This window comes from Aethalodelphis obliquidens, unplaced genomic scaffold (assembly GCF_003676395.1).
Source record: "Aethalodelphis obliquidens isolate GAN/ISIS:26980383/991018 unplaced genomic scaffold, ASM367639v1 scaffold2, whole genome shotgun sequence".
Taxonomy (NCBI): Eukaryota; Metazoa; Chordata; class Mammalia; order Artiodactyla; family Delphinidae; genus Aethalodelphis; species Aethalodelphis obliquidens.
The window spans coordinates 22,210,084-22,354,262 of record NW_020837946.1 but is presented as its reverse complement, the minus strand read 5'-3'; the positions used below and the strand labels follow the sequence as shown (position 1 = coordinate 22,354,262).

Below are 144,179 nucleotides of genomic sequence, written 5' to 3'. Positions count from 1 at the left end.
TACCTTAATATAATAAAGGCCATATATGACAAACCCACAGCAAACATCATTCTCAATGGTGAAAAACTGAAAGCATTTCCTCTAAGATCACGAACAAGACAAGGATGGTGTGATGAATTGGGAGATTGGGATTGACATATATACACTAATATGTATAAAATGGATAACTAATAAGAACCTGCTGTATTAAAAAAATAAATTAAATATTCAACAATTCAAAAATAAATAAGTAAATACATTCTATAATAGCCATTAAAAATTCAGCAGACATAAATCTAAAAAGCGAAATACTATTAATTTAAATAATTTATAATTTATATACTTACATAACATAAATTTATATACGAAGAAATGTCCAAAGAGTCAGGCAGAATATTATATTATTTGTCTGAATTTTTTACTGTTTGTGATACCTGTCAACTCCACAAAAACTGAATAATTTTTTTTGTGTGATTTCTTTTCTCTTTCTAAATATATACTTATTTTTACCTGTAGTTTTGAATTTGGAGTTTTGTACTATTTTTTTCTTAAAAAGTGCTCTCAGGGACTTCCTTGGTGAGGCAGTGGTTAAGAATCCGCCTGCCAATGCAGGGGACACAGGTGCGAGCCCTGGTCTAAGAGGATCCCACATGTTGCGGAGCAACTAAGCCTGTGCACCACAACTGCTGAGCCTGCGCTCTAGAGCCTGTGAGCCACAACTACTGAGCCCGTGTGCCACAACTACTGAAGCCCGTGTGCCTAGAAGTCTGTGCTCTGCAACAGCAGAAGCCACCACAACGAGAAGCCCATGCACCACAACGAAGAGTAGCCCCTGCTCGCAGCAAGTAGAGAAAGCTCACGCGCAGCAGCGAAGACACAACGCAGCCAAAAATTAAATAAATAAATAAATAAAATTGTAAAACAGAGCTTTCAGAAGTATTTAAGCTTTGGGCCACACATGATCTTTAAGCAAGGTGCTGCCCGAGTGCCTGTAAGAACAGAGATGGCTCTCGATCAAGCTTTCAGAACAGGCTGCATGACTGTTTTTGTGCCTGCTTGCTAATAAAAGTTTTTATATGTGACAGAATTGGGCCCAAGACTTGTTTCCAATATAATATACTACCTGGTAAGGAGATTGTTGGAAGGGGAAAAAAGCAGGGTAACCATATAATTTATCATCCAAGCAGGGCACTTTTAATAGTGCTAAACTACTAAACTGAATGGGTCACTAGAATATCAGGCACTAACGGAATCTGGTCCAAGCAAACTGAACGAATAGCCCCTCACCTTCTTTTATCTACTGGATGCCACAGATAGCTTCCAAAAAGGACTTTTGACAGATCAAGTGGGCTTAGGTCAGTTCACGACAGTTTGAGTGTATATATTTATGTGTAAATACAGATAAATGTACATATACTTACGTATGCATATATGCATATACAGGTATATATGTACATATGCATATGCATCTATACGTGCATACATGTATGCCTACGTGTACATATGTATACACATATACTTGTGTATATACACATGTATATATGTATTTTTTTTTAGTAACGATCATCATTTCAGATACATAGTCTCTTTGGGAACAATTTAAGATGTGTTTTTAATGTCACTTTGTACTCAAAATACACAGCTATCCAAGAACAAAGTGAGGTACTTTTTTAAGGGCGAATAATTCTGCTACTTGCGTTATTTGTCTTCCTTATGCAGTCCAGTTCTTCATTATGAGGGACAGTAAGAAAACCCCAGATGTCAATGCTTTCTCAGAACCCCATTAAGGCAGAAGTAAGAGGGCGAAATATTTAAAGGCCTCTGAAAGCAGGAGCTACACTAAGTGTTTCTGGGTGTCTGCTCTCTACATATCTGGTCCCCAAACCTCCCTCTTTATATGTAACTATCCTTAAAAGAAATATGCTACAGGAGCTGTATGAAGTTCCTGTCATTATAATCTCATGAAATAAGTAAATATAACTAGAATTCTCACAGTCTTCTATTTTGGTCTGACTCCCTTAGACTCTAGAATTTGAAGCCAAACAACTGTGTAAAAAATCATCAGTTTTTTGCCATGTTGTTTTCTTTTTGAAAATCTCAAATATTTTCAACTGATGCTCTTTGTCTATTTCCTATTTGGAAAGAAATCTACCATCTCACATTTCCCAAAACAGTGGCCAATAGGCTTTCACCAGAAGAGGTTGTGAGCACATGTCAGTCAATACCCAAGTTTCCAAATTCAAGGTGATGGCAGGGTCCTTAGGAGAAAATACACTTGGTGTGACTTCACACTCGAGTGACTTTTCAGTTTCTCATTTGATAGCACATTAAAGACAGTGAAAAGTGAAGATGGGCAACACAGAGAAAATAAAACACCCATTCTTGGTGCCCATGATTAAATCAACATTTAGATTAAGAACAGTTTTTAGAAAATAGATTCTTCTGCCTATGACTTTAATTTAAAAAAATTCAAAAACAGTACACTTCTAATAGAAGTTGGAATATAGTCAGCAGAATTGTATGATTTTTTTTTAGCGGCTTTAGTAAAAAGGGTATTGTATTTATTTCCTGTTTTGTCAATATCTCTAATGCTGTTTGTACCAAGTGTACTTGTTGTCATTGTCCCCAGTTTCATCAACAACAAACTTGAAGGAAATTTCTTATGGATTGAATGAATTAATTAAAAGGACTGTAGAAGTTTAGGAAATTATAAACTGATGATTTGCTTGGCCAGTCAGTGCAGTATCTGGATTTTGACTCAAAGTCCCCACTCCACAAGGTCCCTTCATGCTGTTTCACTCTCTCTCCTGCTCTTCTGCTCTTCTTGTCTTTTCTCTTTATTCTCCTTTTTTTTTGTCTTTATTTCCTTTATCTTAGGTACACACAATAAAGATAATGAGGCTCTCCTCATGGCCCACCATCATCACTAGCTATTCACTTTGTTTCATTTTATTTTATTACATATCTGCTTTGTCTCTGTCCCCATCCCATTCCCTTTCTCGTCTCTAGTCACCTACTTTACTGTATTTAAAATATACTCCTAATATACCATATTTATGTATATTAGATAAACAGGTACCCTTAAAATATTTTTGTGTTTTGTAAAATTTCATAAATAATATTAGATTTAAATCTTAGTATTTGTTAAATTTTTCTGGTTACACTTTTCTTGAGTTCTAACCCACACTGTTGTTAATCCAGTTAATTAACTGTGACGGTAGTATAATATTGCACCATGTGGTTTTACCACAGTTCGAGTCTGATTCCCCTAAAGACCATCATGTATCAAGGACCAAATTTTGCCCAATAAAAATGCAGCTGTAAGCTTCATCAAACACATTCCCTCATGGGTCTGGGCCAGTTTCTCTGAGGTATATACACTGGAATGGGCCTGTGGGGTCTACAAGTACATCTGTATTTGATGTCACTAAGCACAGGCAGGACATTTCCCAAATGACTGTATGTGATGCTTCCCTTGAACAGGGCCTCCCTACTCTCATCATGACTTCCTCAATTTTGATGTTTGTCAAAGTAGTGCTATTCATAAATTTAAGTTGCATCTCTCTATTTACTGAAAAAAAGTGAACATCTTTTCATATACTTCTTAGCCATTTGGTTTCCATTTCTCTGAATTACCTATTCATTGTCTTTGCCCAATTTTTGATTGGGTTTCCTTCCTTTTCCTTGTTAATTTGCAGATATTTCCTCTATGTTCTAGGTTTTAATCCCTTCTTATATTTTAGAAATTGAAAATATCTTCTCTCAATCTACCATCATATTTTAACTTCATTATGGTAAACTTTGTTAAACAAAAAAAGGTGATTTATGATAAAAGTCAAACATGAAGTTTTACCTGATGGTTAATGCTTTGAGGAATCTGATTTTTTCAAAAATCCTTCCATAATCCAAAGTCATAAAGATGTTCTCATATGTTTTGTTTTATTAACTTTAAAATTTTATCTTTACAGCTAAGGTAACTATCAACAAAATGAGAAGGCTGAACAGGAGAAGATATTTACAAATATTTACAAATATTACTGAACAGGAGAAGATATTTACAAATGATATATCCAATGGATTAATATCCAAAATATACAAAAACTCATGCAACTCAACACTAGAAAAAATAAACAAACAACCTGATTAAAAACTGGCCAGAGGATCTGAACATTTTTTTAAAAAGACATACAGATGGCCAAAAGGCACATGAAAAGATGCTCAACATCACTAATCATCAGGGAAATACAAATCATAACCACAATGAGATATCACCGCACACTTGTCAGAATGGCTATTATCAAAAAGACAACAAATAACAGGTGTTGGCAAGGATGTGGAGAAAATGGAACCCTCAGGCACTGTTGGTGGGAATGTAAATTGGAAAGCCACTATGGAAAGCAGTATGGAGGTTCCTCAAAAATATTAAAAATAGAACTACCATATGATCCAGCAATTCCACTCTTGGGTATTTATCCTAAGAAAATGAAAACACTAATTAGAAAAGATATATGCACCCCTATGTTCACTGCAGCATGATTTACAATAACCAAGACATGGAAGCAACCTAAGTGCCCATCAATAGGTGAATGGATAAAGAAGATGTGTGTATACACACACACATATGTGCATGCATGCGCACTATGGAATATTACTCAGCCGTAAGAAAAGAATGAAATCTTGTTGTTTTAGACAACATGGTTGGACCTAGAGGGTATTATGCTAAGTGAAATAAGTCAGACAAAGACAAATACTGGATAATTTCACTTATATGTGGCATCTAAAAAACAAATGAACAAAGATAACAAAACAGAAACAGAGTTATAGATACACGGAATAAAAAGGTGGTTGCCAGAGGAGAGTGAGGTAAGAAGAGGAAAGAAATAGGTGAAATTAAAAATAGGAAATTAAGAGGTACAAACTTCCAGGTGCAAAATAAATGAGTCACAGATATGAAATGTACAGTGTGGGGAACACAGTCAACAATTATGTAATGTCTTTGTATGGTGACATAATTAGACATATTGTGGTGATCATTTTGAAACCTATAGACATATGGAATCACTATGTTATGCGTCAGGAACTAACATGGTGTTGTACGTCAGTTATATTTCAAAAACAAACTTGAAGAAAAAGAGATCAGATTTGTGGTTACCAGAGGCGGGGGGTAGGAGGAGGGGAATTGGATGAAGGCAGTCAAAAGGTACAGACTCCCAGTTATAAGATAAGTAAGTACTATGGAGGTAACATATAATATGATAAATACAATTAAAACTGCTCTATGCTATATATTAAAGTTGTCAAAAGAGTAAATCCTAAGTTCTCATCACAAGAAAAAATTTTTTCTATTTCTTTAATTTTGTATCTCTGTGAGATGACAGATGTTCACTAAAATTATTGTGATAATTATTTCATGATGTATGTGAGCCAAATCATTATGCTGTATACCTTAAACTTATACAGTGCTGTATGTCAATTATATCTCAATAAAACTGGAAGAAAAAAATAAATACATTGAAAACAAAAAAGCTGGTGATTTCAATAGTAAGGATTGGAAAAAAAATTATCTTTACCAGTTTAAATCTTTAACTCATCTGAGGTTCATATGGTATTAAGTAGTAATCCAATTTTATTTTTTCTCTCTATAGAAGGAGAGTTTCTCCAAGATCATCTATTAATAATCCACCCTATACCTACTGTCATATACCAAATACCCATAAATATGTGGATCTAACCCTGGGATATTTACACTCTTCCATTAGTCAATTCTCTTTTCCTGAACCACTGCCATCTTGTTTTTATTTCTTTGCACTAGATTCCAAGGGTTAATAGTTCATAGTCCTCAATTTTGTTCTTAAAAACAGTTTGTTTATTCGTAGACTTATTTTTCCATATAAATTTTAGAAAGCCAGCTTCTCAAATTTCATAAAAGAGTCCTCTAAGAATTCTAATTGGAATTACATTGAATTTAAGATTAATTTGGGGAGAAACTAGGTCTTCACTATATCATATAATCTCATCTTTGAATACATTATATCTGTTGACTTATTTGTCTTCTTTAACTAACTTTACAAGCTTAAAAAATTTTTTTTACTGAAGATGTTGTGCATTCTGTTAGTTTTATTCCTCAGTATTTCATAGTTTCTGTTGCTCTAATGAAAGGCATTTTGTTTTCTTATATTTTCTACTTAGTTTTTATTCTCTTTTGCAGAAGAAAGTTATTGACTTTTGTATGTGAAACTTGTATCCATCATTATTTACTTAGATATTTTCTCCCTTCCCTTTTTTTTTCTGAGATTAATATTAAAGAAGTGTTGGCATTTCTACATCTAGCCTTCATCTCTTTTCTTTCATTCTTTCCATTTCTTAAAAACCCTTTTCTGATGCCTTAAAACAAAGTCCCTCAACCAGATCTTCCAACTGACTAATTCCTACTTCGATTGCGTTTTCTCTTCACTTCATCTCATTCATCGAGTTATTTCAACAGCTTAAATGTTAACTGAGGACCACTGATTCACCCTCACTGATGCCACATGGTGTAAAAAAATCACCTGGGTGAGCTCTGACCTAATCCCTGATGCACAAGATTGTGAGATATAATAAAATTTGTTCTTAAAAATGCCACTAATTTTGGCCCGGTTCACTGCACAGCAACTGATAACCAGATCGTCATGAGATGGTGGTAAATGAGGATGCAACTTTGAGAGACAGATGAATCAAATTCCAGTCTAGATTTTGAAAAGAAAACAAAAATAATCTAAAACTGGTTTAATCTAGACTTTAAAAGGAAAATAAAAGCTGCCCAGATTGGTCCCAGTGCAGACAGTCTTTTCCCTGCTCTTACCTCTTAGTGGTGTCGTGGGAGTCCCGGCCCAGTAGAAATGTCGAGCTCTCAGGGGGCTTTCACATCACTAGATTCATCTGCGTGGACCACTGTGGGGGCGCTTCTATTCATAGTGCTGTGGCCTGTTTATTAACTGAAGTAGCTCACCTCATTATGAATACATCAAAATGTGCTTGTGTTTGCTCTTTGCATTCTCAGAGTGATTTTTAAAACAGCATTTTTACATGCTGAGAGCCTCTAATGAGGAAAACATCAATTCCAAAAAACATTAGGTTTCAAAAGGAACAGCTAACTAACCTTTCTGCTGGTAGCTTACAGCCCACGCATACGGGCTGAACAATAGATTGTCATTCATCTAAAGAAGACAACCTACCACAGATCTTGAAAAAACTTGTGTTTGCCTTTAATTTGCCTCAAGTATGTAAAATTCTAAAGTCACTTGCCCAAGAGAGAACACTGAGTGGCTGTGTGAGGGGAGAAGAGTTGTTATATACAATAAACCCAGGGTACTATGTGGAAAGAGTAGAAAGGTCCTCGGGAAAGTTGTGTTTTTGTTCTTGTCTTTGCTGTTCCTACTTTGCCTCAGTTTTCTCACCCATAAAAGGAAGATAATAGTACTCATTCTCAGGGCCAATGTAAGAATTTAGTGAGAATTTATATCTAAATTGCCTGAGAAGCACTCAATAAATGGTAGCTGTCACTTTTATTGTTATCATCATCATTATCATTAAAAAGGGAGGAATGAACCTCAGTAATTCAGAGCAGGGTTAAAACCTAGAGGATCATGGAAAGAAAGTATTTTGTCAAGATGTCACTCCAAAACCAGTGAAGCTTTAGATTAGCTAGAAAACCAGCAGAAGCACCACAATTACGTCACTTGGGGGTGCTGGACCAGAACCCAAAAAGTCAGTTTAGACAGAGTACTCAAATGGAATCAAGGGAATGAAGACCTCATGTAGAAAAAAAAATTTTGACCCATATAGCCCATCCCACTCTCTATGCCATTTTTAAAGGGCAATATACCTTGATCAATTCCCATCATAATGTTCAAGAGCAGGGAAGTCTGGTGACGCAGTGGTTGAGAGTCTGCCTGCCGATGCAGGGCACACGGGTTTATGCCCCGGTCCGGGAAGATCCCACATGCCACGGAGCGGCTGGACCCGTGAGCCATGGCCGCTGAGCCTGCGCGTCCAGAGCCTGTGCTCCGCAATGGGAGAGGCCACAGCAGTGAGAGGCCCGCGTACCGTAAAAAAAAAAAAAAAAAAAAAAAAAGAGCAGGGAAGTCTTCTGGTGAAGGGCAATAAGGATAAAATAGGAGAGAAAGATGTCATCAAGAATTCCTCTTGGAAAGGGCAGTCACTATTTGGAAAGAATACTTTGATAGGGTAGCAGACACTGTCGGTGCACAGCCTACATCTTCTTGGGTCCCTCATTCTGTTTCTTTGTGCACCTTCACCCCAGCTTCCACGTGCACTTGCCCCTCAAGGCCCATGGTAGTACCTCTTCTTTGAGGGACTGCACTTAGGCTCCTGGAGTCCTTTGCCTGCACATACAGAGAGCCTCAAATACATGACAGTTTATTACCCTTAGGTTGGCCCTTGGCCAATGACCGATGGTGCCTGCGCGTGGAAGCCCAGTCTTCTTGCCTTAAGTCACAAACTATGAGGTGTAATTTGTATCACACAGCATCATGTCAAGGGTAAGGTTTCGCCTGAGGTTACACCTTTGCTTGGCTTCTTCCTGTTCTATGTTCTGCTTCCCTCACTTCTCCAGTTTCTCCTGGGAGCATCTGAAATAAATCACTTGCACTTGCCTTCTCATCTGAGGGTTTGCTTCTGAGAACCCAACCTAAGACAGTGAGCCACTTCAGTGTTGGCTGCAACAAAAAGAGGATGCATAGGTAACAAAAGGCAATCTTCCCTCTGAAACTGGCAGAGCCTATTAATTGGAGAGCCCTTTGTTTCAGTGGATTTGAGAATTTAAATTATGCTGAGACACAGCTGGTATTTGTGTGATATAGCCACTCCCCCACATACACACATATTCAAGTCATCTCCTCTGTAAAATATCAAGTAATGTCTATGTCACACACTAAGATATTCACACACACGTGTGGATTCTTTTGAAGAACTGACCACGTGCTGAGTTCCTCATTAGGAGAGGCAAAAAACAAATGCCGAAATTGCTCTTGTGAACCTACACAGGTCCAGAGATTTAGGGTGCATTTCACTCTGGTTACACACATAAAATACAAGAATTTAAGTTGTAACAAACAGACAGAATGGAAAAGCAACAGCAATATATTAGTCTTATCCTAATCTATTTGTTCTCCTCTTTCCTTAACACTTTAGTTATATAAAATGCTTAACTCATCTGTGCCAAATTTCCCATTCTGTTATCAAAAGTCGAACATAATTATAACATTTGCTTCCCTCCTTCCTTCAGTGATCAAACACTACTCTTTACCCTCTCAACTCCTCAGCAGATCTTTTCCCACCTTTCCCTGTCTCCTTCCTCTGGGTGTCCTCCCACCTTCCTGTAATAGAAGAGTGATGTCATCCTGAAGGAACAGGCAGTCTCTATTTTCAAGGGCTCTGTCATCATTGCAGCCGTCTGACATCCTGTCATTGCCCATCTCTGTCAGTTAATACAGAAACACAAACCTTCAGTGACATTATGCAAATGTGTCACCTTCCCTGGAGAAATTCTGCCTGGATGTCATTGTCTAGGTATAACTGAAATAACACATTGTCTACTTAGACAGCTGTAACCTACTCTACTGTGTCAGAAAAACAAATAAAAATTATCTTGACCTCATTTGCTAAGGGAATCTACAATTTCTAGCATGGAGTAGCCTTCTAGACCAAAGCTCCCACAAGGAAAAAACGCTTTAGCAATCCATAATCCATGTCATCTGGGAGGAGCCCTCAATAGAAGTCGAATTTAAAACTCACTGAGTAAAATTTCTTCTCCTGGGATCCAACAGGCAATGTAGGCTTTTCAGGATCCATACCACACCCAAACGGAAGGGGAAATCACTCCGTTTTACTCGTGTTCTCCTCTCCTTCAGGTTCATCAGGCCAATGCAAGTAACCTACATGCACTAAACTTTCAAGACACTAAAGCATATAAACTCTTGTTATTTACACATCCTAATCGACTGGCTCACAGACAATTGCTTCTCATGACCATTTCAGCCACTGACATCCTTAGTCTTCCCTTTCACTCAACAAATAGTCCTTAACTATTAACTGTGTTCACACACTCAGTAAGTCCTGGGAAAAACACAGCACTCAATCACCAACAGCCTGTTGTCAATGAGCTTGGAACCCAGAAGGGGAACTAAGAAATATATACACACAAAATCAATGAGAGATTGTGCATTGTTTTGAAAACCCAGAAGTGCTTCAAGAAGGTAACATTTATAAGGAAGTATAGAAAAGAAGGCTACGGCGATATTCTAGTTGCAGCTGTAACAAATGACCACAAGCTTAGTGGCTTAAAACAAAACAAATATTGTCTCATAGTAAATACAGTTCTGGAAGTCAGCAATCTACCATAAGTATTAGAGAGCTAAAACCAAGGTTGTCGATAGGACTGGTTTCTTTTTGAGGCGCCAGAGGAGAATCCAGTCCTTGCCTCTTCCAGCTTTTAAAGGCTACCTTGGCATTTTTAAACTCGTAATAGCATCATTCCAATCCCTGCTTCTGTCTTCACATCACCTTCTCCCAATGTGATCTTCCGTGTCTCCCTTATAAGGAGCCTGTGCATATATGGGGCACACCTGGATAATACAGAATAATCTTCCCATCCCAAAATTCTTAACTAAACCACATCTGCAAAGTTCCCTTTTCCATATGAGGTAACATATTCACAGGTTTCAGAGATCAGGATGTGGATATCTTTCGGGGCAGGGGAGACATTATTCAGCCTACTACGGAAGTGTTCCAGGCCACAGACGTTTTCCCGACGAAAGGCATGGAAGCAGGTGGGGATACCACCACTGGAGGAATGGTGAGGTAAGGGTTTATGCAATGGAGGTAGGAAATCTCCATTTAAGTGGTAGGACAAAATGCTACTAAGGAGGCTGAAAACTATTTAAAGACAACTAGAAGAAATCAAAAGTGTAGAACAGAAGAGTATTTTTAAAAATCAATATGACAGTATTGTACAGAATGATTTGGAATAGGAGTCTCAAATATAAATGGTCTAGGGGCCATTTACCTTAAGTGAATGAAATGCTCAGAGTGTAAAGAGAACCCAGCTGTGGGAGGAAAGGAGCCCACAGGATCCCTTCTAAAAAGGCCAGCACTGGGCAGCCCGAGCCAGTTGCGGCCCTGACGGATGCAGACCCAGTGGTGTCATAGCATCAGATCTTTCAAAAGAAGTGAGAAATCAGGATTTTATATAACATCTCTCAATTTGTAAATATTAATAACTATTCAGAAAATTTTTTTCAAAAACATTGTAATATTGAAACAAAGCATGTCTGTGAACTTGACACACCCACAGCTGGCAGTCTGCAGCCCCTGAATGAGAAGGCAAAAGGAGTCAGTCAGTGCTCAGGGCCAATCTCTGGTCTGTACATGGAAGTGTGACTAGTATTAGGAACAAGGTTATAACCTTAAACCCTCAATTGTCCTTTTGCTGATTTCCACATGTCAAAATATTATCCACCACCATTATCTAGTTGGGGAAACAGAACGTAGACATGAGAGGGTAATTAACTCCAAAAGTTCAGATATGCTAAGTGTCAGTGAGTATTATATCAACTGTTGCTTCAGAGATCAAAAGGACACTGGTGGTTTGGCCCGACAGAAAGCCTCTTGGATAGAATATTTCCTCAAGTCTGATCTCAGTTATTTGGTTCCAGTCATTACATGTTCAAATATCTTCATTCCTATAGTAGTTGTACTTGTGGCCTAATCAACAGCCAATCCCATCTCTGACTTCTTGCTAACGAAGTCTTGATTCTGTGCAAGAATCTGTATCCTCATCTTTAGTGGAAGCTGGGACCCTCCCCAGATCTGTGCGAAAATCTTGTTTAGTATAAGTCTATCATGGCAATTCCATTCCTCTCCCAAGTGACTGGTTTCAGAATTGGTCCAACAATTCAGTTCTGACCACTGAGATGAGAAAGCAATTCTGTTGATGTAACTTGTAGGGGAGTCTTCTTTGCTCTTATAAAGGCACAGACACTCTTCTAGACATAGAAGATTGCTGTGTGATGTCTGGAGCTGCTGCAGCCATCTTGTGTCCATGCTGGGGCAAGCATGAAGCAAGATCCATCATGTTGAAAGTGGTATGGCCAAAAGATGAACCAGTATCATTCATGATATTTGCTGCTAAAGTTAAACATGGGAACACCACAAAAGATGACATGTGGCTGGCTGGTTCAAGAACCATAAGGAAGGAAATCCACAAACACTTATAGCAATGGTTAAAATCAGGCCTTTTCAACACCAAAGCCAGATGGCTGGGAAGAACAACATGAAAAGTAAGAAAGAAGAAAACAGATGAACACAGTAAAGGGTCAAGGGAGCAATTAAGAGCAGAGCTGACTGTAGAGATTCCAGGTATAATAATACAGTGACAGCAGGAAGATACCAAGGAGGGCAGCAGGGGAAAGGGACAAGCTACACCCACTTCGGACCCTGTGGTCTTCACTAAGAGCATGGGTGTCCAGCCAGCCCAGCAATCTAGAGAGTGTTTAGTAAACGAGAAATAATTTTTCAAGAAAAATTTCAATAACTGCATAAAGAATCTTAAATGGTACCACTCTGAAACCCCACTACACAGTAACAAAACTTGGGGGCAGTGAATGGGCAGTTTAATTTCTACTCATTTAGTAGCAAACTCAATTTTATCAACTCAAACTGAAATAACTGAGATTATAGGGGCTAATATGTGCAATATGATAAGTTAAATGATAAGGAAGTAAGAGGAAAACAATTGGGTGTATAAGTAAATGCACAAAGCAAAAGAAGCAGAAGAATGAAGACAGAAGCAGAAAAAGCTATAGTCATCCTAAAAGAGGAAACATGAGATTGTTATGCAATTTAAATAATGTTATTAGAAAAGAATTATCAATAAAATATAACTCTATGGAAGTATGACCTAAAGATCAGAAAACAAAAGCTAAACTTATGAAAATTATGAAAACTATGAAAATTAAGGCAATTACGGTCAAGTAAAGCTAATAATTTAGCTGTTAGAAACAATTTGAGCATCTTGACATTTTTTGAATGAATCTCAGTAAAAAAGTAGAGAGTAATTCTCTATCTCTGATTTTTGATAAATACACAAATTAATTTTTAGTAATAAATGTATTATTTCTGAGTCATATGTATTTCCTGAAGGTGCTGATATTGTTGGAAAACCCAATATAGCTTTAAGAAGCTACATGTATTTTAAGAGGGAGAGTCAGCAAACTATACCTGTTAAACAATTTTCCAAATTCAAAGATATTTATTAATATTTATAAACATTATTAATATTTAATACTATTTCACAGGTTGGAATGCAATCCATTTCTTTTTTACATCTTTATTGGATTATAATTCCTTTACAATGGTGTGTTACTTTCTGCTTTATAACAAAGTGAATCAGCTATACATATACATATATCTCCTATCTCTTCCCTCTTGTGTCTCCCTCCCTCCCACCCTCCCTATCCCACCCCTCTAGGTGGTCACAAAGCACGGAGCTGATCTCCCTGTGCCATACAGCTGCTTCCCACTAACTATCTATTTTACATTTGGTAGTGTATATATGTCCATGCCACTCTCTTTCTTCATCCTAGCTTACCCTTCCTCCTCCCTGTGTCCTCAATCCATTCTGTACGTCTGTGTCTTTATTCCTGTCCTGTCCCTAGGTTGTTCAGAACCATTTTCTTTTTTTTAAGATTCCATATATATGTGTTAGCATATGGTATTTGTTTTTCTCTTTCTGACTTACTTCACTCTGTATGACAGTCTCTACGTCCATCCACCTCACTACAAATAACTCAGTTTCATTTCTTTTTGTGGCTGAGTAATATTCCGTTGTATATATGTGCCACACCTTTTTTTTTTTTTTTTTGCGGTACACAGGCCTCTCACTCTTGTAGCCTCTCCCGTTGCAGAGCACAGGCTCTGGACGCGCAGGCTCAATGGCCACGGCTCACGGGCCCAGCCGCTCCGCGGCATGTTGGATCTTCCCGGGCCAGGGCATGAACCCATGTCCCCTGCATTGGCAGGCGGACTCTCAACCACTGCGCCACCAGGGAAGCCCATGCCACACCTTTATCCATTCATCTGTTGATGGACACTTAGGTTGCTTCCATGTCCTGGCTATTATAAATAGAGCTGCAATGAACATTGTGGTACATGACTCTTTTTGAATTATGGTTTTCTCAGGGTATATGCCCAGTAGTGGGATTGCTGGGTCATATGATAGTTCTATTTGTAGTCTTTTGAGGAACCTCCATACTGTTCTCCATAGTGGCTGTATCAATTTACATTCCCCCCAACAGTGCAAGAGGGTTCCCTTTTCTCCACACCCTCTCCAGCATTTGTTGTTTGTAGGTTTTTTGATGATGGCCATTCTGACCAGTAGGAAGTGACACCTCACTGCAGTTTTGATTTGCATTTCTCTAATGATTAGTGATGTTGAGCATTCTTTCATGTGCTTCTTGGCCATCTGTATATATTCTTTGGTGAAATGTCTGTTTAGGTCTTTTGCCCATTTTTGGATTGGGTTGTTTGTTTTTTTGATATTGAGCTCCTAAATACCAATGCTTCAAGTGTCTCATAAAATATAGACTTATACATGTATAAGTTTTTTTCTAATGTAAAAGTTATATTCATGTCCCCAGATATGTTTTTTAAAGTATAGTTAATTTACAATGTTGTGTTAGTTTCGAGTATACAGCAAAGTGATTCAGTTATACCTATATATGTATAACCTATATATAAATATAGGATATACATGTATGTGTTTTATCCTAATTGCCTACATTAGTGGTTCTCAACACTTTTTTTTTCAGCTTTAACATATGTAATGGACAATGTTCACAAATTCCATTCCCTTGGTTACACAGATTTTGCTGAAACAAAGAAAGAAATAGCTGGGACCTCTGGATGTAATGCAGAGTTATAATTCACATTTTTATTCATACTTTCTTTATCCTTACGGTCTTCCTTACTGGTAAAACTAAATAATAATAATAATAATTGCAATTTATTAGGATTTAAATGATTCATAATCTCTCACATATTATCAGTACATAAGTAGCAGTTGCATTACAAGGACAAGGCTGTGAAATATGAACATTTACCACTTAGCTAATGAATTACAACTCAACCCCTTTCCTCCCATATCAGAAAGCATGTGAGAGAGAGTCTTGGGTATATCTTAATTTTTAACAAAAGGTAACTAACTCATTTATAAACTTTGGTACTCTTGTTAGTAACAAACGACCTATACCTGGGTTCACAACCCATTTTTATCACAGGTGCGTAAGTGTGGCTTGACATCATTTTGGGGAACTGTTAGCCTGTTAAATGCAAACTAAAGTGTTTGTAAAGAAAAAATTCAATTTCATATGTTGCGTCTGCAGAGGGAAAAAAAAAGACATAGTAACTCTGGATCATTATAGAACATGAATTTGGAGAACAGGGTCAGTGTATATTAATAATTTTTATTATTTTCTATCTCCCAAGGTCACAGCCTTCATTCTACCTATGGACCAGAGTTTAATGAAAATATGAAATGTTATTATAAAAGAAACAGCATAAGAAAATTCATCATCATGCAGATCCTATGCATATTTTCAAAATCTCATTATGACCTTAATATGCAATTTCTAATGTTCCTTGTGCCTGGTGTGACATGATGGTGAGGGGGGAGCAGCAGGGAAGAAGTGGCTTAAAGTATTTAGGAGTCTGAGTTGATAGTAAAGCTCAGTATGAGTCAACAGTGGCAGGAGGCAATCAAAACTCTCACACATTCTTTATTAGAAACATAGTATTCAGAATGAGTTCCCTGCCTCACAGACTATGCCTAGATTAATATGTGCTATTTGGACCTCACCTTCTTGAATGGGATGTGGAAAAAGAAGAGAAAATTAAAAGAAGAGTGACTGGGATGGGTTTGAAATCCTGTATAAAAGAACTGCCTTGGGCTTCCCTGGTGGCGCAGTGGTTGAGAGTCCGCCTGCCGATGCAGGGGACACGGGTTCGTGCCCTGGTCTGGGAAGATCCCACATGCCGCGGAGCTGCTGAGCCCGTGAGTCATGGCCGCTGAGCCTGCGTGTCCGGAGCCTGTGCTCCGCAACAGGAGAGGCCACAACAGTGAGAGGTCCGCATACCACAAAACAACAACAACAACAAAAAAAAAAGAACTGCTTTGAGGACATGCTAGGTAAGATAAGCCAGTCACAAAAATGTTATGATTCCACTTCTGTGAGGGTCTTAGAGGAGTCAAATTCATTGCGACAGGGACTCAGGGGAAGGTGGCATGTGGAGTTGCCATTTTATTTTATTTTATTTTTTGTCCACACTGCACGGCTTGTGGGATCTGAGCTCCCCGACCAAGGATTGAACCCGCGCCACGCAGTGAAAGCCCGGAATCCTAATCACTAGGCCACAGGGAACTCTGGAGCTGTCATTTTCAATGGGTATAGAGTTTCAGTTTTGTATGATGAAAAAGAGCTCTGGAGATTGGTTGCACAACAATGTGAATGTACTTAATACTATGGAACAGTTGACTTAAAAATAGTTAAGATGGTAAATTTTATGTTATGTGCATTTTACCACAATTAAAAGCTTAAAAGGAAATCTGCTGAAAGAACAAAGATTGTTTAATCAGGAAAAGAGAAAGACTCCGGGTCAAAAGATAGAAGAGGTCAAATCTATTAATGAAGAGTCAGTACATGGGAAAAAAACCCCATAAAACACAACTTATTCTTGTGACCTTAAGAAAAAGCCAGCACCAACTGGTACTAGCTACTGGGCTACAAATTTTAGCTCAACATACATAAGAACAATGTGTATGTAAGTCCACCTTTGTTACTAAATACCTGTTACTATCTTAACATACTTTAATGTACCTTAATGTCCTTATCTGTAAATTAAGGTCTTGGAAAGAACTTCCAAGTCAAATGGCAACTGAGGTGGGCATTTAACTCCACACCACACCGATTTCTACTCAAATAATCAAAAGAGGAAAAAATTGTGTAGCTATGTGAGAAACGAGGAGATGTGGGGCAGATATAGTGCACATAGGTCAGACGAAAAGCAGACACCAAGATGCTATCTGCAACTCTTACCAGTGAGAGAGCATCTAAAGAGTAGAAAGGACCTTGGAGCATCACGTTACCAACCTGATTATCAATATAATTTAGAGGCGTCAGAAATCAATTCATGGCTGAGCCGGGGGAGAGATGAAAAACATCCCTTTGAATCACTTTGACACTGCAGAGCATCAGCTGATCACTGTTCTAGACGGTGGTTTGACTTTGTCTCCTCTCTTTATTGAACCCCATTCAAAAGATAGTAAAGGATAAAAGTCCTCTAAGACTAGATGGAGGCCTTCAGCAGATGGGCTGTTTCAACACATTTCTAGGAGAGAAAAAGCAGACGGAAGAGTGCTGACAAATGAGATAAAATTGTGGAAGCTGTAGTCTAGAGTTCAAACAAAGTAGGATTCAGGGCAGTAGAGAGATAATCAAGTCTCCAACTTAAGACCAAGAACAGGTAAGACAAAGGACAGGAGGGGAGAGGGAGCAGACAATAGGGTAGTTGATTGCCTGTCTGTGCGCACCACAGAGAAGTTGATTCACTGCCCACTCTACCCCCCCATCCCACACTTGCAGGTAGAGTATAGGTAACTGGTATTTACCTCCAAGGGAAAGAAGTAAAAGCTGATTAAATTCCTAGACAATTTTTTTTGAGATGGGGGATAACTAAGGTAGCTAGTGAATGTGTGTGTGCCCTCCTGATTCTGACACTTGGCAATAAGAGAGTGCTCCCTCAGCACTCCTTTTTTTTTTTGCGGTACGCGGGCCTCTCACTGTTGTGGCCTCTCCCGTCGTGGAGCACAGGCTCCAGACACGCAGGCTCAGCGGCCATGGCTCACGGGCCCAGCCGCCCCGCGGCACGCAGGACCCTCCCGGACCGGGGCACAAACCCGCGTCCCCTGCATCGGCAGACGGACCCTCAACCACTGCGCCACCAGGGAAGCCCAGCACTCCCTTTGAAGACAAAAAAGGGAAGTTCTTCTTCTCTTAGTTCTTCTCCATGTGGAGGAGAACTAAGACACAAGGAGGTTGTGCAACCAATAACGACTGCCTATCATGTGAGTGACCCATACTGAATGGTCCAACCCAGTCAAAGCTACAGATGTCTGCAGTCCCAGCTGATACCAGCTAGAACAGAACCATCCAGGTGAATCCAATCAAGCCAGAGGCTCATGAAATATAACTTTTAAGCCACTAAGTCTTGTTATACAGTAATATATAACTGACACACACACCCTCCCATGTTAGATTGATGATAAAATATACAATTTGTTTTCATCTGACTTAGACTTAAAATATTTGTTGTCTTTTTAAAATAATGATTCTTAAACTTGTTAAATCATCAGGAAAGGACAATTTCTCCTCATAAATCAAAAACTATGTCTTATCTTTAAGTCCATACTGTCTTGACCAGTAGTACACCTGGTCATTTTGTAAATATTTATTTAAGATATGATGCTTTTCAAGAGATATACATTTATAATGTCAAAACTAAATGGGAGGGGTGGGATAGGGAGGGTGGGAGGGAGGGAGATGCAAGAGGGACGAGTTATGGGGATATATGTATATGTATAACTGATTCACTTTGCAGTTATACTCCAATAAAGATGTTAAAAAAAAAAGACTAAATAGGGTGTAAAGAATGAAAAGTTTTTGATAAGCAGCATAAAAGTCTCAATAAAAGACATTCTTTTGGAAATTATTTTGAGCATTTAAGGGAGAATGCCATTAACAGATGGAATGCTTTCCTTCAAAAAAATAACCAAAAAAAAAATAGGAAGGAAAAAAAAATAACGTTTAGTAATCTCTCTGTTGGTCATATTGAATTGACCTTTGATTTTTGATTACTTTTGAGAACATATTTCCTGTACTGTCACGTAGAGTTTTGCAAGTTTTTAAGTTCAAAGCCAAATTTCAAATTCACATATTTTTACTACACCATAAAGAACAAAAATACATGCATTTTTTTAGATACCTCTCATGTGATTACTTTGCAATTTCAATAGTCTATGCCACTAAAGTTCCCCTTTTTAATTCTTGAAGGTGATATTGAATATATGCGTGACTGAGAATCCAATGTAAACATTAATCTTGGTTGCAATTTGATTATTTGATCCTAGTGAGTGTATGTAATTATGAAGAATAGCTCAAGAAGATATACTTTCTATTCTGTAAGGTTAAAAAAAAAATGAGATGGGCTTCCCCGGTGGCGCAGTGGTTGAGGGTCCGCCTGCCAATGCAGGGGACACGGGTTCGTGCCCCAGTCCGGGAGGATCCCACATGTCGCGGAGCGGCTAGGCCCGTGAGCCATGGCCGCTGAGCCTGCGCGTCCGGAGCCTGTGCTCCACAACGGGAGAGGCCTCAACAGTGAGAGGCCCACGTACCGTTAAAAAAAAAAAAAAAAAAATGAGAATTAGGAATAAAACATTTTTATTTGAGAATATCTCCTCACTTAAGAATGTAATTAATCTTTTCCAAGAAATAACTTACTACCTTAAATATGAAGGAAGGATAATAAATAATCTGAACTGAATTATTATCAGAACTGCATGATAATTGTATCTGGGTAACAACTAATGTATCTGTGATTTTGATAGAGTGTAAACCATTTATTTGAAAATACCATTGATTTTATTTACCTTAATTACATAACATCTATAAAATATTTCAAATTTAGATAGGTGGCTAATATTCTGACAATAATAATATAATTATTGCAATCCTGTATCTTGAAACTAGAGAGGATCTGGAGGTGTTATCCATCTCTAAAATATCATACCTGTTTGATGTCAAAAACTTCCGATTTCTCCTGACAGCCAATAACTTTGCCTGCCTGGATCAAGTACATCTATCAGCAAATTTCTTCCCTTGATAGAATAAACCCTGAATTTAGAAAGGCTAGTATGGTGTTAAAAGGCTCTTAAATTATAATTTCTTATATCTATAAAGGACCTAACAATTTACACGCACATTATTACTTGATGTGCAAAGCAACCCCATGGGATAGCCAAAGATGATTATTCTTGTGGTACAGGTCAAAAAAAAGGAGACTGTGAAAAGCCTTGTCCGAGTTGACAGTTAGTAAATGGCACAGTGGGGACTCAATCCAGGACATGCCTGGTTTAATGCACTTGCTACTGTATCATGCTGTTTCCAACCACACAATATACTTTAACTTGAGGGACTGATAGCAGAACCTACAACTGTTGACTTAAAAAGGAAAGTGTACATTTATTTTATGTTGTATTAGAAATTACAGAATATTGTAAAGGACAGGGACATAATGTGTGGTTATTGTCAAGAAGAGCCCTTGCAAAAACAGCGCCTCAGCAGAACATGTATTTCCTCCGCATGTGTCTTCTGATTCACGTCTGCTTAGCTTACTCAGAAAAAATAAATTTTTTACTACCACCCCTTCTGAGGAAGCAATCTTGCTACAGAAGAGCAAAATGCATGTTATTCTGTACTCATGAATCAAAAATATAGCTGGCTAAATTCTGATTTCAGAGTCACCATTGTTGGCAATGATATATAAGCCAAAAGAAACTTTCTTTATAAAAAAAAATGGTTTCAGTGCTATGTTCTTAATATATAAAATAAATACAAATATTTGGCAAAATGTTATAGTTGAACCCTGTTTCAGAAATACTTGAATTTGTCCTGATAGAGGCAGAAATTCTTGACATCTTAATTTCTGGATGTGAGAGTGCGCTCTGATGTAAGAGTGGCAGTTGCAGATCTTATTATCAGGAGATGGTGATTTAATTTCATAAATCCTTGACTTTTGTGTGGCAGAAATATGGAGCAAAGCTCCAAGAAATTGAGAAACACTGTACTGGCCCAATCATGCCTAGCAGTGATGTGAAATTAGGTAAAGCAGAATCCTTCAAGCCAGAGAGAGTATATCGACATAAATAACAGGAGATTCTGTGTGATTGCATCAGCTCTTATCTTTACAATGGCAAACACAGAGCAGCTGAAGCCAGCAAACTCCATCAATGCCACAATGAAATGGGCTTGACTCATAACTGCAGGACACAAATATGCCTATCCTCCTCCAAGGGCGATGACGACTCTTAAACACTAAAGGCTCAGTTCTGGATTTTCTGGTAAGATCCCAAGACAGCCCAGCACTTAATTATTTCTCCAATTTTTTAAATGTTTCTTTTTCACTAGATCGGACAAATTTTGCCTCTTTTCTGCATTCTTTTGTTACTAGTACATTTTGCCTAATAAGCAAGAATCTTCTCTGAAATAGCCTATCTTATGAAAGGGTAAAAATGGACCCTTTTTTTATCGGACCAGAGGCGACAGAAATGTATACGGGTCACTGTCCTCTCTCAAATGCAGGCATATTAAAATCACATTACCTTCATATTTTAAAGCACATAGGGGGAAAAAAATCATAGTTATCTTTTTCAGCCAGGCTGTTTCCCAGCTTTACTATATAAGAAATTCACCATTAACAGTGAACCTGGGCATTATTCTTCATGGGTTATATTTCTATCTGTTCCATCCATCTTGCATTGGCACTCTTGAAGATTCCTTTATTTAACCCATTACATATATGGCTAAAGAAATGTATATACCTGTTGTTTATCATCTTAGCTATTAAATATTGCCAACTGAATTATTTGAGTGAAACTCAGTATCACTAAAATTATTACCGTTTTATAGTTACAATTCCCTTGTTTTAAATCAACCTCAGAAATGTGCTTGGCATAACTGTATCTGCATTTACCCTCAGATGAACTTAAGCCTCGTCAAATGAAAAGACACCAAAATGTCATCTAAATGTAATCTGATCATGTATCCACGGTTAAATTAACCTTTGATTATATAATTGTTTGAGCAATGGAGCCTCAGCATTGAAAGTCTTTATTTTTCATTACAGATCAATAAGGCTAATGAAATCAACCATTTGCAGGGCAAATGTCAATCCACTCGACCATGTTGGTAAGGAGATCTCCAATGTGAAAATGTCACTCTAGAAAAGAATACAGTGTGCAGTGGGCTGATGACAAATGGGCCCCTTCTGATGGCTGCAAAGCCCCAAGCCAACCATGTGGCTTCAATCACCACAGACCACCTCTTGTCCTTTAGAGCAAAGATGATGCTATCAGTTCATTATCTACTGAGTGGATGTTTTGTGGTTTGGGTTTGCTTTCCCCATGGGAGAGAAGATAGGTTGAAAAAAATCTACATTCATTACTGTCTGGACTATACTCATTTATGAGAAGGTTGGCCAAGGACAGACGATAAGGGGACAGGTAATTAATCTCTGTGGAGTTCAAGCCCAATACAGAGGCTTTGTGATAACTCTGCCTAACCAATTAAGGTAACTTCTTAAGACGTGAATGTGACCTTTATACATATATAAAATGGCATCTGCACACCATTCTTTTGCAAGGGTCAAGCTCATTTTTTTCTGTCTTAATATTTTAATGTTTGTAGCAGGAACATCCTTTCATTCCCTCTCTAAATTATTTCCCCCGGCTTCTACGAGCTGTTGCTGCTTCTTACGTTTGCTGCTGGCTATAGCTTCTAATGCTCCAATTCTTCCCTAGTTTTGTGGTAGTTTGTTCTTTCTGCTATGGCTTCTGGTACATAACACACACATGTAGTCGCCATGTATAAATACACATGCACACTCACATACCTATGTTGGCTAGCTCCTGCTTCATTGCTAACAGTTCCATTTTCTTTTGTTGTTGTTAAGGGTCAACACTTTGCAGATGGGGTGATCATGTGACTTTCTGATCAATGAGACAGAAGAAGCAGATTTTAGGTGTGGTTGACAGAGCTGGTAGCTCTCCGGCTCTCTCCTTCTAGTCTAAAATGCAGATGAGATGGCCAAAGCTATAGTGAACACCTTTAACAATGCTGTAAGGTGGAGAATGGGACCCACTGTACCAGCCTTGGACCACTTGCCTCTAGATTTTTTTGTTACATAAGATAAAAATAATTCCCTACCTCATTTAGACCGCTGCCTTTCAGATCCATGTGACTGATGTATTCCTAAGACAGATTCCATGTATAATTATTACTCTATTCATGCCAAGCACTTTATATGTATTAATTTAATCTTCATGACCCTTCAAGACATTTTTGTCCCCATTTTACAGATGATGAAACTGAGTGTCAGACACGAATCATTTAAGTTAACTTTATAGTTTAAAGTTAGCCCATTATTAACCACTACACTACATCCCCTTTCACACTGCTTTTCTGAGTTCATCCTCTTTAGAGCTGTTGCTTCGGTGAGCTTAGGGACTGATTCTTTGCACTAAAAACTCTTCTGGAGCTACATGTGGCTTCCAAGATGCTGTGGAGGGCTGAGGTAGTAAATAGTTCACGCCCTTGAGTGAGATTATCTGGATTCAAGTCTCAGCAGGACTAAAGCTATCTGTAAGGCTTTGGCCAAAGTACTTAAACTTTCAAATCCTGTTTTCTTATCTTTAAAATGGGACAAAAATTGTACCAAGGAAATGAAAGCCATTAAGAATTATTTAACACTTGTAAACCAGTGAAAATGATGTCTAATCATGGTAGGCATGCAACAAGAAAGCATTCCCTGCTTTGATTACTATATAGTCCTAACTTTTAAGGAGCTTATACAAATTAGGTCATGGTTTCTTTAGTAAGAGCCAAAAGACCATTGACTTTCACCAGTAACTGGAAATAAAAGTTTTGGTAATTTTCTGATAGCTACACTGAGTCAATGTTGAAGTAAAACCCAAATTCTGGAGAGAAAAAAAGAGAGAAAGAAAAAAAGCTAATAATTCATAAGGCAAAAAAACCCAAAAAGTAGTGTTTTATTTACTGAAGTGGGTGAACCTCTGATGGCTTTATAAAAGTAGACAATTCCCAAGAATCCTGTGGAACCTTGTTTCCTCTTGGATGACAAAGCTAGAAAATCACTGGGGAGCATGGAAACAGACTTTTTGAGACTGAATGCCATTGAACAGTCAATGAGAGGTAAAAATACAGAGAAGGCAGGAGAATGGTGATATGGGGGGAATGGAAGTCTAGCTGAAGCCAAAAAAAAAAAAAGTAAACCAAAGACAATGCAATCAGTCTTCTGTCCAAGATGTAGATGTAGGGCAGAGGTAGAGGCAGAGACCTTTCTATTAAGGAAGAATGTATTAAAAATATCTGGTGGTAGAACTGGCAATAAGAAAACACTCAACTATAAAGTGGAGAAAAATGGGGGGAAAAAAAACCCCTTAGGTCCAATTCTGTAGCCTTTTAGTTTATACGTGATGTAACATTTTAAACAAGACAACTGAAGCAACATGCTATATTTAGTGATCCTTAGATCACCTACAAATGGAAATGATTTATAATGGAACAAAATTTTGGAAAAGGTTCAAAACAAGAGAAGAAAATGGCTCAGATTCTAATTCACAATTTCCTGAAACCCAGCACAAGTTGACAGTATTACTAGGGATGATCCCATCAAGGACATGTTGAACTCTGAATTTTTTTTTTGTTGTTCTATGGATTCCTTTCCTTCAAAAATTATTATATAATATTAAGATATTCTCCAGAGATAACCACCTGAATATGATATTTCTATGGATTATTTACCACTCATAGCAGGGTAAGAGGTTTATTGCCCTAAACTCCCACAATGTACAGATATATTGAGAATTGAATGACTATGTTTTCTTACAGATGAAAAGCCACAAAACCACAAGCTTACCTTTGAATGAAGAGGTGTAGCTTACCTGCCAATTCTTAAGAAATTATAGTGTAATTTGTGTATTTATTAAAGCAATTATTATGTATGCTTCATTTTGTTTATTCTTTCTTCCTCTTTCCTCAACCATAGTTCTAGGAGATTGATAGACTTTCTACTTGGTATTCCACCCTCCGAAATGTCCAATCGGTCATCATCAATTGGCCTTATCTTTTTGTGTCATCATTACCTGATAGCTTTCTCTTCTTATGCCCTTTTAAAATCCCCATCACCTCCCCTACATCTAGATGACTTTCATTTCATCTCAGCAGATCTCCTGTGAATACTGCCTTTACTTTTAGGCTCTAAGATTTATAAATCTCAATAGTACTACCTAAAGAAAAACATGCCTGGTCAGAAAACATTAGGTGGGAAGGCTTGCTGCTAAAAAGATTAACCATGAATATCATGATAGTTTGTATACAGAATACTACAGATGGAATCAGTAGGCTTTTCTGGGCAAAGAATGATTCAGCCATTTAAAATCACCATTCAAGGGCCCAAATCTCATTTGGAACTGTTTAACTAAGTTCAGTTAGCAAGTTGCTCCAAGCCCCACATGACTAGCCTGCCTTACTTTGTCAAACATTACTCTAAGAGGGCCAGAGAACACCATTTAAAACAAATTATGCCCAGTTATTTCCAAATGACAAAGTAGTCCAAAGCACCGTTTTATTAACTATATATAAAAGGTAAAAATTTCTGGTTTTCAGAAGAATGAGTACAGATGTTAAAGGCATTGTTCCATTGCTTGCCCCTTTCTTGGCCTGGAAACCACACTGCAAAACCCAATATACGGTGGATGAAAACAGTATACAGTAGATGAAAATGACTTCGTAGATGGGAGGAAGGTCAGACCCCAGTGCCTGCAGAGGGAACACAGACGAGGAGAAAGAAGTTGACTCACCCCTTAAAATCCCACTCTGAGGGAAAACCATTACCACCTAAGAATTATTTACCAAGCCAAATGTCAGTGGTGATGGGAGAATAAAAACATTTTTCAGACAAAATACTTAGAGACTGTATTGCTTCTCATGAAGCTACTGGAGGATATCTCCATCAAAATATCGGTGTAAAGCAGAAAACAGGGATTCCAATAGAGAAGAGAAGCAGAGGGGTTTCCAGGACCTGGGAGAGAAGAGAAGTCGCAGGATGAAAGCTATGCAGCAGATATTACCAGTGAGCAGTCCACACTGGAGAGGGGAAACCAGAGGGCTTAGGAGGGAAGTGTCCAGAAAAACACTGAAACCAGTCTATTACCCGAACAGGTTCATCTTGGAGAAAAATTATATTGTGAGACCTTTCTCAAAGATGTCAGGAAGGGGCTTCCCTAGTGGCGCAGTTGTTGAGAATCTGCCTGCTGATGCAGGGGACACGGGTTCGAGACCTGGTCTGGGAAGATCCCACATGCCGCGGAGCAACTACGCCTGTGAGCCACAAGTACTGAGCCTGCGTGTCTGGAACCTGTGCTCTGCAACAAGAGAAGCCGCGATAGTGAGAGGCCTGCACACCGCGATGAAGAGTGGCCCCCGCTTGCCACAACTAGAGGAAGCCCTCTCACAGAAACTAAGACCCAACACAGCCAAAATTAAATTAATTAAAAAATAAAAAGTCAGGAAGTATTGGAAGATGTAGACATACGTTCAAACATTTGAACGTAAATTTTAAAAACTTACAAAAATTCAGGAAAAACAAAAAGGTTTGCAGAAAGGAAATGCAATCACTGCAAATAACTTGAAAGAACAGGGAATATTTCCACAGTCATCACGGTGAAAACCCTGAAGAGAGATTTAAGTCACTTATTAGGAAGATTTGGAGAGGAAAGGAGACAGAATCTCAGACTGCCAAGATGACCATGTACCATAAGAGGAAATCAGTAGGTGTCTAGAATGGATGAATCAAGAGAATGCAGGGCACACATACATACTAATGGAGAAGGCAAATACCAAAGTAAACTGCTGAAAGGGTGTAAAATGATTGTTTCTGGGGAGAGACTAAGAGAGAGATTCAGGAGACTGATGCTTTTTCATCTAAATCTTTTAGTATTATTTGACTTTTTAGACTACACAAATTACTTTGCTACAAAATGGAAATTATTTTAAATGGAACAATCCATATAAAAAGCCTTTCTTACATTAAAAAAAATCCCTTCTTAATGACTACATCTGAATTCATAGAAAACCAGCATGAATATTAAAAACATGCATTTTTTTGGAAAAAAGGTAGAAGACATAATCTGTATAGCTTTAACTACTGTTTAAATTATCTTTAGATTAAATGTGATAACTTAGCAAATTAAACACTGATAGCCAAAAAAACCCACCTCATTTCCTATTCATGGCTTCAGCAAGATACATTTCCTATTTCTGACTTGACTTTCTAATTAAAAAAAAAAACCTAATAACATATTGACAAAATGTCATTCTTAGAAATATCACTCAAGGGAAATCAAAAAATGTTCTATGGTGAATATTAATTCATCTGGTCCTAAGAATGAGTCCTAGAAACCTTTTCAAAACATACCTGTCTATCCAGAGCAAACGCTGGTTGGTCCTTCTGCCAAGTCAGTCACGTATGGCTGTGTGTGAGGAAGTCTTCTTGAGGCCCCGACACAGAAATGCCCACTAGGGTACAGGTCTCCACCAAGGCGTTCTTCCTGCACAGGTGACAGGTGCCAGCCTTGCCAGAAACAATACCACCTGTGCAGTCATCTCTCTACTTGCTGGCTCTCCTGCTGGAGTGTAAGCCCCTTGAGGGCTACGGCCATGTCTTATTCACCTTCGTTGTTCCAAGTGAGCAACAAAGCCTGATATCCAACAGTTTCCAGATAAATATTTGATGAATCAATGTACAAAGTAGTGAGGGAATCAGTATCAGACTCTTGTTCCACCTCCTTTGAAAAGGAGATCTATATTTTTCAAATGGAAAAGGATAAAATGCTATGTGTAATTACTAGTGAATCTTTGCATAGCACTTGAAGAGGATACTTACTGAAAAAGTCAATTGCCTGCCCTTTGTGCTTCTGTCATATCTGCAAAAAAAAAAAGGTCAATGAAAAATAGCTTCACACTTCATTTGCTTTTCACAATGTATTAATTCCTTTTTAAAATAAACATGATATTTATGAATCATTACTTCCACAGCCCAGAAAAATAATATGAATTTACCACGAGGTATCAGAACTCCAGAACTCACAGAAAAAAGAAATGATTATTATAGTGAGAATGATGATTTTAAGGCACATGCATCAACCACATTCTATAGCAAAAACCACATACCTTAGCTTTAGAAATGCATGTCTTGAGGAATCAGATATATTACATACACAATATAGAGTTACATCTAGTCAAATACAGGCACATTTTGCATTGCAATAGGTGCATGAATCAGAATACAATCTCTAAATGGTGTGACCACATCACAAATAAATTTCCAACAATAAATAGTACCAAAGATGTAACTTGCACTGTGGGAAGTGCAGGCATTAAAATCACCTAGAGAGCTTTTTCAAACCATATTCCTCCTTCCCAATTTCTCCCTGTCTTTGAGCTTTTATCCCCCTTCAACCCTCAACTAGGAGGGCATGGCCTCCCAGTTGAGAATCACTTCTATACTGAGCCCCAATTAGTGACTGGAATAGGTCCTATACTTCCCGTATGCTGTGGGGAAAGCAATGCACATATAAGGATTCCTTAAGTTTTTCAAGCATGGCTCAGTTTAGTGATGGTAAACACATCCAAACTGATAAACCAACTTGACCAGTTGGTTGTGGCTGCCTGAAGTAAGAGTTGAGAAAGATTTTAAGACCCTTTATGGTCTCAAAAACAGAAGCAATGATTAGTAACCTCTGCTGAGGTAGAGGCTGGTGGGGGTCACAGCATGCAGGGGATGGATGCCATCTACTCTTCTAGATGCTCTACATCAGCTTAATAAGTTCTTTTAAGTAGAACTCAGATTATAGGCTCTATAACAGTGAGTGCTTTGGATTTCTTAAAGAAGCAATGTACCCTGGAAGGTGACATGGCAGAAATAGAAAAATGCATGCTTTTAATCTGGGCCCAGCCAATAATGAGGTATGTGATCTAAAGGCCTCCAGGCCCGTTCCTCATCTTAACACAAGAGCTCCTCACTGGCAAGATGACCCGTAAGATCTCTACCAAACAGCCTAAAATTCCTTTTCCGCTTCTTTTTCTAATTAGCTTCTAACCCATAAGAGCTGGAGTGTTCTGAACCTTACATGTAAAGCCTCATCAACTCATGAAAATCATAGCAATCAACGAAGGCTCATTTTCTAATTTTTATATTTTAAGCATAACTATAGGTCTTAATTTAAATATGTAGGGTGTGCACTGCATTTTATAGAGATGGTAACGGTAGATACTGACTTGGCTGGACATTTTAAAGAAAATCTCTCCCTTCCCCCAGGACCAAAACGTATTATAAAGATGTTTATACAGCTTTATCTGTAATGGAAATAACCCCAATATTCAACAGCACAGATTTGATAAATTATACTACATGTTGTTGATAGGCTACTATACAACTACAAGAAATTACATTTAGGAATATTTAATTACATGGAAAAATATGGGAAGTATTTTCAGGGTTTAAATCCTTAGTTATAAAAGCTATATGTGTGTGTGCTTGCATAGAAGAAAAGATAAGAATGTTAATAGTTGTTATTCTGAGTTGTGGATTAACTCAATATTTCCAAGGCCCAAGTAAGTGAATAAAGTGGAAGCAGGGTAAGACAGTAAGGAGTGATGGGGACTGTGGAAAACTGAAGCATACATGACCTTTCAATTAGCATTCAATCTATTTTTTTACATTACGAAAGCCAAAAACCAATTTGTCAGTTTATGGTCCCTGAATTTGGCTATTATTTTCTTCCTTGTGTTTTTGTATGTTGCAAATTTTCTACAGTAACTATGTAATACTTCTGTAAGAAGAGTTATTAAAAAACAGTGTAGTCACACTGGTAAAATTTAGAAAAAGACCTCTATACTTCACTGATGGAAGAATATTTTGGCAATATTATTTTAGCCAGCAGGCAATGGGGAGTGGTTTTGAAAATTTTTTAGTATTAATAATGAAAATATGAATCTCACAAGTTATAAACCAAAGGCAGCCAAAAATCAACCTCTTTTTTTTTTTTTTAAGAGATGTGTAAAGTAAGTTTATCCCAAAGTCATACAGCAGAAGGGTTGAGGTGCCCAAAAGGGATTGTGACACAATGCTGACAGAAGTTTGGCCAGTGCTTTCTAAGGGGCATATGTTAAGTATGGAAGGCAAGTAGTCTTGGTACCCAAAGTACATGCATTCAGGGGATGAAAGCCAAACAAAATCTTACCTGAATGGGTAGGAGAGGCTACATAGCTGGGGAAACTTCACTCATAGCTGGGGAGAGAAGTCAGACATGAGAAATTAGCCAGACAAGCCAGGTCCTGGATGTTGTTAAGGCTAATGTCAGTAAAGTGAAGATAGGACAGCCAGCAGTTGAGCTGGGGATGGGGACAATAGCCAGGATGATTCAGGACCAAGATGAGCTGTGCTACCCAAAGCCACTTTTCAAGAGCTGCTTTTAGAGATATCTCTGATCCATCTTGCTCATACAGGAATGAAAGGTGATCCTGTGAGTGCCTACAAGGTGCTAGTGCTTTCATCCACCTTGACATCCAACTGAGACAGACAGTATTATCCCAACTTTATAACTGTACACACAGGTTAATTAAACTAGTAAAAAGATGGTAAACAAACCCAAGTCCAATCTACTTCAAAGCTTGTGCAGGAGGCATGCCCTTCCTGGGTCTTCAATCCAATCTTCAAGCCTGACGTTAGGCTCACTGACCTTCTCAGAGTGGCTCGCGCAGGCAAACTGGAGCACTGGGACCAAAGGAATCCTTGTGAGTGCTGGGGTGTTAATCACAAACCCTTTAAGCCAGGTCAGAGTCAGAACAGTTTAGTGTTTTCCTCACTTCTCCCATATCACCATTCTAATAGACACTTCCAGGTATAGACAGGTGCACTCAGAGACTTAGAAAGCTACACCAATAACCAACAATCCCTAATTCATAAGAGAGTATGCAGCTAAGCAGTCAAACATAATACCTATCAGCTGACTGGGAAAAAATTAGAGCTGCTTAGTTTTCATTTATTGGTTGCTTTGATGTGCATATTCTTGAAAAGGGCTGACTTATAACGATATACATTAAGTTCACAATTTGTAGTTCACTCCGTCTTCAAATAAAATAGTGGCTCATCGTTATCAAATAAAAACATTATTTCCTGCCACATTTAGAGAATAGACATTTGTGACTATGATGAGGTCCACAAACCTTTAGAACATCATTGACTCTTTTTTCTACCCCAACTCATGGAGGCAGTAAGAGCTAACGTGTAATGTGGTCCCCCTCTCTGCATCTTATTTCCACAGGAAACATCAAACCTTGCGAAACACAATCTTCATCTATGCAGAGGTCACTTAATTGCTGAATTCACAAAGAAGGCTCAAAAGAAAACAAGAAAGATGAAATAAACGATAAGTCTTACCTATGAAAATTTAAGTATCTAACTCAGGTGATTCATTAAAACTCTCACACATTGTTTATTTATCCTTATTTCATCCATAATTCTAATATGCTTCCTATCTGGTTTCCATTTCCCAGAAAGTCAAAAGAAAAAAAAATTAACAAATTAGATAGGGTAATGTATTTATGGAAATAGGTAAGTAGCTATAAAGTAGCAGCTGTCAAGGGGAAAACTGCAAAATACAGGTAGAACTAGAACTAGAAAACAGCCATGTGTAACACTGTAGAAAAGCTCCCAACCCTCTGACTTCAGTAGAACCCTAAGACTCTGACAGAGGTGATTCAAGATGGCTGCATAGGAAGAGGCTGAACTTACCTCCTCCCACAAACATGACAAATACAAAACTACATTTGGATCAATTCCATCTGAATAGAACCTGAGAACTAACTGAATACTTGCTCTACAAGAAAAGATAAAAGGAGATTGAGATGGGTAGGAGTGGCAGAGAAACACTCTTGCCAAAAATCCCACCCACACCTGGTGGCACACAATAAGGAGGGATTTCACCAGGCAGGTGCTTCTCCTGGAGGAGTGTGGGGTTGGTGCCCCACATCAGGCACCCCATCCCCTAGGATCTATACCAAAGAGACCAGCCTCAAAAATGTCTGGCTTAGGGCTTCCCTGGTGGTGCAGTGGTTGAGAGTCCGCCTGCCGATGCAGGGGACACGTGTTCGTGCCCCGGTCCAGGAAGATCCCACATGCCACAGAGTAGCTGGCCCGTGAGCCATGGCCACTGAGCCTGCACGTCCAGAGCCTGTGCTCCGCAACAGGAGACGCCACAACAGTGAGAGGCCCGCGTACGGCAAAAATAAATAAATAATAAATAAATAAATAAATTAGGCAGTATAGACAACCACAAAGACCCAAGAGACAACCAAGAGCTAGTGCAGGGTTGAATAAGAAGAATCAGCACCTATACGAGGCCACTCCTTCAAGACTGAGAGAATAGTTTTGCCTAATACATAGAAAAAATACGGAGAGCCAAGAAGAGTGAGGAAACAGAGAAATATGTTCCAACTGGAAGAACAAGACAAGACCTCAGAAAAAGACCTTAATGATACAGAAATAAGTAATCTACCTGATAAAACATTAAAAGTAATGGTCAAAAATATGCTCAGTGAATTCAAGAGAATGAACACAGTGAGAACTTCAACAGAGTTAGAAAATATGAGGGAACCACTCAGACTTGAAGAATACCATAACTGAAATTAAAACTACACAGATCAGCAAAAGAAAAAGAACAGCAAAAAGAAAAAACGAATTAAAAAAAAAAATGAGAATAGCTTAAGGGGCTCTAGAACAACATCGAGTGTGCTAACGTTCACATTATAGGGGTTCCAGAAGGAGAAAAGAGAATGGGGCAGAAAATTTATTTGAAGAAATGATGGCTGAAAACTTCCCTAGCATGGGGAAGAAAAGAGACATCCAGGTCCAGGAAGGACAGAGTCCCAAAGAGGATGAACCCAAAGAGGTCCACACCAAGACACATTATAATTAAAATGTCAAAAATTAAAGAGAGAATTTTAAAAGCAGGAAGAAAAAAACATCTAATTACATATAAGAGAACCCCCACAAGACTATCAGCAGACTTTTCAGCAGAAATTTTGCAGGCCAGAAAGGAGTGGCATGCAATATTCAAAACACTGAAAGGAAAAAACTTACAACCAAGAACACTCTGACAAGGGTGTCATTCCAAATATAAAGAGAGATAAAGAGTTTTGCAGATAAGCAAAAATTAAAGGAAGTCATCACTACTAAACTGGCCTTATAAGAAATGTTAAAGGGAATTCTTTAAGCAGAAAAGACCATAAATAGAAATAAGAAAATATTAATATATGAAAAACATAAATCTCACTGGTAAAGGCAAATATATAGTAAAGGTAGTGAATTAACCACTTACAAAGCTAGTATGAAGATAAAAAGACAAAAGTAGTAAATCAACTACAATAAGTAATAAATGAATAAGCACCAAAAAGATGTAAAATATGATGTAAAAAACATAAACCTTGGGGGGGACGTGGTGTTTTTATTTTTATAAATTTATTTATTTTTGGCTGCATTGGGTCTTCGTTGGTGTGCACGGGCTTTCTCTACCTGCGGTGAGTGGGGGGCTACTCTCGTTGAGGTGCGCAGGCTTCTCATCGCAGTGGCTTCTCTTGTTGTGGAGCATGGGCTCTAGGCACACAGGCTCAGTAGTTGTGTCTCACGGGCTCTAGAGCACATGCTCAGTAATTGTGGCACATGGGCTTAGCTGTCCCGCAGCATGTGGGATCTTCCTGGACCAGGGATTGAACCCATGTCCCCTGCAGTGGCAGGTGGATTCTTAACCACTATGCCACCAGGGAAGTCCCTAGTGTTTTAAACTGTGCTCAAACTTAAGCAACTATCCACTTAAAATAGATTGCTTTATATATAGACTGTTATATATGAACCTCATGGTAACTATAAACCAAAATTTCTAATAGGTATATCAAAAAATAAAGAGAAAGGAATCCAAACATAACATTAAAGAAAATCATTAAACCACAAGGAAAAAGAATAGGAAAAGAAAATAGGAACAGAGAATTACAAAAAACCCAGAAAACAATTGACCAAATGGCAGTAAGTTCCTAATTATTAACAATTACTTTAAATGTAAATTAACTAAATGCTCCAATCAAAAGACATAGGGTGAGTGAATGGATTTTAAAAAAAAAAAGACCTATCTATATGCTGCCTACAAGATACTCACTTCAGATCTAAGGACACAAACAGGATGAGAATGAAGGGATGGAAAAAGGTATTCCATGCAGATGAAAACAAAAAGAAATGTATCAGATGAAACAGACTTTAACCAAAACTGTAACAAAAGACAAAGAAGGACAATACATTATGATAAAGGGGTCAACCCAACAAGAGGATATGACATTTGAAAATATTTATGCATTCAACAGAGGAGCACCTAGATACATAAAGCAAAAGTTAGCAAACATAAAGGGAGGAATTGACAGTAACACAATAATAGTAGGGGACTTTAATACCACACTTACATCATTGACTAGATCACCCAGACAGAAAGTTAATAAGGAAATGTTGACCTTAAATGACACATTAGACCAGATGAACTTAACAGATATAGACAAAACATCCCATCTAAAAACTGCAGAACACACATTCTTTTCAAGTGCATATGAAACATTCTCCAGGACAGATCACATGTTACGCCACAAAGCAAGTCTCAATAAATTTAATAAGACTGAAATCATCATCAAACATCTTTTCCAACTACAAGAGTATGAAACTAGAAATCAATTACAAAAAGAAAACTGGAAAAAACACAAACACGTGGAGACTAAACAACATACTACTAAACAATCAGCCAATGAAGAAATCAAAGAGGAAATCAAAATATATCTTGAACAAATAAAAATGGAAACACAACTTTCCCAAATCTGTGGAATGTAGCAAAAGTAACTCTAAGAGGGAAGTTCAGAGAGACAAGACTATGTGAATAAGAAAATTTACACCTGAAACTAACACAATATTATACATGAACAATACCTTAATAAATTAAAAAAAAATTTAAAAAAAGAAATAAGAAAATTTACAAATAAACAATCTAACTTTACACCTAAAGAAACTAGAAAAAGAAGAACAAACAAAGCTTAAAGTTAGTAGAAGGAAGGAACCAATAAAGATCAGAACAAAAATAACTGAAACAGAGACTAGAAAAATAAAACACAATAGAAAAGATCAATGAAAGTAAGAGCTGGTTCTTTGAAAAGATAAACAAAATTGATAAATCATTAACCAGACTCATAAGGATGTGTGTGGGGGGGTGGGGGTGGAGTGGAGAGAGAAAGAGAAGCCAAATAAAGTCAGAAATGAAAGAGAAGTTACAACTGATACCACAGAAATGCCAAGGATAAGAAATTACTATGAACAATCATATGCCGAAAAATCAGACAACCTAGAACAAATGGCTAAATTCCTAGAAACACACAATCTTCCAAAACTGAATCATGAAGAAAGATAAAATCTGAATAGATTAATTACTAGTAGTGAAATTGAAACAGGAATTTAAAAACTCCCAGGGGAATTCTACCAAAATTTTTTAAAGTTAATACTTATCCTTCTCAAACTGTTCCCAAAAGTTGAAAAGGAAGGAACACTTCCAAACTCATTTTACGAAGCCAGCATTACCCTGACACCAAAACCAGACACCAAAACAAAACAAAACAAGGCAAACCAAAGTCATCAACAATACACTGAAGGATCATACATCATGATGAAGCATAATGAAATAGGATTCACTCCAGGAATGCAAGGAGGGTTCAATACCTGCAAATCCATCAGTGTGATATACCACATTAACATTAACAAAAACAAAGGATAAAAATCATATGATCAATTCAACAGATGCAGAAAAAAACATCTGACAACATTCAACATCCATTCTTGATAAAAACTCAATAATGTGGGTGTACGAAATGTACCTCAACATAATAAAAACTATATATGACAAATACACAGCTAACATCATACTCACTGGGGAAAAGTTAAAAGCTTTTCCTCTAAGATCAGGAACAAGACAAAGATGCCCACTCTCACTACTTTCATTCAATGTAGTATTGAAAGCCATAGCCACAGCAATCTGACAAAAAAAGAAATAAAAGGAATCCAAACTGGAAAAGAAGTAAAAATGTCCCTGCTTGCAGATGACATGATACTATATACAGAAAATCCAACACGCCATGAAAAAACTACTGGAATACATAAATTTAGTAAAATTGCAGGATACAAACTTTATAGAAATCAGTTGCATTTCTATATACCAAAAACAAGCTATCAGAAAGTTAAGAAAACAGTCTCATTTACAATTGCATAAAAAGAGAATAAAACACCTAGGAATAAATTTAACCAATGAGGTGGAAGACCTGTACTCTGAAAGAATTTGAAGACAACACAAATAAATGGAAAAATACACCTTACTCATAGATTGGAAGAATTACCACTGTTAAAATGTCTACACTACCCCAGGCAATCTACAGATACTATGCAATCCCTATCAAAATACCAATGGCATTTTTCACTGACCTAGAGCAAAGAATTCTAAACTTTGTATGGAATCACAAATAGCCAAAACAATCTTGAGAAAGAACAAAGCTGGAGGCAAACCATAAAACTCCTAGAAGAAAACACAGGCAGTAAGCTCTTTGACATTGGTCAAAAGCATTTTAGTTTGATGAACCTGTCTCTCCAGGCAAGGAAGGGACACAAAAGCAAAACTAAACAAATGGGACTACATCAAACTAAAAGCCTTTTGCATAGCAAAAGAAACCATCAACAAAATAAAAAGGTAAACTACTGAATTCATAAATCATATATTCCATAAGGAGCTAATATCAAAACTATATAAAGAACTTTTATAATATCCAAAATTAAAACAAAAAAAAAACACCAAAAAACAAAAAAAAACCCAGAACAACCCTATTTAAAAATGGACAGAGGACCTGAAGAGACATTTTTCCAAAGACATACAGATGGCCGACAAGCACATGAAAAGATGCTCGACATCACTAATCATCAGGGAAATGCAAATCAGAAGTGTTTATCACCTTACACCTGTCAGAATGGCAATGATCAAAAAGACAAAAAATAACAAGTGTTGGAGGGAATGTGAAGAAAAAGAAACCCTTGTACACTGTTGGTGGGAACGTAATTCATGCAGCCACTATGGAAAACAATATGGAGTTTCCTCAAAAAGTGAAAAATAGAACTACCATATGATCCAGCAATTCTACTTCTGGGTATTTACCTGAAGAAAACAAAAACCCTAACTTGAAAAGATATATGCACCCCGATGTTCACTGCGGCATTATTTACAATAGCCAAGATACAGAAACAACCTAAGAGCCCATCAAGAGAAAGTGGAAAAAGATGTGACTTATATGTACAATGTTTATATACAATATCAACAAATTCAGCCATAAAAAATAATGAAATCTTGCCATTTGCGACAACATGGAGGGACATAAAGGATATTATGCTAAGTGAAATAAGACAGAGAAATATGATTTCACTTATATGTGGAATCTAAAAAACAAAACAGAAGCAGTCTCACAGATACAGAAAACAAACTGGTGGCTGCCAGAGGGGAAAGGGGTTGGCGGGTTGGGTTCAGGCAGAATCAGTGAAGGGGATTAAGAGGTACAGACTTCCAGTTATAAAATAAAGTCATGGGGATGTAATGCGAAGCATAGGAAATATAGTCAATAATATTGTAATAACTTTGTGTGGTGATAAATGGTAACTAGTTAACAAGGTGACCATTTTGAAATGTATATAAAATATTGAATCACTATGACACACATATGAGACTGATACAGTACTACATCTATTACACTTCAGTTTAAAAAAAAAATGAACCACAAGGGGATCACTGTGTAATAAATGACAGTCTCAATGATGATTCCAAGCTACCAAGGTTACACTGTATTCAAAAAAGTTTATTTAAGTAATAAAGTACCTAATATACTTTAGAAATGCAGCGCTCAAAAAGACAAGCTTTTGTCAGCTGAAAGCTTTCCTCACAAGTCTTGCAGAGGATCGTTCTTCAACAGTGCAGAGTAAGTCACCTCTATAGAAGAAACAGAGATGTGGAAACACAAAGAACTTTAGTGATTTATGGCAAATAAAAAGGAAGCTTGAGGGGCTTCCCTGGTGGCGCAGTGGTTGAGAATCTGCCTGCCAATGCAGGGGACACGGGTTCGAGACCTGGTCTGGGAGGATCCCACATGCCACGGAGCAACTAAGCCCGTGAGCCACAACTACTGAGCCTGCGCGTCTGGAGCCCGTGCTCCGCAATGGGAGAGGCCGTGACAGTGAGAGGCCCGCGCACTGCGATGAAGAGCGGCCCCCGCTCTCCGCAACTGGAGAAAGCCCTCGCACAGAAACGAAGACCCAACACAGCCAAAAATAAATAAATTAATTAAAAAAAAAAAAAGGAAGCTTGAATCTATGACTGAAAAATGAAAATAATTACAAGTATATCTATACAGAAAATACAAGTTTCAAGAGCTTAACATCAACTAACTGCTGCCAAAATAAATATTTAAAGAAACCAAAAACAAAACTGCTTAATAGTGGGACACAAAATACAACAAAGAGGGAGGAGGACAAACCAAGAAAGTGAATGAAGGAAAGCGAGTAGCAACTCCCCAAAGTGTTTTTACAAACGGGGATTCAGATCAGAGGAACAAACACAAACCTGTCTAGGAATATGACCAATGAGGCAATAGAAAGTGACTAGAAGTCAATTATAAATCAAAAATGACAACCAAAATCCCAGAGTCTTAAATTATTTAATCCAGACATTATCTAACCCCTCAGATTTGCTTGGTGCTATGTTGTTTATCATTCTCCATTTGAATGAAATGTGGAACAAACACAATACTGGTTGGAGAGAGTGTTTCAGAGTTAATTCACCCTTGAAGGTCAGGGTCAGCTGTATTATTGTGTTCACATAATTTATTTCTTCATATAGAAAAATAACATGTCAAAGAAGGGATTAAAGTAAATTTTATTTTGAAATAATCAGCTGAATCTCAAACTTCAAATAAATGGATCTTAAAATGTTCATGAACTTCAGAATCTCAGTATTCTAATCTAATGGTTACCAAACTATTCCCTTTGGCCCAAAAGGGACCAAACTGGCAAGTCTCAACAGTAACACCCTTTCCAAATCTTTAATATTATAAGTACATTAAATTTCAGACAGACTTATTAAAGAATCTACTTCTAGAAAATATTTTAAAATGATCTAATCTACCTTATTGATTCACAAATAAGAAATACTCAGACCAGAGTAACCTTCCCAGGTCTCCCCATTCTCAGGTGACATCCTGTCTACTATTCTGCAGCCTTGATGGTCCTGGTCCTGGTATTATGAATAAGTCCTTTTCACTACTACCATTAAACTTACTGTCATAGCCTTTTGTATCACCTGCACAAAAATCTGTTCTAAATCAAGTAATCACCAACTTCTGCCTCCCCAGCAATCCAAAAGTGAAAAACAATTTATGAAGAAAGAAATTAAGACCTACAGAAAAATTATTTTAGCAATACATAAGGTCTACCAGAAAGACTGCTCCCTAATTTATTTACATTTGACTAACAATGTCTCTAAAATGTGTTAGAGAAAATGTTCTACACATTTATATATATATTAACACAGTTATAAGTTGATTAACAATAAGCAAATATATACAATAAAAATATATATCATGAGCCCAATGTTGACTTTCACCACCAGAGAACAGTAATGTTGAGATTCAAATCATGATTTCCTGATTAAGAGACAAGATTTTTTTAAAAAGGGAACAAAAATGTAGGAACAGGTAAATTATAAGTAGCAAAATAAATACAACTGTAGACAGGAGAAGAATTCAACACCTATGGTGGCAAATTTAGACCAGGTAATCTATTTTCATTATAACAAAGCCAGAATAAATTATTTGACAATATTATTTGCTTACTAAACGAAGGCAAGTATTTTTGCTGGTGGCAGGTGTGGATTTTTTTCATCAAAGAACATTAAAAGGGTGAGACATAATGACACCACTTGTATGTTTAACCAACAGTTCTGATCCCCTCTCATTAATCTGACAGCTGATAATGTGAATAGAAAGACATGATGAATCAACACATATGCCAGTTTTAAAAAGAAAAATCCCTTAAAGCAATCTCCACATCTAAATGGTAAACACAGAATGAATTCATAATCTGGCAATTTGGTTTTTTTTAATTCAAGGCAAAAAAATGTATGAATGAGTCTACCTATTTGTAAAAATGTGAATGATCAAAACAGTGCAGTCACTGGGCTCTCACACTGTGTAAGTTCAATTTGAAATGTACATCTGGTATAGGATTCAGTTGTCAAGAGGGATCAACTCAAAGGACATCACACAATCTATAAACCAGCTGGAAGAAGCCATCCAGACTTTGCCCTGCCTAACTCTCTCTGGGCGATGATTAGACAAATCCTCATAGATGATATACTGGGTGCAGAAGTGCTGATCAGAATCAGGTTTGGCATGGTACGCGACTGTATTGATGGTTTGAGTCACGTCACTGTCTGGCTTGGGCTTTCTGCTGAGGATCTGTCCCCCAGATGCAGTGACAAGCTTAATAAGGCTGTCCTTTGGATGGTGTTTGAAGGTTCCCCCAAAATAGAAATAGCATCCATCAAACAGCTTTGGCAACTGAAAAAACAAAAAAAAAAGCTCATTAAAAGCAGACCAAAATATTTAAAAACACTGCATATGAATAGGGAAATAAAAAGAAAAGTCACAAGCAGTTAAGAAGCTACTTAATGAGGTGTTAGGACAAGCTGTATTTCAAATAAACCATTTAGGTAAAAAAAAAAAAATACTCATGCAAATAAAGGTTTCCTATACAATTTTTTCCTTAAGATTCTGGTGCTTTTCACTCTTCTCACATTTTAGGTGTGCTCTGTGTGTGTGTCTCTGTGTGTGTGTATGGTATACATCCACATAAAACCTGTTCATCAAGCGTCTTATATCAGAATATTTATTCATTTATTTCGTGGGACTTAAAGCCCCAAGAATTCCTTCCTAGGGTAACTGAAACATGCTTCACGGATACCAAGCTAAACTTAATTGTAAGAGTAACAGCTTTTCTATGGAGTTTTCCAATTCTGCCCATCCATATTTAGGTTCCTATATACTACCAATCTAAGGTCCCCAAGGCAGTGACGTGGGAGTGTGGCCTCCAGGATTCTAGAGACGTTTTCCTTAGAACACAATACATTATATGGCCATGGCTAGGGATCCAATTAGATATGAAACACACTTCTGTGAGCTTTACAGAAAAAGTTTCACAAGTCCCTTCTACAAAAACTTTTCTTTGGCATTTTTAATATACCTATATGTCAACAGGGTAATGGAATTTTATCCATTAAAACTACAATATATGGTAATAAAGACATGGTTAACTAAATCCGAGCAGTAGCTCTAAGTCTTCTCTCAAGGTACTTCCTATATCTGAGACTCACCTCAGATTCTGAAAGGTTTATGGGAATGTTCAAGATGCCCAAAATCTAGTAACAGTATGAAATTATTACATTCTGGTTTTTACTGCTCATTGTAATCATCTCTCAGAATCAAGTGCTTGAAATAAGCACAATTAAAGTTTTAATCAGTCACCTGGACTTGTTGAAAGGGCAGGAGAAGTTTTTCCTGACAGTAATAATAGTATTAAGTTATAATAAGAACAATAAAAGTAGTATCAAAAGGAAAATACCAGCTGTTCTCTGTTGAGCCTGCTTCTATGTGGTCCTTCAGGAATTTCATACTTTTCTTCCTGTTCATATTCTTTTCTTTGTAGACATGCTCTCACCCCTGGGAAAAAAAAACGAGGATAAAAGCAAAATACATATCAAGTGAGCATTATTTCTTTCACATTGAAATTATGCCATTTACCTAAGTGATTTTTCTTCTTCATGGTTAAATATTGTTCTGAAACAGAAAAAGAAACTTTACTTATGCCAAAACAAAATGTAATAAAACTGGTTTTCCAGGGCTTCCACGGTGGCACAGTGGTTGAGAGTCCGCCTGCCGATGCAGGGGACACAGGTTCGTGCCCCGGTCCAGGAAGATGCCACATGCCGCGGAGCGGCTGGGCCCGTGAGCCATGGCCGCTGAGCCTGCGCGTCCAGAGCCTGTGCTCCACAACGGGAGAGGCCACAGCAGTGAGAGGACCGCGTACCGCAAAAAAAACAAAACAAAACTGGTTTTCCATATAAAGAAAATGTAAGAAATCTTTTCTTCAGAGGACTGAGCAATGAAGTAGTACTGAATACAAATTTTAGTTTTCTTTCTGAAAAACCTAAATCAGTACATTATTTCATGTGCAAAAATAAAAATCTAAATTTTAATTTATAACCATTATCAAAATTAAAGTAATAAAAAGTCCCTCATTTAGTTCAGCCCACAATGATCTGACCCTGAGGTCTTATCATCTGCCCCACTCATTCTGGTGGTCCTATGCCTAACCTCCTGTTAGACTATAAGTGATCTGACATTAAGGAAAGTACTTGAGTCCAGAACACCTCGCTTATTAAGCTGGTCAAATAACAGGGGCTCTACAGCTCTTGTTAAAATAAACACTAAAGCAGAGTCTGGGACGTGTTTGGAATTGACAGGTAGTCAATGAAGTCACCAGTCTAGAGATGACTTGGTGAATATTTCAAATGTTTTAGAGCTGCTTCAACTGAGATATTCCAAGACATTGCATAATATATAAAAGTTAGAATATTTTAATGACTGAATACATCTATCTCACCAAAAGCAGAGCTTTGTCAAGGGACTGAATTTTTTCTTAACTTGGGACTATGAATGCATATTCCAGTTGAACACTCAACCCTGACATATCTATAATTCCCTATCATGTGATTCTTAATTTTTTGCTAGTTTTGCCTGGGGACTAAAACATCCCCAGTGTTTTCAATACAAGGATCATTTTTTTTTTTTTTTTTTTCGGTACGAGGGCCTCTCACTGTTGTGGCCTTTCCCGTTGCGGAGCACAGGCTCCGGATGCGCAGGCTCAGCAGCCATGGCTCACGGGCCCAGCCGCTCCACGGCATGTGGGATCTTCCCGGACCGGGGCACGAACCAGTGTCCCCTGCATCGGCAGGCGGACTCTCAACCACTGCGCCACCAGGGAAGTCCAAGGATCATATTTAGCTAAGTTTGCTATGCTGAATTCTACTCTTCTCACTAACTTATCATAAATATGATGTTTTTTATTAAAAATTGTTTTTTGCATGTAGTAAAAATCATATTTTAAAAATAGAATTTTTAATAACTACCCACAGGGTATAAAAAACTATCTTTCCAATGAAGCTAATACTAAAATATTAACATTACTGTATACTAAAAATAAGCCTCAAAATAAAATTTTTGACTACGTCAAAATCATAGGAGAAACACTGACAGTGTGCTTACATGACATCATATATTGGTTCTACATTAAACACCAATGCAAAAAAATTACCAATCTACCCAAATCACTGACTTACCTCAAACTCATTATTTCACATATAAATTATTACTTTTACTTTTTATCACTTAAGCATGTTACCCCCTTCCTAAACCTCCTTTCCTGATGATATTTGAAGAGCATTTATACCAGTATCTTTAGATGAACTGTATATGCCAGCATATAAAGCCAAGGACTGAACACTGAATACTCCTATAATATCAAGTAACTGTAACAAGTAAAGAGCTAATGTGTAACTACAGAAATAAAAAAATGGGCTGTGCCTATGCTGGCTGCTTATGCATTTTATGGGTTTATTTGACTGGTTATTTAAACTATCAAAAAAGCATACTAAAATGGTTTCAATTGATCCAGGCAATATGCCAGCGTTAGTCAATCAACAGAATGTAGTCTTAACAGATACTAGAATGAGATAAGCATGGCATCAAGAGAAATGAGATGGCAGACACCAAGAGGGCAGCATGGCACTACCAGAGGAAGATGCCAGTACTCTTTCAGTGTAAATATGCCTCAAGTCACAAAACTTTCAGCCTTATAGCAATTGTTCAGTAAATTTCTGTAAAGGCAGGCAGAAAAATCCAATGCTCTAATTACAATTACTGAGCTAAATGAAGAATGTGTTCCTCTGATATCCTTTTATTCCAAGTAACAATTTGCCAACTCTCTCTACCACTTAATATCAGCTAAAGAAGGAAAATATAGCTTCCCTGTGAAAACTAAGGAACAGTTTCTAGGTCTATAACGATCTGTTAGGATTGCCATTGTAGAACAGAAAACATGGAGAATTTTTTGAAATTCGGGTGTGACATCTAGTCCAAAGACTGTAACTCGAACACCTACAAGGGCCGCTCAAATTATATAATCATGTGGGGAACCTTGTGTTAAGTGGTAGGGAGTTATGGAGACTGTAACAAATAGGAAAATGTACATCATACCTAAAGACACAAAAATTAAATGATTATGCTGAACTTAAACCACATAAATTTTATCTGTTTTGGACTTAGATTGCCAATTTGACTTGATGCTTGTCTAATCAACCTCTTCATTTCATAGATAAGGAAACTTAAATCCTAAGAGATTTAAGCAGCTTTCCCAGTGATACACGTGAGATAAGAACTCAGATATCCTCCAACTTCTAGATCAGTGTTTCTTTATCTTTATTTTGTAAAAAAAATAAAGCATCTTAGGAAATGCCAGGTACTCTCTACTCAGATTTAATATACTGTATCTCAAAATAAATGACACAACCACTTAACAGATGACCAAATAGGAGGATCCTTATTTTTAAGAGATTAGCCAAAAGGTATACCAAAGCGTCAAAACCTGCTGACTACCTGGGAGGGGGGGGGGTTGGAGGGGGGAGAACAATGCATTTGGCTTTGTCTTCAGTGAATCAATGAGTTTGTTTAATCTGACTGATGCCAAAGCTGTCACTCTCTCATTTGTACCCTATGAGTTTCAGAATGTTCATACTTCTCAGTAGACATTTACGATAATTACATTTAATATCAACTTCCTAGTAGATTTCTTTTGAGATAAACCAATTGAACTGATTTACCAAAACAAGAATGAAATGCTTTAAACTTTCAGCAACCTAAATGCTGATATATTAACATCATCAATGAAATGGAAGAATCTACAAGCCATAATACTACCTAATTAACAAACCTAAATAATAGATAATATTTTAAGGTTTTAATTACTCAACGTAAGTTAGTTAAGCAAACTGCAGCAAGAAGTGTTATATCTATTTTCCATGTTAAAAAAACTATCAGAACTTTCACATTCCTAGTCATAAACTCATCTAAAGTATAATATATACTGTAATCCTTAATCTCTATAAAGATTTTAAAACAGGTCTTTTTCCAGCAATTTAAAGATACTTCCTTACTGTATAGCACACAGAACTATATCCAATATCCTATGATAAACTATAATGGAAAATATAAAAAAGAATGTATATATATATGTATAACTGAATCGCTTTGCTGTATAGCACTAATTAATACATTGTAAATCAACTATACTTCAATAAAAAATACATCCTAAAACTCAACCAAATTATACTTTGTATTTGTACTTAATAAAGTCCATATTATTCCATTACCTGCCAATAAAATAGTTCAGCAGAAATTGATTCTTGTGAAGAAATACGCATATGCAAGATCACTAGTTAACTTTCTCAGCTAAATAGGAGGATCTGAATCCAAACTGAAATGACTATACATGAATAATTTATATTGTTTATGTAAACACAGATTTCTGAATATGCCAGAATGATATATACTTTAAAATGTGTCAAGCCACTATCCTTGTAAAATGTATGCTTTATATCGTCTTTCTTACTTTTCACACGTTCTATTATATTTTAAGATTCTGACCAAAGCTATCATTTTTCAGAAGTACAGGAATCAACTACCTATCTTATTAAAACTAAGATTCTTTTCAGCACAGATGTATTCCGGATCATGTGTATACCATTTCAGGTAAGCTTTCCTTTTGCCCTGATTTTATTACTTTTTTATATAGAGGTAAGCAGCCCAATTCCCAAAGTACTGCTTAACTCAAAGTCATTAACTCGAAGTCATTAAAGTAGCTCTGGCTACCTAAGCAAAGTCTAGAATCTGTATACTAATGCAGCTGATAAATTCTGGGATATGATTTTTTTTTTAAAAGAAGCTGTACCATCCAGAAATGTATTCCTTTATTCTGAATCTCGAGGAGCCACTCTTGCTGCCTACCTCATAAAAGCACATATATCCATGGATGCATATTTTCATTTCAGCTGCATGAACCACTGATGATGTTCATTAATCTATATGAAGTTTAGTCACTTTTCCTAGTTTTAGAAAGAAAAAAAGGATTGCACAAGTGGGAGGGAGTAGAAAAAAGGGTTTCTGAATCTACAGTTACATACAAATGATTATAGAATACAATGAAGACAGAATAAAGCGTTCAAATGGAGATCTGTTAAATGTCCAAAGAGGAAAGTATCCCTCCACGAAGACCACAGAATGTGCTTACTCTCTTCAAAAGCTAGAGCAATAAATAAATTCCTAATTTAAAGAACTGTTATTCTTCTGAAGCCACTGGCTATTTGTAACTGAAATAGCACTGAAAATCAGAATTAAATATTACTCTTAGCCAACACTAAATGTTATCCTAAAAAACAAGAAAATACAGAATCAAATATTTTATGTCAAAATCAAAAATCCTAATAAATATGTCATTAGATCCAAACTGGGCACTTACGTAACTCAAGAAAACTGCATTATTAGTAAAATAAACACTGAAGAATTTCCTTTCTGATTGTATTGAAAATGAACACCCAAGTTGTAAAAACAACAAAAAATTATTTTTAGATGCTTTTCTAGTAGGCTTTTTAGTCAAATAGGCTATGATATCACTAAATTTCAGACAAAAGGAAATGGTTTTTAAGAGGAAACTTTTTACAACAATGACAAAAATGGAAAAACTCTCACTGAAATTTTTAAAAAATAGGATGGCAAGTAAAAGAAGAGCTAAGCCCAATACTATGAAATTCCACAGTGAAGAGTGGAAGGACAATAAAATGAAGGCTGAAAATGTAAACTAAAAGGTAAATGCTCCTCTCGTGCCATCATAAACATTTAGATTTAGGAAATCAACTGCCACAGATCATTAGATTTTGTGTTTTCATATAAATACCATTGAACAACTTTATTTTTGGCTACTTTTTAAGCCAATATTCTAATTATAAGCATATTTATACATAAAAATACATTTCCTCATAGGATAGTTTGCTAAATTTATTTATTTTACTTAATGCATATTGAGAAGCAGGTCAAATTCTATCACAAAAATATATTACTGTATCATAAAATTTGCTTGGGCAAAATCTGGGTATCAATTCTAAAACCTTGTATTATGAATAATAATATCAAAACAATCCTCAATAATTTAAAAACTCATACTTGGTGTCCTTTGTTAGTCATATATTTAAAACTGAAATATTTATGTAAGACTTCCATTTTTATTGGACAATAACCATATTAAAATTTATCTGCTAGGTCTGCACAACAGGTATCAACAATCTGGTGTACCAGATTGGAGCAATACACATACACAGGTTCTAATTTCCCTGACTAAGAATGAAACCCTCTGGTGGCGCGGTGGTTGAGAGTCCGCCTGCCCATGCAGGGGACGCGGGTTCGTGCCCCGGTCCGGGAAGATCCCACATGCCGCGGAGCGGCTAGGCCCGTGAGCCATGGCCGCTGAGCTTGCGCGTCTGGAACCTGTGCTCCACAACAGGAGAGGCCACAACAGTGAGAGGCCCGCGTACCACAAAAAAAAAACAATGAAACCCTCACCTACCCAATTAATTTTTAGAAAAGATCAAAAAGAAGATCTAATTGTTATTAGAACTTGAGAATTTGAACTTCTTCATAAAAAACTTGAATTTAAGAGACATACATTGATTTTGAAACTGTTATAAACTAACAAACCTCTACCTACCAATCTACAACTGTTTTGATTGTTTCTTTCCCTGTACATATTCACACATTTATATATTGACAGTGAAGATATAATTGTTTTATGTTCTTTAAAAAATTTAAACAAACTCGTTTTTTCATATTCAGTCCTACTAATTATCATATAAAAATAAAATTTTTTTCAGAAAACACCTTTAAGCATTCCAGAATGTTCTCAATTTTCTCATATTCCGGTTATTCCCCCCTACTTCTTGTTATAAGAAATAACAATGCAAACAGTTTTTTTTCTTTCTTTTGTATTACTTGCTTGGAGTATATTCTCAGAAGTAGGACTATTATATCAACAGATGTTAATTTTTTTTTATTCTTAGACAATCTTTGTAAAATATTTCTCTAAGCATGAAGTTGCCTAATCAATCTTAGCTGACAGAAATGCTTTGGTATATTTATTTTTTGATAATTAGCAAAATATGACTAGTAAAAACTACCTGTATTTTTAAAATGCCACAGCTCACTCAACATCAATTTGAAGAAATAAATTTTAATAGAAAAGTATAAATTTATTAATCTGATTATGAAGCTATTTATAAAATGATGATATAATGATTGCCTCTTAGGATCAATCTTCCTCATCTAAAACAAAAACAAAGAAACACCGTATCTGGCCCTTTCTCTCTTCACAGACACAAGTCCAGTGCAAAATGTCTGGCACATTCCCACAGCAATTCCCTTAGGTGCTAAGGCCTTTCAGAACTTCTATAGCAGCAATTTTATTTAAACTTAGATGAGAGTGGGGAAGAGGAAGAGATTATGAAAGAAAAGAGGACAACCATTTGCTCTCCCCATCACAATGAGATGAGAAATGAAGAGGCAGAATTAAATTTTTTTTTTAAAAAGGTTAGGCTAGATGAGATTTTGAAAGCAGTGTACTGAAAGAACACGTCAGTAAAATACATTTTCACTTTCTGAAGGCTAGTTTACATCCTTAGGATGCAATTCCACTTTTTTCATTCTCTAAGAGATGAATAAAATGGCATATTTATATATCTTCTAATCTTCATTCTAGTCACCTCTTTCATTACCAAAATTCACCCTGTACGGGGATGGTTATTAGTTGCCTGTGAGGAATTAGCACCAAAACTAGGACTAAAGCAGAATCTCAGGCACAAATTTAACCTTGAAGAAGGAACTTTCCTAGCTGTATCTCCCGTTTCTGTAAAATAAAGATAAATACCATTTGATAAAATATCTGTAAAATAAATATGATGAGACAGAATGGCTAGTACAATAGTATAATTATGCCCTATTCTTAGAATGTTCATTCAAAGTTCATTAACTATGACACTGTAAGATGCTCTCTCTATATATATAATATAAAGAAATAAAAGATATGGACCAATTAAGACAAAATAAGTTTCAACAGAAGCCTTCCAATAGTTAAATTTGGATCCAATAGATCCAGACTGTTTTGTATAATTCTTTTTGTTAATTTGTTTAAATTTGCTTAAGTTTTTAAATAAGACAGTTCTCTGCAGAGAAAGTTTAGATGAAATTTCCTCTTTAATCTACCTGGTTTGTGGAAAATGCCATAAAACGTTGATACTAAACTTTCTATATAGTTCAGCCAGTAAAGCTTCTGTCTACCAGGCAAGCTGGTGGATAACCTCAAACACAAGATCTAGTTTTAATAAGTCATAAATCTTTATGATTAATTTTGAAAGCTTTGGTCCACCACATCTTTCCTTAATATAGATGGTTTTCAACTAGTTTTGAATAGCTGTGAACATTTTTTTAAAAATCACACTAAGTTGCCTGACATTAAGAACAACACAGAGACTTCTGGGAAGATGGCGGAAAAGTAAGACACGGAGATCACCTTCCTCCCCACAGATACACCAGAAATACATCTACACGTGGAACAACTCCTACAGAACGCCTACTGAATGTTGGCAGAAGACCTCAGGCCTCCCAAAAGGCAAGAAACTCCCCCACGTACCTGGGTAGGGCAAAAGAAAAAAGAAAAAACAGAGACAAAAGAATAGGGATGGGACCTGCACCAGTGGGACGGAGCTGTGAAGGAGGAAAGGTTTCCACACACTAGGAAGCCCCTTCGCGGGCGGAGACTGCGGGTGGCGGAGGTGGAAGCTTCGGAGCCGCGGGGGAGAGCACAGCAACGGGTGCAGGGGTCAAAGCGGAGAGATTCCCGCACAGAGGATCGGTGCCAACTGGCACTCACCAGCCCGAGAGGCTTGTCTGCTCACTCGCCGGGCCGGGCAGGCCTGGGAGCTGAGGCTCGGGCTTTGGTTGGAGCACCGGGAGAGGACTGGGGTTGGCGGCGTGAACACAGCCTGCAGGAGGTGACTGTGCCATGGATGGCCGGGAGGGAGTCCGGGGAAAAGTCTGGACCTGCCGAATAGGCAAGAGACTTTTTCTTCCCTCCTTGTTTCCTGGTGCGCGAGGAGAGGAGATTCAGAGCATTGCTTAAAGGAGCTCCAGAGACGGGCGCGAGCCGCGGCTAAAAGTGCGGACCCCAGAGACAGGCATGAGACGGTAAGGCTGCTGCTGCCGCCACCAAGAAGCCTGTGTGCGAGCACAGGTTACTATCCACACCCCCCTTCCGGGGAGCCTGTGCAGCCCGCCACTGCCAGGGTCCCGGGATCCAGGGACAACTTCCCCGAAAGAACGCACGGCGCGCCTCAGGCTACTGCAACGTCATGCTGGCCTCTGCCGCCGCAGGCCCGCCCTGCACTCCGTGCCCCCTATCCCCCGCCTGAGTGAGCCAGAGTCCCCGAATCAGCGGCTCCTTTAACCCCGTCCTGTCTGAGCAAAGAACAAACGCCCTCCAGCGACCTACACGCAGAGGCGGGGCCAAATCCAAAGCTGAGCCCCTGGGAGCTGTGAGAACAAAGAAGAGAAAGGGAAATCTCTCCCAACAGCCTCAGAAACAGCGGATTAAAGCTCCACAATCAACTTGATGTACCCTGCATCTGTGGAATACATGAATAGACAACGAGTCATCCCAAATTAAGGAGGTGAACTTTGAGAGCAAGATTTATGATTTTTTCCCATTTTCCTCTTTTTGTGAGGGTGTAAGTGTATGCTTCTCTGTGAGATTTTGTCTGTATAGCTTTGCTTCCACCATTTGTCCCAGGATTCTATCCGTCCGTTTTTGTTTGTTTTTTTCTCTTAATAATTATTTTTTTATTTAAATAACTTTATTATATTTTACCTTATTTTATTTTACTTTATCTTATCTTTCTTTTTTTCCTTCCTTCCCTGCTTCTTTCCCTCCTTCCTTCCCTCCCTCCCTCCCTTCTTTCTTTCTTTCTTCCTTCCTTCCTTGCTTCCTTGCTTCCTTCCTTTCTACTTCTACTAATACTTTCTTTCTAATTTTTCTTCTCAGACATGTGGATGAAAGGCTCTTGTTGCTGCAGCCAGGAGTCAGTGCTTTGCCTCTGAGGTGGGAGAGCCAACTTCAGGACACTGGTCCACAAGAGACCTCCCAGCTCCACATAATATCAAACGGCGAAAATCTCCCAGAGATCTCCAACTCAACACCAGCACTCAGCTTCACTCAACGACCAGCAAGCTACAGTGCTGGACACCCTATGCCAAACAACTAGCAAGACAGGAACACAACCCCACCCATTAGCAGAGAGGCTGCCCAAAATCATAATAAGTCCATAGACACCCCAAAACACACCACAGGACGTGGACCTGCCCACCAGAAAGACAAGATCCAGCCTCATCCACCAGAACACAGGCACTAGTCCCCTCCACCAGGAAACCTACACAACCCACTGAACCAACCTTACCCACTGGGGACAGACACCAAAAACAACGGGAATTACGAACCTGCAGCCTGAAAAAAGGAAGACACCAAACACAGTAAGATAAGCAAAATGAGAAGACAGAAAAACACACAGCAGATGAAGGAGCAAGATAAAAACCCACCAGACCTAACAAATGAAGAAGAAACAGGCAGTCTACCTGAAAAAGAATTCACAATAATGACAGTAAAGATGATCCAAAATCTTGGAAATAGAATACACAAAATGCAAGAAACATTTAACAAGGACCTAGAAGAACTAAAGATAAACAACGATGAACAACACAATAAAAGAAATTAAAAATACTCTAGCAGAATAACTGAGGCAGAAGAACGGATAAGTGACCTGGAAGATAAAATAGTGGAAATAACTACTGCAGGGCAGAACAAAGAAAAAAGAATGAAAAGAACTGAGGACAGTCTCAGAGACCTCTGGGACAACATTAAATGCACCAACATTCGAATTATAGGGGTTCCAGAAGAAGAAGAGAAAAAGAAAGGGACTGAGAAAATATTTGAAGAGATTATAGTTGAAAACTTCCCTAATATGGGAAAGGAAATAGTTAAACAAGTCCAGGAAGCACAGAGAGTCCCATACAGGATAAATCCGAGGACAAATACGCCAAGACACATATTAATCAAACTGTCAAAAATTAAATACAAAGAAAACATATTAAAAGCAGCAAGGGAAAAACAACAAATAACACACAGTGGAATCCCCGTAAGGTTAACAGCTGATCTTTCAGCAGAAACTCTGCAAGCCAGAAGGGACTGGCAGGACATATTTAAAGTGATGAAGGAGAAAAACCTGCATCCAAGATTACTCTACCCAGCAAGGATCTCATTCAGATTTGATGGAGAAATTAAAACCTTTACAGACAAGCAAAAGCTGAGAGAGTTCAGCACCACCAAACCAGCTCTACAACAACTGATAAAGGAACTTCTCTAGGCAAGAAACACAAGAGAAGGAAAAGACCTGCAATAACGAACCCAAAACAATTAAGAAAATGGGAATAGGAACATACATATCGATAATTACCTTAAATGTAAATGGACTAAATGCTCCCACCAAAAGACACAGATTGGCTGAATGGATACAAAAACAAGACCCATATATTTCCTGTCTCCAAGAGACCCACTTCAGACCTAGAGACACATACAGACTGAAAGTAAGGGGATGGAAAAAGATATATCATGCAAATGGAAACCAAAAGAAAGCTGGAGTAGCAATTCTCATATCAGACAAAATAGACTTTAAAATAAAGACTATTAGAAGAGACAAAGAAGGACACTACATAATGATCAAGGGATTGATCAAAGAAGAAGATATAACAATTGTAAATATTTATGCACCCAACATAGGAGCACCTCAATACATAAGACAAATACTAACAGCCATAAAAGGGGAAATCGACAGTAACACATTCATAGTAGGGGACTTTAACACCCCACTTTCACCAATGGACAGATCATCCAAAATGAAAATAAATAAGGAAGCACAAGCTTTAAATGATACGTTAAACAAGATGGACTTAATTGATATTTATAGGACATTCCATCCAAAAACAACAGAATACATATTTTTCTCTACTGCTCATGGAACATTCTCCAGGATAGATCATATATTGGGTCACAAATCAAGCCTTGGTAACTTTCAGAAAATTGAAATTGTATCAAGTATCTTTTCCAACCACAACGCTATGAGACTAGATATCAATTACAGGAAAAGATATGTAAAAAATACAAACACATGGAGGCTAAACAATACACTACTTAATAACGAAGTGATCACTGAAGAAATCAAAGAGGAAATAAAAAAAATACCTAGAAACAAATGACAATGGAGACACGACGACCCAAAATCTATGGGATGCAGCAATAATAGTACTAAGAGGGAAGGTTATAGCAATACCATCCTATCTTAAGAAACAGGAAACATCTCGAATAAACAACCTAACCCTGCAACTAAAGCAATTAGAGAAAGAAGAACAAAAAAGCCCCAAGGTTAGCAGAAGGAAAGAAATAATAAAAATCAGATCAGAAATAAATGAAAAAGAAATGAAGGGAATTACAGCAAAGATCAATAAAACTAAAAGCTGGTTCTTTGAAAGGATAAACAAAATTGATAAACCATTAGCCAGACTCATCAAGAAAAAAAGGGAGAAGACTCAAATCAATAGAATTAGAAATGAAAAAGGAGAAGTAACAACTGACACTGCAGAAATACAAAAGATCATGAGAGATTACTACAAGCAACTCTATGCCAATAAAATGGACAACCTGGAAGAAATGGACAAATTCTTAGAAATGCACAAGCCGCCAAGACTGAATCAGGAAGAAATAGAAAATATGAACAGACCAATCACAAGCACTGATATTGAAACTGTGATTAAAAATCTTCCAACAGACAAAAGCCCAGGACCAGATGGCTTCACAGGCGAATTCTATCAAACATTTAGAGAAGAGCTAACACCTATCTTTCTCAAACTCTTCCAAAGTATAGCAGAGGGAGGAACACTCCCAAAGTCATTCTACGAGGCCACCATCACCCTGATACCAAAACCAGACAAGGATGTCACAAAGAAAGAAAACTACAGGCCAATATCACTGATGAACATAGATGCAAAAATCCTCAACAAAATACTAGCAAACAGAATCCAACAGCACATTAAAAGGATCATACACCATGATCAAGTGGGGTTTATCCCAGGAATGCAAGGATTCTTCAATATATGCAAATCAATCAACGTGATACACCATATTAACAAAGTGAAGGAGGAAAAACCATATGATCATCTCAACAGATGCAGAGAAAACTTTCGAAAAAATTCCACACCCATTTATGATAAAAATCCTGCAGAAAGTAGGCATAGAGGAAACTTTCCTCAACATAATAAAGGCCATATATGACAAACCCACAGCCAACATTGTCCTCAATGGTGAAAAACTGAAAGCATTTCCACTAAGATCAGGAACAAAACAAGGTTGCCCACTCTCACCACTCTTATTCAACATAGTTTTGGAAGTTTTAGACACAGCAATCAGAGAAGAAAAGGAAATAAAAGGAATCCAAATCAGAAAAGAAGTAAAGCTGTCACTATTTGCAGATAACATGATACTATACATAGACAATCCTAAAGATGCTACGAGAAAAATACTAGAGCTAATCAATGAATTTGGTAAAGTAGCAGGATACAAAATTAATGCACAGAAATCTCTGGCATTCCTATACACTAATGATGAAAAATCTGAAAGTGAAATCAAGAAAACACTCCCATTAACCACTGCAACAAAAAGAATAAAATATCTAGGAATAAACCTACCTAGGGAGACAAAAGACCTGTATGCAGAAAATTATAAGACACTGATGAAAGAAATTAAAGATGATACAAATAGATGGAGAGATATACCATGTTCTTGGATTGGAAGAATCAACATTGTGAAAATGACTCTACTACCCAAAGCAATCTACAGATTCAATGCAATCCCTATCAAACTACCACTGGCATTTTTCACAGAAGTAGAACAAAAAATTTCACAATTTGTATGGAAACACAAAAGACCCTGAATAGCCAAAGCAATCTTGAGAATGAAAAATGGAGCTGGAGGAATCAGGCTCCCTGACTTCAGACTATACCACAAAGCTACAGTAATCAAGACAGTATGGTACTGGCACAAAAACAGAAAGATAGATCAATGGAACCGGATAGAAAGCCCAGAGATAAACCCACGCACATATGGTCACCTTATCTTTGATAAAGGAGGCAGGAATATACAGTGGAGAAAGGACAGCCTCTTCAACAAGTGGTTCTGGGAAAACTGGACAGGCACATGTAAAAGTATGAGATTAGATCATAACACCATACACAAAAAAAAGCTCAAAATGGATTAAAGACCTAAATGTAAGACCGGACACTATAAAACTCTTAGAGGAATATATAGGCAGGACACTCTATGACATAAATCACAGCAAGATCCTTTTTGACCCACCTCCTAGAGAAACGGAAATAAAAACAAAAATAAACAAATGGGACCTAATGAAACTTCAAAGCTTTTTCACAGCAAAGGAAACCATAAACAAGACCAAAAGACAACCCTCAGAATGGGAGAAAATATTTGCAAATGAAGCAACTGACAATGGATCAATCTCCAAAATTTATAAGCAGCTCATGCAGCTTAATAACAAAATAACAAACAACCCAATCCAAAAATGGGCAGAAGACCTAAATAGACATTTCTCCAAAGAAGATATACAGACTGCCAACAAACACATGAAAGAATGCTAAACATCAGTAATCATTAGAGAAATGCAAATCAAAACTACAATGAGATATCATCTCACACCAGTCAGAATGGCCATCATCAAAAAATCTAGAAACAATAAATGCTGGAGAGGGTGTGGAGAAAAGGGAACCCTCTTGCACTGTTGGTGGGAATGTAAATTGATACAGCCACTGTGGAGAACAGTATGGAGGTTCCTTAAAAAACTACAAATAGAGCTACCATATCACCCAGCAATCCCACTACTGGGCATATACCCTGAGAAAACCATAATTCAAAAAGAGTCATGTACGAAAATGTTCATTGCAGCTCTATTTACAGTAGCCCGGAGATGGAAACAAGTGTCCATCATCGGATGAATGGATAAAGAAGATGTGGCACATATATACAATGGAATATTACTCAGCCATAAAAAGGAACGAAATTGAGCTATTTGTAATGAGGTGGATAGACCTAGAGTCTGTCATACCGAGTGAAGTAAGTCAGAAAGAGAGAGACTAATACCGTATGCTAACACATATATATGGAATTTAAGAAAAAAAAATGTCAAGAGAAACCTAGGGGTAAAACAGGAATAAAGACACAGACCTACTAGAGAATGGACTTGAGGATATGGGGAGGGGGAAGGGTAAGCTGTGACAAAGCGAGAGAGAGGCATGGACATATATACACTACCAAACGTAAGGTAGATAGCTAGTGGGAAGCAGCCGCATAGCACAGGGAGATCAGATTGGTGCTTTGTGACCGCCTGGAGGGGTGGGATAAGGAGGGTGGGAGGGAGGGAGACGCAAGAGGGAAGAGATATGGGAACATGTGTATATATATATAACTGATTCATTTTGTTGTAAAGCAGAAACTAACACACCAGTGTAAAGCAATTATACTCCAATAAAGATGTTTAAAAAAGAAAGAAAGAAAGAAAGAATAACACAGAAACCATAGAAAAATGTATTAGGATAGAAAGTATTTGAGGGTTCTTGCTTTCTTTTTATAAACCCAGCGGCTATTGAAAGTAATTGTCTCAAACTCTAAACCTATTTCTCAAACCTATTTGAACTTTGTATTAGACAATATGGGGATATGAACTTCAGTAAGAGATTCCATCCATCTTTTATCCTAAAAGAACGATTGACATTAGAGTATATTATTCACTACTGTGAAAATCACCAAGCAGCACGCTATTAGGTCAGCTTGAATCCATCAGTGATTCTATAAAAATGACATGACCAAGCCACTAAAGTGACAAAACTTCCCTTTCTTAAAGAAGGCAGATATTTGGAAATGAATCATGTAGTCTGTATACATAGATGCAAGTCTGGCAAATTCACAAGAACTAGACTTACTGGGTAAGTGGTAAATGTCTTAAAATTCAAAATTTCACATGGCTTCTTTATTACTGAGACCTTATTATTATGAAAATCCATTCCTTCCTATAACCACAGGCAAGGTTTCTGGCACAAGTTCAGTACAAAAACATCTATAATCATGGATCCATTTTAAGTCATTTTTTAAAATACTGAGGCCCAATAAGACTTGCCCCTTGATTAGAAAGGGAAATGAAAGTTCAAAAATAAGAGACATAAAGAGAAACTTTTTTTTCTATGTAAATGGCCAATCAGTCCAATTGTTTATCATACTTGTTTAACTGGTTGACTGGCTGAGTCTAGTAACAGATATTGTCGAGAACAGATAGAGTAGCATTACTAGTCACAGCCAACTCAGACCAAATCAGTGGAGACTACCATCACAAGAAAAGTGGTAGCTGTATTTTATAAAGACGTGAATATCAGTTGCTAAAAGGAAACTTTTTTACAAACCAAGTTAATTTCAAACAACAGATTAAATTAATAATATAAAGATTTTGATTAAATCAAGCATCTCTGCCATAAAACCTTCAAAACACAAAGCTATAAAACAAAAGATTTTTCAAAACTAATCCATCATTTGCTTTTTAAAAGGAAAGGTTCATTAAAAATACTCACTATTCTTTTTTAAATTTTTAATTTGAAATAACTATAGATTCACAGGTGGTTGCAAAGAAACATACAGGGAGGTTCCATGCACCCTGTCTCCAATGTTAACATCTTACACAACAACAGCACAATTATCAAAAGCAAGAATTTGACACCGATACAATCCAAAGAACTTATTCAGATTTCATCAATTATACATGCTCTCTTTTGTGTGTATGTGTGCACACATGCGCACGTACACCTGACATTTAATCACATGTGTAGACTGTGTAACATAACTACCACTAGGATCAAGATACTCAACTGCATCATAACAAGATTCCCTGTGTACCCCCTTTAGAGCCACTATTCTTTTATAAACAATTAGTTAGCAAAAAAGATCATTTCACTGTCCTATATTAGCCGTCATATCACAAGTAGATACTTTAGTGACTGAGGAGTAGAAAATAACCTTGCATGAGCTTTCTTTTTATTTTGTTAAGTCCTAGGTGAATCCAAGGTTAAGAAAAACAAACAAGTGAGAGCTGGGAAGGTGAGAGGCAGCTCCAAAGGTAGTGGTGTTTGACTACGTAACTAGAAAGGGGTAATGGGGACACATTTTCATCAGAGGTTTAGAGACTACCTAGTGTATTCGCCCCAAACGAGGTAGTACAGCGCCGTCTAAATTGCCAAACAGCTTCCTAAAATATACCATATTAGCTAAGAGAGCAAAGGAGAGTTATACAGTTAAGTTTTTAGGAATCAAAAAGGGAAAGCAACAAACTACTTTCATTTCATAGTTGTATATTTAAAACATGCATTTATTAAGTTAAATATATCACGTAACAGTAATACAGATTGTTTAAGCTTACAGGTCTATTACATAATCCATTTACTCTTAATTAAAATAGTTGGTACTGTAGAATAAAAGATTTTGAAACATACTTGTGGATATTTACTAAGAACATCTAAATGATACCATTAATATGAGACGCTTTTTCAAAATGCAGTGACTAACCAGAGGTAAAAAAAAAATTAGCATAAGGTCCTTAAATAATCATTGGCAGTAGTGTATTATAAAAATGAAATTAGTCAATTTCATTTTATTTCATTACTTAATTCCTTTTGTAATTCTCCCAAATCCAATACTTACATTCAAATTTTAGGATCCAGCAACCACTGAGAATCCCAAGCATACATTTCAGGGTGCTTTGAACTGTATCACCAGGAACAATGACATGAGTTACTGGAAAACAAAAAAAGCAATAAGAGAAACAGAAATATAAACCGAAATAGTTTTTTAACCAGTCTGCTTTTTATAACCAGTTAGTCTACATTTTATAAACTTATACCTGAATTTTCTTGAAAGGCAACAATTTTTATACTTAGGTATAAGACTTCTTTTATTTAGTTTCATTCTCTATTCTGGCTACCAACATGAAAAACCAGATCATAAACCATGTATCTTAAAGCCACAGTAGCCAACACAAATTTTTCTTTTCTATTTCAAATTATAACTAAGGAAGTAAAGCATTACGCTGCATTACAATTTATTTGTCATTAGCAAACTCATAAAGTTGCTCTGATGTATTGTTCTGTCTTAAAATAGGTGCAAAGCTTTAAACTTTATATTTCCTAACTAAATTAAGACTTGTAAGTAAGTAGTTTATAACTGTAAAACCATTTTAGAATTATTACCAGATTCAAAGTATATAGTCAGATCCCAATGGTTAAAACATATAAATTATCAAAGGGAGCAGGGAGCTCTACAATGGAATTACCCATTTAAAAATTTCTTCCACCGAAAATAAATAAATAAATAATCCTCACCTGTACTGTCAAACTCAGCACATTTTTTAGCCTTAAGAATTGCTGCAAGCTCACTGAGCATTTGCTGTTGTTCTGAAGAAAGTCCACTGCCTATAAGTACAAGAGGCCCATCCCTGCGCTGACCAGTGTTTACCTGTCAATGGAAGAGGAGATGCCAGTGTGAAAAACATTTAAAGATTAGAGAAAAATTAAACTGACTTTCAATTGATACAAGCTTGGATTTCATTCCTTAGTTTATCTAGTAATTTCCCAAAATTTCCATTGAACCTTAATGCTCAATGCATTTGAATAACTGTTTTCCTATTTCTTTACCCCCTTCTCCCAATAAAACACTACTTGGGCTAGCTGTCTATACCCAGAATGTCTTGTTTCCTTGATTCTACTTTTTTTTAATAAATTTATTTTATTTATTTGTTTTTGGCTGCATTGGGTCTTCGTTGATGCGCGGGGGCTTCCTCTAGTTGCAGCGAGCAGGGGGCTACTCTTTACTGCAGTACGCATGCTTCTCATTGCGGTGGCTTCTCTTGTTGCGGAGCACGGGCTCTAGGTGCACGGGTTTCAGTAGTTGCGGTGCGCGGGCTCAGTAGTTGCGGCTCATGGGCTCTAGAATGCAGGCTCAGTAGCTGTGGCGCACGAGCTCAGTTGCTCTGCACGGCATGTGGGATCTTCCCGGACCAGGGATCGAACCTGTGTCCTCTGCACTGGCAGGCGGATTCTTAACCACTGTGCCACTAGGAAGTCCCTCCTTGATGCTAAATTGGGTCTCTCTAGGGTTTTACAACTTCATTCTGTCACCAGTAAGCACTCCCCCCTTTTTTAAAGTAACCCAAAATACCCACTTAAAATGATCAATTCTCTATCTCCCCCCCCACTAACTTATTCCAATAGAGTTAAACTCAATTTGGTCTTTTTAATTTAAACTGAGATTACATAAAAAATTAAAGAAAACTAAGACTTCTAGAACAGCACTGATCTCAAAGACAGAAAACAAAATTTTAACACTATAACAGTTACCTCTCGAAACCAAGAAAGTGAAAACAGACAAAGGAATACCAAAGTTACATCAGACCCACCAACAGTAGTAAGTCAATGCAGCTTATGAAAAGGGAAGTGATCTAACAAAGACTAATATTTTCATTTTAATAGAAAGACTTAGAACTTACAGAAGACAAAAAAGACAAGAATAAAAAGGAGGCACCAATGGATACTGTTAAAGATTAGACATGAAAGATTCAAAGAAGCAACGGGACAGTGTTTTCAATAGCAGCCAACAGAAATTTAATAAATGAAATTGGAGTGAGAGTTAGCCAAAAGCTACCTGATAGAAAAGCAATGACCCAGCAGATAAGAAAGAAAACGTAAATCAGGACTACTGTATTACAAGATAAAAAGCCAAACATAATACTTTAATTTTCAAACACCATACAAAGGGTCCTCCTAAATGTATGAGTGTATATGTATTCTGGACATCTGGGCTCTCAAAAGTTCCACAGAACATGAGTGAAACACTGCAGGTATAATTACCAGTATAGTTCAGCAAGTAGATTGGAGAAAACTGATATTTAAATATTCATTTCACATATCTGAGTAGTGGTAACAATTTATCCAGTCTGATGCTGTACAATATTACACATAAATTGTTGGCTACAACTGTAAACAGACTGATCTCAATAATTTATTCACTCAAAATACATTAAGTAAGATTCTACTATGTATTTAAGTGTGTATTGTAGACATTTTTAAAAAGATTTCTATAAAAAGTTTTTTTAATGGCAATATTCAACACTTAAAAGTTTGGCTTACTGAATTACTTCTTTCTCTAAGGTTCAAGTTGCAAAGGTTTTCCTGGATATGCTGTGCACACACCACACACATACTGACATCACATTTCTGTCCACTTACCTTTCCTATTCACTAAATTATAAGACGAGGTAACCATGCCTAACCTAAACACTGTAAACACTCCGTAAGATGAAAATAGTTGTCTACTTTATCAATCATTCAATTGCTATACAATGATAATATTAAAAAACAGCATTTCAAATATTCTTGTCAGTTATACAAATAAGTGCCATAAAATAGCTCTGAACGGAACACATTACTTTTCAATTTATATAACTCCACTTCAGCTAAAGTAGTTCTCTGCACGAAATAACAAATGAAAGGATATCAATTCTAAATATAGCATATGATACTATTTCCACCAACCTCAGGAAAGCACCAAAGTGGGTCAAGCATTTTCCTATCCAGTTTCTAAATTAGAATAAAAAATAGAAACTGGCACTAATTTTTCATAGTTAAGGAAAGCTCTTTAAAAAATGAATAAAATTGGGCTTCCCTGCTGGCGCAGTGGTTGAGAGTCCGCCTGCCGATACAGGGGACACGGGTTCGTGCCCTGGTCCGGGAAGATCCCACATGCCGCGGAGTGGCTGGGCCCGTGAGCCATGGCCACTGAGCCTGTGCGTCCGGAGCCTGTGCTCCGCAGCAGGAGAGGCCACAACAGTGAGAGGCCCATGTACCGCATATAAAAAAAAAAAAGAATAAAATAAAGCAAACAGCTATCAAAGCCACATGTCTGATATGGGGTGGGAGTGGGGAAGGCATCTGATTTGAGAGTAAGCAGAGGTCTCAGAACCAGGAGGTCCAAAAGATGTTCAGAAAACATCCAAAAGTTTCAATACTCTGCTTTTAGAGAGATTAGACATTATGTATACTGGCATTAAATACACTTTTATTTAAGGAATAATTAGATATGAAACTTTTTCTTAGAAAAATTAGTTATTCTGAATTTATCCAAATTAATGAGTTTATCAATAATAGGACCTGAAAAACTATACAAGGAGTCTAAGGGAGTGAGGAAGCATATGCCATGTGTACATCTGGCTCCCTACATTTGTTCCTGGTGGAGAAAACAGCTCATGCTAAGGACCTGAAATGGGACCGTGTTTGGGGGGGATTCAAGAAACAGCAAGGCAGCCTATGCGGCTGAAAAAGATGAGTGAAAGGGAGTCTGATAGTGGCTGGGGAAGCAGATCCCAGAGCTTGATTTTAATGAGTACACGTAAAGAGACAACCCTTTCAGGGGCTTCCCGGGTGGCGCAGTGGTTGAGAGTCTGCCTACTGATACAGGGGACACGGGTTCGTGCCCTGGTCTGGGAGGATCCCACATGCCGCGGAGCGGCTGGGCCCGTGAGCCATGGCCGCTGAGCCTGCGCGTCCGGAGCCTGTGCTCCACAACGGGAGAGGCCACAGCAGTGAGAGGCCCGCGTACCGCAAAAAAAAAAAAAAAAGAAAAAAAGAAACAACCCTTTCAACTTAAGGACATTTTACCATTCATTGTCGTTTCCTTAGCCAACGATCTACCATTAAGATAGTAAATAACGATATTCACAGGCTATGTCCATGTGACATAAAGAAAGTATAGGTTTCTTACATTTAATAAAAACAGGATCGTAATTGGACAGCTGAATTAAAAGGAAGATTGCCACTCTCAGATTCCGATAATACCATAAAGATATCTTTATTTTTGACATATCTAAAATAATCCTTTCCCAGGTTTTACATAAAAGAAACATTGGCAAATGACAACTTATTTATGTTCTGCCAGCAGAGTTCAAGTCCAAATGAATAAAGTGCCAATTTATACTTAAGTATGATGGGACTGAATGAATACTGACCTAAGATTTAAGAAATTTAAGTTCTAATTGATCCGTTAAAAAAGTTTTTTTTTTCCTATGGCTGGTTAACCCTGGGCAAATCACACTACATCTCAGTTTTCTCATTTATAAAATGAGGAAATTAAACTGCTAATTTCTAGGTCTTCCAGTTCTATAGATGGGGCACACTTAAAAGGCTTAAGTCTAGAGCAGGACATTAAGAGTTTTCAAAGTATAAGGGTAACCAGCCTGTGACAGCACCTATGACCACCTCAAATTATAAACACTTTCGGTGACCTCCTTATCTTAAACAATGGGGTCAATCACTATTCCACTGCCCTCACTAGACAAGAAGTCTTCTCTGAACAGTTCTAGATCTCAGCTCATCCTCTTCTCTCATTTTCCCCCATCTGAGCAGTTGCTAAGATACAGTGCGTCCACCATCCCTGTCTCTCTAAAAGCCCTCATCTCCTCTCCACACACCTCCTCCTTCCCCCACCACTTGTAGTTCCAGTCCTCACCATTTCACACCTGGATCCCACTTCAATAGCCTCCTAACCAGTCTTCAGTCCCGGCCTGCCCCCAACTACCCCCTGCAGAGTCCCATTCCACTTAGAGACACGCTGAAGGCGCCCCACTAACTGGGGAATAAAGTCTAAACTCCTCCACAGGGAACTCAAGGTCTTTCACAATCTCTTTACCTCCAACTGCTCTTTAACACACCTCATGCTCCTCTAACACCGAACTCTAGTTTCTCAAATTTCTAAGGTCCTTCGTGTCTCTGTTTCTCTGACCAGCTGTCCCTTAGATTTGGTCTGCCATCCCTGCTTCGTACACCTGATTGCAGCAAGCAGTCAAAAGCCATTCCTCACTCCCTCCACACTAACAGAATCCTAATTTTGTTCAGACACCCACTCTTCAAGGACTGACCCTATCTTCAACCGTGATGTATGCCAAAAACAATTGTGTGACCAGTCCTGACCAGTAAGACATAAAGGGCAAGTCCACTGGAAGGCTTCTGGGAAAGGTTTTGGTCCTAACGCTGGACACTGTCACATCTGGAATTGTGGCAATTATCCTGCAGCCACTAGGAGGGAGATTAGTGAGGACAAAGCCACCAAGCGGAGGATGGCGAAGTAGAACAACAGAAATAATTTGGGTCTTTGGTGCAGCCACGTAATTGCTAAACTAACCAAATTGAGAGCTATCCTATATTGGGATTATCGTTATGTAGGATAATACGCTGTCTTTAAGCATTTGCGTGAACGTTTTCGTTATGTGCAGCCACTAGCACTCTATTAGATACCCTGCTAAAAGTTGTACCTTTAAAGGCTTACTTAAACACCTTGTCACCTTCTCTTCTCATCCCTCCTAAAGTCAGCTTCTTCATGATTCTACTGTACATTTTCTATGGCATGTATTACAAATTCACTGCAGTGTGTAATAATTTTTTTTACATCCATATTCCCCACCAAACTAGAGGTTCCTAAGGAACAGGCATTCTTTCCACAAGGCAGTAAATGGCACCACCATCTTCTCCACTATTAATTCTACTCCTTCTCCACACTTTGTATGTAATCCATCCAAAAGTTCTGGTGGCATTAACTCAAAAATACATACTAATCTCATTACTTCTCATCATCTCCACTGCTGTTACCTTAATCCAGGACGATATCTTTCTCCTGTCACAAAGAAACAGTCCTAAGTGATCTCCCTGCTTCCACTCTTGCTGCCACACCATGTTTCTTGATTAGAAAGCAGCTAGAGTGAACTTTCTAAAGCATAAATCAAATCATACCATTCCTTGCTTTAAATCCTATCAATGGTTTCCCATTACTCTTAGGCATGCCCTATTCACTAGCAATAATGACCCTCTCTCTAATCTTCAAATACACCAGGGTCATCCACTGAAGGGCCTACATCCTTGCTGTCCCCTCTGTTTGGACACTTGTCCTCCAGATATTCACCTGGATGCCCGCTCATCGTCATTCAGGTTTCAGAACAAGTATCGGTTCTTTAAAGGCCCTCCTCGATGACCCAGCTAAAACAGTGCCTTTTTTGGAGCCCCCATTCTCCACTCTCTTACACTCTATAAGATATGCTTCAAAGCACTCATTTATAAGTTTCCGAAATTATTTTATTAGTTTACATATTTACAGTCTTTTTCTTTCCTAGCTCTCACTAGAATGTAAGCTTCTTGAGAATAAGAGTTCTATCAGTCATATTTATTGCTGTATGAGTGCTGCCTAAAATATAGAGGGGGCAGGTTAATAAACATTTGTTGATTTATTCTGATTATGCCTTTGAACTTGAATTCACAATAGCTACTACACAGAAAGTGCTCAATAATTGGTGAATGAAAGCAGATCGCTAACTGGAAATTTTGTCATTATGTTCGTTTTATAACTGATTTCAATAAAATAGATAAATTTCCCAAAGCTAAAACCATACTCACTACTGAACAATGGCTAGTTGATGATGATTCATTCTTCTCTGGTAGCAGCAACAGCGATTTCATATTTTCACTGTCTGTATAATCCACAGGCCGCAGACCAAATATGTTACTGGTAAAATAAGTGCAGATGGGTTTAAGTAAATAAAATGTGTGATTTGATTCTTAACTAAATGAATACACTAGTGGAACAACTTTTTCAACTTCCTTAATAATATCCAATTTTTACTAAAATAAATGACTCAAGAATTCACATAAGGCATAAGGATCAAGTACCACAAGCTGCTGAATAGAAAAAAGATATAAAATTTCAATTTGACACCAGACCATTATAGGGAGTATTTCTAACTGAATTTATTGTTACTTACACACGAAGTTTTTCACAACTCTGTATTCTTGTGTATTCATATTCATATTTTAAAATATAGCTTCATAATCATTAATCACTATGGGGTGAGATGCTTTCAAATGCAAGTAAAAATCATTTACTGTAGCTATTATAGGCTCCATAGTCTATATAAACAAATACAGAAATTAGATAAATTCACAAGATAGGAATTTAGATCCACTAGAAGGAAAACTATGCCACATGACAAACAATTTAATAAAGTAGTAAACAGGGCACTTTTTAAATTAATTTTACTATGTATGTACACTATAATCTACAATAATCACAGCCATCACAGAGCAAACTGACGTGCTGCAGAGAACATGCTGACGCAGAATTCCCAGCATGCACTAATTCACGAGCCACAGAATATTATACTGGAAGAGACCTCAGAAACATGGTACAATGGTTATTTCATAGGTTAGAAAACAGAGAGAAAGGTTCCAATGACTTGACAAGGTCACATTTTCCTTCCATTCATTCCAACAATATTCCATATTGCCCATGACTAGTCTTCCAATCATAAATAAATTGCACCATGTCTATTATTCCACTTCTTTACATATGGTTTCAAAATGATTTTAATTTATTACACCATGGCAGAAAAATTTTCTAAAATGAACATTTCTTTTAAAATTTTCTGGTTTTTTTAAGATTACATGGTATCTATATAATGGTCATTAATGTTCATGTAAAAAAATACAATGTGGGGGCTTCCCTGGTGGCGCAGTGGTTGAGAGTCCGCCTGCCGATGCAGGGGACACGGCTTCGTGCCCTGGTCCGGGAAGATCCCACATGCCGCGGAGCGGCTGGGCCCGTGAGCCATGGCCGCTGAGCCTGCGCGTCCGGAGCCTGTGCTCCCGTAAGAACCAATGAGATATAAGGTCTGCACAGAGCTCAGTGGGGCAAAAGCAGAGGAAAGAAAATAGGAAGAACTTAAAAGCCTGGTGAAGCTGCTTAGATGTGAAAGGAGAAAGAATAAAAGGAGGTACAGAAGTAGAATGAGTCTCCCAGCAGAGAGTAGCGAAGGCCTTGTGCGAAGGCGTTGAAGTGAGCTAGTGTGGCAAATGAGAAACACCAAAAAATTTAAAAACAAAAAGAAGAGCAAGAAAGACAGAAGAGAAGAAGGAGGAGAAAGAGAGAGAAGAGAGAGAATGCACAGAAGAATGGGGTGTTCTGGAAATGTAAGCTGTGACCAGAAACAAAAAGGATGGTACTGAAGAGGTAGACTGTCTCCTTAGGGCACAAGAAACCCTGAACAGCTCCCTAGACGGTTGTAAGCAGAAGGGATATCATCAATAGAGCAGGGTAGCTAAGAGCTAGAGTTACACAATCAGATGGCCTGAATTTAGATTCCAGCTCTGCCACTCAATAGTTGTATGACTTTAGAGGTATTTAACCTCCTATGTCTCTGTTTCCTCATCCGTAAAATGAGAATACAACCTACTTCGTCGGATTAATATATGTAAGGACCAAGTGAATTAATGTATATGTAAGGACCAAATGAATTAATGTATCAAAAGCACTTAAAACAGTGCCTGGCAGATAGTAAGTGCTCAATAATTGCTTGCTATTAATATTAACAGATTGGCATTTTGGGGGAGACAGATACAAAATGAAGATATAGGAACATAAGTTACATCTCCAGTGTTGACCTCTTCTCTTTATTTTCTCCAATTTTATGACATACTTCATGTATGCTTTGTAATGACAATTTAGATATACACTAAAGGGAAGGACAGAAACCTGGTTTCTTAGCAACATTAAAATAGGAGTAGATTTATGTTTTCCTATATGGTACAACATAAAAGATAAAAAGTATGAATGTACAATGTAAAGATAAAAAGTATAAACTAGATGACTCTGAAAAGTCCTTTCCTCACTAGGATTCTTTTTAATCACTAAGGCTAATAAAAAGGAAGTTTAACACTTCAGCTTTTTTTCAGGAGTTTAACATTTTGGCTTTACCCCAAAGGTAGAGTTCAGAATATAGTATAGCACTTCAATGTCCTCTTCCCCTCAAGAATGACAGAATAGACACCCACCTACAACTGTGCCCAAGATGAGTTTTACCACCAGTAGAAGGGGAGAAAGAGAGATGGGCAAATTTAAACTTGCACTTGCACATACAGATCATTCAATCCCAAACACACACGCAAAAAAGCTTTTTTACTAATGCTAAACCTATCATGCATGACAGAATACCAAGATGGTCCATGATGAAATCCTTTATGAACAACTATGAAATTACAAACATAGATTTTAAGTTTTCAAGTCACTTGAATTGCGGTGAAGCAAGAAAAAGCAGAGAAATTCAAAAGAGCAACATGTTTTTTTAAAAGCTATAAAACATAAATTATCTGTTACATATTAATTTTTTAAACATTAACTAGGGCAGTGGAGTAATTAATAAGTCCAATGGTCTATATACTATTTTCTAATTAAGAATTCTACCTCCTTGCAAGGAAAACTCTGTTAATAGCAGACCAAGTAACAAATCCTAAACTCTGTATTTCTGTTAAAAAAAAAAAAAAAAAAAGCATATGATATTCTCCAAACACTCAAAATAGTTCTGATGTGACTGGAATAGCTTTGGTTTTAAGTTCACACTGGGATGCACAGAAGGCAGTGCAGATGGATAGCCAACGAGGTTTTGAACAGTTATCAATATAAATATTCTTGAGCAACAAAGAAGTATAGAAGATATGAACCTTATTCTCACATCTGAAGTTAATATAGAACAAATTTTCCTTCTTAGGTAATGGACTCTCATTTTAGTCCTTAAGAAGTAAATTTCTCATGCAAAACACAAGTAAATTCAGAGTTAAATGAATTAACACTGTATTCAAATGTAAGAGGCATTTAAAAAACGCCAAAGTTTGCACAGCAAAAGCTCAAAGCACATAAGAAAGTACTCCAAGCAAAATGTGACTTTAAGAAAACAGTAAAGTATTAGAATATTAAAATTAAATCAAAATAAAAGATAAAGTCAGAAGTACACATATGGCCTCAGATAAAACTATAAAATAGGTAAACTTTGTATTATAGTCCACAGGGACGATTTCAGAATAAATTTAATGGGATAACAAAAAGTCCGTTTCTCTTTAGTTCCTGCACTCTATTATTAATACATTAGTATTTCAGAGTGATAACAACTAGTAACCAAATTGAGAGAGATCTCCAAATATTATACAGTATGAAAGTTATCAAAATAAATAATGTTATATCAGGTTGGAGACAAGGGACAGGGGATGGAAAACAGGAGGCAGGGTGGGAATTATTTCTGTAAGATACTCCCTCCATTCACATCCCCCAGACCAGAGAAGGTGGAAAGCATCCTGATTATTTTTAAGAAGCTGTAAGTATGATTTTCATATCAAAATCTGAGGGCAAAAAATGAAACCTAAAAACCAAACCATTCTAACTTACACCTATAGATGCAAAAGTCTTAAATAAAACCCTAGCAAACTAATGTAAAGTATTTGTTTAAAGAATAACACAATACACTAAGTCAAGTTTATCCCAGGCATGTAACATGGTATAATATTTTAAAATATGTTAATGACATCAACAGGCAAAAAGTCTAAGATCATCTCAAAATCACTTAATAAAATAAAATAGTCTTGTTTAAAAATGGTAAAATAACTGGGAGGAAGATTTTTTTTTTTAATTGAAGTATAGTTGATTTACAATGTTGTGCTATTTTCTGGTATATAGCAAAGTGATTCAGTTATACATACATATATACACATATATATTTTTTTTTTCATACTCTTTTCCACCATGGTTTATTATAGGATATTGAATACAGTTCCCTGTGCTATACAGTAGGACTTTGTTGCTTATCTATTTTATTTATAGTGGTTTGTATCTGTTAATCCCAAACTCCTAATTTATCCCTCCCCCATCCCCTTTCCCCTTTGGTAACTATAAGTTTGTTTTCTATGTCTGTGGGTCTGTTTCAGTTTTGTAAATAAGTTCATTTGCATCATATTTTAGCTTCCATATAAAAGTGATATTATATGGTATTTGTCTTTCTCTGACTTATTTCACTTAGTATGATAATCTCTAGGTCCATCCATGTTGCTGCAAATGGCATTATTTCATTCTTTTCATGGCTGAGTAATATTCCATTGTATTTATACGTATACCACCTCTTCTTTATCAATTCCTGTCAATGGACGTTTAGGTTGATTCCATGTCTTGGCTATTGTAAGCAGTGTTGCAATGAACATCAGGGTGCATGCAGCCTTTCAAATTATGGTTTTCTCCAGGTGTATGCCCAGGAGTGGGATTCCTGGATCATATGGCAGCTCTATTTTTAGTTTTTTAAGGAGTCTCCATACTGTTTTCCATAGCAGCTGCACCAATTTACATTCCTATCAACAGTGTAGGAGGGTTCCCTTTTCTCTACACCCTCTCCAGCATTTATTACTTGTAGACTTTTTGATGGTGGCCATTCTGATTAGTGTGAGGTGGCAGGTACCTCACTGTGGTTTTGATCTGCATTTCTCTAATAATTAGTGATATGGGTATCTTTTCATGTGCCTGTTGGCCATCTGTATGAGAAGATCTTTATTTTTAATATTGATTTTAATAGTGACTTATAAACCTACAATCACTATTTTTTAAAAATGAGAATAAAACAAGCATGCCAACTATCAATATTATTTTATAATATTGTTCTGTAAACTGTGACAAAGGCAGTAAGAAATAAAAGTTAATAAATGACCATTAAATCCTTCAAATTAGGTGTTGGCTAGGTATAAGAGAAACACACTAAAATCAAGAGCTTTCCTCTATATCAGGAATAACAAGTTTTATTTATTAACAGAATATCCACTTCACCAGGGCAACAAAAGGCTCAAATACCTAGGAAAATCTCAATAAATAGTTAGTTCCATGTGTATACAAACACACATATATAAAACAGATTAAAAACTTGACTAAGATGTATAACAGAAGACTTAAACAGAGAAACATACCATGGTCCTGAGTGAGAAATCAACTTTATTAATCCACTATTATCTATACACTTACCCAATTTTAATCAAAATCATAATAGGATATTCTTGAAACTTAACATAGTAAACCAAACTTCATGTGAAGGAATAAATTGATAAAAACAGCAAATTCCCCCTCCACCCCCCACTGCTACTGTCACGACTTTAATTCAGACTCTCATCACTTGTCCCCTAGATTACTGGACACACCTCTTCACTGAACTTCCTGCCCAGTGTGAAGGTGAAAGTTTTCAACTTAAAATTTGAACTCTAGGGCTTCCCTGGTGGCACAGTGGTTGGGAGTCCGCCTGCCGATGCAGGGGACGCGGGTTCGTGCCCCGGTCCGGGAAGATCCCACATGCCGCGGAGCAGCGGGGCCCGTGAGCAATGGCCGCTGAGCCTGCGCGTTCAGAGCCTGTGCTCCGCAACGGGAGAGGCCACAGCAGTGAGAGGCCCGCGTACCGCAAAAAAAAAAAAAAAAAAATTGAACTCTTTAGCACACAAGGCCTTTCACCGCTTCTGCCCACCTTCTCTGGCCTCTCATCTCATCCTCCTCCCTCCCTTCATTCCATTCTTGTATCAGCTCCTAGAAGTGAACCAACAAGCAGTCTGGCCGTAGTACCTTAGCACCCATCATCCTCTTTCTGAAAAGCCCATCCTCCTATTCTTTTTCTTCAAATTCAGCTGAAGTGCTACTTCCTCTAGAAAGCCTTTCATGACATCCTCTAGTCATATTTCTAGCCCCTACCCTGGATTTTCATAGAATCTTGGGGCATTGAGCTATGAAGGCCTGTATCATACTGTTCTGTAACCACTAATATAACTGTATAACTGTATAACCACTAATATAACTGTATAACTGTATAACGAACCGGGTTCGTGCCCCGGTCCGGGAGGATCCCACATGCCGCGGACTGGCTAGGCCCGTGGGCCATGGCCGCTGAGCCTGCGCGTCCAGAGCCTGCGCGTCTGGAGCCTGTGCTCTGCGACGGGAGAGGCCCGCATACTGCAAAAAAAGAAAAGAGTAACAGAGAAAAAAAAGAAAAGCGTGTTTGCCAACTCAGAGTCTGGAGTCTGAGATATTAATGGCTTAAAAGGAACAAGAACTTCAGGCAAAAAAAAAAAAAAAAAGAGTAGTAAGAACCCCATATAGTCCCCATGCCCCGCTCCCCATGCTCTGCTTAAGGGATGGAGGAAGGCACAGGAACAAACTTCACCTATTCTCACCTGCCAAGTATTTAACTCTAGAAAGACAATAGACAGAACACTGGCAGAAAGAAAAATAGATCTTAAAAATGCCAAGGCTGGAGGAATTACTTTGGGAAATTATTTTGTGATCCCACAAAAGGTAACATGGGTGCCTAATGGGCAAGAGACTAACAATTCTGCTCAGGGAGCACATATCATTTACTCTGGCATCTACCAGGAACCCATTCTACCGGCCTAGACAAGGTGCAGCTTACGGAAACTTAGTTTTAGACATTCTCTTCACAATTATAGTCAAGTTGGGAGCAGAAGGAAGCAATTCCTATTTTCAGCTCATCAGCCCCTTTTATCAAGAGAGGAAAAAATATACCGTCTTTTTATGCATTCGAACACTTACTAATTCACTCTACAAATAAATGTGGGTACAGACTACGTTAGGCACTCGGCAGGGCCTGGGAGAGCTGGCACGATCCCTGGTACCTAGAGCATACTACCTAATGAGAAGATAGTAAGAGGCAGGTGCACTACCACCTCTGGTCTATGACTGGGAGGAAGCGTCACATACAGACAAAGGATTCGGGAAAGCCAGCCAGAAAGAAATGATACCTAAGATGAAACCCAAAGAATGAGAAACTGACCACCAAAAACGAATACTCCAGACAAAGGGAAAGCATATTTAAAGGTTAGGAAGCAAAACAGCTTGGCACATTTTAAGGAAATAAAAATTTAGAAATGCTAGTGCAAAAAAAAGGCTGAAGGAGAAGGGGGACAGGAGGAACTGTGGAGAGACGGGGCTGGAAGGATGAGGAGAGCCAGACCATCTGGGGCCCTACAAACCATGTTCTAAAGTCTGACTTTTATTTTAAAAACATTAACAGGTGCCAGTGAAGGGTTTTAAGCAAGTAAGTCATTTGACCAGAATTGCACATTTTTAAAGTTCTTGGGCTGCTTTATGAAAAGTAATCTGAAAAGGAAACCAGTTAGTAAATGGCAAAGCCAATCACGTCAACAACAACTACCACAAAATAAAACAGAAAGCAGAAAACACAGAAAATACTTAAGTATAATGACCAGTAGTCCACAAAATAAGGATGTTTAGAAACAGCTCCCAACCTGTTATACCCTAGATTAAATCGACTCTTGCATTTGCCCTATAGTTGCCTTACTATCCTCTATCCAACATCATTCCCAACTTCTGTCACCAAATAAACCTTCCTTCCCTACTATCCTAATTATATCAACCAGCTCTCTGGAATGCAGTAGCCACTTGGCATATGTGACTATTTAAATTAATTAAAATACATTTTAAAATTTATTTCCTCAGTAGCAATAGCCACATTTCAAGTGTTGAATAGTAACAGATGTCTAGTAGCTACTGAGTGCCCAGCACAGATAACGGAGCATTTTCATGAGTGCAGAAAGATCTACTGGACAGTGCTGGGCTATCGATGTACCTAAAACTGCCACTTCACTACGTAAGCCTATTGAGAACAACACAGCTATCTGAGAAGGCATCTGTGAAAGCAGACCCGCTCACTGTCTCAGGCCCTCACCTTGTGTATTAATGAGCTTCACGATGTAGTGAAGAATCATGGTGCACACACCATAAGACAGGCCCTGTGTTTTGGCTCATTAATCCTCACTATGCTCTAAAGAAACAGAAAAGCAGCCGGCATCACCCATGTTTTATAGGTGAGGACACCAAGGCACAGAAACTAACCTGCCTGAGGCTATAAAGTCAATAATGGAGTCACAAATAAAAGCTGGAATCCCTAATGTCCTGACTAGTCCTCCATTCATTAGAGTAGTCATGGCTGATTTAAGAACCCATGAATAGAAACTATTCTGTTTCACCTGACCCAAGCAACCACTTGCTCTATCAAATGGATTGCTATGCCCACAGGAGGGTCATATCTGTTAGATATGTATATATATGTATACACACACACACACACACACACACATACATGAATACATACTGTGTATGTGTATGTCAAAAAAACAGAAAAATTGAAAAATATAAGATATGTATTCCCTGAGCTTGCCCTATCTTATTACATGTGATGGGAAATAAAGGATATTAAAAACACCTACAGGGGCTTCCCTGGTGGCGCAGTGGTTGAGAGTCTGCCTGCCAATGCAGGGGACATGGGTTCGTGCCCCGGTCCGGGAAGATCCCACATGCCGCAAAGCGGCTGGGCCCGTGAGCCATGGCCGCTGGGTCTGCGCGTCCGGAGCCTGTGCTCCGCAACGGGAGAGGCCACACAGTGAGAGGCCCATGTACCGAAAAAAAAAAAAAAACACTTATCAAAACTAACAGCACCAAGGTATGGTATATTCCTGTGTTATTAACTTGTTTTTCAATTACATTATATGATTACCTATAAAAAAAATTACAACATAGAAGCTCTGCATTTTGTAATCCTTATTTGCCTCTGTAACCATCGTTAAGTCCTGACTTTTGTGTGCTCCTTCCAAACCTGTAGAAGTAATGCTGGCACAGAGAGGCAATTCTTGCATTTTCATTTCAACTACCTCATTAACTGAAAAGAGTAAAATAATATATAGGGAGACAGGAACCAAGTTAGAGATTAAAGATATAAAATCCACATACAGCATTTGCTTGTGACACTCTTGAAAACAGCAATTTTAAAATGCAGCCGCCAGCATTCACTAATGTGTCTCTCTGCCCTAACACTGCAAAACAATTTACCCAGAGCTCATTTGAATGATGTAAAAAAATCTAAGAAATAATTTGACTGCACTTGCCTAACATCTGAATTCTTACATATTTTAACTGTGGTTACACTAAATATGCGAAAAAAAAAAAGGAGAAAAGGAATAGAATATTTAAAACAATTCTAAAGTATTGGGAAGCATACAAAGTAGTTATATGCTTCTAATTCTTGCCTTATTAATAAGTATGAATCACTTTATATAATATAAAAACTAAGTGAATTTTGCCAGAAAGTCAAAGCTTCCAAAGTTAACTTGACAACTGTTTCTGAATTAAAAGAGCAAATCTCCCTCAAATATGTAAGTATCATAAAGGAAAAGGGCATGAATGCTGATTTTAAATCCAGAATATAATGGCCACATCTAAATTTAGTTGTGAAAGAAAACAGAGCCATCAACTTGGGTAGTAAAGTCTCTGTTTCATCACAGACCTTGATTCAAGAATAAGTCAGCGAAAAAAACAGTTTTTAAGTTGAACTACTTACACCGCGCTCCTGGAGGCTCCATAGGAGAGTAACAGCTTGACTATATCCACGTGCCCATTCTTGGCTGCGTCGTGAAGAGGTGAGTCATTCTGATACCCAGTGGTGTTCACCAACGCCTTGTGCTGAAGCAGCAATTCCACCACCTTCAGGTGCCCGTGATTGCAGGCTTCGTGCTAATTAAAGAAAAAGAAGAGTGATGAGGAAGAGCAATGAACAGCATCATAACAAAACCACACTTCAGAAAAATAAATGTGAACCTCAATCAGTAAATTGGTTCTTACCTAAATACTCGTACTAAACCATAAGTTGTTGACAGAGTAAAAGCCACTATTAATAGTCTTTATGGTAAAGATGCATGGCGATCAAGATTTATGCAATTCATGGAAAAAGATTTTTTTCATTTGAGCCTTGGGTCAAGCTCTCTTAATTTGGAAGAAAATATAGCTTTGGGCCAATTATGGCTCCTAAATTGTTCTACAGTAAGAAATCTAAAACAAGAAAAAAAAAACACAGAAAATATTTAACAACCAGATCATGCATAAAATCTGAAATCCTCCAAGGCTGAAGAGAACTCACCAAATCAGGGGCTTAGCCATAAGCTAAGCGGTGCACCTGCATGTATACATAAGCGCCCAACAAAGTGAATATCCTAGAATGAGTATTTATAAGAAAAGCCTCTCCAACTGCTGAAGCTACAGATACTGTATGGCTGGTGCCAATGATAACAGAAAAAACACAGAGTAGGCACTCAAAAAGAGCTTACTGAATGAATGTTCAAAGATGCTTTACATGCACATCTTTCCTTATGTTTAACGATCTGCTAAAAATGCCACTATGCTGTAGTATTCTAATAAACCTCTGGCATGCCATACTTTTTAAGTACATACATTGAAATCTTAATAGGCGATACACCACATTAAATGTCTGTGGGTCTATTTCTAGGAGAAAGGGATCCAAATAAGACATTAGGTCCTCTAAATCACTCACCAACTTCTACTACAGTTTGCCTGAGTGGCTTAAAAGAAAAATTAACCATTCTTTGAAAAGGTTTGCCAGCCTGTGGAGTCCAAACAACAAAGTGACTCTGATCCAGAATAAACACTCCCAGCTTAAAAAATTGGCAAGAAGTCATTATATACAACTTTAAAACCCTATGTGCACCTATTCTAATGAGACTCTCTCAATTTCTGTGAATTTACAGTTCACAGAATAAGGGCATCCACCTCATCTCTTAACACTTCTATGGCTGCATTCAAGCCACATGTTACTGTCCTAATGTAATTAGCCGATATAGCACTTGTTCCCATGTATTTGTACCATTCTTTTCCCAGACTATCCTTCACATTTTTTTTTAGTAATAATAAGCAAAGACTTTTAAAAATGTTTAACATGAGCAAAGATTTCTACTGCCTCTGTGTGTCATACCCTAGATAGGGTATAAATGAGACTAAGACAGATCCTCGATAAGAATCACTGCCTTGTGATACATCGCTACACCCAGTTCCTCCGACCTCTCTTTGTTCCAAGAAATGTGGTTCCAATGACATGCAATGCTGCAGAATGGAGCCGGATGTCAGCTGTAGCAGTTACCTCTCCATAAATGAGCTAAATTCAGCAATATGGTGTAACTGGATTCTTAAATCTAAATGTAGTCAGTCAAAGGGTAGCCAATTTTTCGCCCGTCACAACAGAAAAGCTAGATAAAACATAATCATTTACTCTTATTTGTTGAAAATATAAGTTCTTCAGATTAAAAGGAGATTGTATATGTGGTAGAGGATGATATATAGGTGACTATATAACTATAAACTATAATAACTATAAAACATAAACAGAATGATAATAAAAAAACAAACAACTAGAAACTACCAATGGTGTCCATCCAGCATGGTCTTTAACATTCGGGTCACTTCCATTTTGTAAGAGGTATTCAACAGAAGGTATGTCGCCCTAGTAGAAAAATGAAAAGGTAGAAAGAAATTAAACATCATCAAGGACAGAAAAAAAATATTAAGATTTAAGATTTTACCTTCTTCAAGATAAAATTTAAATCTTTTCTTTTCTATGCCTATTGCTCGTGAGTCAATAAATGGTAAGCTATGTATGCACGGATTGTTCTGAGGTACCAACTCATCAAAGCCATGTGGTCCATCACTGAATACAGAGTACAAAATCTCTGCTATTAACAACCTGTATCAAAATTCATTTCAAAATACCAAGGACACTAGCCAAAGATCACCTGATCAAAATGAAGTTTTTAAAGTCACCATTTCGTTTGTGAAAAACATCCTTTCTGAGCACACATGAAAATGGTTTCTGATTTCTGTTTAAAACAAAATTAAAGCCAAGAGGGCTGCTCAGGGAAACCAATGTTAGAAAGCCAAAAACTGTTGTCTTATTGGCAGTTAATCCACTTATCCTCGAAATATTTAGTTTATATTTACCTTATTTGCTCAAAGATATTTTTTAGGCAAAAGCAAAGCTTATTTTCTCCAAAATAACTGACAGCTTACTCTGAAAAAGGCTGAATAAATAAAAGTCACATATGACAAAAGTTATACATGCTAATGTTGTGTGTTGAGAAGAGCTTCTTTAGGGAGAAGGACATCTCTCTCCTACCACTCCCAGCCCCAGCACTCTTCTGAAATGAGTTTTTCTCTATTGGTTTGAAAATGTAGAAGTCACTAAGTCCCCTAAATACAGTAACATTTGCTTTTATTGGATTGTTTCGGACTACCTCTCAAATACAGCAAATCTTAAGATGGTAGCTTACTCAGTTTTCTAAAAAAAACAAACCTGCATACAACATATATTTTTAAGATCCTAAATTAGCAAAATGACCTTAAATATTAAATGGGCCTAAAAAAACAAGTATTCTGTAGGTTTCAAATCAATTGCCCCACTTCCAATAAAAAAAATATTTCCCATAGTTCCTTAGAGGTACAAATTCTATACCTCTAGCACAAGTTAACATACACTTAGCACCTTTTGCACTATATTCAAGTCAGTTCCAAATGAGCTCAGGAAAATCTGTCAAGATACAAATTTGGTTTTTTTTAAACGAACCCATGAATATTGGGGCAGATGAACTGCCAGAACCACACGCATTCCTGACCTTCAAAATGAAAGTATCCACAAAAAAATATATGTAAACCTTCTCAAAAATGTCCTCAGTCTAATTCTACATGGCAATCACAAAAACATATTAACCTAAAGAAGCCTGTAAAATAATATAAACAGAACTGTGGAATGGAAGAGTCCCATAGACAATTAGTGACAATTCAGAAGCTAAAAGCAGAATCTCTTTTCAGGTTGCTAGCCAGTGGTATTTTTCTTTCATGTCACCTCTTCATATAATCAAAGGTGTCTTCTGTTAACATTTTACCACTATACTTCCCTGAAATGTATAGCTGATTTGCAAATTGCTTGCTTTTTATATCCGATCTGCTTTTTCCTCCCTAGTACTTAAAAGCTCGTCATATTTCTCCTTCTACTTTATGTAAATTTAATGTCATGCACATAAATAAAATTACGATAATTAGATAGGGTCCACAGTAACTGCGTAAGCTTGAACCAATATAAAGTTTCCAAGAAACAAATTAACTTCCGCTTCTGATTTCTTTAAATTACTTTCTTCTCAAACAGAATATTTTCTGAGTAATAAGCACTCACTTTTAGGCTTCTCACAACTTAAAAGAATAATTGAGATTCTCTTAAAACCACAGGGGGGGAAAACCATCTAAGAAAGAAGTATTTACCAAAGCTTATAAAAAATTTTAAACAGACTTGGTGTTTTCAAATAAAACCTTAAAGGCTGAAAACAAGGGAACATGAGTGTCATATTGAATTTTCTTATTGCTAACCTTTCATTCATAGGAAATATTCTTCATACATGCATATGGCAGTAGTATAAGTTAACTTTCCAAAAACAAATACACACACACACAAATAAAACTTTTTCCTTATAAAGGTTAGCTCTTCTAAAATACTATTAAGAATAAATATTTTTATAAAAATAGTACAGGACATTACAATTAAGTACAACAATGATGACTTAGCCAAATGGTTAAGCTTTTCCACATAAATGAACTAACCAGGTACCTATAATTTCTCCTTTTAGCAACTAGGTGTTGTTAAAAAAAAAAAAAAGTTTAGTCATCTGGAATGGAGCTCTAAAGTTTATTAAACATTTTCTGGGTGTCTTAGTTATTTACTGAATAAAATAATTTCACAGATGACTCGGACAACCTAGCCATCGTGACAGTAAGTTACTGGTATTACAAAGATGGTGGGTGACAAAGGGAAAAATGGAGACTGACTCCAAGAGGTGCTCTAGAAATTGAAATCTTGAAAATATCACAGATGCCAGTTTGCTTTTGAGTCCTTTGTTATTGTCTGAGGAAGCCAGTATGGAGGATAAGTAATAACATGATTTTACACACAATATAACATGACTGCCTTAAGGTATAATGAATGGTTACAAAGTCAAACCCTAAAGGAGATGCCTCACAAGGGATTTTCTCTCTACCTAAGAAATCCTCATCACCTTTGTTATGTTAGGCATACCATCCCTTGTAAGTTGCCTGCAAAATATTATCTATTATGTCTGCACCTTAAATACATCATGGCATGTCAACTTCAAGCCATTCTTCTATTTCTAATACATTCACTGCCATGGCATGAATTATGAGTAATCATAACCATTTGAAGAATCTGTGCTAGAGAACTTTGGGGCAGTTTATTCCAGCATCAACAAATTCTAAAGCAAAGGTGAAAAAACAGAATAACAAATCAAATTTTTCTCTCTGCATAATGAAATGTCAAATACTAAGATTTTTCTTATTAAATCAGAAGAATAAACAATGAGTGTTTATCTTAGTTTCTAGTAGGCATAATGCTTCCTCATAAAATCTCTTGTTTATAACATAATGTTCTCAAAATCACTTTAGCCATAGGTGACGTAGATATTCAAGTACAAACATGGGGGCATGAAGAGAGCACAGTGAATCTCAACTTTTGTTCTGGTTGAATAAGGATACTCACAACATCCCAGACACAGTATTAATAAATATTCTGCTTGAAATTCCATAGTGTAAGAAAATAAATGTATAAAGAAAGAATTCAAGAATAATCCTGTCTAAGGTATGCATGCAAATGGCACTGAATGTCCAAAAACTAGTTGGCTGGCCTATAAGCCCATGATCCTGAGGAGAAAAGGATCTGAGATCTGAGAACATAAACATTATCTGCTGATGATATAGTAACTGTCTACATTCAGGCAGCCTGAATATTTAGGCAGTCTGGATATTTAATAAGAGACTTCTACTGCCAAGTACGGAGCGTTTCAAGATAAATAAGGTTAACAGATGCTTTACATTAACCCAAAAGTCCCACTTCTAGGAACTTATCCTAAGGATATGCCTGCTCACATATGAAACAAAGATTGCTCACTGCAGCACAGTTTATAAAAGCAGAACAATGGAAACACAGGCATCCATCAGTAAGGAACCAGTAAAATAATAAAAATTCATGGAATGCTATGCTACAATAGAATGTACAGAAAAGTGTGTACTAATATGGAAAGCATTTACTTATATTTGTATAAAGAAATTCACAAGAAAGGGCTTGTCAGCAAGAGGGTGGCTGAGGACAGAAATGGGAGTGAGGCTTTCCACTGTAAATACTTTTATTCTTATTTTTGAAGCATGAAGTTATTACTCACATTTTGAAATTACATTTTAAATGGGCAATAAACTCCACATAACCACAAAGTCAAATTGAGGAGTCATATAATAAACAGAAAGCTAAAAACATATAAATGCAAACAAAACAATGTCACCATAGAGGAAAAACCAACTCTGGGAATTCTGTAAAAGACTGATTCAGAAGGCAGGCTATAAGCTAGATTTCGAACGTTAGATACAAAGGATCATGAGGGAAAAGGGAAAGATTCAGAGGAAAGGATATAAGAGGCAGAAAAAAGAACATGTGCCAAGTATTCGTAGCATTAAAGTTCAGTGTCAGAAGAGGAGGGTTCAGATCATGGCTAAGTGGGAAAATCGCTCAATTATTCAACAAATATCAATCTATTACATACCAGGCAGTGTTCTAGACACTGAAGACAGAACGCTGAACAAACAACTCTTGCTCTCATTCTGAAGAGAAAGACAGGAAACAAAAAGATCTCTAATAATGATGTCAAGAAATAATAATAGGAAGAAAAACAAAACAAGCTAAGCATATGGCAGAGACTGCTATGTTATGTACGTTCAGAAAAGTCTCTCTGAAGAGGTGGCGTCTGAGTAGAGGTCTGTAGAGGCCATAAGGAGGACTGTGGATTTTATTTTAAGTGAGCCGGGAAGTTATTGGTAGGGCAGCACAGAAAAGACAAGTTATGGCTTTGGTCAGATGACTTTGGCTGTTATACAAAGAACTGAGTGCACTAAGTACAGAGGAAAAGCAGAGAAGGTAGTTCAGTGATGTGGATGAAAACTGACAACACCCACACTGCCACCAACAATGTCCACGTTCTAATCCCCAGGGACGTGTGACTATGTTACCTTACACAACAAAAGGAACTCTGCAATGTGATTAAGTGTACAGACCTGGAGGTGGGGAAGATTTATCCTGCACTGTCCGAGTGGCTCCCATCTAATCACATGAGTCCTTAAAAGCAGTGAACTCTTCCCGGCTGGGGCAGAAGGATGGAATACCAGGACTCCACCTGCTGCTGTCAACTCTGAATACAGAGGAAGAGGTCCACACACCAAGGAATGTGACAGCCTCTAGAACCTGAGAAGGGCCCTCAGCTATAAGCCAGCCAGAAAACAGGATCTCAGTCCTACAACCAGAAGGAAGTACACAGTTCCTGCCAACAACCCAAGTAAGCAAGGAAACGGGTTCTCTCCTAGTGTCTCCAGAAAGTAGCATAGCCAACGAACTGATTTTAGTACGGTGAGACTCATACCAGGCTTCTGGCCTACAAAACTGTAAGAAAATAAATTTGCCTTGTTTTAACTCACTACATTTGTGGAAATTTGTTATGACAGCAATAGGAAACTATTTCAAGTGGTTAGGACAAGAAAATACAGGTAGCTTCCACTAGGGTGATAGCTATGGCCAACAAAGATGCCCAGAGGTAGGTCTGGGGCAAGCTATTAAAGAATTTTATTAATCATGTGACTAAGTTCAAAGATCATTCTATAAAGCCATCACTGTAGCAAGGGAAGCTAACTAGCCCAACAGAAGAGTAAAACTACTATGGGGTTCTCTGCCCTCAGTGTATCCACCAGGCATGCACAGTGCAACAGTGCACACTTAGGATCTGGGGGAAACATGGAAAATGTGGACACTGCATGTCTATAAGATGTTTCAGGGGAAAATAACAACTACAATAACAACAACAAAATCTATCTTTGACAGCAAAAAACCTCATTTGTTCCGGCTACCTGCAAAGTCATCAGGTCTGTATTCATGACTCAGCTGCAGTAACTCTTTCCTTTTCCCTGCTCCTCGTTCCATGTTATAGTACAGCTGACCCTTGAACAACACAGATTTGAACTGTGCGGGTCTGCTTATACACACATTTTTTTCAATAAATATACTGGAAAGTTTTTGGAATATTTGTGACAATTTAAAAAAACTTGCAGACAATCCAGGTAGCACAGAACTATCAAAAAAATTAAGAAAAGTTAGGTATGCCATGAATGCATAAAATATATGTAGATAATAGTTTATCCTTACATAGACATAAGGTGATATTTAATATAAAATTAATAATGTGTTAGTCTTCTTACTGTTTTATAACTTTGCTCTCAAAGAATTACATTACCATACAAGATGCCTCTCTGTACAGCGTGCCTCTCTCTTGTAATTGGAGAAACTGCCCATTAGCCTATCATCACAGGTAAGTGGTTTTTAAAAAAACGTAATGATGTTTCCAATACTGTAATATGAATATGACTGTAATACTTAGGCCATAAAATTTTATGATTCATTTATAGTATATAGCTAGGCTACAGCGATGCAACTCTATCAATTACACTAGTCTACCATAAAGCAATCATATTGCTGCTTCTTATCAATGCATGAATCATTATACATGTAAATAAATATGAATTTCTTCTTCACAATATCTTTTCATTTTTGATGTCTAGTGTTAGTAATACATATACCAACTACAATGTTTTGTATCATATAAGACAACGTTGATGCATGTACTGACAGACGATTCATCTTATAAACAGATGATGTAAACTTATGCTATCTAAATGCAGTACAGTACCATAAATGTATTTTCTCCTCCTTATGATTTTCTTGATAACATTTTTCTCTAGCTTCCTTTACTGTAAGAATACAGTATATAATACATATAATATACAAAATATGTGTTAATCGACTTTGTTTTATCAATAATGCTTCCAGTCAACAGTAGGCTATTAGTAGTTAACTTTTAAGAGTCAAAAGTTATATGAAGATTTCGACCATGTGGAGGTCAACCCTCCTGACCCCTGCCCTGTTCAAAGGCCAACTGTAGCTTTAACTTTAGAGCCACCTCAAATCCTTTTCTGAAGGAGGTGGATACAAAGCATAAACAAGACAGCAGGATTGCAGCATTTGGTTTTCAAGTATGCACAGATTATTCATTCTCGGTTGTAAACAAAAAAATTAGGATAGAAAATGAAATGAATACTATTTATAAAAGGATAAATATACTGATAAATCCTTTGATTTTTCTTCAAGTATTTGTTTGATTATTAAAATCCAGCTGAGACGGGGACATGCATTCAACTTATAATAAATTTGTAAAAGAGGACATTACTGTTAAATAGGCATTTTAAAAAACAATAGAAATCAATTAACTTTTCTTAAATGTACTATATCAGAATCTGCCAATGAATGACAGTATAGTATTTGATAAGTTCAAGAGAATCAAAATGAGTAATTCTAATTCTGGCAAGACAATTGCTAAGTAAAATGACAATCTGACAAATCTTGTATTGAAGCAATCTTGAACATATCAATGGAGAAAATTCACCAAGATGGCATCATGCCACCATTTTTTCCTGTCTTAAGATTCCACTGGGCTTTTTTCCACAGCCTACGCCAAGCACAGATTAACTATGGACTGTAGGCCCGACACCTAATTTCACGTGTAAAGTTTTATTGGTTTACATATTATCTATGACTACTTTTGCACTAAAACAGAGTTGAATAGTTAAGACTATATTCCTACAAAGCCGAAAATATTTACTCTAATTGCCCCTTTAAGAAAGAGGTGCCAAACCATGGCCTAGACTCTAGGTCCTAGAGATCCTCACTAATAAAGATAAATGATTCTTACGACTGAGTGAAAAATTCTCTACCAATGAAAGCAGATGCTTAACTGCTGCTCTGAAAATAATTCCCAGTAAGCAAAATGTAGACTCTAAAGCAGTCTACATGTATGTATTAGCCAGAAAAATGAACAAAAAATATTTATTATTATGCTAGCTACTTATATCTATGAAGCATTAATAACATTATGTTAGGATTATTATACATTATATATTATATAATACACACACAAACACATAGATATAAGTAAAACAAAGAGGACAAAAAATATAGTCTGCTTTTTAAAATCATGCTTTGAAAAAATCAGACTAAAACGTAACCAGAGCCAACTCCAAAAATTCAAGTTGTTCATAGGATACGAAATGCCTAGAAAGTAGTCATGTTGCAGGTTCTCCCCTTACTGGCATCAGGCGTAGAGATCCTACGTTCATCATTTATTGGAAGATAAAGCAAGAAAAAAAAAGCGTTGGAAGAAACTCACTTTTGTGCTTTTCCCTTTCTCCACAGAAAAATACAGGAATCCCTGGACTCAATGCCTACTCCATGTTCTTCCCAGACATTTTATGTTGCTCACCAGCTTCATGTTCAGGGTCCCAAGGGGCTCTTTCCAGACCTCCCAAAGTTCCCCATCCATGCAAAGGACCCAAGGGTTTCCCAGTATATTTACTGAAAGATCATAAAAGCTACGCTAATTTAGTACTAATCTCTCCCATATTGTATTTTCATAACACTTGCATGAATTCACAGACCAAAGTCTATAAAGCTACGATGCTAACTGCTCCCCTCTACGTGCAGCACTTGCATCAATTTCAAAGATTAACCACTACAAGTACATACACCACATGCTCAGCAAACTAGCCAGGTTCCAAAAAACGAACACTGCCGCATCCCAGGTGTAGAGGCAATAAAGGTAACTCAGTGAATAGGCTAGGAAAAGGAATGGGCTGACTGTGGGCTCCAGAGAAGCCCCTTTGTGGTGAACCACAGGAGCCATTTCTGACAATCAAATTTTCAGGTCATTGGAGAAATGTACAGACCACGTCTCGCAACCTCCCAGATCCCGGCAGTACCCACTAGGAGTGTCAACAATACAGAAGCTCATCCCCTCTCACACTGCCCCTGAGCTCTGAAGTTAGGTAATAAAGATGTGTTGCCAGCAGTAACTTGGCAAGTGTCTGTCTATATCCATAAAGCATGAGAAGAATGGGTAAACAAAATGGTGAAAACTGACAAAAAACATTATGGAATAGACAAAAATGAAAGTACTTGGCAAAGCTGAAGCTGAAATACGGAAATATTGGTTTTGTCCTGCAAGATCAAGCTCCTCAGGACTAGGGGCCACTGCTCTGACGTAGGGATACAGTCCCTATGAATTTCTGCTTCTCTGGTTCACAGGAAGTATCACATCTGCTTAGGTTAATTAGCCTAGTAATCTTATATCATTTTCCACAAACTCCAAAGAAGCTGTTTTATACTGGGTCTCATTCTGAAGTTGTATTTTCGAGTAAGCATCCTACCTTAATTGAAGCAATATGGAGCAAAGTCTCTCCTCGATGATTTCTTTTCATAGCCATAAGACTACTGGGCGATAGCTTCATTGCTGAGGGACTACACATCATTCGTCTGTAACTTGGACTATTCAGTGTAGAAGGGGGCGTACCTGGTGAAGGGCTAATGGATTCATCTAATATATTACTGCTTTTCCTCCTCACTGTGTCACCAACTTTAAGTTTCTTTGAAGGTGGTGAAGAACATCCAGGCAATGGCATGTTTTTTGAGAGCACTGTTTGCTTAATAGAATTTCCACTGGTGCTCGGACTGCTGCTTCTACATCTCTTAGAAACAGAACTGGAAAGTCTCTTGCGACGCCCACGTTTCCCATTATGACCTGATGGCAAGGATTTCTTAGATGTAAGATCGTTTTCACAGAGAGTCTTCTCAGGAGTCACTACTTCATTCCTGCTCTCAATTTCTGGAGACTCAATTTGCTCAGCCAATGGTAAAGAGACTTCAGTTAAGCTTCTAGAACATTCAGATTTTGTTACGGAGCCACTCGCTAGTAAGTCTATTTTAGCATTTATCTGCGGACTAGCAATAACAGATGGTTGGCTACAGAAGGATACTAGCTTTTCCTTAAATTCCTCTTCGGAGTCAAGTTTACCGTCTTCTTTTTCTGCCTGTAAATTCCATTTTTGGTTGATTTCAGCCAAAGTTTTCTTTTTCTTTTTTTTTCCAGATTTTGTGGAAGCCTTCTTAGCTCTCTCAGAAACATCCACTGGAGGGCTTGTAGAGACAAATTCGTACATGGAGGCCTGCTGAGCATTTTCATCGTTTATCACAGGAGGATGAGTTTGCACTGAAACTTTACTCACAACATACCTGACCTTCTTACTTCGAGGACTAAACCACATTTTTATTGAATTCTTCTTATATTCTGCATCACTAAATAAACTTTTCCTAGATGTTTCTTCTTTCACATCTGATAGGAAAAAGGAAAAGAAATCTGTTACACGACAATCTCTCCCATCTTGAGCTCCCAAAGAATTTTGTTGATAGTTCTCCTAAGGTGTATCACCTTTTATTTGTGTACTTCTTCCTTCCCTCCTAGATTTTGAACTCCCTGAAAACAGATATCCTCGTTCAACAAATATTTACAGAATCCTACTTTATTTCAGACAATGTTCTAGTGGCTGGAGACACAGCAGGGAACAAAACACGGGAAAGACAAAATATACAAATAAATAAGTAGAACATACAGTCTGCTGTATGGTAGTGATAAGAGCCATGGAGAAAAGCTATACTAAATAAATAAACAGACTGATAGGCAGGTATGAGATTTAATAAGCAGTAGTCAAAAAAAATTAAGACTTATTAACTGATGCTTAATTTAAAAAAAGACTTTTGAAAATCAATCAATATAATTCACTGTATCAACAAACTAAAAGAAAACCATGTGACTTTTCTCAACAGATATAGAAAAAAGCAAAATCCAACATCCATTCATTATTTTTAGAAAGGTTCAGCATTAGGGATAAAAGGAAACTTCTTCAACCTGATAAAGGACATCTACAAAACTACACACCGCTAGTACCATCCTTAATGAAGAAAGACTGGAACTACTGTTTTGTTCCTATTATCTTGTTCCTGTCATCAAGAACAAGGTGAAGATGTCTGCTCTCACCATCCCTATTCAACGTCATACTGAAAGTCCTGGATAGCACACCAAGGTAAGAAAAAGATAATAAAACGCACACAGATTGTAAAGGAAGATATAAAACTGTATCTATTCACAGCTGACTTGTTTGGCTATATAGAATATCCCAGAGAATCTTTTTAAAAAAATAAAACAGGTGACTGTAACAAGGTCATAGAATACAAGGTCAATGTACCAAGTTCAACTGCAACTGTATTTCTGTATACTAACAATGAACATGTAAACTGAAATTTTTTAAAAATCTGGTACTGTTTATAATAGTACCAAAAAAAATACTTAAGTACAAGTCTAACAAAATATGTACAAGCTCTGATTGCTGAAAATTAACAATATTTATGAAAGAAATCCTATACAATTGGAAAGACATACCGTGTTCATGAAATGGAATACTCGTTATTGTTAAGATGTCAATTCTCCCAGACAGATTTATAGACTGTAACATAATCCCAAGAAAATTCCAGTATGTTTTAAAAAAAAATAATAGACAAGCTAATCCTAAAATTTACATGGAAGAGCAAAGTAACTATAATGTGGAAAAGCAAAAGACCTGGATGGCCAACACAACACTGAAGAAGAACAAAGTTGAAAGGACTACGCTACCTGATTTCAACTTACTTCAGACAAAATGAATCTCGGGAATTAAAGATAATAGTCACAACTCTTCAGGTACCATCTAATGTAACCTCGAGCTATATGAACAAAAAACTAACGAGAATGAATGAACTATATATACTCAAACATGCTCTTGAGCAAAAGAAGCCAGATATAAAAGAGTACATAGAAACGGCTGTAACTAATCTAACGTGTTAAGTCAGAACAGTGATCATCCCCATGGGGAAAGGAGTCAGTGACTGGAAACAGGCAATGAGAGGGGCTTCTAGAGTACTGTTTATTCTTCTGGGTAAGTTCAGTTTGTGAAAATTCATCAAGTTATACATTTACGATGTATGTATTATATACTATATAAGAAAGTTTTTTAAAAAAATACGTATTTATAATCAGGAAATAAAACACAAAGATTCGTTAGAACTTTAAAAAAGAAAATAATCATTGTCCCTAATGACATTTTGTGAGTGAGCACTCTTTACACAAACACCTTGCTGCTTCAGCTAAGGTCATGAAGAAAGGCCTCTCTGAGGAGCTCACTTTTAAGTTGAGACCTAAATGACAAGAGGGAAGCAGTCACTTACGGATCTAGGAAAGTGTTTCCCAGGCAGAAGGCAGAGTAAGTGCCAAGGTCCTAAGATGGGAACCAGTTTAGCATATTCCATGGATAGCATGCCATTGTGGCTGGAACTTGGAGAAGGAGCAGAAAATGGAGGGAAATGAAGTCAGGCAGGTAAGCAGAAGCATTCTATAAAAAGCTCAGTCTCGGGGTTTTTTGCTGCTACTCCTCATTCCACTCACTTCTGAGGTGGGAGGGATCAGGACTTTATCTGCAGTCTCTCCCTTAATAATCATATATATACATAACATACACGCAGTTATTTATGTATACGCTGGCAACTCCAAATGTGTAAGTGCAGCCCAGACCTCTCCCCTGGACTCCAGGCTCCACTATTCAACTGCCTACTTAACGACTCTACCTGCATGTCTACTCCTAGTAAGTATCTCACACCAAGCATGACCAAAACTTGCTCCTCCTACAATTTTCCCATCTCAGTAAATGGCACATCCATCAGTCCGGCTGCCTTAGGACAAAACCCTTAAGAGTCAAACCTGTCTCTGTTCTCTCTCTCACATTCCATATATAAATTACAAGTTCTACCAGTTCTACCTGAAAAATACATCCAAAATCTGACTACTTTTTGCACCTCCACTCTTACCACCACAGTACCATACTGTCTCACTAGATTACTGCCCCACCCTCCTTTGTCCTCTCCCTGACGATGTCTTTGCCTCCTCCGTTCTAAGTCGATTCTCAACACAGCAGTCAGTGGTCCTTTTATAACTGGTCAGATCCTGTCACTAAAACCCACCAAGGCTGTCAATCTGACTCTTAATAAAAGCCACAATTTTAGTCTAAAAGGCCGGAAATAACCAGACCCTCCATTTCCTTCCTGATCTCACCTCCTGTTCTTTCCTTCCTCACCATTCCAGCCACTGGGCCTCCCTATTGTTCCTCAAACACAAGAGGTATGCTTCTGCCTCAAAGCCTTCACATTTGCTGACCCTTTGCTTAGAGACCTCTTCCCCAAATATCTGCATGGCTCACTCTCTCACCAACTACAGGTCATTGCTCAAAGGTCACATTTTTTGTGAGATCATCCCTGACACTCTATTTAAATTTACAAATTCTCACCTCCTACTTATTTTACACCTCTTTTTGTGTCTTGTCTGTCTCATCCCATCAGAATATAAGCTCTAGGAAGGCAGAAGTTTGTATCTCTACCCTGCCATTCCCCAGTGTCTACTCAATGTCTAACACATAGTAGATGTTCAACCAATGCCTCCTGCTAAATAAATGAACTTAATGGGATCATACAACCCAGCTAAAGCAAGCTGGATCTCATTCAGACTCAATTCAGGAAGAAGAATGTTTTATGCTTTAGAATGATCACTCTGGCTGCTACTGAGAAGGAACTTTAGAAGAAAAGAATGGACACAGTGACCAGTTACATAGCTATCATCCACTAGAAAGATCACAGTGGCTCTGACGAGCACTGTAGCAGTAGAAATGGTAAAATACAAAACCTAAAAGGCTACTAATTAAACAAATAGGCAGGGGAGAGATGATAAAATGCTTAAAGCCCAGTAGCAAGAGGGCGTATGATACATTTCAGTAACTAAAAGACAACCAGTACACTTGCCTTGCAGAGAGAGCAAGGAATAAAGTGGTTTAAAGATGAAGACTATAAAGCGATAGTCAGACCGTGCAGATTCTAGCTGGCAATGTTAAAGACTTCGATACCTATGCTAAGAGCAATACAAAACCAATAAACTGCTTTATATGAATCAGGTGGCATGACTACACCTGTGTTTTTAAAAGATCCCTCTTGGCTTGAGTGTGGGAGAATAGGTCGGAAGAAGGCAAGAGTGGATGCAAGAATAATTATTAAGAGGCCGAAAGAGGAGTCTAAGTAGAAGACGACAGCCTGGGGAGGTGATAGTAGAAAAAGAAAGAAGTAGAATTATTTGAAAAATATTTAGGAGATAAGATTTACAGGATTTGGGGATGAAATGAATAAAGGAGAAGGTGACAAAAACAATTCATATGTTTCTGGCTTGCACCACTGAAGGCACCTAGAGAAAAAACACTGATGCTGGAAGAGACAGGCCGCCCGGGCTCCTGAACATCCCTACACACTCTTGCAGGATGTACCAAGAAGGCAAGGCCCTGGCTGCTTTGTACCCAGGCCATTGCTCAGGGCTGTGTTTGCAGCAAGCCACTGTGAGGGATGCAGTAGTGTCTCCCCAGGGGAAAAAAAGCTCCCCTATTTCTGCTTATTATAAAAACAGTCAGTTCCCCAAAGCTCAGAGCTCCTTTCTTTTATCGCAACCCCCTGTACGTGCAGGAAGCCATGACAGGCCCTTTGCCAAGTATCATCAAAGATGCAGCACTGCACTGAGGAACTTCAGGGGCAATGTGGGACTTCAAGGGCCAGTCTTGTGGGACTCTTAACCTGTAAGATCTGACACTATCCCCAAGTGGACAGTGTCAGAACTGAGTAAACTGTAGACACCCAGCTGATGTCACAGAATGGCATGATGTGTGGAAAACCCACACATCTGGTGTCATAAGTGAAACAGTACTGTATGTAACACAGTATTGTGAGTAGAGGAGACACAGTGGAGAAGTGAGCCTTTTTCTACACACATATAGTATAATCTTTGTACGTATTGTATTTTTTCAGACCTACTGATCTTGCCTGTTAACAGATGCTCCAGAAAGAGTCAGTGATGAACTGTACAGTTTTCCCTTTCTGATTCTGGCAGTGATCCCTCTTCGGGCTCTCTTGCTTTGTTTTTGCCTTTAAGCCCATTCACTTTTCTTTAAAAAATATTCCCTTGAAATTCTCTTCTCTCGCCCCACACAGGCAGGTAAAACCCAGGTCAGCCCAGCACAGAGGTGTGCACATAAATCGTGCTCAGAAAACACTGATGAATTGATGAATAAATTATCTGATATCCTCTCTTAAATCCTGACAGGTATTGATACAAGGGAGGTTAGAATTCAATTTAAGGGCTAGAAGAAATCTGGAGGATCACCTGTCCAATTCTCTCATTTTAAATATGAGGCATTAAAGTTAAAAAGGAGAGGAAGGGAGTCTCCTAACTCCCAATTCAGTGCTCTTCTCTCCGCACAAACTGGATTATCAAGAGGACATTTCAGGTATAAAAAAGAACACCAGAAAGGCAGGGAAACTAGAAAAAACACCATCACCATGACCACCACCACCTGACAGGATTGACAGTGGCTAACAAATAATTTCATATTGCCTGATACTCATTCTCCAAATTAACACAGACTGAATCTCCTATAACCAACTAGGACAACTGAAATATGTTTTGTCTTATTTTTTTAAAAAGAAGGAAAAAGGACATTATTTGAATCATGTTTTTCTCCTGAGAGGTCACTCCTCATTCAAGCTGAAGAGAACTCTGTATAACAGTTTTCTTACATTATGGAATCAAGAGAAAAATTTTAATGAAACAAGTTCTAACACTAAGTTACTTTAAGAAGAAAACCAACAGCCACCGGTACATCTTTCGCCTAAGGACTGGTAACAGCCACTGTGTAGGGAATAAGCGTGTCTGACATTACTACAGTGTTATAAAACATTGTCAAGTGTGCTCTTCCTACAAAGCTTTCATAGTTAAAAGAGACAACGTAATTTTAATTTCATTTTTCTTATTGTTTCTGGGAATACATTTCAACATTTCTCATGTCTTAAAATATTAGCAAAAGAAAAGGAAGTTATGAAATATCATTTTTTGAATTCCTTTTAGGTATTCTTTATTCACACAGAACACTTTATCAGTTTAAAATTATTAATACACAAGAGGATTAATAAACTAAAAGCTCAGATCTTCTCTAAAGTTCAAAATCTCTTTTGCCTATTCTTTCACCTCATGTTTCTTAAGTACAAAAGTCCTATCCTTATAAAGAGCAGACCCTCTGACACCCTTTTACATCCGAACTGAACATCACCTGCTCAGAAAAGTGCTGTTAGGACAGGATCTTGGAAATAAAAACAATCAGAATGAGGATCCATTCACACAGACTTTATGTCTAAATTCGACAAGGTCTTTTCTCTGCAGTGACAAGTAGATTTCAAAACCAAGTCCTTTCCGACATAATCTCGAGACTAGAGAAAAGGTCAAAATGAAATGTTATCAAGACTACTTTTTAAGAAAGACTCAGGATTACAAAGTCTTAAAGGTTAATCCTCTGGTAGCCTGTAAAAACTCGTACTTGAGTTTTTAAAATTTATTATTAAACATAGATGATGACATTTTCAATTAAAAACAATGTCAAATTCTGAAGTCCTCAACACTTATAAAACTTCCAAAATGTAGAATTAGGCATTTTAAAGGAAAATTGAGGCTTGTAGGTAGTAACAACACACTCAATCAACTAAAAAATCTAAATCTAAAAAGACAACAAAACTTCAAACTCAGGAGCACATATTTCCTAACGTATAAAGGAGTAAATGCAGAGAGCATATATTTATGTAGTTTACATTGTACACAATAATCTCACTAGTCATCCAGTAATAAATTTACTTAAGAAGATTTTGATTATGCATCTTGTCCTAACTAAGCAAGAACCAGTACAGCAAGCATGATTTTAAGTTCTGGATTTTACACAGTATAACTAAGTTAAGACTGTAAAAAGCAAAATCACCACCACTGCTGGCATAAATCATACTACTAACAGCTACAACAGTTTTTACGGGTGAATGCTTCTAAGCATGATAAATTATCATACTCATTTCATGAAGAAAAATATTGGTCCTTCCTCTACATAGTAAATTTCCTAATGATGACATTTTTAAAAGAATTCTATTCTCTGAATTTAAATATTTCTGAGTACACCACAAAATATCGAGGAACAGACAACACACATGTTGCTAAGGAGCTGCTTAGCCAAGTGTTTTTCTTAAAATTTAGTAATAAACTAAAGAAAAGGGAGGCAATTAGAAAATGTGATTTAGCTATCATTAATCTACATCAAAGGATTATAATGATGTACACTGTGTGCCTTTCAAATTATTCTCTATTATAGGTTTCACAGCAGAAGTTGAGAAAACTCTTTGACAAACTAGCCCCTTATTAAAAATCAAAGGAAAGTACTTTGCTACCATCTGTGCAACATTAACACCTTCACTAAAGAGTGATTATTTTGTAAGTTAAGAAGTATTCAGTTCTATTTAAAACAAAACAACAGCGACACAGCTATTCAAATGCTCATCTTCATCTATTATAAAAAAGTCATAGCATATATGAAACACTATGTAATTTGCTACAGAAAGACCAGGATCTCTCCCAAACCAGAAAACAGAAGGGAAAGTTGGGATCCTATGAAAGCATAATCAAAGCATTTTTTTTAATGTCACCAACACCAACATATGCTTCACAAAACCTAACCAGCACCTGCAAGGTCTGATTTAATATGATAGGGGGCAAGAGAAAATAAAAACTTTTAAATTTAATGCTACTGGTAGAAAGCAGACTACATTTTAAAGAGTAAGGTAAAATTATCCATAAATGGTTGTCAGAAAAATTTATGACAGACAACCTCTTCTCTTTAAAGTACACTGAACCAAGAAAAATTTCTTCAAGTATTTAGAAGTTCATTTGAGAAAGTATTACTGTAAATCAAGCTTCTTTATCTCCAGTACACTATATACTATGTCCACCATTTAACAAGTTCTCCCTAATTACCCATCTTAATGATAGTAATTATATATTTTATAGTAAATGAAAGTAACAAGGTTCATTTGGAAGATGAATTGTGAACTACAGGTTTAAAAAAATAAATATAGACAATGTGGGAGATGTCCAACCATTCCGCTTAATTCATCATCTTCAGCACTTGACTGTTTAACAGAACCATATGATTTTGGAGCTAGAACTCAGGAATCACTTAATCTAATACCTTTATTTTATAATGATATCATTTTCCAATTTCCTCATTATAAAGAGGATCAACCATTACTCGTCCCCAACTATTAGCTCCCTCTACGCACTCACCTAGTTTGCCTTATACTTTAGTTTTAGAAGTACTTGCTAGATAATAAACTAACATAAAGGTATATATACATGAAATATATTGAATAGATAAACTATAAGGAACCAAGGGATATACCGAGAGAAAACACCTCAAATGCCCTTCAAGGCTAAATTTGTTTTGGGGGACCTTAGGAGGAAAAGTTGATAACAATGCAACTTACAATAAGTAGAAAACACTTTGTACCATGGAAATTACAGATCCAGATAGAAAAGTATATGTTTATACTCTAGACTTATTTCATCTTCTCTAAATGTAGCAAAGGAGGATGTCACCATTATAAAATGGATTATTGAAATCAAAACCTAAGAGTTTGTTTTAAAAATTGTTTTAATTAAGTCTAGTCTCTAGGATATGAATTAGTCTTAACGCTGCCAATTTTTCTCCAACACAATTCAACAAGTAAAACAAATGCCCACACTTCTAACAAAAGCACCGTCTTAAATGATAAAACAATAAGCAAGAAACTGACAGCATGACCACCCTGCTTAACCTAGGCCCTCAATTTCCTCACCTACAGAATAAAGATCCTAAAATTCTGATTATAGGTTAGGCAATCAGTGAAATTTCAATTCATCTTAAAATAAGTAAACTATTAAAGCCAGCACAGCTAAAGTCTGGTAATGACTAAATGTAATTATTATTCATTATAATAAGGAAAATGAACACAAAATGGCCTTTGGAAAGTGAATCACCATAATTCTCTCCCCAAACTCCACCTCTCCTCTGAGATGAGAAAGACAGCATTCCAAAAGGCCTCAGGTCCCACACAAAAACTTGTTCTCAACTCAGCAATTTTCCTAAATATCTTTTTTAATGATGAAATCTTAAGGCATTTCATATTCCATGGTCCACAAAATATGAAAACCATACTGATAATTCAAACATCACTAACTACAGTAAAATTTCTTGAGGAGTCATCTAATTCTTTGCACCACATGGTACGCAGTACCCCGGCATGCGATAACTGACTACAATCAACCCACTGAAGGTTATTCTGCTCCCCCATTATCACCATTAAAAATGTCACATTACTTGTTTATGGGTTAAACTATGTCCCTCCCAAAATTCATATATTGAAGTCCTAATCCCATTACCTCAGAACATAACCTTATTTGGAAACAGGGTCATTGCAGATATAATTGGTAAAGATGAGGAAAGTGGGGCTCTATGCAATATGAATGGTGTCCCTACAAAAAAGGGAAATTTGACACAAACATGCATACATGCATACCATGTGAACATGAAGACCGCCTTCTACAAGCCAAGCAGAGGCCTGGAACACACACCTCCCTCACAGACCTCAAAGTAACCAAACTCACCTAGCCCTTGATTTAGAACTTTCGCCTTCAGAACTGTGAGACGATAAATGTCTGTTGATAAGCTACCCAGTCTGTGGTACTTGCTTACAGCAGCCCTAGCAAGCTAATATATTACTCTACAGCAACTGAAGAAGAATGAAACATCATGACAGCCACAGACAAAATATAGATAGCACCCAAATTTCAATGCATGGCCAACATTCCTAACAGACCACACATCTTAAAGAATCTGAGGAAAGCCACTTTCACATAGACATGAACCTTTTTCATATTGTACACTTAATTCAAGAGACTCGCTAATTCACCCCGGCCCCAAGCCACAAAACTGCTAAAAATGCATGGACTCTTTTTTTTTTTTTTTTTTTTTGCGGTACGCGGGCCTCTCACTGTTGTGGCCTCTCCTGTTGCGGAGCACAGGCTCAGCGGCCATAGCTCACGGGCCTAGCCGCTCCGCGGCATGTGGGATCTTCCCAGACCGGGGCACGAACCCGTGTCCCCTGCATCAGCAGGCGGACTCTCAACCACTGTGCCAACAGGGAAGCCCTAAAAATGCATGGACTCTTAATTAACAACTCCTGTTTTAATCAATGGTAAGGGGGTGGGGGGAGGGGTAACAGATCATACACTAATCTGTTTTAAACAGAAAATAAAACACTGTCAGCACTGGCTTTGATAAAGAAGGAAAACATTACAGATGAACTAATAAAACTTTTCTTCACTGTGCTCTTAAAGAGGTTTACTACATATTATTTTTTTAAAGTACTTTTTAAAACATGTGCATTTATAATTACATCTGAAAATCAGTAAAACTTTATCACCATAGCACATTTTGTCATGAAAGGATGGGGTCTAATACAAAAATCAGAAAACTAGACGAAGAAAACTTTTCTTAGGTAAACTGCAATTTAAATTCTTCTCAGAAATATGGACCTGGTCAATACGACTCAAAGTAGTTGCCTTATTTATTTTGCCCAATCAACTTCACCTTTAGTAGCTGACAATAACACATCATGTTGGAAAACTAAGATCAAAAGTTTTCAAAACAGAAATTCAACCATTTTATATGAGCTTTATCAATCTTTCATGGTATCCTGCCAGTCAAGAAAAGGTTCTCCCATAAACACAAGCTAAAATGATGGTATCTGGCCAATAAAAAGACAATTTCAATCTGATTATGAAGATTCAAAAAAACTTTACTTGCTTTCCACAGCTAATTAGTTCTCAGCGGAAAGCACAATGGGAAAATATATAGTTAATACACAGAGTGTAAGAACAATTTGAAAAACATTAACCTCCATTTAAATAGAAAAGAAAATGGATATTAGAGTTTTGCTCTTTCAAAACTGTGCAAAATTAATCTAACTAATTTGTAGAAAAGTGATACCCAAAAGGTTGTGTTCTATCTTGTGAAATAATAGTTAACTGAGTTTAAGGACAAAATCACTATTCCATATATATTATACAGAAATTATTATAACTGTAAAAAGCAAGTAGTATAGATGGTGAAAAAGTCTCTGGACTGACAATCAGAAGAAACGGGCTCTATTTCTCCTGCTCCTGGTACTAACTGCATGTGTGACTTCAGGCAAGATCATTTAACCTCTCTGGACCCTGGTTTCTCATCTATAAAATAAGGGAGTCAGACCTAATTACCTCTAAGGTATCTGTCACCTCTCAAAATGATTCCTAACACTATAAATCTTAACATCTGAAATATGTCATTCATATTTTACATACTTTATGAAATCAATATGAATTTATCAGTTGTTTAACTAAGAGAGACAGTGAAATTTCTCACCTGAAAAATCAGTGTCATGTAGCAAATTTCGAAGCTTACTACAAAGCTGGATCATGTTGTCCAATTGTCTATTTATCTTCACATCTTGTATCCAGGCTGGGGTGTAACACACTGGACATGCGGTTCCAATGCAGTCACTTACACAATTACTTAAAAAGGATCAAAAAATATATAGATATCAATACATTCAGCAGGATCTGAATTGAAAAAAATGAAGTTTGAACTGAAGTAAATGAAGCAGAGGCTGTTCTAATAAACAATGGTCAATTATAAAATATTAGTTAAAACAGTGTTTTTGAAAGAGTATGACACTGACACACAAGCACACACACACCACATCTAAATCTAAAGTTGCTTATGTAGTTTGCTATGTAGACACTACACTTGCAGACAATAGTCTGCATACTTTTTCCCTGCAAATAAATCTATAGTTTCTAAAGAGTAAGAGTACAGAGGGAGATATAAAAAAATATTTAGTACCTAATGCATGTAAGCCGTGCATCTCAACCTTTCCTACTCTAAAGCTAACACTGTGCTTCATGGAGGTACCTAAAATTACTGCAAAGAAATGGGGAAAGGTGTTTTTGCTTTTATTTTTGTACAAGTGTCTAAAGGCTTTAGTTTTTGAGAAAAGATGTTTGGTTCTTTCAGGTACTTTTATAACCTGTAAACTCAATTAAATTACCTCGGGTTATATGTCCAAGAGTTACAGTCTCATAGTTAGAAAGGTTTTTCCTAACTTTGGGGGTTACAAACCCTTCGTGACTCTGACGAAGATGTGCACGAGCGTTTGTTCACAATCCCCCCTGAAGCCTATCTGTGAATCCTGAAATAAGAAAGCTCTAAATCCACACCTCCCTTAGCTTCACCAGATGGGCTCTAGCAGGACTGGGCAATATAATAGTCGTAAAAGCCACATCTCCTCCAAACACTACATCCCTTTTCATGTAACCCTCTCGTTTGTAGGGCCAGAGGATTCTTACAATGGAGCCCCCTTCAAAATACGTAACCTGTCTTCTACTCAGCAAAATAAAGAAAGCTGCAAAAATGTAAAAGCAGTGCCACTCTTCTATTTTTTCTTTAGTTTGCAAAATAGTTATTTCTCCTTAAAAAGTGTTATTTATGTTATTATGTAATGGGTTTTTTATTGTTATTTTTAAATGAATTAGTATTTTTTAAATGTCTCAGTTTTATATGGGAAACCCTAATTCTTGGCATCATATAATAAAAATGAACCAAACTACACTGAATCAATTCTTTCCTCTGTTCACATACAGATGATCATTTTCTCTTTTAAGATGTTCTCATGCCTCCCTTAATCTTTCATTGGCCATTTGAAGTCACAGACCCCTTTAGAATCCAATTAAATGTATGGAACACACACACATACACAAGCTTTACATACAATTTCATTACATACAATTTCAAGTTTGTTATGCTCCAGATTCGTCACTAATCTATTATATACAGTGAGTACAACCCCTGAAACAAATCTGCTTGCTTCAGAGTGGAGACAGGGAGCGGCCAAAATTTTATACAGGAATAATGGGAGGCCTCTTGGAGGAGGTAATATCTGAGCTGAAATGGAACTGATGAAAAGCCAGCCTCACAAAAATCTGGCAGAAGTACATTCTAGATGGAAGAAATAATAAGTGCAAAAGTCCTGGGGCAGGAGTGAGTCTGATGTGTTTAATACACTAAAAGCAGAAGGTGGCTGAACAGTGTGAGCCAGAGGGATGTGCGGTCCGAGAGGCAGGCAAGGACTGGGCCCTGCACAGGGTCTCGTGGGCCTCAGAGCAGAGTCTGGATTTCATTCTAATTGTAATAGGAAGTCACTGAAGGACTTTAAGAGCCGTAATGATACAAACGTGATTTACATTTTCAAAAGATCTCCTGTGAGATCACCCACAAGAACGTAGAAAATGGGGAAGCGAACCAGCTATGAACTAGTCTGAGGAGAAATAATTTGATGGTGGCTTGGACCAAAGTATAAACAGTAGTAAATATAGAGAAAAGTGGGAAAGTTCAAGATTTAGGGCACATTTTGAGGTGAAACTGACAGAACTTAATGACGTGGGATAAGGAAGAAAAATAGCAACCAGGTATGACTACTGGTTTTCGCTTTGAGCAACTTTGATACCATTTATTCCAGTGGCACCAGTTACTGCTATGAAGATTACCGAGGCAGGAACAGGGTAAAGGGGAGGACGATCAACAGATCTGCTCTGAACATATCAAGTCTGAAATCCCATTTCGTCATCCAGATGGAGACGTCAGGTAGGCAATAGATACTATTTCCTACCCCATCCTCCTGCTGGATATGCCCTATGTAACAGACCTATGTTTCTAGAAACAAAATTGGGACCCCAAGCATAGGTGCCCTCCACACACCCCCAGTCCACTGAAGTCATACAGTAAATTACTTCCACGTGTGCTTAAACTTCATATTGCAGTCTGTGCATGCCGGATAATCACAGTCATAACTTGAAATAATTAAAAGATTGATTCAAAGGAGGATATATTAACCCTGTCTCAGACAATTAAACTATGACATTCATTCACTCCTTTAATTGATTCCTACTGAGTAAGAAATAAGATGAAATGAAAACCTAATATACTAACCTCTCACTCAGGGCTTTAATGGATATAATTTTATAATAACTGTTATGGCTTAAATGGTGTCCCACCAAAAGATGCTGAAGTCTTAAACCCGAGGACCTGTGACTGTGATCTTATTTGGAAATAGGGTCTTTGTAAATGATCAAGTTAAGATGAGACCATCAGGGTGAGTACCCTAATCCAATATAATGGGTATTTTATAAAAAGAGGAAATTTGGACACAAAGACAAACACGCACACAAGGGAGCCTGCCATGTGGACATGAAGGCTAAGATGAGAGTGATGTATCTAAATAAGCCAAGGAAACAATGTCAGAATCCAAAGATTCTCCACCAGAAGGTAGGAGAGAGGCATGGCGCAGATTTTCCCTCATCGCCCTCAGAAGGAACCAACCTACCTGACACCTCGCTGTCACACTTCTAGCCTCCAGAACTGTGAGACAATAATTTCTGTTGCTCTAAGCCACCCAGTTTTTGGTACTTTGTTATGGCAGCCCTAGGAAACTAATCCAGTAACGATAAGAACTAAAGTTTCACAATTTGCAAAGTCTGGATTCAAAACTAACTGGAAAAATAAGAGAGACATATTTGAATTATACAACCGATATTAATTTTTCCCCAAAACTTAGCAAAGTCACTTACTAAGCTTTGTAACTGTCAACAAGTCATCTTCTTTGAGCTTTTAGTTTCTGATTTGTAAATTAAGACAGTTGAAAGGACCAAAATGAGATAATGTACAGTAAGTCACTGCAATCTATGAGAGTTACACAACATAAGGTAATACTAGTATCAACATGATTGCATGACTATTACCTAGTAAAAAACATAGTTACGCTAAATGTGTGTGTATGTGTGTATAGCTATCATAAACCATAATTACTTACCTACAGAAGATGTGCTCACATCCTCCTAAACACACAGGGTCCCTCAGAATATTAGTGCTGTTTGAAGAAAGAAAAATAATCAAGACTTAGGCCGTTGTTAGATAAACATTTTTTACTCAACATTTCACAAGTCCAAGGCCCAACACGACCATATTTCTTTCTCAAAACAGAAGATATTAAGGATGTATTCATTTGAAAGGTTGTTACTCCCTGATTAAATATTGTCTCATCACACACCTGCTGAATTCAAATAGCAACTACCAAACTCAGTACAAATTATAACACTTTTTATAATGCATATACTGTGAAATCATAGAAAGAAGCAACTTTGTTCAGTATCTCTGAACCTCTTACAGAACCAACCACTGGCTGCTTCTTTCAACTAATGATTCAAAGTGTAGACCATAAATCTCTAAATCAGACCCACAAGTAGAATGACTATGTAGTGTATTGTCCAAATGAGAACACTTCTGAGAGCGAAGGGGATAACTAGATAGAACAGCAGGACTGCCACAGAAAAATAGGACATCTGGTCACTTTGACCATAAGAATTTATCGTTTCCCATTAAAAAAAAAAAATTTGGTTTCCGGTTGTTGTCAAGTACCCACCAATTTTCTACAGATGTCTTATCAAAAATGCAGCCATTCTTTCACTTTACAGGAAGTTGTTTGTTTTCTTTAAAGCAACTGCAAATGGGAATCATTAGGTTGGCTGTCTGCAGACAATTAAGTATTCCCAACGTTCCCATCAAAAAACACCTGCTAAGTTTGATAATCCTAAGAAGGTAATGCTACTTAACTAATAAACACATACCAAGTCATTATATTCAGAGGGCGTAATGAGGCACGAGCAAACAGGAGAAGTAAAGCTTTTAAAGAACGAACATCTTTTGTGCTTGGTTTATTATACTAACCCTAGGACCTGTAGGTATTTACACCATTATTATCCAATTACCTCTGTACACATACCATATATCAATAAAAACAGTTTTCCACACTTCTTGAAAGATCAAAAGTATCACACTGCACATTTTAATAGATATGAACATTAAAGTGAAATTGAGCTTTCAGAAAGAGTGCTAAAAACAGAGCACACCCACAATGTTATACTCAAGATATCGAAAATGGGGCTCACTGACATTATAAAACCCATCACTTTTTAAAACCCAGAATATCTGATTTTTCTATCACACTACATAGAACACGGTGATAAAAATATGACTTGTGATGTGCCAGCCACTTCTGTGATTCTGGCAGTTCAGATGACCCTTACTACAATGCGTATGCTGGTCCTGTAATTTTTGTTCATTACTTGACCTACCAAACCTAACCCCTGATCTAGAATCAAGTGTGCTGAATTCTACTTCATTACGAGCTCTGCCTCTAAGATCCCAAAAGTGATGTGATCTCACTTCCTCCTATCATAATATGCCGCTTCTCTTTTATCCCATCAACCTGACCAAACCTCCATATTCAGGTTGTTTTCCACATGGAAAGACTTCCATTCAGTATTAGCTCCTTGGATTCCCTACCAGCCCAGGCCACAGAGCTAACTTGTTCTGGGCCATCTTCACCACCACCCTAATTCTAACCTCTTAGACACTCAAGGATGCCAATCTATTGATACAATGCTAGACAGGCTCCCCAGTCCACTCCCGTGCCTGCTCTCAGGCTCTGAATAACCATTACAAAAAGACAGGAAGATATACAAACTTGTCTCTATAAACTCATTTAGTAGTTTCCTCACCTTTGTATCTCTACCAAAGTGATGTAGTAGACATTCTGTGGGTAAACAAATGAATAGATGGCTATACAAAACAATCCCCAGGCTCTAAATCCCATTAACCTTACTGAGGGCAAGCAGTGTGAGCTTTTCATCACCAGACTCATTCCTACCTCTCCACCCATAATCTTACCCCTCCCTCCAGGCTCAGAGGAAAAGAACTCCTTCAGTCATTCTTCCTTTGTAAAATGGGCTGCTCTATTGTCCTTAGACCCCTTAACTTCTCTGCTTTCTAACAGCCTATTCTCATCACTACAGTCACCTTTCATCTTCCATCTGTATCTAAACATGCAAAGGTAATCTCTCCTGCAAACTAAAACAAACAAAAAACCCTTTAGACCAGCAGTCCCCAACCTTTTTGGCATCAGGGACTGGTTTCATGGAAGACAATTTTTCCATGGACGGGGGGCAGGGTGGGCACGGCAGGACAGAATCAGGCAGTAACGCCAAGGATGGTTCAGGTGGTAACGCAGGCGATGGGGAGCGAGGCAGATGAAGACTTGCTCCTGCTGTGCGGCCTGGCTCCTAACAGGCCACGGACCGGGGCTTGGGGACCCCAGCGTTATACCGTGCCCCCCAACGTACCGTCTGCCCCAACTCCTCCCTTTCTTGCTGATGTAAGTTCTGGTAAGTCCTCTGTAGGTGCTCTGTACCAGCTAACTCCATCTCCTTTCCTTCCTAGCTTTAATTCCCACCACTCTGCTCAAACTGCTCACCAAAGCATCTTTTGGTCCTCTTTCTCCCTGACCCTCTGTGAAATAACATCGACCTCACCTTCTTTCCTAAAACCTTCCCTTCCACTGAGTTTTAATTTCCTCATAGCACATTTATGTGCTGATTTCAGCTCGTCCTTAGCTGCTTCTTTTCCCATCTCTCCATGTAGGTTTACCCCCAGGATGCAGTCCACAGCCTTCTGGCTTTCTCTGCCAATACCTGACTCAGTGCCTTGATTCTATTTCTAAACTTAAATTTCCATCCTAAGATGACTCTGTACCCCTTGATCTATAGTTCTTACCCTTCACCCTAGCAACAAGATGCTACAGTGCAAGTAGCAATGAATCTAGTACTACAAATAATTGATCAACTGTACTAATTATTCTAATTAGTGACCTAGAAAATACTTTTTATTGCTGTTAATAGATGAGAAAAGACACTGGGAGAGTGAATGAAAAGTATGTGCACACATGTGCTGGGAGAAGGAGCAGAGAGAGGAGTGTTATAGCCAAAGCTGGGAGACGGTAGTGCCAAGTTCAAAAGAATTTTAATGGAAGAGCTCAAAGAATAGATACACTGCACAGGGGGTGGCACAAATCTTTGTCAAAGCGAGACTTTCTGAAAATGTCTAGAGTTTAGCTGAGAAGACACTCTGGAATAAAAGAATTCTTATTACAACCAGACAGTATCTATCAAAATTTTAAATATACCAAACTTTAACTCAACTATCCTACTACAAGGAATTTATTCTTCAGATAATCTCAGATGCTTGAAAAACTGAAATTTCAAAACACTAAAGATATCTATCTAAACAAAATACCAAAAGCTTCCAGGAACTAAAAAATAATAAAATGTCAAATACATGTGTGTGTGTGTATAAATATATATATATATATATATATTTTTTTAAGGATTCAGAATAGCGTAAGACATCTCACGGGTGACAAGGAAAAAACATTTGGCCTTCACAGTAATGAATGAAAATTATTTTGTACTTTGAATTCTATATCCAGTCATCTTCCATAGTAGAAAGTTGATCATTGGTAATAAAAAAAAAAACTCACCCTTTCAGAGTAGGAAGTTAACAAAAAATGTCTAAAATGGAAAAAAAAATCTAGAACTAGCAATAGAAACACATTTCGTAATCTGGAAATTAAAGAATAAAAAGAGATGAAAGAGGTTGTATCTGGAGTATAGAACTCAAGGGTGATAAGGGATGAGGCAAAATAATGTTTTCATTATAATATTTGTCCTATTGACTTTGTCAACTGTGTTCACGTATAATTCTAATAAAAAATTTTTAATGTAAAGGCACATGGACAAGGATATTCACTCCAGCATAAGTCTTGTGTTTATTACAGCACAAGACTGGAAACGGTCTAAATTTCTACCAAGGAAATGGTTAAATAAATCATGATACATCTACCTGATGACCGGTACCCTCTCATCTGAGGTACAAACATAGAGAACCTCTTAAAGGATACACAAGAAACTGATCAGAGTGGGTTCTTGAAGAAGATTCAGACATACCTGTCATTCATTTAACAAATATTTAATAACCGTATACCATGTTATTTTAATTCTTTGGCATATACATGTATTACTTTCAATTTTTAAAAACTTAAAAAGTTCTTCACAGTCTGGTTACTCCAAAGCCAGGCAACCTTTGTTCTCACTGCTCCTCAACAAAACCTGCTCGTATCAGGCCAGTCAGTGTCTGTAACATTTATCAAACACCTTATGACCAATTCCAAGTCTAGTACTGCTCAGACTGTCCCCAGCCTAGAATATACTCCCTCCTCCCACAAAACTATTCAAGCCGAACACATTTTCCAAATACCATCCAAGATGATACAATAAAAATGACACTAAACAAAGAAGCACAATTTCTTGGAATTTAGTTTCCATGCCATCACTCATGCAGAATCTGTACCCTGCAGCAGACACATATAAAGGACACAAAATTGACTGCATTACAGTCTTTCCTAAGGGGCTTACAATCTAGCTGGGTAGTTTTATAAGCCAAGTTAACATACGACTTAAGTACAAAATGCTCTAAAGTTCCAGAGATGGCATCAAGCTGGGGCTCTGGAAATCAATGTTGAAAACTAAGTATTTTGTGTTTTATCTGCCTGATTCTTTCTTTTCTTCTTCTTCTTTTTTTTTTAAGTCTCCAAATAGATTGTAGTCCTACAGACAAGAGATCCTGACTTTCAATTCTTCAGAGCTCCCCAACACACCATTACCTACCTAGCATGGTGCTATGCGAACAGCAGGATTTCAATAAATCCTTAGTGAACGAACTAAGTGGAAGACTACATACAAAATGCATTTATGTTAACAATTCTATTTTATCCTTACCCTATTTTTTGTTTGATATACATATATATTAGAAGGAAAAAAATCCAGAAGAATAACAAAAGACATTTGCATAGTAACAGGACTTCGGAACCTTGAAAATTCAGCTACTTTATTTTTTTCCATCTGCAGTCATACTTCTGTTACTTTATATGTAGTTCATTTGGAAAGACCGGTACAGTCAGAGGATTATAACTTAGGGAAGAACTAAATAGGGAAAACAAACTTTTTTTTTTCTTTTTAAAGGTCCTATTGAGAGAAAATTTTCTTTGCAAAGAAGAAAAGGAAAGTAAATTCAGTTGAGATTACAATACAGAGGCAGACCTATTTCTTAACTGAATGACTCCCTAAGCTTCCATGAGACATCAACTGCTATTTAATATTAGACAAGATAGCTACTACAACGCTCTTGCGTTTTAGAAAATTCCCATGCTATTTTTAGGTGTGTACCAACACATTTAACACCAAAATGCAGAGGCTCCCCAAGCCAATTAAACAATTGGCTTTATTTTTCTTGAGGAGAATAAATAAAATTGTTAACAAGTCAGGGATATGGATAATGATATGAAAGCATCTTATTTTGTATAGTTATTCTGTATGCCATATTAAAGTAAATCATATGAGAAAAACAGTAACTCATGTCTAATTGTTCAGTGTCAATAAATACTGAATAAATCAATGAGTCAAATATCCCCAAAATCAAAGGGGTAATAGAATTCTATTAATGACTATAATAGAATCTACTATTAGGAGACAGATAAGCCACAGAGAATATCATGTATACCCAGCTCAAACAGTTTAGGTTATTTTGTCTTCTATATTCCCTTTCCTCCAAAGCAAAACAGTATCTAAGTAATTGCTGATATTCCTGTCCTTAAAGCATCACTTCCTCCACCCGATGTTCAAATATTGAGTTTCCAGGCTCAGACAAAGGCATTCACCTTTATACCCTCTTCCCAGCCCACTTCCAGAAGTATGCCTTCAATTGCCACATATACGTAGATAACTTTCAAATTTGCCCTCCACCCTGAAAACTGTCCTCTGGGCCCCCAGACCTGCATAACAGTAACTTCACTTGTAATTCCATCTCCTCTGCTATGGAGGACAGTACTAAAGGGTGCTCAATGTGTCTGTCTGGTAAGTCTCCCTGGCAGTCCCAAGCCCTATATAACACCAGGCACGTGTAGCCTGTAACAGGACTGTGCATGTCGTGGTTCTAGCTCTAAATCCCAGGGGGAAAGACCTGCACCTTCTACATCTCCCCTGAAACTTTAGTCACTGTTTACTACCAGGAACCTGTGGAGGATTCTTGGCAATTCAAATGAATTAACCAGGTCCTCTGGTATTTCCACCTGCAATGTGACCCTAACTTAACCTAAATTTTCATGTCTTAATTTAACAAACACTAAGAAACTATGTGTCCAGCACTGTGACTGCAAATGTGAACCTGTCTTTATGAAATGTGCAGTATAACTGAAGGAGAAAGGTGTCAATCAAAGAATAAAAATACCACAAAAGTAAATAAATCCCATAATTTGGAGGGACATATGATACGTGAACACTAATGATTTGTGCCCTTTTCTATGTGTATGTCAAACTTCACTAAAAAGTTTTGTTTTTTGTTTTTTTTTTTGCGGTACGTGGGCCTCTCACTGCCGTGGCCCCTTCCGTTGAGGAGCACAGGCTCCGGATGCGCAGGCTCAGCGGCCATGGCTCACCGGCCCAGCCGCTCCGCGGCACGTGGGATCTTCCCGGACCTGGGATCTTCCCGGACCGGGGCACGAACCCGTGTCCCCTGCATCGGCAGGCAGACTCTGAACCACTGCGCCACCAGGGAAGCCCTAAAAAGTTTTAAACAATGTTTTGCATCCAAAAGACACTAATAATTCCAGAGTCTGTGAATTGGACAGAGCCTGAAAAATCAATTCATCCATTTTCCTCATTTTACATGTGAGGACACCAGCGTCCCAGAAAAGTTACACAAATTGCTCTCCTCGGGTAGTAACTATGTGAAACAATGTGAAGCTTCTAATCCCTAGGATCTGACCTTGTCTTTAACACTGCCCACCTGACTCACTCCCCCTCTATTCTACATACTTTTTAGCAAATTTTTATTTGCTATAATCCTCTACCCGGCTCACCTATAAAAATCTCTCCAAGCCCCAATTCAAAAGTCCAGGAATCTTTCCTCCACTGATCCCACCCAAGTACTCTCCTCTGCATCCCCTTGGCCTTCATCCTAATTTACCCTGAACTGTGTGTACACTTCATCCCTTATAACTAAGGATAGCGCCTTAAGGGTAGAAAGCCTCACTGCATCACCACTTACCCAACTTACAGTGCCTCAGGGATTGTTTCCTAACAATGAAGGGAGTAATCATCCCGTCAAAGGATGAATGGCCTATAAGAATGCCTCTCAACATTCCAAACTAATGAAGAAAGACAAAGGCTAATGCTGGAGTCAGGGAATCTACCCTTTATTTTACAAGCATTCATATAGCACTTAGAACATAACACACACTGCTCTGAGTACCTTACAAATTAACTCATTTAATTCCCCTAACAAACTTAAAAAGTAGAAACTACTACTAACTCATCGGCAGGTCAAGAAAAGGAAGCATACAAAGATGAAATAATTTGTCCAAAATCACTGAGCCAGGATTTGATGCCAGGGTCCAAAATCCATTCTCTTAACCACTAAGCTATGCAGCCTCAAAATAGAAGAGAAAACAATCTCAATCACCTTTACTAAAACGACAAGAGATAATTTAGAAAATTAAAATCACCTATCTTAAAAATCACAAGACTGTTTTTTGACTTTTTACTAAAAGTTGATTAAAAAATCACTAGAGGGCTTCCCTGGTGGTGCAGTGGTTGAGAGTCCGCCTGCTGATGCAGGGAACACGGGTTCGTGCCCCGGTCCGGGAAGATCCCACATGCCGCGGAGCGGCCGGGCCCGTGAGCCATGGCCGCTGAGCCTGTGCTTCCGGAGCCTGTGCTCCGCAACAGGAGAGGCCACAACAGTGAGAGGACCGCATACCGCAAAAAAAAAAGAAAAAAAAAGAAAAAAATCACTAGAACAACAAGGTCCTATAGTATAGCACAGAGAATATTCAATATCCTGTAATAAACCATAATGGAAAACAATATAAGGAAATGTACATATATGTATAACTGAATCACTTTGCTGTACACCAGAAGCTAACACAACATTGTAAATCAACTACAATTTTAAAAGTCACTAGAGGACTTCCCTAGTGGTGCAGTGGTTAAGAATCCGCCTGCCAATGCAGGGGACACGGGTCTGATCCCTGGTCCAGAAGATTCCACATGCCACGGAGCAACTAAGCCCGTGCGCCACAACTGCTGAGCCTGCGCGCCTAGAGCCCATGCTCTGCAACAAAAGAGGCCACTGCAATGAGAAGCCCGTGCGCCACAACAAAGAGTAGCCCCCGCTCACCACAACTAGAGAAAGCCCACACGCAGCAACGAGGACCCAATGCAGCCAAAAATAAATAAATAAATAAAATGAAAATAATAATAAAAAATAAATAAAAGTCACCAGAACTCCGAATTAAAATTGTGGTAGATGCTAAACCCCAGCCCCCACCAAAAAACAGATCAAGAGGTATCTAGTTATTTAAATTCCCAAAACAGTGTCATAAGACACCTGGGCTTTTTCACTACAGCTCCCATTTCCTGCTTCCTTTAGGAACCCATTATTCTCATGCTTCCTGTCTCATTTTCCCAAATCTTTAAATAGCTTCTATCTGGTTGTGAGGCTTGGACCTAACACATATATCACATCTGGCCTCTTGAACAATTTCATCAGCTTCACCTTGGAGTCATACTTATGTTAAAGGTGAAGAAAAGATGCTCTGTAATGTAGCCAATCCACCCTCACTCACAAGTAATGCTTGCCGCAAAACAGATCCAATATGCTACACAGGACAGGTGACAGCTGGGAGCACGAGATGGATGACAGCTGCAAGCTGAATGTGAGGGTAATTGGGGTAATCTCTAGCCCACTGGGTAAAACTTTGAAGCTCTGTAAAAAGGACAGACACACCGACACACAATTTCAAATAATATGACACTGTTTTGAATGATGGGTAGCAAAAGCAAGAAGCAGGCCATCCTGAGTTGCTCCTTTGGAGTAATGATGTCAGGCAGCTACTAGGCAAAGCACAGGAGGGAAGAATGCGTTGGTTTTTTCCTATGCTTTACTCACTACAGACAGTGCCAAACGTGCAGTGACAGGGAGAGGAACACTAATCATTTCTAAACACTAAATCCCATGTGACATTAAATTTTACACCAAAAAGGATTTTTAACCTTAAGATGTTTTACCTGTTAAAACAGTTTTGCAAACTACTGTCTATGCACCAAATCAAGCCAGTAGCCTGTTTTTGTAAAGCCCTTGAGGTAAGAATTATTTTTTTATGTTTTTAAGGGTTGTAAAAACAAAAAAAGAACAGACACTGTTTGTGACAGCAAAGCCTAAAATATATACTATGTGACCCTTAACAGAGAAAGTTTGCAGAGCCCTATGTTAAAATTTGCACCAAAAGAAACAGCTGAGATTTAGTTAATCCATCAGTGGTTCGTATATTAATTTTTTTTTTTTTTAAATCACTGGAGGGGATTCCCTGGCACGCCAATAGTTAGGACTCCTCGCATTCACTGCCAAGGGCCCGGATTCAATCCCTGGTTGGGGGACTAAGATCCCACAAGCCGCATGGCGAGCTGCGGACCAAAAAAAAAAAATGTTTTTTCATGAATAAACAAATCACTGGAGTTCAGTATCATTAACCATCCACGACGGGTTGTATTAAAAGTCTGGACCTAGTTACTGATGTCTACTTTCAGTCTTTTGGCTCCTACTGTCTGCTCACTTCAGTTAGAAACTGGAAAAATACTGGTAGGGGATAAAAGTGAAACTGGCTTTATTAGATTTCAGGACAACCTATAGATTATTCCTCTTTTATTCCTCTTTTGTCTCCCCCAAACCATTCAGCAAGCAGACTGTATTTTTGTATTTTCATAAAACACCTGCTGTTAATCACTTATTCTATAACAATCACCACATTCACCACTTTACATGTATAATTTCATTTAGTTTCTTCCCTCCCATAGAATGTTAGCTTCATAAGGGTTGGGGTTTCTGTCTGCTTTGCTTACTAATGAATCTCCAATGCCTAGAGTAGTCTGGCACTTGGTAGGTGTTCAATAATATATTTTTTTATTATTAATGAATCCTCACAGGAGGATGAGCTGAGCACCATCGTCACTCAGATAAGGAAACTGAGGCACAGAGATGTTGAATGACTAGGGCCATTCAGCAGTATCAAAGCTGGAACCTGACCCCAGCAGTCTGACTCTACGGTCCAAGTGAGGCATCACGCTGCCGCCCTAGTGCCTTCCGTACAGAAATGTGCCATCTGAATGTCTAACTTTCGTTGACTTATGAAGGTGTGACTACAATTGCTTATAGCAACCAGCAGAGCCAGTTTTAAATTTTTTAGTCTCTGATGGATGACCCTTGTGCTATGGGAAAACACACACAACATCAGAATGTCTTCATGTACAAAAGTGCCACTTTTCTAAGGAGGGTAATGATGTCATTTTGTCACAAGGTTTAAAGATTTTGTAAAACAAAATATAAGTGCGAAACTCTGACAGTTACGTCCTTTCCATTTTTAAAGAAAGAGTTGCTATGTTACTTATGCTTTACATACAACAAAGTTCTGCAAGTTGGACATCAGAGGGGGGAAAAAAATCAAAACAAAGTCCCAAAAAAGAAATAGGGTAGAACAGCTACAAGCAGAGAGAAAACCTGCCAGAGTGATACGGATGCAGAAATACTGAGCTGTGCACACAGCAGGCGCTCAATAAACGCTTTTGGAAGAAATGAAAAGTGAGATAAGCCCTTCTTGGGTTTTATAAACCTTCTTTATTTCTATACTAGGAGGAGCTACAGGAAAAGAAGAAGCAAGGAGTACCAGTCAAGAAAGTGATGTCTTCAGATGGAACGAAAACTTTGAACTTAAAGGATTCCCATGGTGTAACAGCATGAAGGAAAATAAGCAAAAATAATAAACAGCATCTCTTAAGAGCTGGAACCCCAAGCCATACAGTCTTTGATCAAACCAAGGAAATGTGATATTGAAAGAGAAATTGGCGATGTCCATCACCCCGCCATCTTCAATCTACCCCTCAAAAAAGTCCCCAAAACTCTCCTCCCTCCCCAAACAAGGCTGCGACGGAGAAAAGGTCAACGGGGCCAGCTCAGCAAACGGTGACAGCTGCTTCTAATTTAGTGGGCCTCTTCAAACCTAACAGCCCTCGGCCTAAGGTTCTGGTATTACCCTGGTCACAAGAATCACGGGCCCGGTAAACAGTGCAGAAGCCTCAGCACTACAGATTCAAACTCTGGAGGCGGGAACAGGGATCCGCATCTTTAGCCACGCCTCCAGACTCTCAGGCCCGCTAAAGTTTGAAAACTACCATGTTAGTTGGGTTTGGTGCAAGAAAGGCTAGAAAGCCGCCCAGAAAGGGTTGAAGGGGGGCCCGGAGTGGGGATAAATAACACCAGATCCCTGGTACTAACTCTGCTCGGCGGCCCAACTGCTGGGGGGAGGTGGGGAGACGGGAATGAACGGAGGAAACCGGAGGTTTGAAAAGACGCCTGCCCCCCGCCGAGGCCCTCCCGGCAGCCCCCTCGAGGGTCGGTCTTTACCAACGCGAGCAGCGCAGCAGCTTCTCCAGCCGGTAGAGCGCGGCGCGGCTGTGGGCCCAGGCGCCGCGACCAGCCGGCTCCATGGCGGGCGCAGGATGAGGCTCGTTCCCGGAGCGGACCCTCGGCTGCCTGTTCCCCTGCATCGCCCCGCCCTCGCGGAGAAGTCTCCTGGGAGAGCGGGAGGCTGGGCGAACTCGGGCAACCACCCAGACAGCGCAAGCCTGCGACCTGACAGCCGGCCCCCTGCCCCAGCTGTTCCCACTTCTGTGCCTGCGGGACGCCTAGGGCACCAGGCGCGCGGGGTGGGCGGGGCATGGCCAAAACGCGCCAAAAGTCCCGGCGCGCGGGACGGGGGGCGGGGCCTCGGCGAGGGGCGGGGCGCGACCTTGGTAGGACACCTGCTGTCGTTGGGAAAGGGGGCGGGGCCACAGGCTGCCCTGAGGCGTAAAGGCAAGAAAGTGAGCAAGTCCTTGCTTTCCCATAGTGAGGATTCTAGGGACCCTTAGCCGAATGTAATCAATGGAAAGTCACAAACCGAGAAACTTTTTAGTTGAGCATGGTCTCTGCTGTTTCGACTACTGCTGAGCTTGGAAACGCTTTGCTTGTAACATTGACACTCTTTTAATTCCTAAGAAGGTAACTTTCTTTTCTCTCCCCACCCCCACCCCCGGCTTTTCATTGATAGCCATATATACAGATACACCTACTACGCACCCCTTCACCCTCCCCATCCAGTCCGCTGCCAAACCCTTGCATTTTTTTCCCCTTACTCTCAAATCTTCCCACTTCTGTCTTCACAACAGGCCCAGTTGTATCATTTTCACCTGGAGTGTTCCCATAGCCTTCTAGCTGATAACCCGGTGTCCACCCAAGTGCCGCTCAGTCTTTAAGCTACACGGCAGCCATCTAAAACATTTCCAAATAAACACGTGGTTAGTAGACGCAGAACGAGTAAAACTAAATAAGGTCTTATAGGGTGTTTTACCTGACCTATGATAACACATGAAATTAACCAAATATATATAAATATATATATTTAACCTCACAGGTAGCCAAGAAGTTAATCCTTGATTTTTTTAAGCCATTGCTTACCCTTTGCAGAGAAATCAAACTCTAGAGAACTTAAAATGTTAAATGAACTTGGAGAGATGCTATGGTGTATAATGGAGTTAGTTGGAGACCTCAGGAGCAGGGAAGTCCTACTTCTAATCCCACTTCCTCCACTGAATAATTGTGTGATTTAAGTCAAGCCTTAAGTTCTCTGAGCATTTGTTTCCTTATCTGCAAAACGGGGATAATAGTATTTATCCTGTAGATTTCTGGGATTACAGTACATGTAAAAGCACCTACATCATAAGTACTCAAAACTAATGTGAAGATGATCAGTACTGTGAATGCTTTACTTACCACAGCATGACACTGAATATTTTTATCAGATGCATTTTTTTATTAGGGCATAATTTAACTGTGATCAGAGTAAATGAAAATTTCACATTTTGGTCAAATGCTTTGAGGACCAAACAATTGTTACTGGCCTGTTCCTACAGTGCTATTAAATGAATTATGATGCAGGTGCAATGACTTCTTTCTCCTATGAGTTTCCTCTTCCTTCTACCACTGCTCCATTACCTCTCCCCAAACTCACAAAAGTCTTGGTAGCTGTTTCATGGTGGCCATAGTACACGTCAAGAGAATAAGCAAGCTTACTCTTCCATCTGCCACTTCCCCTTCCATTTGCTTCCTCCCAGCCCTGCAGTGCTACAGCTCAGGTGACTGATGCTTAGCTTTTAGTGGAGATGGGATATGTGGGGTTTTTTTTTCTGCTTTTATTTATTTATTTTTTTGTGTGTGGTACGCGGGCCTCTCACTGTTGTGGCCTCTCCCGTTGCAGAGCACAGGCTCCGGACGCACAGGCTCAGCGGCCATGGCTCACGGGCCCAGCCGCTCCGTGGCATGTGGGATCTTCCCGGACCGGGGCACGAACCCGTGTCCCCTGCATCGGCTGGCGGACTCTCAACCACTGTGCCACAAGGGAAGCCCGGGATATGTGTTTTTGAACCAACTCTTCCTCTCAGGCCTGGATCCTGAATTTCAAGAGCCAATTCTTTCTCCCATGTCCATTATGTGTGCAGGTGGAAGATGGGTGACCTACCCAGGATGAGGTACACCAACAGTGTGTGAAATCCTGAAATTCTGTTCCCAGAAAAAACTTCCCCAGGCAAATGCAGTCCAGCTATAGGGTCCTGGTAAAGCCTTAGCTTAGGGCATTAACAGTATCCCCTCTCCACTTTAAAAAGGGATAAATGGTATCTTACTTCCCTTTCCGTTTCCCTGCAAGGACCCCCTGAGTCCATCAAGTTTAGGTTTGTTGCTCCATTTCACTCCTAGTCTATCCTCCTCTCCTTCCAGTTAAGCAGTATTCCCCAGAACCTTAGAACCTTCAACCCTTCCAAAATTATTCATCCTACCCCAGTGTGACTCTCCAGTCCCAGGGGGGGGTTCTGAGGCATACAAATTGGCTTGCTTTAGCCCATTTACCCATTCTCTTTCCATGCCCTGCCCCACATCACTTTGATTACCATCTGTAATTCTTCTGTACTCCAAAGGCATCTCCAGCCTGGATCTCTTTCCCAATCTTCAGGCTCAATATAACAGTTCGTTGAAAACAGTCTAAATGCTATTTTTTTTCCTTCTGTTGTGTTGTGAAGTATTTTACAAGTAGTAAATCTTACTCATATTCACTTGGATAAACATATATAACAAGTAAAATGGGACAAGCGTAACACCCAGACTCTCAGCCCGTGGAATATGAAGCTATCTCACAAATTCAGCACGCACACTAATTCTTCTCTGGCTTTGAATTATGGTGTCATGCAGTGAAATCAACCACCTCGATTCTTTTGAGTGCACTCTCTGACAGATATAAATTTTGTTTGCAAGGACCTCTACGAAACCTAGAGTTACCCCCAGAAAATGCAGTTTGAAAACAATTGATAAAGAACAACTGAATGTGGTAATTGATGGAGTGGAACAAACCTCCACAGCATCTAGGAGTGCGGTGCCTGCTCTCTGCATTTGACTGAGCTAGGCTTCCTATGTGAAAATGCCATTAACCTAAGTTAAATTCATAAGCTCTGTGCCATTTTTTTCTGGAATCCAATGTGGCATAATGATTAAGTGCCATAGAGCTCTGGAGTCAAGCAGAACTGGGTTATAAACCAACCCCTGCCATTTCCTAGAATTGAGCCCATGGGCCCATTGTTTAACCTATCTTGGAACTTAGTTTCATCTTTTGTAAATGTCAGATTAATGTGTATCATCTCTCACAGGGTTGCTGTGAGAAAGGAATTACAAACTATGAAACTGTTCTAAACCAGGAATGCAGCACAACCAATGCAAATCCCTTCACAATGGACTGTCCTGAACTTTAATACATATATTGAAGCTTAAGTCACAGCGCACAACACATTTTCCCATCTTTAGAACTGGTTTTAGCATTGTTGAGTTGCACTAAGCCAGTTATGCTTGCTTTAAAATTCTCTTACGGAAGAGTACATCTTCTGAGCTAGAGGGAGCCACTCAATTCCACGACTATGGAACAGAGATACTTGCCGTAGCAATTCCTTTGCAAATATGGTGCAATAACTCTGACAGGAAGCTTGAATTTTGCTTAATGACCATAATCTCTCTTAGTATCATCGCAAATGAAGTTATCTACTGAATTCCTAACACCGTCCTTGGCATGGTGTTAGGCCCCGTTAACGAAAATCCTTATAGTTTTGTTCAGTTAACTTGGAGATCTGTTATTTATTTTGTTCTTCCTTTAAGAGCAAGGAAACCTCAACAATTAAAAACAGTAATTTTGCCCTATGTACTATAGACAGCTTATATGAAGCAAACAAAACAGTATGGCCAAAACTAATCAGTACCGACCACCCACAGACGCCACATGACGAATGTGGACCCCTACTTGGGCAGTACAGTTGTACATACATGTATTGATCAAGTTAGTGGTTACAGTCTCTCTGGGTTGCACATATAGACACAGTCTCAATGTCATGCAGACCTTGGCATTTACTGAAAAATTACCTAAGTCACTAGAAGCATCTAGATATTTTGAAATGGTTTTGAAAGGATGTTAGCCCCATTCTTGTGGGCACCTGCCAAATTTCTGTTACAGAATCAGAAGTATGTAGTCTAAGGACATAGATATATTATTATGTCCCTTCAGCAATGGTTTTAAAGGTTTTGATGTCTTCTGTATTTCCTGATCATTTATCAAATTCAGTCTGACACAGATATTTCACTCGTCATTGTTTTTGGTTCAACAGACTTCAGAGTTCAGCTCATTCCACTGCCTTTTATTGCTTGCTGTTTTTAAGGAGAGATCTCAGTAGAAACCCCCTTTTTCTGTACAGTGTAATTACTGAAGCACATAAAGTGGTTATAGCAGGAATTTATCACTTTCAGGTGGAAATATTCGCAGCCAAATAAAAGATAGAGTAGGAACACCAGAAGCAATTTATAACAGGCTCACTGACATTTTGTGTTGAGAAGCTCTACCACCGAATAAGTATTAAGTCATAAATCTCTGTAAATGTGATTAAAGCCAGCAAGTTATTCTTTGATGGGACACCATAATGAAAGAATGTTGTGATGCAAAGCAGGAAGATTCTGTTGACAAAAATCACCAAAAACAGCTGTATGTAAAATTTACAAACTGCTTGTTTTAAATTCTGTTGAATTCCAGCAGCTGTTTGTTTGCACATAAAATGTTCATTTAGGAAATGAGCATTGACCCTAGTTTGGGTTCCATTGTGTTTCAAAATTTTGTAATCAGTGCAATCAAAATTCATACAATAATTTAAATTTCTTTCCAAGGACATATAAGAGGTAACCAGTATATTTAAGTATGCCTTGGACACATTATACATTCGATAAATAGGGAAATGAGTGAATGACTGTATACCATTGTTCCCGAAAGCAATGGCCAGTTACCAAGTGCATTTCAGCTTTATTTTTTTTTTCCATTCACATATACTGTTTTGGAAATTATGCCTTGTTCATATTAGATTCATTTTGCTAGTATTGATAATAACCCTTAATAGGCCTTTAGAAATACATTTTGGAGTTTAGAATATTGAATTAAAATTTAGTTACTGTTGTAAAGTCACTCTCTGTGACAAAGTTTATTAAATCTCTCCTCAGTATTTTTACATTGCCTTCATTTAGTTGCTTCTCTCGCTATCTCAAACGATAGCTTATATATTTTTTCATCTGTGAAGTAGGGATAATAGAAAATACCTCATTGCTATTGAATGGATAAAATAAGCTAATAACCTTAGCAAAGTCCTTGACACACAGTAAGTTCTTAATAAATTCTGTCACTTATCACTCTATAAAAACTCTAGGTTCAAGAATAATAAAATGGGGCTTCCCTGGTGGTGCAGTGGTTAAGAATCTGCTTGCTAATGCAGGGGACACGGGTTCAAGCCCTGGTCCAGGAAGATCCCACATGCCGCGGAGCAACTCAGCCCGTGCGCCACAACTACTGAGCCTGTGCTCTAGAGCCTGCAATCCGCAACTACTGAGCCCGTGAGCCACAACTACTGAAGCCCGCGCGCCTAGAGCTCGTGCTCCACAACAAGAGAAGCCACTGCAGTGAGAAGCCTGCACACTGCAACGAAGAGTAGCCCCCGCTCACCACAACTAGAGAAAGCCCACGTGCAGCAATGAAGACCCAACACAGCCAAAAGTAAATAAATAAACTAAATTTTAAAAAAAAGAATAATAAAATGATAAGAAATTTATTCTTAGATAATAAGAACAATATCCTCTTGGATAGTCAGGTAGATTGCAATCCAGTATATTTCAACTTTTAAAAATATCTGTTGCCCCCAGCCTCAAAATAATATATATATATATATATATATATATATATATATATATATGCAACTTTTAGGTGTTAATTGGGAGATTGGGAAGTTATTTCAATGAATAAACCTTATCTTAAAACTAACTATAACAACACTTTGCATTGTTAAGCCAGACATACACAATGATAGTCTTTCCTTTGCATGAATTAATCAAATCACTGAGAAAAATATATAGTCGTTCCTCAGAATGGGACAGGGGTCAGGGGGGTAGGGGGTGGGTGTTGGTTCCATGACCTATCACGATACCAAAATCCAAGGTTGCTCAAGTCCCGTGTAAGCCCTCTGTATCCGGGGTTCCATATCCAAGGGTTAAACCAACCTTAGATCATGTATTAAGTTTGGGATCCATGGTTGGTTGAATCCGCAGATGCCAAAACTACAGATACGGAGGGCCTACTGTGTTTATTGAAAAAAGTCCACGTACAAGTGGACCTGTGAAGTTCAAACCCCTGTTGTTCATGGGTCAACTGTATCCGTTGGTTTTAAATTTCCACAAAGAGTCTATATAATTTAGACTTACCATATAATCCTATCCATCACCTGAAGGTAAAGAGGTCATTATTTATCCAATTGACAGAAGGGGGAAAGGGGCTTCAGGTTGTTGAGTAATCATCCCAAGGACACGCAGGTTATAAGCGGCAGAGTAGGGAAAATCGATTCAGGTCTGCCTGACTTCAAAGCTCAGGTTTTAAGCACCTGCATAACCTAGTTTTAATTAACTTCCAAGGACTTTAAGTCCAAGTCAGTTTAAATATGAGGGTGTGTACTGATGTTCAGCACAATTATGCATTGTACGATTATAGAAGAAGTTTAACTTATAGTCTTTCCCCTCAGAGAATTTACTGTCTACAGACAAGATTAATATAAGAAACAATACAAATAATATGATATGAGACAGGTTATAATTAAGTGTTCAGTTATGTGGTGCACATGTAAGTATCACAAAAGGTCAGGGAAGAGAATGCTTAAAATTGCTTACAGGGTCCTGTTGGTCCAGTGGTTAGGACTCAGCGCTTTCACTGCTGTGGCCCAGGTTTGATCCCTGGTCGTCAGGGAACTAAGACTCTGCAAGCCTTGTGGCCCGGCCAAAAAAAAAAAAAATTGCTTACAGAAGACTGGGGAGGACTTCCCTGGTGGCACAGTGGTTAAGAATCCACCTGCCAATGCAGGGGACACAGCTTTGAGCCCTGGTACGGGAAGATCCCACATGCCGTGAAGCAACTAAGCCTGCGTGCCACAACTACTGAGCCTGCGCTCTAGAGCCCACGAGCCACAACTACTGAGCCTGCGTGCTTCAACTACTGAAGCCCACATGCCTAGAGCCTGTGCTCTGCAACAAGACAAGCCACCACAATGAGAAGCCTGCGCACCGCAATAAAGAGTAGCCCCCGCTCACCGCAACTAGAGAAAGTCTGCGTGCAGCAACAAAGACCCAACAGATCCTAAAATAAATAAACTTATTTAAAAAAAAGAAAAAAAAGAAGACTGGGGTGATCGTGGATATCTTTGTGGAAGAAGTGAAAGCAGAAGTTAAGTCTTATAGATAGAGAGGTTTAAAGTAGTAGAAGGGTGGAGGAAGATTATTTCAAATGGGCAAAATGATATAAACACAGACACAAATGATGGGGGAACATCGGCACCAGTTTGACTAGAGCAAAGACATTGAACTGAAGCGTAGGTCAGAAATGGTCAGATAACAGCAATTTCATCTGGCTCAACCTAATGCATATTGGATAGTAGTGATTACATATAGTACATAGCTGAATGCAATAAGGAACTTCTGGAATTTGGGGAGGAATTAGTGAAAAGTCACCTTCTTGAGAGGGAAGCTAGCAGGAATCAACAAATAATGGTTGAGATTATTATTTGCTCATTTATGCATTGTAAGAGAGATTTGGAAATAGGTTGCTTAGAGATTCAAAGAAAAGCCCCAATCTAATCAAAGCAAATAGAGTAAAATTAAAGGACTGAATTTTTTTTTAAACTTGCCCTTTCAGGGCAACTTGAGCCTGAGAATAAAAATTGTCACATTATTAATAATAACAGTCTACATTTATATAGTTTTGGCATCTACCAGTGATGTGTGCTAGCTGGTTTATACAGGTTCATAAGAGCCAACCTTATATTTGTAGGAATTTTACTAGCTATTTGTTAAACATAGCCATTATTAAAAACCATATTGTGTAAACTTAGAATTAAATAATTTCTTAAAACAAAAGTAATAAATATTTAAAACTCATCACTTCCTAAATGTTTTACTACATTTTTTTTTATTATCTAACCTCTTAATGTGAATTACATTTTTAAAAAATGTCTATGATGGACATGCCATGGTATATAATGGTATGTCCTTGCACATTCTTGCCAACTCCACATTCAGTAACATGACCTGGTAGCTTGAAATCTATGTTAATAATACAGATTAATATGTCATATCTATAGCTCTTGTATCGTGAATAGGTACAAAAAATTGGTGATTTATTTTTCCAGTATTCAAAACTGACTGAGCAAACAATTCACTCACATCACTGACAAACAAGTTTCACTTTTATCTTACTCATGAATTGAACACAAATATCAGTGAACGTGTGTGGGAATTACTCTCAGAAAGCCAGTTGTTCAACATTTACCCGTACACCAGAGCATCTTCCTGCTGTGTTGGATCTGGTGTCTCCCCCGCACCCCACCCCCACCCCGCCCGGCCTCCCCGCCCAGTGGAAGTCTTCAGGCTATATTTCATGTTTACTCACAAACACAGTGCTATTGGCTACAGTATTGGCATCTAGATTTTCCCTCTTCCTAGGCTTTGATTCTGAGCCTTGCAGTGACTTCTGCTGCCTCGGTTCAGAAACCTGATATGCTCTGAGATGGTGAGATTCTTACTCCTTTGGACTCCACAACCCCTCCAGCTCAAAATCGTCTCTAGCTGCTGCCTTTGGAAGGAACTCTGGGTCAACACTGCTTTATTAGAATAGGGAGATTTCCTTTTCCCCAATCTTGTACCTACTCTGTACTAATTACGTTGCCTAGTGCCTTCAGTATCTCCCAAAAAGAATGTATGAAGTTGACGCTTCTGGTTTTGCTGTACTTTTATGTTCACATCGCATGCCTGTGAGGGGCTGGACTGGAGGAACACTTCCTACCGTGTTTTACCTTCTCTGTGTGTTTCTGGCGGGTATCACTAGCTAATACATTATATATTTAACTTATATTGATCTAATTTAGTATCTGTGTTTCCTCATGGAATGTAAGCTCCAGGAAAGCAGGGATTTTTGTCTACTCATTGTTATAACCCCAGCACACAGAACCGCACCAGGAGCTTAGTAGGTATTTACATGAATGAGTGAGTGAATGAATGAGGACAAAGTGACAGATATGCTGTAGTCAGAATCAGCTTGGCCCTTTGATCCTGGGGGCATTATTTCTGGACCAAACTTGCTCTACTTTCTCTTTAATTAAGATAAGTTTGTTGTTGTTGTTGTTTTCTCTAGACATTCCTAAATCATTCGTGCCCTCCAAGTTCTCTAAAGATGATTCAATTCTCCTTAGTGGGTGTTGCTTAGATTCCGCTCCCCACACCATTCCCTAGTCATACATGAAGCCATAAGTGGAACGTTATAATGTAATCTAACTGAATGAAGAGAAATAAAACCTATGAGCGTGTTAAATCAGAATGTTAAAAAAAAATGCCTTTTCTTAATGGTTCAGATCGGAATTTCTTTTGTGAGATGGTTTGGGAAAATTCTTGATAAGGTTCTTGGCTAAAAGGGATATTAGCAAAAGCCAAAGCAGCAATAGGCAGTGTTTAAACTACTTTCCACGGACAAGAGAAATTAGGTTTGGGGCTTGGGAAGGAGGAAGGGGAAGAGAGGGAGAGGGACAGAAGGAGGAAGCAACAAGATCGTCACGAGATGGGAACTGCAACTAGAAAAGGCAGCCAGTGAAGGGTCCCAGGAGTTGCGTGACTGAGAACCTTAAGAACAAGTCCTAAATTATGGAACTCTTTTAGCTGGATATAGGATTACTGTGGAAACGAACCGGAAATCTATGGATTTATGGGGCCTGGCTCCCTGGAAAATGCTATGGATGTTTTCTGTGTACACTGAGTGTAGAGGTGATAATATTTCATGTCTGAACAGGTAGGTCTCTTGTGCAGGTGAACTGGCTGAACACATTATTACTTACAGATCAGAATCAGAACACATCATCGTGCGGCCAAAAAAAAAGGTAGGAGCTGGCTGGCAATCCAGGACCTTGAAATGATGAGGAAAGTATGAAATTGTTAGCAAAGACGGTGAGAGCTCAGATTTGCACCAGTCTGGTTTGAAATCTAATCTTTTGTTTTATCTCAGTAGGGCTGTGTAAGAAGCTTCAGGTTTTTTTTTTTTTTTTTTTTTTTTTTAAACATCAGATACTTCCTGCCCCCAAGGGGAAACGGTTTGCTACCAGAACAAGATGGACAAAGGTCGTGGTGCTGGAAGATGTTTCAGGCTTTTATCGTCTCACTCTCAAAACTGTCCAAACAGCCCAGCAAATGAAGGCTTATCCTGCCAGAGGCAAGAAACGACAGTCCGTGTGGGTAAAATATATTACCTGAAATTTTTTCTGATCATATTATCTTCTCAATAGAGTTCTATTTTCACACTCAGTGACTTGATGTCAAAGATTTTCACATCTTTCTGGCTTATTACTTTAGGTGAATGTGGATGCTGTGATAGCAGTAATTATCGAAACCCAGAAAGAACAGGAAAAGGAAAAAAGACCCTTTGTTTTCCAGCTCTTTTTAATGGTTAAGAGTATTTAAAACTAAAAGGAGAAATATACTTTAAAAGTATACATATTTTTAAGAGAATTCATGAGCATCTCTTGGGGGAGGAGCAGGCAGGAAAAAGCAGGAGAGGTGGGATAACAACTAATGAATAAGCAAAACAAAGACAGGACATTGTTCTTGAAACTATAAGATACATGGTCAAGCCCTGGCCCTGTCATTTGCTAATTTTTTTCCCTAAGCCATTTAATGCATTCTTCCAATTATCTCATGATCAGATGGTTCTCGAGTGCTTACATACCAGTCACTATCTTAGGTGTTGGAAGCCCAACCTGACCCCCTCATCAGAGTTTACAATCTCTGCTTCCCTTTTATTAACTCTACAATGGGAAAAATAATAATTGCCTTCTCATAGTGTTTCTGTGACGATCAAATGAGAACACCTTACGTAAAAGCAGTCTGTAAACTATACACGTGAATGATTATCATTATATTTCTCTTTATCCAAACTCAAAATAAGAGGTACTCAGCCAACCCTATATTTGTTAAAATTAAAACAAATTTTTTAAACTTCAATCGTCGGTGCACAATGGCCCCTGCCGAAATAACTACCTTCTTTTAAAAAAGTCTATCAAGATTTTGTGCAACTCCCATTATGATCAATAGACAATGTGGCTTGCTTTGAAATGTCTCCTCTTCATTTCATTTCTAAGTAGGAATTAAATTTCTTTTCTTGAATTATAGGGTGCCAGAATAAATGATTGAAGCATTGGGGGAGAATCACAAAATCGCACTCATTCTGTTCTGATATTTGAACCACAGCCAAAAAATCAATATCCTATAATTTGAATAGAGATATCCTCAGACTTAGGTAGTATTTAATTACACAACATTAGTACAACATAGTTTAAAAAAAAATCTAAAGATCATTTTTTAAAATACTGAATTAAAGTAACAATTTAATCTGCTTACTCAGGGAATAAATTTAATATCAAATCAAACAGAACCACAGCCCCACATCCTCTCTTACTCTCATTCATGTGCTATATCTCTTTAAATAAAATTACAGCACTAACATGGTCACAGGTCGAGCAATCTTGACAAGCTCAGCTCTGCTTAAGTGTGTTATAATTATTCAAAAATTGTTAAGTATTACTTGAAATGAGTATTTCTTGTATTTTAAGTATTACTTGCTGACAAGCATACCAGTTTTGAAATAGCGGTAATACCTATTTTAAACAGCATTTGATCCATTGATCTTCTAAATAAAGATGCCACTAACTTTTGAAAATAAAGGTTACCATAAGACAATAAAATAAATACATCACCTTCTTTCCTACAAACTGAACTATGTTTGCAGCCTTTGTCAATACATCAGTATGTGTATTCATTTCTCTGTTGTGCTTTACTTAAATTTACAACCAAGTAAACATAGAACAAACCACTACATAATACAACTAAGATCAAATGCATATAAATGTAATAGTACATACATACAAATATATTATTGTAGTAGGATATAAGATTAAACTTGACTCATTCTTAAATTCATAAGGTTAAAGAGTTGCAGACTCTAGAAATATAGGAAAGAGTTTTTTCTGCAGTAAATTACTGCAGACAGTTGGACATTCCAAAGTGCTAACAACTGGGCCCAAGCAAGCGTAAAGAATAAACAGATCACTACATTTGGTTTATGCAATGTTTAAGCATAACCAATGCAGTTTTCGCCTTTATAAGGCAAATGTATTTTAAAATCAATTTGTAATGTGACAGAAAGACGATAAAATAGTTTCAGTAGTCGTGTGATATACTGTGATGGTTTAGTTCTGTGCAAACATGAATCAAGACACCCATATCCTGTCAAGGCAACAAAGGACCTAACCTTGCTAAGAGAGAGCAATATGAATTCCAAACAATGCGCTTCTTAAAGGAAACATTTAAGGAGAAAAAGGGCACCAAGTTCTTTGGAAGAGAAGTACAATCTTATTCCAAGTTGATTGTACTGCAGCCTCTGTATTTTAAAGTAGCTTCACTTGTTATCTTCTTCTTTGTATACTACTTAATACATAAAGTATATTTATTAAAATTCCTAATGAAAATTTGAATACAAATACAGTACTCATTATTTTACAAGGTTTGGCATGTTTTTTTAATATAGTAAAAGTTTAAAATATTCATGTTTGTGAAAATCAATATTTTAACTCACTGAAATGAAGTATAGGAAGAAAAACTTTACAATTGTGAATTTGTTTTTAAAATAATAAACTTTCTTTTGTAGTTTTCCAACATGACTTCAGAGGGGATAACAGCTCCTTTCTATGATATATTATTCATATTCTGCATAAATGAAATGAAGAATATCATGAAACAGTTTATAAAAGTTTATAATCAGTCAATGAACTACATTTTACTTAATAACTAAGTGAAATATAATAAAATCCTGTATAAATCATGTTTTTATAAGGCATAATGATTTCACATTTTATATTGGAGCTATGTCACTGGTGAGATTTTCTTTAAAATCATCTATTAAGATCAGTTGTAAGGTATCTGAAGAAAATAAATTGCAAATATGGACAGCCTCTTAAGATTCAAACTCAACCTAAAATTTATGCTTAATATTTTTATTGGGCATCTACACTAGAACTAGGGGTGACCAAAAGACCCAGTACTGATGACCTATGGTTCGTTAGAAAGCACTGGGAGGGTAGGTACCCATAGTTCTTATTCCTCACTCGTATGGCTGCTCTTGGCTGAATCATAATGAGCAAAGATGTTCAGTCACATCCCCTTTTTCAATTACTCAAGCCGGGGAGAGACTGAAAATTTATTCTGGTGATGGTATTCTCTGATACTTAGAATCAACAAAAAGAATACACTGAATAGAAAGAGATTCCTTTTCAAGTCCAGAATGAAAGGGAAGGATGTGAGAGATTTGTTTCCACACGTTGCAGAATAGTAATGAAACCAGAATGGCCTCCTCCTGAGATTGTGCCTGTTGTACCTGTTCGATTTGTTGAAACTTGATTTTCATTAGAAAAAAAATTTTTTGGTCAGACAAGTATTTAGAAAGATCTCTAAAATGTCCCTGTTTACCACATGGTAAATAAAACCTGATTCTTGATATACAGGACATTCAAGGAGAAAGTATTGAGGAAGAGGGACAAGAACCTTAGGGAACTGATGACATTAGGAGGCAGGAGAAGCAAGATGATGCAGATTAAAAGAAAAAATTCAGGTATACAGGAAGCATCACTTAAGTTTGAAAAAACTTATTTTGAAGAAGAGTTTGGGATTGTATGTGAATAAGGTGGGTGCAGGGAGGAGGAGACTGAAAAACATCGCGATCACATTCTTCTTTTTAAAAAACTCTCCTCCAGCGCTGAGAGGTCAAGGGTTGAGAACTGAGAAAAGGCCACTGATTTTGGATATTCTACCCCCCAAAGATGATGGCATTCCAGAACAAGTGTTGTTACTTATGTCCCCAAATGCCTGCTCTTTCATCTTTTTCAGAATATTGAGATCTGAAATGGCTCTGGCTCATTCCTTTTTCTGTTTTTGCCCAGTAGGTCCCTGGGATCTGACACTATTTCGTACTGGGGAAGGTCCACTTGAGGTGGGTCCTCTTAATCCCGGGGCAAAATTTCATAACAAATACTAAAGTAGTAGAATGAAAAAAAAAAAAAAAAGAGAAGGAAGAGGTGATGGAGAAGAACGAAGAGGAAGATAAAAGAGATCTGATGGATCTTTAGCTTAAAAAATGAAATTTAAATTGTGAAAATAAATTATCTTATTTAACATTTAGGTTATAACTGCAATTATGTGTTCATTTTTTTAAAAAATTAATTAATTAATTTATTTTTGGCTGCGTTGGGTCATTGTTGCTGCGTGCGGGCTTTCTCTAGTTGCCGCGAGCCTGGGCTGCTCTTCGTTGCAGTGCGCAGACTTCTCAGCGCGGTGGTCTCTCCTGTTGCAGAGCACGGGGTCTAGGCGCGCGGGCTTCAGTAGCTGTGGCTCGTGCGCTCCAGAGCGCAGGCTCAGCAGCCGTGGCTCATGGGGATCCTCCCGGACCACGGCTCGATCCCATGTCCCCTGCATTGACAGGAGGACTCCCAACCACTGAGCCACCAGGGAAGCCCTTGTGTTCGTTTTTAGAATGAACCAAGAATGAGCTAAAAATTCATTGGTTTGCGGTGTAACATGGCAAAGAAATGTTTTTGATAGTTGGACATGGCATTATTAATCCACTTTTTCCCAGGGGCCTCTCTTAATCCTTTGATAGTAAAATAATTCTCTTTTGAAACTCCTACCTTGTCATCATTGCTACTGCTTTCTTTTCTCTTCTCCAGTGGTTGAGTGGTGAAATTCTCTTTGCTCAAGATTCTAGAAACTGCCCATTGTCACTTTCAGTGACTTCAAGAAAGTTTGCATCTTATGCAATATTTGTATTTTTACTTTGAATTTGATTTGCATTGTATTTATATCATATTGTCCAGGTGCTGATGCTTTAAGCAACAGGGAGTATAGAATCTAGTGTTAGGCATAGAGAATTCTGTGTTGAGTGAGTACTAATTTTATAAATGGCCAGTTTTGTATTATGTATTTATAAGTATTTTGTATTTTCTTTCCTATACAATCTTGTATAAATCCAGGAATTTGATTATGAAAACTCAGAAGAAAGACCTCTCTGATCTCTAAATAATCAAGAATGGCCTGTCTTCCCAAACATCCTATAAATGACTTGATTTTTATATAAATGAAATGTAATCATTGAGAAATATCATTTTATATAAATGAAATGTAATCATTGAGAAATGATTTCTCAAATCATTGAGAAATAAATTGAGCAATATTATTTCACCCTCAGAAATCTTGTTATGCTATTCTCATGTCATAATAATATATTTTGGGAATATATGCCTAGTCTTTAACAAGTTAATTGTTCATCTCAAAATTTAACTTAAAAAAAAGCAGAAAAATAATTGCTTACCCACTGCCTGACTGGTGAGCTGTTAACAAACAAAAGATTCTCTATTTTAATTGCTTTTCTCTGTGGCAGTTTAAACTGGTAAAAAAAATGATTAGTCAGATTGTTAGGTTTGTCTTTAACTTTGTTAAGTTGTTTGTATATGTAGGGAAAAGATAACTGTAAATTATGACAATTTGAAATGCAATTATAATCTTATGATACGATGCATATTCACAGTCAGAAAAATACAACGTTGGAATGAGACTTGTTGCTAGGAAATGAAGCTCTCTCTACCAGTTAGCATTTCTGGAAATTTTCACTTAAAGTGATGTATTGATTCATTTTGAAAGTTTCTCTGGATAAATTTGAATTTTCAAATCTGGTTTACATAAGGAACTAAGATGATAAAAAATGTAAATCAAACTTAAATCTATCCAATCCTTTTCAAAAAATAATTAAGAATGGGCATTCTGGCAAAATCCCACATATAATTTTAAATCTCCACATTCTATCTGACTAGCGATTTAGGAAAAATCATCATAATGCATCATAAAATTTACTTGTTTGGCTTTACAAAGAAAAAAAAAAAGATTTGCTTCTGGAAGAAGCACTTTCAGTGCCCAAATTGTTTTGCATTTGGTTGCATTAGAAACCAAGCCATTATTGGCCAACAGATATTCAGTAAATGCAGAGATTCAATAGAGATGCACCTCCTTTCTGCCATCTGTAATGCTTTTCTATTCTAGTAATTTGGTCCATATCTTGCCCTTTTAAAAACATCCTTTTTTCCCAGTCATTTCTTTATTTAGAATCCTGTGAACCTTCTCATTGCTTTAAACAATGGGGACCACTTCTGACAATACACTGTTGATTCCACTTTTCCCCCCACTGTCAGCCACAAACATGTTCTAGTAATTATTAGAAATGACCAACCAATTTCCCTAGGACAATGGCCATAAGATTTGTTTTTAGAACTTGGTCCATGGCAGGAGCAAAAGAACTCTGTCTCATATACACTATTTCTCTCACTTTCAAATGAGTAACAAAGAAGTAGCATCCTATAAGAATAGGTCAGGGAAATAATATAAACGACAATGATGTCTCAGGATGATTCTCAATTACTGTTAGTCTTGTTTTGAATTAAATTCTTCAATAAACTCAATCACACAGTAATTTTAGTTGATGCATATCAAAATTTAGTAAGTTCCTAGAAAGTTAGCAGTACATAAAAATTACCAAATGATTTAAATTTCCCAAGGAGGTCTAAAAAATTATATATTACTGTGAGAGGTGCATGAGAAAAAATAGATTATAAAAATGCTAGACCATGGTAACTGCCGTGCCTTTCTGCCCAGCAATCTCTACGGAAACTATAAACTTCATCTGTCATTTTACTCTACCTCTCTGAAGCTTTCAAATTCATGACAAAATAAATGACAGACATCATATTATGATAGAAGAACCCTTCTCACTAGAGAAGTCATAATACCCATAAATGTAAGCTTCTATTGCATCCCCTCATCTGCTTTGCTCCAACTTAGTTTGTCTGCTGAAGTCAAACAAATGGCACCTTGATCTTTCCTATGTGTTTCTCACACTTTTATTTTCTTCTGTATTTATTCCTGCACTGAAAGTATTTTTCCCTTCCTTTCTTCCAAAGAGAAGGACCTTTCTTTGTGCAAGAAATCAATAAAGATATAACAACTCCTGGACAGTTTTCTCAAATTTAACCCACCTTCCTCTTCACCCTAAGCACTTAGCAATCCTTTTAGCCTTGTATATAGCTGTAACTGATAGTGAAAAAGATTTCATAAATTTGGGTATTCTTCCTTGAATTTATCCTATCTCCTCAACTGTAGCAATTTAGTGACCCTCATTAGTGCATAGGCTCTAGAATCACGGAATCCATTCCAATTTTACTAAAGAAATTATGCAATTAAACCTGCATTTAGATTGCCCACTTCTGAGAAGCTGCCTACCTTCCCCAGAGTAAGTGCTTTATGCATAACTGGACCTGCTGATGCTTATTCCATAACTGTTAGCCCAGGCTAGACAGCCTGGCACAAAAGCTCTGTCCAAAGGAGATAACCTATTATAAATCCTGCTGGGCAAACCAATTGAGTCCTCATCCTGCGGAAGTCAAAACTCAGGCTCAGAGGAGCTAAATTGCTATGATGGTAGACAAACAGACCAGAGAGATTTTATGTGCTGAAAAATGTGATAGTCTGAAAACATAAGCCGATTCATGCATGGATCACTGGGATGGCCACCAATCTCATGCTTGTGTCTACACTGCATTTACATTTTATGTACCAAGTAAAGGCCAACTAAAATCAGTGCGAGTTTCCCAGGAATGAAACTTGAGAAAAGTGTTGGAAATACTGAGTGATCGCACAACATGCTGATTCAAAAAAGTCTTCACCACAGTACAACCACACTTGCAAGGAAATTGCGGCAGGCTTATAAGAGGGAGGTAGAGGGAGACTTGACTACAGAGACAGAAAAGGAGAAGGTGGTGTGATGGTGAAGCAAAGACAGATCTGAAGATGGAGGAAGGAGCCATAAGCCAAGGAACACAAGCAATGCAGCTCTAGAAGCTGGAAAAGGCAAGGAAACAAATTCTCCCCTAGAGCCTCCTGGGGGAGCTTGGCCCTGCCAACACTTTAGTCCAACCCAGTGAAACCGATTTTGGACTTTTGACTCCAAGAACTGCAAGATAATAAATACGTGTTGTTTTATGCCACCAAGTGTGTAGTAATTTATGCATCAACCATAAGAAACTAATACAGAGATGTATGTGCATATTCCGGCTTTGTATTTGGTAAATAGAATCATAGATACACATTAGAATTTTTTTTTTCTTTTCCTCATCACTAACTGGAGTTAGGTACCTATTTAATGCAAATTTCAATAAACTGACAATCAAGGGTTGCTCTGGACAAAATTTAGTTAATTACAAGATCTGATTATCTTCAAATAGCAAGCAAATTCTTGAAATTATTAATACTAATGTGAATTAGCATTATTCGTATTAGTATTATTGAGGTTAAAAATGTACACATATTTTAACATATTATGAGGTTGAAATAATACTGTAAGATGGTAGAAAACAGAAAAATAGAATAAAGGTCCTTGATTGTCACAGTGGTTAAAAAAAAAAGTATACATAAATATAAGACCTGAGTCTGTATCTTTCAAATCTTTCTATTATTTTATTATTTTATCCAGTCTTTTATTTAGTTTTCTATTTAACTTTACTGAAATAGTAGCATGAGACATAGTTAATGTTTTCAATTTAAATTGCATTAGACTTATACTTTGATTTATATTTATATTTATACTTTGATAAATATTTAATTTGCAATTTTGTTGATTTTATATTTTATTTATGTATTTATTTTAGTTTATAAGAGCTACTAGCTTAAGGAGTTTAGGCTTAGTCTTACCTTTGTGTATATATATATATATGTGTGTATATATATATATATATATATATATGTCAACCTCAGTATCAGAAACTTCTTTTTCCCTTTAAAAGCCACTATTTTTAAAGCTATTTTAAAAGCTACTTGACTCAGAAACATTATCCAAAGTTTCTGTGAGGCTTAGCTAGGCAATGGCTTTCTATTCCTCCATACTTGCCCAACAAATTTCCAGGAATAGAGTATATCTCTCAAAGCCTGAGAAACCTTACAGCACCCATACACATGTGCACCTTATTGTTAAAGATATTCCCAGATACCTTTGCTCTGGGATGTAATTTGCTAAATTCAATCTTTATAATGAATTCAACAATTATGTGAGTTAAGCATGGTTTTCAGAATAACTACATACTCACTCTGGTTGGAACTCTTGTAGTTTGAATATGCAAAGTTTCAGTTAATATAATATTGTTCCTTAGATGACAGTTTACATGATATAAATTCCACAAGTAAGGAACAACAGACGTTAATAGACAATGGTGACAGATGTTAGAAATGTGAACTCCTTAGATCTTACTCATCTCTGAAAACTCAGCTGCTTTGTCATTCCCCTCCAGAAAGGCTTCCTGGGTCACCAGGCTCCAGCCATGGGCTTGGTGCTGCTCATCTAGACTCTCAGGGTACCTGTCCTTGCTGTGCTGCTTCCCCACTAAACAGTGGAGAGGGCTTCCCTGGTGGCGCAGTGGTTGAGAATCCGCCTGCCGATGCAGGGGACACGGGTTCGTGCCCCGGTCCGGGAAGATCCCACATGCCTCTGAGCGGCTGGGCCCGTGAGCCATGGCCGCTGAGCCTGCGCATCCAGAGGCTGTGCTCCACAACAGGAGAGGCCACAGCAGTGAGAGGCCCGCCTACCGCAAAAAACAAACAAAAAACAGTGGAGAAAGGTGCCGGGGACCAGCCCCAGCTGGACAGGTTTCACCCAAAGGGGAGACGGAGTCGGCGTGGACAGAGCACAAGACACCTCAGAGGATGCAAGGATCTGTCAGCTTTATTGCCATGACTTCAAAATACTTATACTCTAAAGCAATCTCATTTTCAATCTTAATAACCCCATTCCCATGTCAAAAAATCCCTTACAAGAGCCATAAAACAAAAGTAATTTACATAAGCAGATTACATCAGCAGGTTAAACAGGTTAAGTAATCTTCTTATCGCTTGTAGTTTCTTTCATCCCCTGTGGTCAGGTACATCTTGGTCACGTCTAGGTCAGGAACTCTGTCTGCGGTTTCATTATTGTTCTTAGAAGAATTAGATGTTTTTGTACCTGTTTGTTCTGTTTAATCAGCCAGATCTTCAAAACACAAACTCAAGCACATTATTCTTTAGCACCAGTAAATATTTACAGGCTGTTTCAATCTATCTTTATGATCAAAGCAAGACACAGAATAATCAATAACCCTAGGGGGTCTTGGGGGAGGGCATTGTACCTTAAATTTGCCACCAAGTTCCTTTGCAAAATACTTACAAAATATAATTTGTGCTTTATATCTATTCTTATACGGAAAGCAATTAAACTTAAAAAAGGCTGCCAAATAGTCTACTCTATTCAATTTGCTATATACCTACTGTAGTATAAAACCTCCCCTCCACCATACCCAAGTGTTTCCTAACATATCTCTAACTCCCCAGGAGGGCCAAAACTCATTCAATTTGTCTTCTAAAGTAAGCTTTTGCCACACAAATGCTCCTGTTGTATTTTCCTGAACCCAATGCCCTGGCCTGGGAGTGGGGATATCAGGTGTAATCATTAAGGGAGCCGGAGTAATCACAATCTTTTTTGGTTTTACCCTAGGTCGGGGTCTTTCCCTAAACCCTCCATCGAAACTGGGAATATTTCCCAACACTAATAGCAATCCCATAAAAATCACCTTAAGTAAAAGCAGGGGAAAACAAGGGGAACCACGCAGAGGAGAGCTTTGCTTCTCCATATTTGTACCTGACAGTACCAGCTTTGCTTGGCACTATGGGTCTCGTCCGTGCTGAGACTCAAAGGCACTTCCTATACGGCTCCCGACAGAAAGGAAGGGGGTAGGAGTTGGTCTATTTAATCTCTGTATTAGATAGAAGGCCTGTCTCAAGGCCTCAGACCAGCATGCCTAGTGTATAGTACACCCTCGATTAATGTTTGTTGAATGAGTCTAGTTCCTACAAATGCTATGTGCCAAGAGGAAGAACACTTTTAATAAGAGGCCCTTTCTCAGGGGCTATTCAGCAAATGTCAAGCCTTTTAAACTGTTGCCTAGGAAAATCTGACACTGGAAACTTTATCCTTTAGAAGCCATATCAGCATTTCCTTGAAAGCTATGTTTTGCAACGAATAACAGGCTACACCTAAAGTCAGTTAACTTGAACTCCGATACACAGATTTAATACAAATGTAAAGTGGATAGTGAAATTATCAAAAACCATAAACTCCCAGCTTATTACTCTAAAGCAAAGAACATACTCTCTAGCTCATCTTCTATTTCCCAATGATCTATGGCCACTTAATCATCCCTAGAATCCAGCCAAATCAATTATAGCATTAGTTCTTACAGCTTCCAGGAAGGAATATCCTTCATCTGGCCACATCCTCACGTTTCCTTGTGGATGCAGAGTTCATCGTATCATCAGGTGAAAGCTGATTTTTAAAATGACATGTTCTTTGAGTGATTTTCCCTATTTGAAAAAAAATGAAAAGATCGGAGCTGCAGAATCAGCAACCGTACAATTGCACTTAATCTGTGTCCACTCGGGCTTTCTCTATGCTCACCACTTTGCTGAATGCATCTATAAATAGTTTATGATTCTTAGTCTAGTTTTTCATGAACACACGTACTCATAATTATTTTGTATTTTATACATATTTGCATTCATTCAACAAATATTTCTTGAGCATATACTATATACCAGGCACTTTTCTAGTTCTATAAATGTATATTTCTGCTAGTAAAATATTTCTAGCTTATATGATGAAATTAAATATATCAATGTTTTGTAAAACTGTGAATCTATGTGTTCTGCAGCTAAACGCAATCACAGCCCTCCCAAGATAGAGCCCATTAAACTATTTGTGCCCATTGATTAGTCTTTGAAGCAGAAAAAAAGATAAGTCTGGAAGAACCATGTTTCATGCCTCCCTAATTGCAGTTCTGCTACCAGTGACTGGTTTATTTTTTGTCTAACCTGATAGATATAGTATTCTGGTATGTTAGCTTCTCCTGCCCGGTTTCATACTCTTCATGGAACTCCTGATTTATCAAAAACTTATCCCTCCCTTAGCCTTCCTATCTCAGTAAATGGCATGGCCATCAACACAGTGCCTCATTTCAAAAATTTAGGAGTTATCCTTGATTTCTCTCATCTCCTCCTCAGTATCTAATCTAGTATTTTCATAACTATTGGCTTTACCTTCAAAGGTACCACAAACCCATTAACTTATCTCCATCCCCTCTGCTCTCACCTGGTCCACCACCATCTCTCACCTAGTCTACTGTAATTACTTTGCTATTAGTTTTCCCATTTCTGCTCTTGCAATTTTGCAATTCATTCCCTGCATAGCAGCCAGAGTGATGCTGTAAATGTAACTCCAGTACTTAAAGCTCTTCTGTGGCTTCTTCTTCCACATGGAGTATAACTCAAACCCCTTTCTGTGATCTTCATAAACTTGATGATGTGGGCCCCACTTCCATCTCTAACTTCCTGTCCTGTCACTCTCCACTCTGCTCTCTAAGCTGTAGCCACTCTGGCTCCTTGCAGAAATACTAAAAAGGCCAAGTGTCTTCCTTCTTCAGGGTCTTTGCATTTCTATCCCCTGGGCCAAGAACATTCTTCCCTAGTTCTTTGTGGGTTTGGCTACCTCTTGCTCTTCAGATCTTCGAACAGATTTCATGTTCTCAGAAAGAGCTTCCTGGCCACCCAATCTAAATGAGTCACCTTCCCTTTGTTTGCCAATCAGTCTCCCTCATTGGAGTGCTTCATGATCTTGTTTTATGTATTTGTTTGTGGTCTGCTTCTACCCACTTGATCGTAATCTCCATGAAGGCAGGGGATCCTCTCTCTCTTACTCATCTGAATGCCTGGATCAGGCACTTGTTCACCTAAATGGTTGCCGGGCACACAGTTGGCCAAAAGTACTTGTTGCATGCATAAGTAAATGAACACTTGAATGAAAAAAATTTGTTGAAAAGGCCAACACACTCAGAGTTTCAATGTGACTCATGACGTTGCAGTTTGCTTTTCTGACACTCAGAGCTATGTATCTACATAAATGGCCCCACGATGTAGGTACTTGAGCTTGAGGATGGATAGATGGATTTATTTGTTTGTTTACTGTGCATCAGGGTCCGTAAAGCTCAATGGCTCATTTGATTTGGGTTGAGAGGGCATTGCCTCTGATTTAGCAACACGAGCAGCCATACTGTTACCTAGTAGATATCACTTTAACAGAAAATAAACTAACAGATTCTTTTGTTTCTTTTTTCCTAGGATAACTCACTGCCTATTTTCTGAAACTATTTTCTGGCTTCAGAGAAAAACAGATTCACAAAGCCCACTTTAAACAGAGACCAATCTTTACACAAACTTTCAATATGAATAGGCAGTGATCATTTTTATTCATGCAAATTCAAAACATTTGATTAAAGGAAAAATTTAGTGGCTTAGTGATATGCGGGAAATATGAAATACATGCTAATGTTTGAACTGCACACATTTGGTAGGCAGAAAAAAGTTTTTTAAAAGATACGTTTCTATAGCTCTGTGTAATTTGCTTATAAGAAGTAATAAATATAATATTTTCTCCTAATTAACTAGGAGTTATTGGAGGATCTGATCCATTTTTATTGAAAATGAAAAAGTGAGTTATTTTAATAAATACTAAAGTTTAGCTCTTGGATCAGACAGGAAAAAAAAAATCAAGTCATATAGGAAAATAAAATGCTCTTCTGGGATAAAAGTAAGGAGGGCTGGAAGATTCCCACTGAGACAAAAGACAGAATTCAAAAAGATTTAAAAAATCATTGCAAGACACGTATCATTTTATTCTTAAAGAAAAATGCTTTCTTGCTTTATGACAATATTCAGAACCTCTCCCTAAATCTACATGGAATTGCAAACTCTACTGAATGCAGAAGAGAATACAGCAACTTTGTCTGAGGTCTGGGAATTATGAATAAGGAATCTCTAGACTTGCTTTGAATGCCAATGAATGTCAAATTCATAACTTACTAATAATAGCACTAACATTTGTGTAATACTTTATAGTTTATGGACACTTTCAAATACATTATCTCATTTGGTTTTCAAAATAACCCTTGGGAAAATCAGAATATGTTTGGTGATATTTAACTGATAGGGAGAGTTTAGGGCAGGCCCAAAGTCACTTAATACCCGTACTGAAATAAGCAAAATCCTCCCTCTGGCTTAACTTCATTTCAGTGGGGAACAAAGCCTGTCATTCCACAAAAGTCCCTAGGTTTAAACTGCAGCTGCCCTGGGAGACTTAACACAGCAATTTACATTGCCATTAAGATGCAAATGACTGATTACAGATCCTTTTCTGTGGGAAGATTTTAGGAAAAGGTGAAAGAGTCTCGGTGTGCTCAGCTCCAGAAAATGTGGACGCCCTTCAGTGAGGAGGTTGCTGGAAGGAAGTAGGAGCCCTTGAAGAGAAACCTGGCCTTTTCCACAGGTCATCTCAGGCCACCCTGTCCTCACTTTAAGCTCTGCTCGTGAACATTGTGTGTGAAAGTGTATTACTGTTCTTGAAAATGTTCAGCTGTGCTGATTTTTTAAAATAATGAATCAAGACATAGTTTAAACTTGCTAAGTGATGTTTAGACTAAGATGGGAAGAGCGAGTAGGAGTTAGTCAGGTAAGGAGGAAGGAAAAGCAGCAATATTCCAGGCAGAGGAAGTGACATGTGTGAAAGTCAGAGGCAAGAGGTGGTATAGCCCTCTTTACTACTATGTGTCAGAATCATTCATTGAGGAATGAATTTGTGTTTTGTTTGCACAGCTATAGATGGATCAGAAGCACAAGAATTTTTTCTCCTCCACAAACCTGTCTGTCCCAGTTAGGCTTTTGGTTGAAGGGAGAAGTGGACCTTACCTTGCAGAGTTAAGAAAATTTTGTTTTGTGAAAGAAAATAGTCCAAGAAAGGGGATGGGCTTTGAGGCCTTAGGATCAGGAACTGGACATGACAAAACTGAAAGAGGGTCCTAGGAGGGTGGTGATTAGGGGTCCTGGGAGTAGCAGACCTGCACTAGCCTACCTCTTCAGTGCATCCCAAGGAGGTGTTAGGAGCTTGAAGAATGGCTGGATCCAATCACCAAAGCTCCCAGCCTCTGCAAGGGTCTCAGTGCTCATGTTATCAACGATACCTCTTTACAAAGAAAAGTCCAGGCCTGGACAATAAATTGTGACCTATTTGGGCCAAAGACAAGACCTACTGAATCTGAGGTGGTGGGGGAGTGGGCTGGCAGAGGGAGAGGTGTGTTAGTTTTCTTAGAAGTATGTAATTGCTGTAAATACTCATTTAGGATATGTCGATTGCTTATCTCAGACTCAGAGACCTTCAGACTCAGGTCTGATCCAGGCCTTTGGAATAGGAGTGGCTCATATTTACTCTTGTCTCCAGAGTTTGTGGGGTTTCTGAAGGTCTCGGGATCATCATTTCCAGCACATTCATACATTTAGAATTAGAGATATTCATTTTCACCATGATTTAATAAACTATATTTTACATTTGTCACGGTCACAAAGAACAGAAACCAATATGAATATAGGCCATGCAAAGGTTGAACATTTACCACAGAAAGGTAAAAACAAGAGGAGACACTCATACACACAGCACAAGCTCTTTTCCAAGTACTGTTTTAAGTGAATGAGCTAGATTAAGCTGCATGATACTCTTAACAACCCTATAGACAGGTATTATTTTTATCCCAAGTGTGACTACTGCCATGAGAAGGATGGTGGATGAAGAAATGCAAACACTGACTAGGTAGGACTTTCTATCAGGAGAGAAGATGATATTGAGCACCAATGAAGTAAAGCTAAAGGTAATTCCTGGATCAAAATCAAATACGATCAAAAGAGAAAAATAATCTATTATTTTTACCAACGTTAAAACCAGACACAGAACGACTTTTGCCACATAGAGGATGGATGACGTGACTATGTGAACTTATTTTGCCCCCTCCTTTCTGGGAGTCAGTTGCTTTTTGTATATAAGGCTTTTTGGCATTATCCCTCTTGAGTTTTCATTGAACAATGAAGGCTTACTGTTGGCTGATTTCCAGCATCATCATTAGGAGGGTGCACCACCCTGAATCCAGCCATCATTTCCAGGCATCTAGGGGCTTCCCATTGATTGTAATAAGCCAAAATGCTCTGAAATTGAAAATTTTAGGTACTATTGCTCAATAGAATCTACTATGCAATTTATTTTACAGCAAAATCTATCACAAAGCATTGAGTAAATTAATCTGGCTTGACTGCCAGGAGATTCTAATGTTCCAATATTTTTCCCCCAGAGCACCAAGGGGAGTTTGTTCATCTGCCCTTCATATCATTCCCAGTGTTTTATCGTCAGTGACACGGCTGACCCTAGGCAAAATGGCAAAGCAGCCAAAGCACATTTTAAGAGTCCTTCCTGCTTCTCGTGCTTACCCTCTTCATCTTCTTGCGAAAGCATGGATTGTATCTAGTCGCAGGAAGGCTCAGATATCCATCGAAGCTCACTGGATTTATGAAGTGTTTAGACAACCAAAATTTGTCATCAGGATTGAATTGACCTTCCCATTGCTAAATCCACTCATAAATGCTTAGTCCTTATTTGACCTAACTTAGCAGCAGCATTTGATACCTCTTCCTTGCTGTATCATTTTTCTTCGCCCCGTTGGCCTCCCATTTGGACATCCCATTTCCTCGGTTTTCTTCCTATTCCACTGCTAGCTTCTTTTTGATCTCCGTTGTTTCTTCTCTTCCCTCTAGCCTTTTAACATTGGAGGGATGCAGTGCTCAGGCTTTGGTTGTCTTCTCTTTCCCTCTGTATTCACTCTCTTTTTTAATTTTAATTTTTATTTTATTTATTTATTTATTTAACATCTTTATTGGAGTACAATTGCTTTACACTGGTGTGTTAGTTTCTGCTTTACAACAAAATGAATCAGTTATATATATACATATGTTCCCATCTCTCTTCCCTCTTGCATCTCCCTCCCTCCCACCCTCCCTATCCCACCCCTCCAGGTGGTCACAAAGCACTGAGCTGATCTCTCTGTGCTATGCGGCTGCTTCCCACTAGCTGTCTACCTTACGTTTGGTAGTGTATATATGTCCATGCCTCTCTCTCGCTTTGTCACAGCTCACCCTTCCCCCTCCCCATATCCTCAAGTCCATTCTCTAGGTCTGTGTCTTTATTCCTGTCTTACCCCTAGGTTCTTCATGGCATCTTTTTTTTTTTCTTAAATTCCATATATATGTGTTAGCATACAGTATTTGTCTCTCTCTTTCTGACTTACTTCACTCTGTATGACAGTCTCTAGGTCCATCCACCTCACTACAAATAACTCAGTTTCATTTCTTTCCCTTTTAGAAGGGAACCTGGCCTCCTCTTCTTAATTAATGAGTCATGGGTCTGATAACTGACTCAGATGTGAACACAAGTGATCGTGACCTGCTATTGCAATGGCTGACATCAACCGTTTGCTTTCCAGCTTTGTTTTTGCTTATACAAATCAAGCAACAATTGTCACTGGTTGCCTACTTACCTAGTTCCAGGGCACACCCTGGTCAATTAACCATCGCCACAGATCCTTGTGGATCAAGTTTCCTTGGTTACCACTATAGTCTTTGCCTGTTATAGAAATAGTTAAGTGATGCCACCTGGCCTCTGTTATTCCAGAATCTTTTCATCTCCCTCCTCACCAGGAAGCTCAGTTTCATAGCAGTCTCCCCTATTGTCAACCCTGACCTAGAGATGACATCCATCACTTAGTTTTTCAATGATGCCGGCACCCCCTCACTAGTGTATCCTTCGAGTTTTCTTGAAGAGTGCCTGCCCAGGCCCTTCTAGGTAACAGAGTCAGATAGTGGGTTCCCTGGACTTAAGTAATAAACCCATCCCTTTGAGTATCAGGACGCCTTTCTCAAAATTTTGCTGAGGCAGTGCTGGCATCTCCATCTCCACTGTAGACGTCCTTATCTCCAAGTTCAAGGCGTCATTCTAGCTGCGTACTAAGACCGACTCCAGGCATCCTTGTCAAGGTGTTGCACTCTAAGTCACAGGAGAGCACCCCATATTGATAAACTCTTCCCTAGTGTTAATATTCTGTCCCCATCTTACACCCAGCCCCCATCCAACCCCCTCAAAATTCATATCATACAAACCTCCTGGTTCTTGCTGGTATATACTAGCCAGGTTCTGAAGAACTCTGGGGAGATTAGCTGTTTCCTACAAAAACAGGGACAGTATTTCCCCCATCTGATCCATGCTGAGACCTGACCCCAGTCACTGGTCTAGAAGTCAAGAGGGGAGGTGAAGGCAGATCTTGAGGAGAAGAAACATCATTTTGTGAGGCATCTGCCTCTGGAGAGGTCTTTGCATGAGCCCCAGGCAATGGGAAGCTAGAGGGAAGGAGGTGCTCATGCCATCCAGAGATGCTGGAGGGTTAGTGCCAGTAGTAGCGACCCAACCCTCAACAAATAGCGGAAGGGGCTTGCCTGGGACTCACAACTCAGTGGCACAATTCTGAAGTGTATTCCACAAATTCTCTGAAAAAGTCTGCAGCAAGATTGAGCTCTGGTCACTGACCGTGGTAACCTGCTCATCATAATGTTAAATAACAGATACACAGATGCATAACAGGCCAGGCATCTGTGCTAATCATTTAACAAGAAGTACTCTTATTGTTCTTGTAAGAAAGGGAGGAAAGCCCATACAAAGTGCATTACTATCAGATGTTTGCTCCTAAAAACAGAAAATTAAGATGACTAAAACATGGCTTTTGGATTTATTTGAATTTATTTTTGAAAAAAAAAATCTCATAATCTTGTTTTTGGTTTTAACTGGAAAGTTTGAGTTAGTCTAGAGCTCCTAAAGGACTGTGTTCTATCAATCCTTGTCCTTGAAGCAGCTAGCCTTACACCTGGTTCATGGTGACATCACCACTGGCCAGAGAAATTAATCATTCTCCAAGATTTGGGAAGGTAACTATTAGAAGGACAAAACCATTTGTTTCAAGTTATATGTGAAATTTTAAAATATTTTAATTGATCACATTAAGATCCTGTCAAATGAAATAAATTTTATACTTGTATGTGGTAGTATTTGAAAAATTATCAATTCAAAAATATTTATTGAGAACCTACTATTTGTCCCAAAGTGTGCTAGAGACAAGATATTAATTCTCATAATCTCTGTCAGTGGAAGTTTCCAAGGTAGTTAATCCCATTCCTGGTTTTTCTTCTCAGCATCATTCTCATAGGGAAACTGCCCATTCAGTGGATTAAAGAAGGATCCTTCTAGAGAACTGTCACTGGGCTGTGATAGAAGTTCCAGGATGTAGAAAAGAGAACAGTCTGCTGTAAATCTTAGTTTTTCTTGCTGCATGTTTCAGAGCTGTGTTTCATCAGATGGTTGTCCCCTGTGGCACAACACTGAGTTATACAGGAGAGCATTGATATTTCCCACCTCTGTACTCCATAAACAGCATAGAGACTGGCCCTACTCAGCCTCTGTAAAGAGAAAGATATTTTTGTAAATGACTCTATACACTAGCTCCCTTTATTGGTTTGGACTCTGAAAGTTGTACTTTAGCAAGGTAAACATGTCAGTGGCATGATTAAAATCAGTGAATCTGTCCAAAGAAAAGCAAAAAATGTACAAGATTCCTCATCAAATGCTTTAAAAGAAGATCTAGCAATAATTTGTTTCTTGTCCTTGGATGTCCCTGGGGTTGTCCGTTGTGTCCTTACTGTAAAACACCCTGTGGTGTGCTGGAGCTGGTTCTTCCCTGCTCTTGCTGATCATATCCATGTCTTCCCAGCTCTGCACTTGGTGACATCACCACTGGTAGTTTGAAACTAACCATAAGTAAAATGTACTTACATCATGGAAATCTAGCAAATGCTATAAATCCTGGTCTTTTTTCCCCATGGAGACATTTACCAGCATACCACTGACACCTTTTATTTAACAAGTATATGGTTCCTTGCACCCAAACTCATTGACAGGAATAAAAGTTCAAAGTCATGAAAAG

General features: G+C 38.0%; 1 protein-coding gene across 2 annotated transcripts; it reads right to left on the bottom strand.

Annotated features, from left to right (window-relative positions):
* Positions 1 to 38,971: 38,971 nt before the first annotated feature.
* On the bottom strand, positions 38,972 to 114,055 carry BARD1 (BRCA1 associated RING domain 1). Of its 2 annotated transcripts, none has more exons than XM_027122154.1 (11): positions 113,779 to 114,055; positions 102,185 to 102,241; positions 98,683 to 98,831; positions 86,632 to 87,593; positions 77,648 to 77,728; positions 75,779 to 75,951; positions 65,964 to 66,072; positions 59,853 to 59,985; positions 59,176 to 59,268; positions 41,731 to 41,828; positions 38,972 to 40,670 (listed from the first exon to the last, which is right to left on the bottom strand). In XM_027122154.1, the coding sequence occupies exons 1-11, from the start codon at positions 113,919 to 113,921 to the stop codon at positions 40,338 to 40,340; spliced, it is 2,331 nt and encodes a 776-aa protein (XP_026977955.1). In that variant the 5' UTR covers positions 113,922 to 114,055; the 3' UTR covers positions 38,972 to 40,337. The 2 variants fall into 2 exon arrangements, with proteins under 2 accessions (XP_026977955.1, XP_026977963.1); XM_027122162.1 differs by lacking the exon at positions 113,779 to 114,055 and adding an exon at positions 101,699 to 101,865.
* Positions 114,056 to 144,179: the final 30,124 nt, after the last annotated feature.

What these genes read in the sequence shown, in the direction of transcription:
- BARD1 (XM_027122154.1), bottom strand. Translation starts at nt 113,921, where the DNA reads ATGCAGGGGAACAGGCAGCCGAGGGTCCGCTCCGGGAACGAGCCTCAT. An exon ending in CTGCTGCGCTGCTCGCGTTG is followed by an intron (nt 102,242 to 113,778) that starts GTAAAGACCGAC and finishes TTCTTCAAACAG; the next exon opens with CACTAATATTCTGAGGGACC. An exon ending in GGCTCAACAGAGAACAGCTG is followed by an intron (nt 40,671 to 41,730) that starts GTATTTTCCTTT and finishes TTGTTTTTTCAG; the next exon opens with TTGCCAAAGCTGTTTGATGG.